Source organism: Cynocephalus volans, chromosome 1 (assembly GCF_027409185.1).
Source record: "Cynocephalus volans isolate mCynVol1 chromosome 1, mCynVol1.pri, whole genome shotgun sequence".
In the NCBI taxonomy this organism is placed as follows: domain Eukaryota; kingdom Metazoa; phylum Chordata; class Mammalia; order Dermoptera; family Cynocephalidae; genus Cynocephalus; species Cynocephalus volans.
The window spans coordinates 73,177,109-73,321,287 of NC_084460.1; the positions used below are offsets into that span (position 1 = coordinate 73,177,109).

Here is a 144,179-nt window from a genome sequence, read left to right on the forward strand (position 1 = left end):
AACATGTCAGAATAACCCCTTCTTCTAGTGAAGGATGAGTCACTGTACTTTATGTTCTAAACCACCAATGACAATATATCAACCCCTTACCAAATGATCCAAAATTAAGTAGGATGCAGAGAAAGTGATGAACCCAACTGATCCAGACCACAGTTTGAACAGCTCTGCCACTAATCCTTTTGACCCATGAGCCAGTGTTGCTAAAAGCATCCTGAGGTCCTGGATGGATTATGTAAAACAACCCAATGGAGTAGTCACAGCAAAGTCCACTAGGGTTTTGGAGGCAGGCTATGTTCCCTAAAGCAAGTTATTTGCAAAAAAGGCTATGGCTCTAGTGGGTCAGACCTTTGGAAATCACCTGACCAACTGACCTGAGCTGTCCATCTGGAATTGGGCACTTTGTGGTCTAATTAGCCATAAAATGTGGGACATTGCCTGAATAGGTCTGGAAGGTCCAGGTAAGTCCTTTAGGGGACTGTTAACACTCTCAGCATATCTTTTCTTGCCATGACATTGTCTGTCTCTCAGCTAATACCAAAGACCTCATAGGAAGTTCCCCTTCAGTTTTGAAAATAAGAAAACTGAAGACTACTTTATAACTGGTTCTAATATACAGTCACCTGCTGAAAGTGAAATTAGTTATATTACAATCCCACTCATAGGGCTGTCCTGAAGCAGAGTGAAGAATAGGGCTCCTGCCAGGGAGCAGCAAAACTTGAAGCAGTAGCTTAGAGAGGCTTGTGAGCTGCTGGGCTCGCATGCTCTGAGTCAGCAGCACTGGAAAAGGCGGGCACCATGGAATCTCCAGCCCAGGTCAGTCCACGCCACCTAGGGAGGTCCAAGAGCCATTGGGCCCACATGACTCAAGCCAGCCATGCCAGAACAGCCAGGCACCATGGGACCTCCAGCCTAGGCTAGTTTGTACTGTCCAGAATTGGCAGTCCCTTCAGGATACAGGCCAGACATCAGGGTGGAATGGGTAGACTGTGATACCCCCTGCCACAATGACTAAACACCATTTTTACTTTCTAAAAATCAAGAAAGTACATCACCACCAAAGGAAAATAATAACTCTTAAGCTCTAGGTCCTATAGGACAGGAAGTCCTTGAAATGACTGACAAGGAATTTACAGCAACAATTCTAAGGAAACTAAATGAGATACAAGAAAACTCAGTTAGACAACACAATGAAATGAGAAAAAATATACAGGATCTGAAAGAAGAAATGTACAAAGCAATCAATGCCCTTGAAAAGAATGTAGCAGAGCTTGTAGAGCTGAAGGATTCATTCAACAAAATAAAAAACACAACAGAGAGTCTAACCAGCAGGCTAGAACAAGGAGAAGAGAGAATTTCTGACCACGAAGAAAGGCTGCTTGAATTAATACAGGCAGACCAGAAAGAAGAAAAAAGAAATTAAAAAATTGAAGAAAATCTAAGAGACTTAACAGACAACCTTAAGTACTCAAATATATGAATCATGGGTATTCCAGAAGGGGAGAAAAAAGGAAATGGCATTGAAAAAATATTCAATAAAATAATAGCAGAAATCTCCCGAGGTATAGGGAAAGTCACAGATCTTCAGATTCAGGAGGCCCAAAGATCCCCAAACATATTCAATCCAAAAATGTTCTCTCTAAGACATTTTATAGCCAAACTCACAAAACTCAAAGACAAAGAAAGAATCTTAAAAGCTGCAAGATAGAAGTGGCAAGTCACCTAAAAGGGAGCCCCAATCAGACTAACATAAGACTTTTCATCAGAAAAGAATGAGATGATATATTGAAAGTACTAAAGAACAAAAACTGCCAGCCAAGAATACTTTACCCAGCAAGGCTATCCTTCTGAAATGAAGGACAAATAGTATATTTCTCAGACAAACAAAAACTGTGGGAGTTCACTACCAGAAGACCAGCCTTACAAGAAACTCTTAAGTACTGGGTGTGATACCTGAAAAACAACCATCTGCCATGAATACCCAAGAAAGGACAAAATTCACTGCCATGAATTCTCAAGAAAGAACAAAATCTACCAGTAAAACAAAATGCTAACAATAAAGAGAAAAAAATAGTTTATCTACCACCCTAAGAAACCAACAAACACAGAAGACAAATAGAAAACCAGAAAGAAAGGAACAAAAGATACTTAAGACATCTAAACAAAAATCAGTAAAATGCTAGGAGTAAATCAACACCTTTCAATAATAACTCTAAATGTAAAGGGATTAAATTCCCCACACAAAAGACACAGACTGACTGACTGGATTAAAAAGATGGACCAAACAATATGTTTCCTTCAAGACACTCACCTCATCTGTAAAGACACACATAGACTAAGAGTGAAAGGATGGAAAAAGATACCCCATGCAAACAAAAATGATCTATCCATCAAGGAGACATAACAATCATAAATATATACACACCCTATGTTGGAGCAGAAAGATTTATAAAGCAAACACTATTAGATCTAAAGCATGAGATAGACACTAACACCATAATAGTGAGGGACCTGAACACCCCACTCTCAATATTGGACAAATTATCTAGGCAAAAAATAAATAGAGAAACCCAAGATCTAAAAAAAAACTTTAGACCAATTGGACTTGGCAGATATCTACAGAACATTCTATCCAACAACATCAGAATATTAATTCTTCTCATCAGCTCATGGAACTCTCTCCAGGATAGAATGCATGTTAGGTCACAAAGCAAGTCTCAACAAATTCAAAGAAATTGGAATCATTCCATGTATTTTTTCAGATCACAATGGAATAAAATTAGAAATTAAAAACAAACAAAACTCTGGAAACTATACAAACACATGGAAATTAAACAACATTCTACTTAATGGCATATAGGTACAAGAAGAAATTAAACAGGAAATCAAAAAATGTCTTGAAACTATTAAAATAATGACACATTGTACCAAATCCTGTGGGGTACTGCAAAAGCAGTAGTAAGGGGGAAATTTATTGCACTAAATGCCTATTTCAGAAGAATGAAAAGATGGCAAATAAACAAGCTAACACTTCACCTTCAAGATCTAGAAAAACAAGAACAATCCAAACCCAAAGTTAGTAGATAGAAAGAAATAATTAAGATCAGAGAAGAACTAGATGAAATAGAAACCCAAAAAATGATACAAAAGATCAATGAATCAAAAAGTTGGTTTTTGGAAAAGATAAATAAAATTGACAAACCTTTAGCAAGGCTAACTAAGAAGAGAGAAGATCCAAATAACAAAAATTAGAAATGAAAAAGTTGATATTACAACTGATACCTCAGAAATATAAAGAATTATTAGAGACTACTATAAACAAATATATTCCAACAAATATGAAAATCTGGAGGAAATGCATAAATTTCTAGACACATACAAACTATCAAAACTAAGCCAAGAAGATACAGAAAATCTGAACAGACCAATAACAATAAAAGAGATTGAAGCTGTTATCAGCAGCCTCCCAACAAAGAAAAGCACAGGACTGGATGAGTTCACTGCAGAGTTCTACCAAACCTTCAAAGAGGAACAGATACTAATTCTTTACAAACTATTCCAAAAGATTGAAACAGAGGCAATTCTCCCAAACTCATTCTATGAAGCAAACATCACCCTGATACCAAAATCAGACAAAGACACATCAAAAATAGAAAACTACAGGCTAATATCCTTGAAGAATATAGATGCAAAAATCCTAAATAAAACACTAGCTAATAGAATACAGCAACACATACACAAAATTATACCCCATCGTCAAGTGGGATTCATCCCAGGGATGCAAGGTTGGTTCAACATATGCAAATCAATAAATGTGATACACAACATCAATAAAATCAAAGACAAAGACCATATGATCATCTCTATAGATGCTGAAAAAGCATTTGATGAAATTCAACATTTGTTTATGATAAAGACTCTCTACAAGTTAGGTATAGTTGGAAAGTATTTCAACACAGTTAAATCTGTATGTGATAAGCCCACTGCCAATATCATCCTGAATGAGGAAAAGCTGAAAGCTTTCTCCTTAAGAAAAGGAACTAGACAAGGATGCCTAACCTCACCACTCCTATTCAACATCGTGTTAGAAGTACTAGACAGAGCAGTCAGAGAAGAGAAGGAAATAAAGGACATCCAGATTGGAAAAGACAAAGCCAAACTGTCCTTGTTTGTGGATGATATGATCCTATATATTAAACGACCTAAAGCCTCTACAAAAAAACTCTTAGAGTTGTTAAATGATTTCAGCAAAGTTGTAGGATACAAAATCAACATGCAAAAATCAGTAGCATTTCTATGCTCCAACAGTGAACATACAGAAAAAGAAAGCAAGAAAGCTAGCCCATTTACAATACCCACCAAAAAAATAAAATACTTAGCAATAAAGTTAACCAAGGATGTGAAAAATCTCTATGATGAGAACCACAAACCACTGTTGAGAGAAATTAAAGAGGACACAAGAAGATGGAAAGATACCCCATGCTCTTGGATAGGAAGAATTAACATTGTGAAAATATCCATATTACCCAAAGTGATCTACAGATTCAAATCAATCCCCATCAAAACTCCAATGACATTTTTCTCAGAAATGGAAAAAGCTATCCAGACATTTATATGGAATAACAAAATATCCCTCATAGCCAAACCAATCCTAAGTAAAATAAATAAATAAATAAATAAAGCTGGAGGGATAACACTATCTGACTTTAAACTATATTACAAAGCTATAATAACCAAAACAGCATGGTACTGGCATAAAAACAGATACACGTATCAATGAAATAGAATAGAGAACCCAGAAATCAGCCCATACACCTACAGCCATCTGATGTTTGACAAAGGCACCAAGAGGCTGCCTCTTCAGCAAATGGTGCTGGGAAACCATATGTAGGAGAATGAAACTAGACCCATACCTTTCACCATATACCAAAATCAACTCAAAATGGATTAAAGATTTAAATATACATCTTAAACCTAAGCTCCTTAAAAAAACATAGGGGAAATGCTTCAGGAAGTAGGAGTGGGTCCAAATTTCATGAATATGACCCCAAAAGCACAGGCAACTAAAGGAAAAATAAACAGATGAGATTATGTCAAACTAAAAAGCTTCTGCACAGCAAAAGAAACAATCGAGTGAAAAGATAACCAGAGTAGGAGAAAATATTTGCAAAATATATATCTGACAAAGGATTAATATCCAGAATATACAAGGAACTCAAACAACTCTTCAGCAAAAAACAAATAACTGAATTAAAGAATGTGCAAAGGAGCTGAATAGGCATTTCTCAAAGGAAGAAATACGAATGGCCAACAGACACATGAAAAAATGCTCAACATCACAGCATCCGAGAAATACAAATCAAAACTACATTGAGATGTCATCCAGTTAGGATGGCTAATATCCAAAAGACTGAGTATGGTAAATGCTGGAGAGGGTGTGGAGAAGACGGGACTCTCATACACTGTTGGTGGGACTGCAAAATAGTGCAGCCTTTATGGAAAATTGCATGGAGTTTCCTCAAACAATTACAGATAGATCTACCATATGACTGAGCTACTCCACTGCTGGGAATATACCCAGAGGAATGCAAATCATCATGCTGAAGGGATACCTGTACTCCAATGTTTATTGCAGCACTATTTACAATAGCTAAGAGTTGGAACAAGCCCACATGTCCATCATCAGATAAGTAGATAAGGAAACTGTGGTATATCTACACAATGGAATACTACTCTGCAATAAAAAAGAATGAAATACTACCATTTTCAACAACATGGACAGACTTAGAGAAAATTATATTAAGTGAAACAAGTCAGGTGCAGAAAGAGAAATACATCATGTTCTCACTTATTTGTGGGAGCTATAAATAAATAAACACACAAACAAATAAATGCTGGGGGTGGAAGAAGACACACCAATCACAGTAATCTCTTGAAATTGTTAAGACAAGTGAACAGATATGATATGGTGGTGGGGGGTAGAGGAACGGGTAAAGGGTCACAAAAGTCAACCACAATGTATATTGAGATGTTAAAATTAAAAAAAAATGCTGAAAGGCTAGATCAGAAGAAAAGGTTAGAAAGATATCTGGTAGGAAGAACCAACACAATTTGTGTGACTGGTCTGACATGTTGAGTGAGGGATGATGCAGCACCAGGAATGAAAGGGTACAGAGTTTCAGTTATTCAGGAGGAATAAGTTCCGAGGTCTATTGTACAACATGGCGACTGTAGTTAATAATAATGTACCATATAGTGGAAAATTGCTAAGAGAGTAGATCTTAAATGCAACTACACACACACAGGAAAATGATCAGTATGTGAGGTGACAAATATGCTAATTAGCTAGTTTAATCATTTTACAGTGTGTACATATATCAAAACTTCACTTTGTATATCATAAATATATACAATTTTTATTTGTCAATTGTACCTTAATAAAGCAGAGGGAAAGGAAAATTTTAAAAAGAACTTGAAGCAGTACCTTACGCTCTTATGGTTGAGATGATTGACCCCGACTCTGAGGGGTAAATGGTGTTGCTGCTAGAAAGTAGGAGTGGTGGTATTTCAGTTTAGCAGCAGAATATATAGATGTAACAAAGGAAATTCCTTTTGAGTACATACTAGTTCTACCTTGTAAGAAGTAAAAACTACAGAAATTTGATATGGGCAGAACCCACTAAAGGCTCTTTGACTGTCAAGAATTGACTTGAATCACTCTAATAGGCAAAAGCCTTGAGAAGCAGAAACAATGAACAAGAAATAAAATTGGTGGTAGAGGAAATGAGTCAGAAAGACCAGCTCTGGTTTCTGGCAATTTGCAAAAATTAGGAATATAGTCTATTCCTTGCTTGCTGAACATATGATATTTAAAATTCTCTCTTTTTTCTTTTCTCTTTTCATACATAGGATGCACTGGTGGGAGTTATACACACATGGGTTGCCTATAGTTTGCACAATCTCATGAGAGAACCATGACACAACTAGAAGAAAATAGAAGCCACTCAGAGATATTGAACCGAAAGAACAGTGACATCATCATTTTTGCATGTAGCAACTGCACGTGACTTTGGGTTATCTTCTATTGAGAGGGAACAGCCCATTTGAGGTCATATGTGGAGGAGAATTATGTTCAGAGAGCCATTTATAAAATCATATGTTTAAAAAAGAAAAGTATGTTGGAATTTAGGTAGCTATTAACTCTATCTTTCCTGAATATATTTCTTTCCCTGCTTTTTAAAAACAGGTGGCATCCCTCAGACCACTAAGGAGAGTTATATTCCATGACAGATGCTTTGTCCTTGGAATTTCAGTATTTGTCAGTAATGCACTGGGGTGAAAGACAGTAAGATCTGAGTAAGAATAAGCTGAAGGTGAAAACCAGATAGAAAAGCTACATGTTGCTTTTGATGAGATCAGAGGGGAGCCCTGTATCTTTATCGCTACCAAAACTTTTGCTTGGATTTTGGTTACTGTATGAACCAAAAAGCACTGAGACTCCTAACCATGTTCAGAGGTATGAAAATAGCAGTAAATGGAAAAGAATCTTAAAACAAACACAAGCAGTGGCTTGCTGGGACCTGGGCTGTTCCATAGACCCATTTAAAGAGGATGAGAACTGGTAGACGCACTAAGTAGAATGGCGATGTCTGACCGACCTAGTAACAGAACTGGAGAAGGAAAAGCTCAGGCCCTATGGGCTTCAAAGTATAAGATGAAACTCAGGATCCTTGTGTGAGTGTGCAGAACAGTCACTTACCACTTGTGGCTGTGCCACTGACCACCCTGAAAACTAGTTCCAGAGATGCATTTTGCATATTTCTGAATTATAGTATTAGTTGAATTCACAAACTCTCCAGGTCATTTCATTTATGTGAAAGCTAGAGCATTGATTAAGAAAGGGTGGACTCAGTGTAAACTCATTGTAAGACTCTGACATTCTAGTTTCGTGGATTTAAAATTCTACTTCTACCACAAATAACTGTGGGATCCTGAATAAGTTAGCCAAAGTTTATTTCTTACTTTTCTCATGGAATATTAACAATTAGATAATCCACGTAAAACACTTAACACAGTGCCTAGGACATAGTGTTCATCAGATGTTAGCTATTAATTCAAGTGAAATATTCAATAATTTTTGAATAGCTGATAAATAGTTTGTAATGGGACATTATGGATTTATCAAATGCTTACTCTTCTAGACATTCTTCATGTTTAAAGAAGTTTAAAGCAAATTTCTTACAATCAGAAGCTTTCAATGATTCTGGGAAGGCCTGAATGTGAAACTTTAAATGACAACATAGGAGAGAAATAGAAGGTCAATGTAGTGAGACAAGAAGTCACACGATTTTATAAGATTAAGTGTTAGATGAACATTCTTGGTAAAAAATGTTATATTTTTCTTAAATGTCATCTTTTATCAAATGACTATATTTGATTTACTACATTCAAATCGTTAAACTCATTTCTACATACCTTATTTTTGCTTATGTTCTCATAGCAGGAATCAGTCAAACCTAATATTTGTTGCAGAACTTCACACTTTGGGTTTAGACATTTATTTTCAATTTCCTAAGCCAAGAACTGAATCTTTAAAAATCTGTAAGACAATACAGTAACTGAAGTGGAAAATGCTTTGAAAGCTCTTTGTAGTTGGCAATAAGGCTTTATTAATGACAACTGTTCCCACATGATGGATGTACTTGCCATAATACCTATGGGCTTATGCTGTTACTATTAGTATTTCCTGGAGCAATTCCCTAAGTGACCATGTATAATTTAATACACCTAGCCTCTCCAAAGATGCTGTCTTGTGGGTTTGTCAGTAGCATTTCTTGATGAGAAAAGTGACCTCCTTGAATCAATTGTAAATTACTTTTTTGAAAATAATTTGACTACAGATATAGCTCACTTTAAAAATATAATCTTGCAATACATTTGTTTAAAAAAATTGTTCATTGAATCATGTTTCCCATTGATTTGCATTATTACATTAGAGATGTGTACTTATGGTAAGAAATTTGATCCAAAATGAATAAATATCACAACTTAGAAGTGCAGAATAATTTAGATCACACATTCATAAGGAAAACGTTTTGCTAAAGTAATATATAAAGACATATGTGTAAAATTTCCCCCACTCCTATATATAAATTGTGATAATAATACCTTAATCACATGGCTTTTGTCAGGAGCAATTAAATAAGACTTTAAATGCTATGAATTCCATATGATGTGAAATATCTTTATCATCATCCTCTTCACAAACCATGTAGCATTCTATAGTCTGCCCTGCTTGCTCTACAGATACTCACATGACCATTTGGTACATAATGGTGATCAACAATTATTTCCATTTCTCTCTTTCTTCAAAGTTATTTTATTGCTTGTTTATCAGTACTGAAGAACACATCTGTTTTGCCTAATTTTTCCACTGATATCTACTTTCTAACAATATCTTAGCTTTCTATTTGTTCCTTAAATTTAATTTGCATCATAGCAAGCGAGTCCCTCCTTCAGTAAACTTTAGGGATAGGAATTTTTTCGTCATCTGGTCTGGTGTGTTTAATAGCTAAGAAAACATCAATCTGGTTCCAAAATGGAAAAAGTGACAGTGAGAAGTTGAATGGATCTCTCCTCACTTTATTTCTATGAATCATCTTATGATTCTAATTCAAGTATAACACCAGAAGTTGGATTCTCATAGTGCCTCTGTTATATGAGAGAAAGTGCAGAAATGCACTTAGTTCTCATATTTCTTTACATCCACTCACAAAGCATTTTTCTTTTCCATTCTGCTTTCTCCATTCCACCACCATCACTTGAGTTCAGGTGGACTTTTCTCTCCATGAGCTTTTATCCCAGTCTACTATAACACATAACACCAACTGTTTCAGACTAGATGCTGATCTCCCAGCAAGTAATCTTCCCACCCTACTGACTTTTCAAACTACTGACCTTATATTCTTGAATACAACTTTATTTACCTTTCTGCAAAAACATCAATAGCTCTTCATTGCTTATGGAGTAAAATCCAAACCCCTAAGCTTACAGTCAAACGCCTACAGTCCCTGCTTTTCATGTGTGCCCTATTTTCCCTGATACTTCAATCAAACTGGAGTACTCACTCATTCCTCAGCCCCTTCCCCATGTTCCCACCTTCATCCCTTTGCTCGTGCCAGACCTAGACATGCTGCCTCCATTTCCCCACACTGATGTTCACTAACCCACCAAATAGAAGCTCTTTCTTCCATCTTTGAATATAAAACATTTAATTTTTAATGGTCCTTTTCAGTATTTATGTCTTAAATCATTCAGGGCTCAGAATTTTTACTAGTAAAATGAAGAAATTGGATTTAGATAATCTCTAAGGTTCCAAAATTCCAAAATTCTATCCCAGGCATATGTCAGAAAGTCATGACCAAATGTGAATATTTCTGTTGATGAAAGTGATATATTAAAGATTGTGTTTGAAAGATATTTGCCAATGCGTGCTTTGTTAAGATATAGATGCTCTTAGTCTTCTAAGTTACCATGATTCTCATTTTCTTACTCTACCTAACACAGAGCCCTGCTCTTATTTAAATGTGATAGGCAAGTAGTAGAAGTTTAATAACTCTTTAAGAAAAATTTAGTTCTCATTTGGGTGAGTATTTCATCCTTATGCCAATATTCTATTTAGGCCACAACAGTAAATATTTGGCAAACCACAAAATTTTTAGAAAACACAGAATAGAAAATGTTGCACCAGAAAATAGTTTGCACATATTTGAGAGATGACTCCTTTTAGGTTTAATAGAATGGCTTCAGACTATCCCAAAAGTTATAAATTTATAATTCAGAACTTATAAATTTATAAGCACAGTTGTTTTGAACTGAAGGTTCTGTTTATGCATAACTTCTCAACAACAGTTCAAAAACTAAGGGAAAGTGGCCATTTGCAATCAATTTTCTGAACAGTTTAGATCTGGATTAAACTCGGGTACTTTGAAGACTTTTTTTTAAACTTTGACAATATTTGCTGGCTTTCAGAAGAGAGGAGACTTGAATCATTTGGACAGACTCCATGGGTAAGAAAGATGAACTGAAAACAACATAATGTCTCCAAATGAATTTCCATCATTTGCACAGCTGTTCAGAAGTCAATAGATAAATCTTTGCTCTTCATTCATTTATTCATTCAAGCAACAAATATTAATGGACACATATTATATGCCAAGCACTGTCCAGAACAATGTGCTACAGCAGTGAACAAGCAGGCCAAAATCCCTGCCTCATGGAGCTTACACTTTAGTAGGAGGAGACAGACACTGTTAATAAATTATGCACTAGGTTGCAAGGTAATATGTGCTATAGGAAAGAGAAAGAGGGAGATCTCGGTGATAATGGTGGCATACTTTTAAATAAGATAACCTGAGAAGCCCTGACTGCTGCTGTGACTCTTGAGTACAGCAAGCTCACCTACAACATTTTCCAGGCATCCCCAAGAATGGTAAGGTGGTCTAGAAAGGGATGCCAGTTTCAGGCAGATATTTTCCTTTTGCTTGGTGAACTTTTGGCTCTATGAGGGGTGGGTATCAGCAAAAGGAAAAACAAATCTGGTAAGTCCAAAATTTAAAAGAGCAGACACAGGGCAAGGACATTCACTTCCCATATTTGGGAGCAGTCCTGGGGCACAGACTTAAAGAAGGTGGGGGAGAGAGAAAGAGGCATGACTGGGGAAAAACATTGCAGGATGAGGGAACTACAAAGTCTTTGAGACCAAGAGTGCCTGAAAATTTGAAGAATCAATAGCTGAGGCAGAGTAAATTGGGGGTGAGTGGTGGGAGATGTCAGAGGGTAATAATGGAGTAACGGAGCAGCAGAATTCTTCAAGGGCATTTTAAGAACTGGCTTTTAATCTAAGTGAACTGGGTGGGGGCAGGGGAAGTTGTCGCTACATGAGTTTGAGCAAAGGAATAGTATGATCAATTTTACGTTTTAAAAGAATCATGACAAATAACAGAAGATACAAAAGAAGAGCTAGTAGAAATACTTTAGTAAATATTTTAATTTACTTGGACTGTCATTCAAGTTGTCATATCTGCATACCAAAATTGTTATTTTATAAGAATAATTGATTGAACATATTTGTGGGGTACAGAGTGAATATCAATACCTGTGTACAATGTGTGATGATCAAATCAGGATAATCAACATGTTCATCGTTATAGAACATAATCATTCCTTGACCCCAAATTGTTATTTGTGTAAATAACTCTGTGGGCCAGGGAGGAAAATGTTCTAGTTCTAGTGCCAAGCAGATGCGTGGTTTTGGAAAAGCCTTGTGATCTCACTGCATTTTTTTGCCCTTACCTGTAAAATTAACCTGTTAAACTAAATGGCCAAATATTAGATCTTACTTATTGAAAATGTGCTCTAAGAAACTCCTTGAATTATTCTAATTTGTTAACTCTTTTTGAAATTTGCCATCTAATTGCAGGTTTTAGGTAACTCTGGCAATTGATAATTTCATTCTAGCAGAATTTAACAGTTCATTCTGATATAAAGGAAATTATTATACTACTTAAAATAGAGCATATTCTGGCTGCCTATTGCAGGTGGAGATATTTCTTTTTACTTTCTCTGCACTGTAAGGAAGGTTCATTAATAAGCTCATAATGTAAGCAGTTATTGAAAGAAAAACTGAGTAATTCACTTAAAATAAGAATAGTATACAGCATATATCACTTTTCTATTAAAAATAGATATACCTGAATGCTTATGACTTTGATATTCTCGACATATTATGGTGTATAAGCATCTTTCAGCAGAATGTGAATTTGTGATCATAGAGCAACTCATAAAAGAAAGTCTACACAGACTGTAGCATTTGATCAATCCCACAAATTATTCTTGGAAACATGAAAGTAGCTTCTTTAAGTAGGGTAAATTGAAAAAAAAAGGACTAATGCAATAGTTTATTTAGCACACTTATAATGAGGCTCGTCATTGCAGTCTGTACATAAGTGCAATCTAGCTGTTAGGAGAATTCCCTACATCTCGAGATAAACTTTTTGGAAGAATGTATCTTTCATATTCTCATCTGAGTGCCCACTCCAGATCCTCTCAGTCAGCCACAACTTTTAAACCCATGACTGCTCAGTAACTTAGGCATGAATAGCAACTTCAGACGAGAGCCCTATTCATTGAACAAGTTCATGAATAAAATTTGGGGAAAATTAAGGCTCTCAAGTACTGATCAACATTTCCCTCGATATCCTATTAGGCTCATGCTGTAACTGCTTGACAATGAGACTGTGCAATTATCTTACAATTACAGCTTCAAGATTTTAACCTGAATGGGTTCGTTGGGTCCCACTTCCATTATTTTTGCCATATGTCATACTAATGAATCTTTTGTTGTAGTCTTTCTTAGCCAAGTCTTTCCCATGAGACTGTGAAGTCAAAACAGTAATATCTAATCTACTGTATAATGAGAAAGATATACTAATTGGTTGATAGTTTTTTTTTTCTTTCTTTCTTTTTTTCTTTTTCATGTCTGACTGGCTATAAGACCTTTTTAATTAGAGATAATTAGGCTAGATTAAAAAAATAAAATAGAAGCAGAGGGGAAAGGAATCTTAAAAGAAGGAAGAAAGAGCAAGTATAGAGAGAGAGGGAGAGAAAAAAAGAATGGGGAGACAAACAGTACCATATGAGAAAATAAAACTATGGTGAGAAAAAAAAAGAACAAACTCTCAGATATGCTTCCCACTCTATTTGTCAGACTAATCGGGGTGTTAAAACCTTTATATTTTGCCACAGAAAATTTATTCCCACTCACTTTTAGCAAACACAAAAATAAAAAATATTGAAAAATTAACTCGTATTTTCAGTCATCCCATCCTGTCTCCAGTCATATTCTCTTCTAGAATTCCAGAATTTGGAATTAGAGCCCACATCTTGAACTGTAAGATAGGTTTATGTACTAGGGGTTTTTAGTTTTATATCTACCACCACAACTTCACCATGAAGACCTTACCTTGCGTATGTCTCTATACCACACTTCATTCATCATACATTATTCACTTATTCATTCACCTACTCAGACACGCAGCCTATCAGAAGTGGTGTTTACTTTATACTGCATCCATATAGAACACTGAGGATTTGTTTAACAAAAAATTCTGAAAGTTTTGTTTCTGATCAAATATTTTCAGCATTGGGAGTCTTTATTCTGAGTTTATTCAAAAGAGAAGATAGAATGGATGATAAATGACAAATTAGATGGTAAATCCCATTTTTATTTTTAGACAATTAGAAATAGGAAAGAGAAAACAAACTTCACTGGCCTACACAGACGCCTCTTTGACTAGTCTGATTTCCTCAAGCCAAGTAAGTTATATGTTTAAGACATATGTCCCAGAGACATTTCCTACCACATACCAAAACATGTTGCAGCATAAAAAATGTAAACAGATTAGTGGAAGTAGAGCCCAGTATATGTAAAAACTGTATATGCAATAAAGAAAACATCACAATTTGTATGGAAAGGGATTGACTATTCTAAACACGCTGTGGGGAAAACTGGCTACATAATGAGAAAAAAAAATTACCTTAGATCCTCATCTCTGACTCTATTCAAAAAGTCTAGCTGCAGAATGAGTTTTGGGGAGGGGAAGGGATCACAAAAATAAATAACACAAAAGCTTGTAGAAAAACTAGATGTGAATACAAATATCAGGATGGGAAACAATATTTCCAAAATCAAGGGAAGAAAGAACAGAGAGATTGACTATCTAATTATTGGTGGGAGCTAAAAATTAATATATAAATTCACACACACACATACACACATACACACAAAAACCGGGGGGGGGGGGAAGAAGATATAACAACCACAATTATTTGAAGTTGATACAACAAACAAACAGAAAGGACATGGTTGGGGGGGAGGGGGGGAGGGAGAAGGGAGGGAGGTTTTGGTGATGGGGAGCATTAATCAGCTACAATGTATATCGACAAAATAAAATTAAAAAAAAAAAAATAAATAAAAATAAAACTTTAAAATATCAGCATGCAAATTAAAAGTCCAAATGTCAAGTGTATTTGCAGTATACATGACAGAATACTAAATAACCTTATTATGTAATAAGATCTTAAAAATGTGTAAGAAGTATATATGAACCTCAATAAGGGAAAAAAGGAGATAAAGAGAAACAAGACATCCAAAAACATATGTAAAACCATTAATAAATAAATGCGTATGTGTATTTTAGTTATATTGCTCAAGGCAGGTTGGGGGGATTATGGTAAAGCTATGAAAGACCCACGCGTAGTTTTTCTGGAAAATAATTTGATACTACTTACAAGGGGCAAGAAATATAATCGTATTTTTTAACGAAATATTGCTGCCATTACTATCAGTGTATCTTAAGATCATTAGAGATTCTTATAGTGATTTATATTCAAAAATGATCAAAACAGCATTAGTTTTTTTGATGCTCAATCAGTAATAATAATTTAATAATTTCTTTAATAATCAAATTTCTAATAGTTTATTTAATAAAAGAAAGGGAAAATTGGTGACTAGGAGGCTGAGGGCAGTTGTCTCCCAAAATGTCATAATTTCATGCCCAGTTCCTGAACCTGAGCAAGTTTTCAGACCTGGAGCCAGTTGACAGAAAAGGTGGCTATTTCTCCACGATGCAGAATCCCAAAGCAACACATCAATTACATACTATAGTGCCCCAGTCCTTCCCTAAAAGGGAGATTCTACATCCGAGAAATGTCCAGACAATTCAAGGACTATTAGATGCAGGTCTGGTTTATGTCTGAGAGATCTGAAGTAGTGTTATCAGGTCTCTCTTGATGGAATAAAGGCATTGTGGAAGCTAGGTAATAAATGGAATCCTGGCCAAATCTGGCTCCCTGAATTTCAGAAGAACTACCCTAATTTAGGTCATTAATCTAAATTTATAATTATCTCATTTTTTATTGAAAAATAATTGATTATATACACATCTGTAGAGTAAAGTTGAGTATCAATACCTGTGTATAATGAAAACAACATTTGTTTCCAATGTAAAAGTAAAAATATTATGTTAAACAAAATTTATGGGAGGCCATTGTTTAGGACTAGCCCCCTGCAGGAGGCCCCAGCAAAACAGACCAAACCAGAATGGAGTTGCTTGTACTAATTACCATGTAAGCAAATTTAACTTTAGAACAGGCCAGTTTTCCTAAAAAACAGGAAATTCCAGTCAACCTGAGTAAGCATAATAAGGAACTACTCTCTGTTTTAACCCTATAACGGAAGTAACTTTGAAATGACTAGTCCACTTTTTGCTCTGTTTCTGCTTTCTTAAGCCCTTTTCTGCCGATAAAGCCAACTTCCTCTGCTCAGCTCATCATTCTAGAATTCATATAAAAGCCAATTAGATCTTTAAACTAAATTCGTTGTAATTTTGTCTTTTGATAGTTTTATCATTCTAACTGCATGGAATGTGGTGAAATAATGCTATAGCTCTCCCACGGAAATGCTGCCATACACATCATAGCCTCAGTAACTATTCCATGATATGTGTAAATGCTAACGGTACAATATGAATGAAGAAACAGAATTCGCTTGCATAGAGTATTTTTTCTAATTCTTCATAGAGAGGTAGGCAGGTAGTTATTCAGACAGGTTGGAATAAAATAAATGCAAATGTTAATAGGGTCTATTTCTTGATGACATTATGGCTGATTTCTACTTTATAAATTTTAATTTTAATGTTTACTTTTTAATTAATACTTTTCTACACTTACAATGAATGTGTATTCCAGTTACAATAAAAAGATAAGTATTTTAAATGAAAGTGTGTCACCTTCTATCTATCCTTCTCTACCTTCACATCCCAGAAGGACTCTACAAAATCAACCAGCACTGAATGTGCATAAGTGGAAATAATGCATGTGACCCTGAGACTGCTGCTTTTCTCTGACCATACTGTCCTCCTATTTCCTGTCAATACTCAACTTCACAATCTGTGAACATGTCCAGCTTCTGAACTAGATCCAAGACTCTACAAGAGCATGAAACTCTCTGCTTCCACGCTTACCCAGCTGTCCCCACCTACCCCTGGCACATTCTATAGTCATTATAGCAGACAGAGTGGTGACGTAAAATTTAAGTCAGATTATATCATTCCTTTGCTCGAAACCCTTTGGTGGTGTCTTTTCACTTAGAGCACGAGCAAAACTTCTTAGAGTAGCTTACAATGCTCTCATCATCTGGCCCTTCATTACTGCCTCAGCCTCTACTGCTCTCCCTCCTTCGCTCTACTGAAGCTTCTCTAGAGTCTTTCCTGATCTTGAACCTGCCCCAGTATACTCCCAGCATAGGGCCTGAGTGCTAGCTGTTCCCTTTGCCTGAAACACTTGTTGAAATCACCCCATTTAAAATTCAGCCCTTCTACAATTACAATCCCTTGAAGTTGATACAGCAAGCAAACAGATATGAGGTTGTTGTGAGGGAGGGGAGAGAGGGGGAGGGAGGAAGGTTTTCGGAATGGGCCACAATAATCAACCACATTGTATATTGACAAAATAAAATCAAATAAAAAAGTAAAAATAAAAATAAATAAAATTACAGCCCTGCAACTCTCCTTTCTACTCTTCGCTATTTTTATCACTAGCATTTATCACCTAATAAACTTTAGAGTTTACTTGTACCTTGTGCTTGACTTTTTCCACTAGAACTTGAGTCCAAAGAGGCCTGGGATTTTTATTTCTCCTATCTGTTATTAATTCCAGTGCCTGCAACAGTTCTTGGCTTATAGTAAGTGACCAATATAAATTTGCTGACAAAATGAAAGTTTATAGTGCCAGCTCCTAGCACAGGGCCTGGCACACAGACACAGTATGTATTCAATAAATGTTTTGGTAAAATTTAAAAATCACTTCATATAAATTGTTTTCCCTTATCAATTTATACCTTGTTTTCTGTTTTTCCCTCCTTCAAAGTCTTTATTAAAAGGGAATTGGGGAAATAGGACAGATAAATGTCTGCATTTAACTATGTAATACTAAATCTTATTTAAATATACTAAGTCCTGCTTTCTCAGTAAAGATGCAAAATTTAGAGTGAAAGAAGTATTTCCTTTATTTCTTTTTTTTTTTTTTACCATCAAAACTTAAGAAAAAAAATTTGGTATAACACTAGCAAATATCTCTTATCTTAACAAGAATTTTTAAGTGTTTTTGTCTTTTGTTTTTGTTTATAGAATGAACATATACAATAAGTATATTTTCTCCATAATTTATTTACAGGGAAAGTTCTCTGTCTCATGCAAGATATTGTTAGTAAATTAGAAAAGTTGGGTGACAAATAAAAGTAGCAAAACTGAAAGCTGGTTGTTTAACTAGGAATAGATGATCTTACACACAGTAAAACACTAATCCAGTTAGGTTCCTTATATCTTTCTGTAAATCAGAGTAAATAACTCACATATCACATGAACTCATATACTTACAGTACTCAAATTTACCCCAGGTCCAATAAGAAAGTAAAAACACAATAGGGACAGAATAGAGAAGTGCAACCAGGTATCTAACACGCCAGACCCTTGATCACTGTCTCACTGTTATGGCCCCCAGTCTTATGCTATAAAAGACCATGAGCTGCATTTGGGGACTGTTGGGCTCCTGGGACCTGGTGGAATCCTCCTTACACAGGAGCAGCACTGGCTATCAAATTTCAGAGAGTCTGCATATGGTAGGCATGCTGGCTGAGTGGGTGGTACATTAAAAGAAAGCAGCTTTGAAAGGAGTTTCAGTTATTCTCTTTCCAAATCTTAAAACTGGGTCAGCCCCTGTTGGTTAGCTTAGCTCATCAACCCTGTTTCATACTATTCCAAAGAAGCTTGAACTTAATTTAATGCTCAGTGAGGCAGGACAGAGGTTCCCTTATACTCCATATTGTTGAGATATGCTATCCATTTGAAACCCTAAAGGCCAACTAACCAAGATAAGGGTATTATGTAGTGTCTACAAGTTCAACAGGGCATATTTCCCAGGATTTGGCAAAATATGAGTTCAATGATATGCTCTAATTTACATCACAGATTCACATTCTTAGTGACTCTCTTCCTCTAGAATGAGGCTTTATCATAATTGCCATACAGAATTACAGAACAGCGGGCAGACAGAATTACAAGAAAATGGACCTTCACTTACCTGAGAGAGTTCTCCTGACAGCTTTAGCTTACTCCTGTTCAGAGAAGGGAATGGTCCAGTTTCAGAGTTAGCTACAAGTCACATCTTATCTTGGCTAAAATTCACTGAAAAATAGGTTGCCTGGTCATGAAATAGATTATTTTGTGAAAACAGTCTGCATGCTGAACTGTGCTTTCACTGCCAAATGACAGACAAAATAAACAGATTGTTTATCTAATACTTTGGTATGATTGTGTAATTAACTTAAAATTGCACAAAACTCTCCTAGCATACTAGCAGTGGACAATTCCAGAAAATGAATTGTAAGAGTAAGGTATTTAAAATAAACTCATTGGGGAACCCCTAAGTTTAGTTTGACAGTTTGTTTACATTGGTAAATTTCTACCTGTTTATTGGCTATCTTCAGCAATGCTCTATTAGCTCACTAATAAATATAAAGGGGGAATTCCAAAATCAGCAGTCCATTTGTCTTTCTTAATATAAAACATTTTAAACTACCTACTTCTGTGTATTTGCCACAGGCAAATGATGTGACCTATTAGTCAGTGGACTGTAAAACAAGCCACGATCCCCAAGACAATAGAAAGCTAAACATCTGGAGAAAATCTAGTACCCAAAGATGGATTACACAATGTGTAACAGGTGGTGCTAAGAACTATTAAGCTGATTTTAATAAAAAGGGCAAATATCTCCAATTCCATTTCTTTCAATAAATTTCTTTAAGCAGGTGCAAGGGCAAAGCAGAATTAGTTCTCCTGTGCTAAGTACGGAAGAGCTTTCTATTTTCTCCTTTTAGAATCTTTGAGATAGTATTACTCTAATTAAAATACCACTGTATACTATGTTTTGTTTTTTGTCATTCAAGAGAAATGTAAATAATGCATTATCAAAGTATCTAAAAATCTGAAACAACTGTCCATATGCTGACAGATTAAATGGGTAGAAATAAACCAGTCTAAATGTAGAGCCACTTTTCTTTCTTTTAAAGGGGGTTAAATTTTTGTTTTAAACTAAATCCAAACAATGAAAATATCTTAGGAAAACAGCCTTTTAAAATCAAAGGAAAATCCTGGTTCTCAGAGTAAGTATTTGTTTTATTTCAGGCAGGCATTTAAGTTGCTCAGGCCTCAGTTTTCTCATCTCTGAAATAAAAACAGGAGACAATTTGGTCTCTATATATTTTAACAATAGCATAATTCTAAGGTTTTTGGGTGATTTTCTTAAAAAACAAAGATCAGTGTCCAGTTTTCTCATCTTTGGACAAAAGATAACTAAGCAATACGATTAAGGCAGGAGATGGACATCTGAATTCAGCTGGATGGACAACTTAATAAATGAAGATTAATTGATAATTACCTGAAACTGATGAAAACACTGAGCTTAATAGAAGTAGAAATATTGTGTGGGTATTTAAATTCTAAATAGCTCAGTTGGTTAGAATGTGATGTTATAACACCAAGGTCCAGGTTTGGGTCCCCAAACCAGTCAGCTGCCAAAGAAAAAATAAAATTTAAAAAAATAAAAAAATAAATATAGTGCTATTTAAATTCTATTACTACTTATATTTCTTTAAAATTTTAGTACTTATAAAGTAACATTTAAAAACTGATGTTTTTCTTTAAATTCTTAATCCAATCCATGTTAGGCATAGCCTCTATATGGACAGAGCCAACAGAGATCTGCCATAACCAATCTATTTTACAGGCTTTACAATGTGGAAACCTTTGGTGACTCATGAAGTCTGAAATTTTATTTTTTAAAAAATTCATATTTTAATACACTTTTTTCAAAAATTTTTCTCCCAACTATTTCTGTGAGAAATTGAGGCAAAAAGACACATTGTATAAAATAATTTAATTTCACATCTGAAACAAAACAGTTCTCAAATTATTTTAAAATGATTATGTGTTTGTTTCCTTTCTTCCAGAATCCATTAAACCAAGTAGCCTAAATTAAATATCACATAGTTTTAGATTATCTCACTTGCATCTATTACATGACAGTAAAATAATCAATGTGAAGTTTTATTTATTTTCCTGACTGCATGTGTGCTTCCTTACATATGTTACAATCTGGGCTTCAGAAATACTGTTTGTCCTACTGCCAAATCCTGCACATATTTATTTCCAAAAGACCACACACCTGCTTCACCATATAGCAATTTCTGTCAATACATTTCCCCACGAAACCAAAAAAGAATTTTACACATGTATTTGTAAATACAAAATTCAGAAATATCGTAGCTCTCTGGTTGTAACTTATTTTAAGAAGACAGGATCACAGAATTTAAGGATTGATTCAGCTGCTTGTGTTTTCAAATCCCCAGATAATTCTCTCAGAAGAAAAACCATAATGAATCTGATCTTCATTCCATTCTTCTTATATAACCTCTTACCTCACAGCCTGAGAAACTCACAGCGAGAAGGAAAAAGTTACTATTCAATGAAAGTGATTAGAGGAGCCCCTGTGAATTCTTTAACAATGAATAAGACAGCAAGTATTTGGTGGTGTTTGAAAGAACACTGCTGAGATGCAAGACAAGAATGGGGCATGGAAAACATTTTGAGATGCAGCCCCCTGCCTTCAGAATTAGTGTTTCTTTTTCATCCCAGAAAAGTTAACTTATATTCTGTACTAATATAACAAAATATTGTAATCTACCTTATCCATTTTTTATAGCCACAAAGAATAATGGACTTTATTTTTTTCTGACAATATCAAGCCAAAATAACTATTCTATTCAGTGAAGGAAAAAGCAGGAGAGATTTAACACTGTAGCCTAGCTCCTGTCTTTTTTCCAACCCTCACAATTTCTCTGTATCTTTTCCCTTTTCTTCTCCCTCTCTCATCCTTGCTTTCTTTTTTTTCATCACTATGAATCAAACGGGGAAAAAAATAGATATGGTCTCTTCCATCAAGGAGCTTAGAACCTAGCAGGGCAAACATAATGAATTAAAATAAACTGCAGTGAATATACTGATAGGGTCAAAGATAGGAGGGAAATAAAGTGCCATGGGAGCACACAGCAGAAATCACCACCCTCTGAGACCTGAGGAATTAATCTGGGCCCAGAGAAGAGGGAGGGGCCCCTGGGTGAAGGGAGTGTGGGCATTCCAGGTACTGAAAGGAATTAAGTAAAGCTTAAAGGTAGAGGTGAAGCTGTGACAGAACCTGCTAGCTGTGCACAGTAATCCATTTTGTCATCTTCCTGGACTTGCAGCAACACTGAATTTCCCAGCTTCTCACCTGGCATTTAGGCATGGCTGTGATTGTTTCCCACCCTGTATACTGTGAGCAGAAAGATGAGTGTCACTTCTGAGCCAAGGCCCATCCTCCCTTTTCCCTTTTTCAGCTAAATACCAAAAAGTACAAGTTTCTGAAAGATACAAGCAGAGCCACAGACGGGAAGAAGTTGGGTTCCTGAAGCACTGTCAGGAGAAGTTCTGCCACCAGGAGCCCCTCTACAGACTATATCTAAACAAGAAAGACCCATCCACTGTGTTTAAGCCATTACACATTTTGACCCACCCCAACTAACACAGAGGCTAAATGGTTGTGGGGGGCAGGGGGGGGCTTCCAGGCCAGATTAAAGGGTTCAGTCTTTATCTTAAGGGCAATAAGGAGCCACTTAAGGGCTTTAAACTGGGGAGTGTCATGATCACAAAACCAGTCATCTTCAATTAGCTCTCTTGATAACGAAGGAGTAGCCATTGTTTTCAATAATTTAGGTAATTTCCTTCAGATTCCTGTGCCTCTCACAAGATGAATCATATGTGGCATGATTCACCCAAATAGTTTTGGTAAATTCCAGTCTTGATACAGATAATAATCATAAATGTCTAGAGCTTGAAAGGACATAATAGGTCATTTTCTCAAAATCCTTTATTTCACAGAAAAGGAAGGGCCATAAAGGTGAGGAGCTTAGTCAAGGTCACCTGGGGATGCTATGAGCAAAGTGGGAGATCGAGGACTACAGCCAAGTTCTCTCACTCTCATTCCAAGGCTTTCTTCACTATGCTTGACTGTTTTAAATCTTTTAGCCCCAATAATTTAAACAGATCAGATTACTCTGGGGAAATGAATTAAAGGGATTAACCACTGAAAAGTTATAATTTTGCATTAAAGAGAGTTCAGCTATAAAGCCACGAAAAGATGTGAAGAAAGCTTAAGTGCATATTACTAAGTGAAAGAAGCCACTCTGAAAAGGCTACATATTGTACAATTCCAACTATATGACAATGTGGAAAAGGCCGAGCTATGGAGACAGTAAAAAATTCAGTAGTTGCCGGGGGCTAGAAAGGAGGGAAGGACAAACAGGCAGAGCACAGAGGGTTTTTAGGGCAGTGAAACTACTCTCAGTATGATACTATTACAGTGGATACACATCATTATACATTTATAAAAACCCATGGAATGTACAACACCAAGAGGGAACTCTAATGTAAACTATGGACTCCAGGTGATGATAATGTGTCAATGCAAATTCGTCAGTTATAACAAATGTAACAGTCTGGTGGGGGATGTTGACAGTGGGGGAAGATATGCACGTGTAGGGCAACGAGTATGCGAGAAATTTCTGTACCTTCTGCTCAATTTTGCTGTGAACCTAAAACTGATCTAAAAAAATAAGTCTTTTTAAAAAAAAGTTATAATTTTGGCAATAACATTTTATTTATACACTTGGAAATATTTATGTAATTTTAAGAAGACAAATACAATAAATTAGTTCTTCTACCTTAGTGTAATTAATATTTTGTTCAACTGAAACACTTAAAATATTCTAACATTTTACATCCTTTTATAAACTACATCTCCATCAGTTAAAGGGAGTGTTTTGACTACAAATTTCTATCTCTGTCTTTACAGTGTTATGCCTTTATAATCTGAAGTTTTCTATACATTCTGTTCTGAACTCATTCCCTGGCCCTGAAGGGAATGGCCACGTGGGTGTGTTAGTCTGTTGCTGTAGTAGAAAGCCTGAGGAGACTGAATTCACTCAGATTGGCATTTTGCTTGTATTGCTAAATATTAAGAGACAAAAGGCACTATGTTGAGGAACTAGCTTTTTGTTTTTCTGGAATAACTAAAATCCCATGCTGCTGCTGGTGAAAAATGATAGAAATATATCCATCTTCAAATATCAGTCTAAGGGGTTGGATATATCAAATAAAAGTGAAGAACATTAAAGTAACTGACAGATCAGGAAAAGAGAAACTATTATAAAGCATACAATGGCACATGTTTAAAAAGTATTAGCCAATCTGGACGTTTTCCCACATTGATATTAATTTGGTGTCAATATAGATTGAAAGACTGAAAAACCATCTCAGTCCCTAATGGCACACTGGAAATTAATGGAAATAATATAAAAGTTAAAACTAGCCAACAGCATAGTTGCATTTAGTTCTATATCTTCTAATCTCATAAACACAAAAGCATACTCCATTAAGTGATTATAAATAAATAACTCAGTCAGTAATAAGATAAAGAACAAGTAAGGGTGGATATTCCACTAACATGCAGAAATCATTTCAAAATTAGCTTGAAATACCAAGCAAACCTAGTCTTTAAACATTGTATGGCTCACAATGATAGGTCCAAGAATAGTTTATGCCCATTTATACTCAATATATTAAGAATGACAAATGAATCTCGATAATATATATTATGGCCAAATTTGAGAGAACAGAAAGTTGACTGAGCGTGGAGGGTATAGGAATTGGGAAAGAGAGGAACCATTCAGGGTAGGTCTAACTTTGGGCAAGAAACTTGTCCCATGCTTCATTTGCCTCATCTGTAAAATGGGCATAATCATAACCATCTTACAAGTTTCATATGAGTATTAGAAATTTTACACAAACACACACGCACAAAACATAATGTCTTACATTGTACAGATATATACATAGCAAGCATCTAAAACATGATAGTCTTATTACCATCATCATCATTATTATTACTTGTATTACTATTCTTATTATCACATTAAGCTCCACAGGTCAAAATCCTCAATCAGTTCATCAACATTTTTTTTTTTTTTTCTGAATGAATCAAGTGGTGAGTGTTGATATGCATATTTAACTGAAGGGTCACTACTTGAGGAGATATATATTTTCTAATATACATTATGCACAGACACATACACACATATAGTCATTACTATTAGTTAGAAGAACATAAAAATTTTCATTTTACTAGACTTAAAATAAATGATGTTATGTTTCAAACTATGGTTACCAATTACTTGCTTATTTCATAAGGAAAAAGATAATTTGCCACAGCTGTGATCTGAAGTTTCAGCACATTTTGTTAAAGCTGTAGGAAAGTGCTCTGCATTTAACAACAACGAACAAAAGGTAGTTAACTAAAAAAAGAAATGCTTCAAGCATATTATTTCATGGTGGCCCTGGAGAGCATTGGACAGAAAGCTCAGGATAATCTATAAAAAGCAGGATGAAGGGAGGGGGCTGGGGAAAGGGGCCAAGGGGCTGTGGGGCCATGTGAATCCATGTGGAAAAATGATCAGTGCTGGAGAAGGTTAAATTCTCGGTCCCTGAAGTCTTGCTGTTGTGGCTACAGCCCAAGAAAGTTAATGAAAGAAAGGAGCACTGACAACTCCTGCTGCTTCGACAGGAGCTTACCACCTCATTACTGGCCAGATTCTTACAACCAAAAGAAAAGAATACTTCTGCCAAGGAAAAGAGTAAGAGCTAGAGTGAGAGAGTCATCCAAGCAAGGCATTGCTGATATTGGGCTAGGATCAAAGTATATCAAACAAAGGGAACTGGACAAGAAATAGCCAAGCCAAGAACTATGACCACAGACTAGACAACTATCCAAACCCTAGGCAGGAGAGATGGAAAGGACAGTTAAATCCCTTAGTCCTCCCACCCATACAGGAAAAAGTAAATGAAGTGACACCATCTGCTCACTTTCCCAGAAGAGAGTTTCAACTCCTCATGGTTAGCAAGGCAAACATTTTCTAAAGCATTGATCTAATTACATATGATTAGAAATGATTCCTAGAAGTGAAGACGTAATATACGGCATGCCTGATTAATGAACATTTTCTGCACATTCCGCTGCCTTTTGAGCTGACTTTGAAAGCACTGGCTGGAGACGTTTTTTGAGGTTTTGAAATGATCCCTTAAAGATAACAGCCGGCTATACTTTTTTTCTCTTTCTCTAAACACACAAATGCAAAATATTTTTCCTAAAGCACAGTAGGAAATCACAGGGTTCTTTTAAGACCAGCAAATGCAGATATTGATGTCTGCATGTGTGCATGTGTGCGTGTGTGTGTATGTGTGTGTGTATGCTAAACTCGGGGAGGGAGAGTAGAGATCAATTAAAATTAAATGTTTAAACTTAAATTTAAATTTGTAATAATACATTCCATGGACATATATCCCTTTCAGTAGATTTAAATTTGAATTTGAGTATCATCTCTAAGGGACAAAACATCACTCACTACACCCCATTAAAAACTGACAATACCAAGTGTTGGAGGAGAAATGGAGCAACCGGAACTCTCATTCATAGCTGGCAGGTATAAATTTGGAAAACTGTTTGTTAGTATCTATCAAAGCTGAACCTAAGTGCTCTCTTTGACCCTGCAATTACATAATTCATTATATACACAACCAAAACACATATATGTGCACAACAAAAGATGCTCTAGAATGTATTTTAGCATCATAAACGAAACTGGAGAGAATACTAACAGCAGACTAGATAAACTGTGGTATATTCTCACAGTAGAATACTCTACAGCATGCGTTGGCAAACTATGGCCCATGGACCCACCATATGCTTTTACAAATAAAGTTTTTTTAGAACAGAGAATGTCCATTCATTTACATATTATCTACAGCTGCTCTTGTGCTATAACATGCTATGATGACAGAGTTGCTGGTAGCAACAGAGACCGTATGGCCCCCAAACATTAAATATTTATAATATTTACCTCTTGGAGAAAAAATTTGCCAACCCCTGCTCACTAGCAAAAAATAAAAAATAAAAAAAATCTATCACTATAATAATTAACAACATGGATAAGGCTCAAAAAGAAAACAATGAGTGAAAGCAGCCTGATATAATAGAAAACCTACTGTCTGATTCCATTTATAAAAGGTTCAAAAGCAGGATGGTCATGGATGGCAAAACATGGTTACGTTTGTGGGGGTGATTAAGATTCTGAAAGAGCGTGATGAAGACTTCAGGTACTGTCTCTATGTGAATGACGGTTTCATGATATGTTCATTTGCAAACATTGGCTTACAGTTTGTGAATTTTCCTGTATGTTATATTTCAATAAAACATTGCTTAGAAAAATAAAAAAGAAGTTAATCAAAAGTGAAAAATGGAGAATATATAATTTCTGCTGACAATTACTTAAGGTACAGTAATTTCAAGATTTTACCTATCTCCCTATGGTGTCCCATGCACTGATGATAGAAAGTGAATGTTAAATAATGTCAAGAAAAAGCAAAACCATGGACATTAAGGATAAAGATTATTTTAATGTTGGTAGTTGTAAACATGAAAATAAACACCTTATGACTGCCTACCTACCTAAACATATACATATGCTATTTTTTTCTACAAATAATTCCTGAGGTTTCCTACCTATTTTTTAAACTACAGAGAAAATCATCCTCTAAAATGTTTAATCACTACAACTCCTGCAAGAAAACCCTTAAACAACAAAAACAACAGTCAGTTGTCTAGAGGTTGTTCTTTGATATTTGCTTCTCCATTAAGTCATTTAGAATATTTAGAGTTATTTAGAATTTATTTCTCAGATTTAATTAAAAGAAATCTTTTCATTTATTAATACCAGTTTTGCACTTTCATTCTTCACATTAGCTAAGTAGAGCTAAAATTGAGTACAAGACATTTCCAATTTGCGCTATTGCACATAAAATTGAAACTCTACCTAGAATTACTTATTTTATTAAATTATGGGATAACCCAAGTATAATCAATAATGATCACTTAGAAAATTAATAATTAATTTTGGAAATCCATCTAAATGGCTTCAGTTTAAGCCCTCATGCCCTCACCTCTCTTTCCTCTTTATCCGTGAATCCTTAATATTACTGAACAAATGTCACTGAAAATGTAGCATAAACAACTAGAAAACCTTTTAGGGGTGAGGGTGGAGGGAACTCGCACAGAAGCCTCACTCCAGACTCCAAACCTCCAATGAAGTGACTTCCCTCCTAGGCCTGAGGCCCAGCCAGCACCCAATGGATGACAAGAAAAAGAAACGGAGTCCCAAGCCCTGCCTGACCCAGCCAGCCCAGGCCCCGGGCACAATATGAAGGGTCCCTGTGCCCACCAGCCACAGTGGCTCCTGGGCCCTGGGACTCCCTCATCTGCCATCCCCCATGCAGCAGGCCAAGTTGAAGAGAGCAGGCAAGGAGAAATGCCGCCCAGTGCTGGCCGGGGCCATTGAACCTGCTCAGTGATTTCCATTCCGGCCAGCTGCAGGCCTTCGGGAAGGAACGCTCCTTCGAGCAGTTGGAGCATGTGCAAGAGATGCCAGAGGAGCTGGCCCGGCTTCACTTCAGCCTGGACGTGTGTGGAGAGGAGGAGGACGAGGAGGAAGAGGATGGGGTCACTGAGGTGCTGCCTGAAGAGCAGAAGAGGATGATGGCTGACCGCAATCTGGACCAGATGCTTAGCAATCTAGAAGATCTTAGTAGTTCTATACAGAAGTTGCACCTGGCCGAGAAGGCCAAGCCTGAGGAGCAGTCAGCTGTGTAGGTGTCGCGGAGCCAGGCCCAGATTGCCCCTCTCATCCCCTTCAAACTGTGCCTTTTTACAGACTCAGGGTGTTACGAGGACCCCCAGGTGCTATGCGGGAGGCAGACACTGCATGGAATTAAACCAGAAAGAAAGAAAAAATAAAAGAGAAAGAAAGAAAACTTTTTCGGGGGATATAGAAATCCAATGATAAATGCTTCTTACATCAATTCTATTGTGAAGAGTTTTTATATCAGAAAAGCAGCCCTCAGGTGCAGATCAGTATCTGATTTTCTAAGACTGAGTTGGTTTCAGTTTGTTCTTAATTTTTTAAAGTATATGGAATATAAATGTAATTCCCACATATAAAATATTGGAATCAAAAGGCGAATATTCAATGTTCTAAACGCTTGAAAAAGGTATTTTGATACCGGATTATTCCAGATTGTTTAATAAATCAAGAACAAAAATCAAATGATTATTCGACCTTTTAGAGGAAGAGTGCCTATAATACAGTAAGAAAGATTCAGGGTAACTAGAAAGTTGCAAGTTCTTTCGTAACATGATCAGAATAAGAAAAGCACACATACACACAATTACAGACATTCAAACACAGACAACTCCTGAATGTTGCATAGATTATGAATATTGCAGATCATCCATGCTTGCTTTTCCTGAACCACCTAGAAAAGGATGCACACTTTTTAAATTGAGTTCTAAGTATTGCCTTTTGTAAATACTTTCTGTTCTAATCTGTTCTCCTACCTACAAGTTCCATAAAGGTAAAGATCACATGGGTTTGCTCAGTGTTTTGTTCCCAAGGCCTGGCATACTACCTGAAACACAGCAAGAGTCAAGGAATATTTATTGCATGAAAATAAATAAATGAATGAATAAACACAGACAATACTGACCCTAAATAACTGCAGAAGAGCCGTCAGATGAGAGAAAAAAAAAAAAAAAAATATATATATATATATACTACCCAGGCAAGGGCAGGAAAAGGAGCATGTTTTGGGTTGTGGAAGCCTTGTTTCTTCACCATGAACCATAATCAAATTCAATTAAGTTGACACCACTGTTTGCAGTGGCTGTTTCAGAATGATAAAGTTAAAAGTAATGAATGTGCCCTGTATTTTTAGGCATTTTTCAAATATTTTAAAATAAGGCTTATAATTTTGTATTCAGAAAAAAAAGTAAAATTAAAGAAATTAAAACTCTTGTTTCACCAAATATTTACTTACTGTCTGGTACATGCTAGGCTTTGCCCAGATGTCTAGATATAGATCTGAAGAAAACAAGGTTCCTACCATTCTGAAATCAGACTTGTAAGTAATGTCGGAGGTAGGGTCCAGAGGTCCGGTAGTCGGCCTCAAACCACTCCATCCTCTTACCAGGTTCTTGACTCTGCCCCAGGAAAAAATTCAAGAACAGAGTCATAGTAGAAAGTGAGAACAAGCTTAATATAACGAACAAGAGACCACATTTCACAAAGAGAGTGCGGCCTAGTTCCAGTGATTGAGCAGGGCCCACACCAAGTTTAATACGAAAGTAGGAAATACATATTCAAAGTTCAGAACAGAGTGCAGGCTGGCTCAAGAGGGTGAGCAACTGCTTGCTGAAAGGAAGTTTGATACAGAAAGAAATACACACTCCACAGGCAGAGTGCAAACTGGCTCCAGGAGAGTGAGCAACAGCCCAGCCTTCTGCTGGGATTGGACTTTTATAGTTTCTCTCTCTAATGAATATTCATTTAAGGGGGTGGTTCCCAGGTATGTAACATTAGTCTTGCACATGCTCAATGGGTCTCTTCTTGGAGCACGTTCATTGGTCAGATTCCATCACATGCACCAGGCATATTCAAGAACATTCTGTGCTCTCTACCACCTGTAGTGGAAAGTCATTCTGCTGCCAGTTACATAACCCCTCTCTACTGAGCATGCCTAGCCTCTGGATTTGCATAAGCCAGCCCTTGTGGTCTCACTTCCCTTCTGTTGGTGTTGAAAATAGGTCTAACTGGCAACAGTAACTTTCCTCTGGGGGAGGACATAGAGGGGGGGACTGAAACCTGGGGGAGTGGCTTGTAACTCAGAGGCTGTCCCATAACCTGAGCCCAGGGAAACTGAGCACCTGCTATCTCATAAGTAAGACAGATAGGAAAATAAACCATTGAAAGCAGTATAGTGGGTACTACAGTAGGTGCATTTATTAAGCACCAGAGAGAAAGCAATCAACTGTGCGTATATACACCAGGATGAAGAGGCCTGAAAACATTTATGGATTGGGTGACCTAAAGACTGTTTTCTTCAAGATAAGATTTAAAGGAATTACTAAATGAAGCATAATATTGATCTGAAAACCACTCCATTATTTCTTTTTAGTAAAACTGTAAGAGCTTGAGAAAATAACCCGATGAAGAAACTAAAGAGTTCCAATTTATGTAATAATCACAATCACAAATCTAGGAAAGGAATAGATCATGTAAAGTATTTGTAGATGGAGAGGAAAAGGGAGTTTCCCTTTCTTCAGGAAACATCAACACTAATTGAAAATGAATGAGCTTTAATATGTCAGTAGTTCTAAAATTTATTCTTTTGGAAAATAGTAAAAGTTTTTTTTTCTTTAGTGACCTCTCCTATGATAGAACAGTCTGATAATCCCACAAATTTGCCATAATTAGATAAAACTAAGAGGTGAATGTTGCATTTATTCATTAAAACAAAACAAACAAAAAACGGAACAAGAGGAAAAAAGAGACCTAGGAAATGAAGTTGCCCTGCTTGTATACATGCAGTTTTTAAATCATACAAAAGTGGATTAGTGAAAAGAACATTTATTTCCTGTTTCTCTTCTGGATACTCTGAAATTAGTGGGAGCTTCACACACGCGTGCGCATGTACACACACACACGCGCGCGCGCGCGCGCGCACACATACACAGACACACGCACACACACACGCACACGCACACGCACGCGCACACACACACACACACACACACACAGATTAAGTGTGAGAGGAATAAAAAGCATCAGTCTTTTGAAGCCATAACTATAACCACAGTAATGCCCTGTATGAAATGTACATTTTAATATACGCAGCATTATGAAGTAAGGTTTTTCATTTGTTTGTTTGTTTGTTGCGGCTTGAAACAAATTTATTATCTTACCGTTTTGGAGGTCAGAGTCTGAAATGGGTTTCACCGGGCTAAGATCAATGTGCTCGCAGGACTGTGTTCTTTTCTGGAGGCTCCAGGGGAGAAATCATTTCCTTAATTTTTCTGGCCTCTAGAGGAAGCCACTGCAATCCTTTGTTGATATGTGTGTTCCACTGTCCCAAAGCCAGCAGTGTTGTATTTTCAAATCCCTCTCTGATGTTGGCCCTCCTTCCTTCCTCTTTTCTGGACTCTTGTGATTACGTTAGTCCCTCGGGATAATCTCCCCATCTCATGACCCTTAACTCCGTCTCATCTGCAAAGTCCCTCTTGCCATATGTGTTAAGAGATTCACAGGTTCTGGGGATGAGGATGTGGACATCTTTGAGGGCCAGTTGTTCTGCCAATCAATGGTTTACACCCACCACATAGAATGGTCATGAAGATTGAGAGGGATGGTGCCTGTTAAACATTTGGCTGAGTTACTGGCACAGAATAAACAGTCACTAACTGTTCACGTTCTGTCTGCTCAGGACCAGCCTCCTTTCTCTGTTTCCTAGGACATTCTTTTTTTTCTTTTTTTTTATTAATTGAAGCATGACTGATTACACATAAATTTTGGGATACAGTGTTGACTACCATCATCTGTGTACATGTGTTGATCAAATCAATATTATTAGCATGTTTGTTATTACAAATCATGATTATTCCTTATGGCCCTTATCCAGTCTCTCCCCACACCCCTCTCTCTTCCCCTCCCACCTCTAGTAATAATAGATTTGTTCTATCTTTCTGAAAGATCAATGTATTATTGTGGCTCTTTTGTTCTTTCTCTCTTGCTCTCTTTCCCTCCCCCCCCTCCTTCCTTTCCTTCTTTCTTAGCACCCACTTATGAGTGAGGACGTGGTATTTCTTTCTGTGTCTGGCTTATTTCACTTAACATAATTTTCTCTGAGGTCATCCATGTTGCTGTGAATGGCAGAATTTCATTCTTTTTATGGCTGAGTAGTATTCCATTGTGCATATATACCACAATTTCCTTATCCACTCATCCACTGATAGATGTTTAGGTTGCTTACATATTTTGGTTATTATAAATATAGGGGCAGTGAAGACGGGAGTGAGGTATGAGGTATATCCCTTTGACATGATGATTTCCATTCCTTTGGGTATATACTCAGAAGTGGGATTGATGGATCATGTGGTAGTTCTCTCTGTAGTTGTTTCAGAATCCTCTATAATGGATGTACTATTTTACAATCCCACCAACAGTGTAGGAGGGTTTCCCTTTCTCCACATCCTCTCCATCATTTGTTATTCTGAGTCTTTTTTTTTTTGTATGGAATTTGGGCACCCAAATAATTTGTTGTTTCAATTTTACAAATATGTTTTGAATGCCTGCTGCTTAGAAATCATAGGGCTATTTTATCTAATGCAAAAAGAAAGAGTTAGCAAGTCGAATGCAAGACAAGACTTATAACAAAGGCACAAGCAAGGTGCTATGAGTACAGAAATTGGGGGAAGCACTGATGTATTCTTTTTTACTCTTTTTTATAGAATAATAATTGATTATACGTATTTTGGGTGTTCAACATTGATGTATGTTGATCAGATCAATATTACTAGCGTATACATTATTACATATCGTACTTATTCTTTATGCCCCTTTTCCAATCTCTTCCCACCCACCTCTTCCCATCCCCTTCTCTTTCCCCCCTCCCACCTCTGATAACCCTAGATTTCTTCTCTCCTTCTGGAAGAGTAATGGATGCTCTGTTGATTTGTTGCTTAGATGATCTGTCCAGTGTTGAGAGAGGGGTGTTCAGGTCCCCCACTAATATCATAGAGCAGATGGTTTATTATCACACTGGAATGGGCTTTGTGGAGAGAGACATCCTCTTCTTTTCTTTGGTCTCTGCTGGTGACTCTCCTTGTGTCAATGCACTCGAGTGGCTGGAAAGCCATCTGCATGGTGGTTGTGGCATCTAGCTGCTTTTGCATCAGCCATGGCTATTGTGGCTGTGGTGGGCCACCTACCTGAAAGTGCTGTTTTTGGCACGCTCCTTGCCTGGTTGCGAGAGGAGGGGTCGGTCCCGAGATCCATGCTTTAGTACCTCAGGCAGGCCCATGGCAGCCCCAGTAGGTTTTTGCTGCAGTAAATTTACAGCACAGCTCAGTGCATCTGGAGAACTCTTGAGTGAGGGCCCAAAGGGTGCTTTTGTTAGACAAACAGTTTAAAGAATGTGAAGTGTAACTTCAGCAGATGTAACTTCTCTTCCCAGTGATCTCTTCTCAGGCAGCCATAAGTTAATGACCTCCCTTCTAAACCAGTGTTGTCGGGCTCCTCAGTGAACACCATGTGACCTGTCACATCCACCACGGCCAGGGATGTGGCCCTGAGGACTCAGTAGTGGCACGCAGTGTAGGAGTGCGTCTGGCGGTCCATCCCGGCCAGATAGGGAGCCAGGATGAGGAGGTTTCATGCAGTGCTGGAGGCCTGCCGGGTGCCCAGGCCCTGCACCTCACTTCAGTGCAGTGGAAACTTCTCAGTCTCTTTAATACTGGCCAGTTTAATTGGGGTGAGAAGATATCTCAATGTGGTTTTGATTTGCATTTCTCTGATGATTAGTAATGTTGAGCATTTTTTCATGTACCTGTTGGCCATTTGTATGTAGACTCAAAACCATAATGTTACTAAAAGAAAACATAAGGGAAACACTTCAGAAAGTAGGACTTGGCAAAGACTTTATGAATAAGACTCCTTTAGAGCACAAGCAACAAAATAAAAAATAAATAGATGGGATTATATCGGACCAAAAATCTTCTGCACAGCAAAGGAAACAATCAATAGAGCAGAAAGACAACCTACAGAATGGTAGAAAATATTATCAAACTATATATCTGATAAGGATTAATATCCAGAATACATAAGAAACTCAACTTCACAGTAAAAAGTCAAATAATCCAATCAAAAATAGCCGAGAGTTGGAATCAATGTAAATGTTTATCAGCAGATGACTGGATAAGAAAAACATGGTATATGCACACAACATGTGCATATATATTGCCATTTGCAGCAACATGGATGAACTTAGAGAAAATTATGTTAAGTAAAATAAGCCGGCAGAGAAAGAGAAATACCGCATGTCCTCACTCATAAGTGGAAACTAAAATAAAGAAGAAAAATGGAAAGAAACAATCACAATAATACATTAAACTTAAAAAAAAAAGAAATAGAGAGAATAAACTGTGGTTATTAGAGATGGGAAAGGGGGAGTTGGAGGGTGTTTTGGGAGAAATTAGTTAAGGGTCACAAAGATTGCTTACATTTTGTAAACATGAGTATACTAATTATCCTGATTTGATCACCACATATTGTACACATGTATTGATATTTAATTCTGTACCCCATAAATATATAATCAATTATCTTTCAATTAAAAACTGTCAAAAATAAAATAAAATAAAATGAAAATGGGCAAGGGAGCTGAATAGACATTTTTCAAAGGAGCTGAGTTTTTTGAACATTTAACTGGTTAATAAGTTACTTGACTCGATTTCAGGCAGTGACTTCAACTTTCTTGGGTGCTTATCTAGGAAAATCTTTGTTTTGTGGATGATTTTATTGTAAATAGGTTTCCTTTTTTTTTTTTTTTTTTGGACCGGTAAGGGATTGCATCGGCACGGTGTGGTCCGCATTGCGCTCAGCCAGTGAGTGCACCGGCCATCCCTATACAGGATCCGAACCTGCAGCCTCGGCGCTCCCAGCGCAGCACTCTCCCATGTGAGCCATGGGGCCGGCCCGTAAATAGGTTTCTGAGTTTTGCACAAATTCCAAAGAGTGAAGCAAAGGTGATGAGATGGCATTCCCATTCGTCAACTGACTAAACACAATGCTTAAAATTTACTTACTACATAAAAGCTGTGGCTATCCAATATAAAAAAAGTAATCTAGTCATGTTGTCCAAGTGTTCGGGAAGGATTATCTTCTCTAGGTTTTTTTGGAAGGCCCTGTGCACCATCTAGGCCACCCATACGAGACATCTGCAAGATGTTTCTTGGATGATCTATACTAGAAAAGAGGTATATATTGTTAAATATGTTAGAAGAATTTTTAAAATTTTTACAAAATAGAAAAGGTGGTTAGAGTCATGAATAGTGAGAGAGGAGATTTTTTTAAGGGGGATGAATTGTATAATTACATACTCATTTTATAGAACTTAAAATAAACTAAAACAAAATAAATTAATAAAGGAATATAAGATACATAACATTTTCTACCTAACATAAGGGTAAGGCAGCATAATACAGAGACTTGAGGCCATTCTTCCTGATTCCAGTATAAATTAATCTGGTCTATCAGACATACTACCAAAATCATTTCTATTGAGACTTTACATGAGTTACAGATGAACCATATTCCCCAGATCTCCTGCTGGTAACTGATTTTTCAAGCTGCATTTAATGATCTGAATCCCACAGAAGAATGCTTACAGCAACCTGCCACAAAAGGGAAAAGTCTACTGTTAACTCTTATTTTAGTTGCCTATCAGGAGAGGATCACAGTGATCCTCTTGGCTTCTACTTTCCAGAATTTCATGAAGAACAGATGCTTCCATTATCTAACAAGTTATTACCCTAGTACCCTCCTCCCAGCCTTGGAAGAATAAACCAGAAGCCTGGATATAATTATATGGCTTAAAATTCATTTTAGAAAATCAAGGTTTTGAAAACAGCTGCTATATCTTTTCAAAGTGGATTGAAAAATCAACATTCAACAAGAGTGAAAATGAAAGATTTAGGAGCAAAGCCTTAAGACCTGTGCCAGAATTGTAGTTTCTTTTAAAGAGAAAATGAATTAGCTGTCACACCCCAGACAGATGAACATAAGGCAAACTAATCTTCAGGCAGTGAGCAAGTCCTGAGGGAAAGCCCTATCCCACCATGTCCCATGCATCAAGAGAATCTTCTCTACGGCTCTGCATTCGGCAGGGACCTCACCTGCCCTCCTCTTCCTCGACTAGGCTCCATCATTTCTAAGGGACTACAAAAAGGCATTATAAGATATGGTCATTTATTAGCTATTCCAGGCTTCCAGTTTATTTTATCACATATGCACATAATTTTAAACATTATGTTTTGTGGATTTTTTAATGTCGGCTACAGAGTAATCTTTATCAATGCTCACTTAAAATCGTAATCATAGTCATAACTGTAACCATAATCATGATATACAGCTTCTTACTGTAATTTTGCTACCCCAATCTCTTGGCTTCATACTGACCTCAGGTTTCATTTATTGTGCACCTACTATGTGTTAAGTGTGGGGATAGAGCAATGAGAATGTAAGCTGTGCTCCCATGGAGCTTATATTCTTTAGGGAGATTCAGAGAATAAATAAAGATCTGGTGATAGGAACTATGAAGGTAGCAAAACTGGGTGATGGCATAGAGATTAATTCTGCTGGGAGGGGAAGGCTGTGCTACTTTAGACTAAATCATTAGAAAGGCCGCTCTGTGATACAAAAATGAGCTGATTTCTGAATAATGAGGAGGTGGTAGTCATAGGCTAATCTAACTAAGACAGGTCAAGCAGACAGAAGTGCATGAGGAAACCCTGGGGCAGCTCCATGCTTAGTGTGGCTGCGGAATAGACAGACGGCCAGTCAGCATAGACAGCACAGGGGAGCAAAGTATGAGATTAGGTTGGAGAAAGAGGAAAGTCACAGAGAGATTTTGCAGAGCTTTATTGGCCTGAAATTCAAAATGTGTTGAAGCTAGTGATGGATTCTACACTCAGGTATGACATGATCTGACATGTCTCTCTGACTGTGCATGCAGAATGGATTATAAAGGGAGCTAAGCGTGGAAGGTGAGGATAACCAAGAGGCTACAGAGAAGTCTAAAGGACTAAAGTCGGAGGCTTGCACTGCAGGCAGCAGTGGAAATGGATAGGATGTATCCAAGTTATTGGTTGGGCAAAATTCTTTTTAAGGCTTCCATAAATCCCAGAAAACCTTGCCTCTTTTTTGTCAAGTGTTGACTGGAATAATGGTAATAAAAAAGTAATGAGTGTAAGTTGTTAAACAGCAAGGAAATACACAGTATTTACCTTTTATTTTTCTCATAAAATGATGTTTTTAATTAAGAGGTTTGTAAACTTTTTTATTTTCCTTGTAATCATGTGAAATATTAAGGAGTATTAATTTTAGAGATGGATTTTCACACAAACAAATGTTTGTATCTATAGACTTTAGATTTATTTTTACTTGGTGCAACACAATTTCTCTGAACAACAATATAAAAGAAAAATTAAGCAAACCCACACATATACACACACACAGTATACACAGAGTTCTGGGCTGCATTTTTATACCTAAGCCCAGAAAGAGCCATTACATAACTTTTAATTCATGTTTATGTGAGCTTAAAAAATTTAATATTAATTCCTTAGATGGTAAAATTTAAAAATTATTATTTTGGAGGTACTAATATTTTTAAATATTTGGCTTTTCTATTGCTATTCATAATTTCAAAGGAAATATTTTTGCAAAGAATTAAATTAAGACATAATTGTTTATAAAAATCATACAAAGGATTTAAGGCTCAGCATGTTCCAAGTATAAACTATAAACAGTCTTGTCATTACAAAGCCTACTTTACTAAATTCCAACTCTTATTCTCTATCTTCCACCAGCTGAATAAATGAAAGATATATTTATTAGTGTCTGTAGGGACCATATTCTCATGCTCTTAAGAAATCAGGTATGACCATACATGAAGACATGCTAAAGCAATAGAGTAATAAAAACTTGGTGGAATAAGGGGTAAACTATTCTGGAAAAGCTAAAATAAGACGATAGGAGGCTCTTGGGTTCAGTTTTATGGAAAGGTACAAGGTGAATAAAATGTCCTTGGGTGGCTTAAATTAAACTTAAGAGAACAAATCATTTACATGAAAGAGACAAAAATAAGTGTGTGTTCTAACATAAACTTAAGGACAAATATAAAGGGCTTGATTTTATCTGTCATCATTTTGTATTACAAATTTTATGCTATTTATACATTCTATCTTTGAAGTAGGAGATAATTTAAGGGGACATTTATCTATAGGCAAAATACTAGAGAATCCTGAAAGTTTTCATTCAAAGGTAGAAATAGCAAAAAAAAAAAAAAAAAAAAAATGTTTTGAGAATAAGTGATCATCTTCCAAACTCACTGAGAAGTAGCAGGTGCTCATCTGTAAAGTTTTTGCCACCATTGGAGCTATATTATCAGTGACGGTAAAGCTTATTGAGATTTTTCTAAAGAAACACAGTTGGGACTTGTTCCTAGCAAAATGCATTATGCTTTCGGAAAGGTAGGGGTCCCTCCAAAGGGGATTATGTCCTGCCAAAGGGTTCATTTGTATGAGTTTCCCCCCCTCCCGGGCTCCCCAGCAACTCTCCCTTTTGCTTGGCATCATGCAGCAGCATCATGTGACTTTTTGGACTGACTGATTGAGTTCATTGAACATACAGCCTTGGCAGTGGCAATTATCCTGGCAGTGGCAGAAGCCAGAAAACATATACCAGTAAATGAATCTCATTTTCATCACTGTACATAGAATTTGCTTGATTTATCCCATGTCATCCCAAGTTCCAACGTGGCAGCCAGACTCCGCACTCGGTTGCCATGCTCGACAACAGGGCTAAGGCTGAACTTGGGTTACACCGCCAATGTAGAAGGCTTTCTATGGGTATCTTTCCTTCCTAAATTTTTTTTTCTGTTATTTTTCTCCCCCTTTTAGGGTTCATTGATAAGGTTGAACAGGTCAACTTTTTTCATTTATTAGAAACTATAGAACAAAAAGCTGTTCCTGATTGAACCACAGACTACCTTTAACAGAATTTTCAAAGAGACTAAAAATCATAATTCCGAAAGAGATTAGAAGTTTCTTGCTCCACTAACTTTTCACATAATCTCATTCTTTTGTGCCTTAATTCATGTTTCTGTGAAAATAGCACAATTTACTCTTTCTTTAATTATGATAATATAGTTAAGTGCTTAAAATTGTACTGGGACCATGATACACACTCAAAAGCTATTAGCTTTTGCTACTATTTTCACTCCTCAAATATTAATTTATTTGTTAGTATTTGTCTCACCCTTAGACTCTAATCCATTTGTGGTCACATACTCTGTTCATTTGTATCCCCAGTGTCTGGCAAATGTTGTGTTCAATCACATTTGTCAACATATGCCAAATAGTCATCATCATCAAGGTCATCATGAAAAATACTGTAATATTATTGCTATAAATTTGATACCTTAATAGTAACTCTACAAAGAAAGTAAAAAAGACATGGTCCCTATGCCAAGGTGCATACCACTAAGGACAGACTAGAAATAGGGAGGCAAACATGAGAAATGGCTTAGGAACCTTATGATTTTGCAAACTGATCAGAGAGGTGCAAATCAGTAATTGCAATATGATGATCTAGTTCCTAGTTAAATGTCTGTAAATAATATTAAATTTGTTCTGGAAGTGGTCACAGAAAACTTCACGGACTCTATTTTCTAATTTTTAGAAGCAAAGAGTTCAGTAGGTAATCTTCATTAAACATCTACAATATGCCTTGAACCATAATCAACTGTTTATAATGTTAATCCCTGTACTAATGTCAGATAGATGTTGCTATTCTTTTCTAAAGATTTGAAAATTGTGGCTAGGCATTTTTTGTTAAGTTCTGTCTTAGTTCATCTTGGTGTTGCTATAACTGAATACCTGAAATTGGATAATTTGTAAAGAAAAGAGGTTTGTTTAGCTCACAATACTGTAGGCTTTAAAATTCGCAACTGGGCAACTGTATCTGGCAAGGACCTTAGCAGCTTCTGTTCATGGAGGAAAGCGAAAGGGGAGCCAGTGTGTGCAAACAGACCACACAGTGACAGAAAAAGCAAGAGAGTGAAGCCAAGGAAGACAGACTCTTTTAACAACCCGATCTCCAGAAAAGTAAGTCGCTCCTATGAAAGATCATTCATTCCCCAGGGAAGGCATAATCCAACCACCTCCCCCTGGTCCCTGCCTCCCAACACTGCCACACTGGGAATCAGGTTTCAGCATGAGCTTTAGTGGGGACAAACATCCAAACCATAGCAAGTTCCTTGGCATCTCAGTTAGTAAGTGCCTGAACAAAGATTAAAACAAGGAAGGTCAAATTGACATGACTTAATATACTGTCATGGTCTTTTTAATGTGTCACCTTGGGTAAGCCACAGTCCACAGTTATTTAATAAAACATTACATTACACATTGTTGTGTAGGTATTTTGTAAATGTGATAAAAGACCATAGAAAGTTAACTTTGAGATTATCCTAGATGATATGGCTTGGCCTGATTCAGTGAGTTGCAAGGTCTTAAAACCAGCCACAGGACTTCTCTAAATGAGAAGACATTTCCCCTGTAGACGATAGCTTCAGTCCAATTCCAAGAGTTCCAGTCTGCCCTTTCTGATGACCTGCCTTTATGAGTTTCAGACTTTCCTACCCAGCCCCCCAAAATCACAAGTCAATTCCTTGTAATAAATCTCTTAAAATATATCTCCTATTGGTTCTACATCTTTAATTGAACCCTGATTGACACAGATTTTGATTGTTGGAAGTGACGTACGGCTGTAACAAATACTTAAAAATGTAAAAGTAGCTTTGAAATTGGGCAAGAAGATTAGGCTAAAATATTTTGAGGAACTTAATTAAAAAAAAAAAACTTGATTGCCTTGAACATACTATTAATGCAAATTCTATTAATGACTTGGAGGAAAACAAGAAACATGTAAGATGAAACCTAAATGACCTTAGAGAATACCTAAATTGTTGTAAACATACGTTTAGTGAATATATGGATGTTGAAGGTGCTCCTGGTAAGATCATAGGAGGAAGGGAGAAACATGTAATTAGAAATTAGAGAAAAGGGAATCCTCATTATATAGTGGCAGAAACCTTAGAAGAATTGTGTCCTGAAGTTATGTGGAAAGCAGAATTTAGAAACAATGAAATCAGATATTTAGCTGAGGATATTTCCAAGCAAAGTGTTGAAGTTGTGGCCTGGTTTCTTTTTGCTGCTTATAGTAAAATGCAAGAGGAAAGAGATAAATTGAGTGAAGAACTGTTAATCACAGAGGAACCAGGACTTGATAACTTATGCAATTCTCAGCCTATTTAAATTATAAAACAAACAAACAAACAAACACCCCTAAAATTAAGAGATTCAACATCAGAAAAACAAGTTCTGGGGGTGGGGGTGACAAGAGTGTGGCTAGACAACATTTAGATAATATCTCAGGGAGATAAAAAGTTCAGAGTATTCAGTCACAAAATGGCTCTTTGAAGAGATTATGTGTGTAGTTCATAGATACCCTCAGTCAACTAAGCAGTTGCCAAAATATAAATGAAATTATCTAGAAATGATTTCTGGAGAAAATTATCTTCTACTGGAGTAAATTCTCAAACACAGAAAATCAACAAGATTCTTGAGAATTTTATACTAGGAGAAACACTGCAAGCTTAGACTGAAAGAACAAAGAGAGAATGAATTAAAAGAAGGCTTATTAAGCACCTCCTCCACCAAATTCTACAGTCTATATCTGCTAACCTATGCCAGTCCCACTATTTTGAGAAGAGAACTTGTTTTCTAGTCATACAGGTCTACAATTGCACAGGAATTTTGGATCACGATGCATTATAACCATACCTAATATAGAAGATTTCAATAGTGATGATATTTGAGACTTCTGTGGTAAGGAGATTTAGATGAGATTTGGACTTTGAGTTGATGCTATAATAGGTCGAGATTTTATATACCTTAGAATGATGTATTGTTGAATGTGGATGGACTTGAATATTTTGTGTACAAAGGATAAACTGTGATAAGCAAAATAATGGCTCACCAAGGTATCTTAATTTCTGGAAGTTGTGAATATGTTATCTTATATGGCAAAAGGAACTTGGCAGGTGTGACTACACTAAGAACCTCAAGATATAGAGTATTTTGGATTATCTTGGTGAGCACGGTGTAATCACAAGGATTCTAAAAGGTGGAAAATAGATTGAGAAGAGACTCACAGAGACATTTGACTACTGAAGAGGTCTAAGTTTTGCTTTGTGACAGTGTGAAAAGGACTCCATTCCCTTTTGTTAGCTTTAAAGATGGAGTAAGAGGTCTTTAGTGGATTGAATTATGTCCTCCCCAAAGTCCCTGAAGCTTGAATTGTGTCCCTAAGTTTCATATATTAGAAGCTTAATTCCCACCGTGGCTATTAAGAGAGTGGGAAATCCTATTATGGTAATTAAAAGGTACAGCCTTGAAGAGGTGATTGGATTGTAGGACCATGCAGTAGTGAATGGATTAATAATGGTGGTCAGGGGCATGGTTCTGAGGGCTTAAAAGTGAATGAGGAGGTTACATTCTCTACTCTGCTCTCTCTGCTTCTCCATTTCACCATGTGATACCCTGCCATCACTAAAGGCACCAGCAAAGAAAGCCTTCCCCAGATGTGTTCCCTGGACTTTGGACTTCCTAGCCTCTGAAACTAAGCAATACATTTTGTTTTCTTATAAATCACCCAGTTCCCTGTCTTTTGTTGTAAGTAACAGAAACAGACTAATACAGGGTCCATGAGTTAAGGAATGGGGCAACCCACAGAGCAGCTACAAAAGGCAAGGAAACAGGTCCTACTTAGAGACTACAAGAAATAATGCAGTCTTGCTTTAAAACCTTTATTTTAGCTTAGTGAGACCAGTACCAGAACTGTAAGATAATAAGTTGTGTTATTTAAGTGTGGTAAGAGTCTATACTGAATCACAATCTGTGGCCAATGGTTTGGTTGGATAGGTAGTCAAGAACTTGGGAAGAAACACATTTTGAAATTTGGTGACAAGGAGATCTCAGAGAGATGTATGTGAATAGACTTCTCTGAATGGGCAAAAAATGAGAAGATTGAGAAGATATTTGCATCCCATGTGAATACTCACCAAAGGGTGACCCCAGCAGAGGAGGACTTTAATCAATTGGATAGAATGACCTGTTCTGTGGATACCAGTGAAACTCTTTCCCAGCCATTCCTCTCATTGCACAATGTGCTTACAAGCCAAATGGCCATGGTTGCAGGGATAGAAACTATGCAAGGGCTCAGCAACATAGACTTCCACTTATCAAGACTGACCTTTAAGTGCCCAATCAGCCAGCATCAGAGGCCAACACTGAGTCCCTGACATGACACTTTTCACTGGGGTGATCAACCAGCTACCTGATGATAGGTTGATTACTTTGGACAACTTCCATCATGGAAAAGGCAGCACTCTGTCCTCACTACAATAGACACTTATTCTGGATGGGGATTTGCCTTCTATGTCCCAATACATCTGCCAAAGCTAGCATCCATGGACTTACAGAATGCCTTATCCACCATCATGGCATTCCACATGTCTTTGCTGCCTATCAAGAAACGCACTTCACAGCAAATGAAGTACAATAATGGGTCAAGTCTCATGGAATTCACTGGTCTTATCATGTTCCCCATCATCCTGAAGCAGGTGGCCTGACAGACTAATGGAGTGGCTTTTGGAAAGCTCAGTTACAGTGCCCCCTATGTGGCAATAACCTGGGGCTGAGATAAACTCCAGGCTGCTGTATATGCTCTTAATTAGCATTCAGTATATGATGCTCTTTTTCCCATAGCCAGTGTCTTACTTTGTTTTGTGCTGCTAGACTGTATACAATAGACTGGGTAATTTATAATAAACAGAAATTTATTTGCTCATAGTTCTGGAAGCTTGGAAGTCCAAGATCAAAGGGTCGTCATCTGTTAAGGGCCATCTTGCTGTCATCCTATGGCAGAAGGGCAAAGAAAGGACAAGACAGAGAGAGTAAAGGGGGCCTGACCTCCCTCTGTTATAACAAACCCACTTCCCTAGTAAAGAACCCGCCCCTGAGATAATGAACCCCCTCTTGAGATAATGGCATTGATTTATTTGCTCTGTCCTCATCCCCTAATCACCTCTCATTAGACCCCACCTTCCCACACTGTGGCATTGGGGATTAAGATTTCAACACATGCTTTTTGAGGGGGACATACTCAAATCATAGCAGCAAGATTCACATGTCCAGGAATCAAGAGGAAGAAATGGGAGTGGCATCACCTACAATCAACAGAGTGAGCCACAGGCAGAAGTTTTTTGCTCCCTGTTCCTATGACTTTATTGTGCTCTGCTGGCCTAGAGGTCTTATCTTCAAAGGGAGAAATGGTTCTGCCAGAAAACGCAATAACAATTCTATTTAACTGTAAATTGAGATTGTCAGAGGGTCACTTTGGGCTCCTCATGCCTCTGAGTTAATAGCAAAAATGTGGGTCATTATACTGGCTGGTTAGTGGGGATTGGGTCGCTACTACACAATGGTGTTAATGGAAGAGTATGTCTAAAATATAGGGGATCTCTTAGGGCTTCTCTTAGTTCGGCCATGTCCTGTGATTAAGTTCAATAGAAAATTACAACAACCCAATGTAGGCAAGTGCTAGTGGTCCAGACCCTTCAGGAATGAAGATTTGGATCATCCCACCAAGCAAAGAACCATGACCAACTGAGGGTCTTGCTGATGATGGCAAAGAAAATATGGAATAGGTAATGAAAGAAGGTAATTATAAATACCAGCTGTGATTATATGACTAGAGACAAAAACAAAGATTATAATATTACATATATGATTTTCTTATTTTGTTATAAATGTGTATCTATTACTCAAATATTTTTGTTTTCTTCCCTCTCTTGTCCCTTTGTCGTATAATATAAACTGTATTCTCTTTCTCTCACAGTATTTAATTTGCAGTATATCAAAGAAAGTAAGTGACTATCACTCAAGAACTTTGTATTCTCTTCTAGGGCAAGGGCTCGTTTGTTTTAGGTTGTGCCCAATATAGTTTTATCATGTTAGGCAGAAATACACTTTATTTTTGTCTTTATTTGAAGATTAAATAAGGAAATGTGTTCCAAGGAGATGGATGCCAAGTTGACAAGGAGTGGATTTTTTGATGTATCTGCTTGGTTAGCCTACAGTTCCTAGTTATTCAGTTAGATGCTAATACAAACGTTACTGTGAAGGTGTTTTGTAGATGTGATTAAAGTCCACAATCAGTTGAAAGTGGATATTCTGGAATACTTAAGTAAAGCTGCCAACCTGGGTATTTTTTGTAAATGGAAAAATCATATGGGATGTCTAGAATGCAAAGGAAGGTAAGCTGAGGTGCCTTGAGTGACTACATTCAACCCTGATGTAGTGTTTCTTGGGTAAAATGTAATGTGCCTTTGAAACAGGGATGTAGAAAATGGCTAATGTATGGTGTAGGGTGCAATGATGATCACAAACAAGAATGTGGTTGACGTCAGAGAACAAAGATTGATTTGGACAGATAAAGACGAGTAGTTGACATATGAGGACAGCAGATGCACAGAATGAAAATCAAGATTTTGCTATCAAAATTCAATTTAATATACAGCATGAATAATAAGTATTGAAGAACAAAGTACTAAAAAATAAGTAATAGAAAGCAGTGTGCCCAACAGATTAGAAAACTGTATTGAGTAATAGTAACAGCAATGTGGAAATGAGAGATCATATTAAGGTAAACAGTGTCTGTAAAATAACTAGTATCTACGTGGATAGCTGTGAACTGTAGTCACTGAGAACCTGTATCTAAGCATTTTATTGCTGTGAAGGAAAGAACTGGCCTCATCCTGTTATCTTAAAAACCAGGTAACAGAGGCCCTGAGTGGTATTTTGTCAGTGCCATGAGCCAGTTCAAAGTGGAAGAACTAATAAAATTCATGTTTGTATTTTCTTGCTTGTTTCAGTGTCAAGCCAATGCTTCACATTCCTGCTTTGAGAAGAGGTGTGGCAGAGGGGTTATGAGCACTGGCTCTCAAACCAGACAAACTGGCTTCAGATCCTGAATCTGTTACATGTAAGCTGTGTGAACTTAGCCAATGGTACGTGGGTTTCCTCATCTCTAAAATGAGAATAATGAAAACTGTTTATCTCAAAGGGATGCTGTAGAGTATAAATGAGTTTGTTCTTTTAAAGTACACGTGCAATAGTGCCAGGCACAATAGTGAGTGCTGAGCAGATATTAGCTACTGTTATTACTATATACACAGTTCTAAGAAATTGCTTGAATAGATTGGGGATTTTTAGGATACAAAAGTATGAAACAACTGGCAATGAATTTGATGTGCACACCAAATCTCTGCATAGCTTATGTGAAGATGGATAAAAAGAAGGATGAAGAAAAGACAACCACAAAGTCTTTCTTCATTATATTGAATTAAAGTTTGTGGTAGGTCATCCATTTAGAAAGTTAAATACAAGTGCTTTTTTCAAAAAGAATGGATGATGGGTGAGACATTAAAAAGCTACCAAACAAAAGGATTCGGCCAGTGGAAATAGAAGCTTAAGTCACTTTTTGAAGTTGTGTCTTCATGACAGTTGGGTTGAGAAAAATAAAATTGCATACTAGCAGCTCTTTCTATAATGGAAATGGTTATGAAGGGGTTCTCAAGCAGACACCCTGGATAAGTAGTTGGAAAAAGAGAAGAGAGAAAGCTCCATGTCTTTGGGAAGTTGGGGGGATACTTAATAAGCCTGTGAACTGCTGATAAATTGAAGTAATCACAGCAGGAGAACAGTTTTGGACTCACTATGCAGAAAGAAGCAGAGACTGGGAGCCATAGCATAATATTCAACTACTCAAATGAAGAGTCGTTAGACTTAAATAGACCAGTAAGGGCCAATGGAACTCAGATGAAACCTCTCAGTGGCATCGCTGACTTTTTGAGAGCAACTAAAAGTTAAATGTATTTAAAATGCTAAGCCCTGTGACGGAATCTTTCTCTGGATATATTGCCGTGAAAATGGCTTTTTGAATGGGTGGAGCAATTGGCTAACCCTAACTTAACAAGATCCCATATGTTTTTGGTGTAGGAGTTGCATCAGTGAATCACAAAATGCAGTGAAGTAATTAACCGTTTATAGTTCTGAGTACTAAGAATGTTTGTATCTGGCTACACGGCATATTTCCTTTCCACAGGAGGTAGTTATGACAAATTAGAAGTCTGAAAATTTTCTGATGGTGTAAAGGCCCAGCTGTCACTGGGGAGATAGTGATCAGATTTCATAGCTGCGTGGTCCCGTGGCGCCGTAGAGAGCTCCATATGGTCACCCAAATGTTCCAGCTAAATCCCCTGAAAAATTTCAGACTGAGTTTTACTTGTATAGAATAAAACTCTTCTTGTATGAATTTGTCATTATGTGCCTACTAAGAAAGAAAGTCCTGTTAACTGGTTACATTTTAAAAAATGAAAAAAATAATCTGCCTAAGAACAACTTTGTACAGCTGTGATGCCATCCTTATGATAAACAGATAACGATGTACTCCTGGGAACTCCACAGAATTTACTCTATATCAATTGTAATATAACCTAGGGAAGGTGTGTTTTTTAATGGACTTATAGTAAATAATTAAATTGGTGGTAATACCTACTTCTTATGGTAAAAACGATTTTATTAACCACTGTTCTCTCATTCCCCCAGAAAATCACCTCTGCTAAATTGTGAATGTAATTACTATGTGCTGGGACACTTGTATTCATGTCAAAAATGTCAGCTTAAGCCTTACCCAATAACAAATGACAAATGCATAATTTATTGATTCTTAAATGGTTATGTCCTTGGATATATTCCCTATAAACAATTTGCTTAGAAACACGCCTGACTTATGAAGGTAACAACTGTTTTAAAGAAGGTCAGCTCTATATCTTAAAGTAAAAGGAAGGATACAATGACCTTTAAGTGATTATATTTCTATACCTAATCAAGAAAGGATTTATGTTTTGTAATTCCATTTTAGGTTTCATGATGTTAAAAATATAACAAAAATATTTCACTGAAATGTCTAATTGTTAAAATATAGGCAATAAGTCAAATATTGTTTTGTGAAAAGTTGTTTCATTTTTAACAAAAGCATCTGGTTTATTTAATTTTTATGATACCCATCAGACTGTACTAGGTTGAATATTTGTTTTATTGAAATATAAATGCAGGTATTTGGCATTTATTACTGAAAATCTAAAACTGAAATGAGTGTGCTTCAAATGTTTAATATTTTTCAATTAAAAAGATTTTGACATTAATTTTTAATCTTACACAGCCTTCACATCTATTTCTATTCCTGTGACGGTTTTAAGTTAGTACAAAGATATAAAAATATTACATTTCATTAATTATCTTATCCATAGAAGCAAAACATAATTTTTAAAATACACTTTAAAAATTTTGAAAATTTTACTTTGTTGGTATGAAAAGAAATGCACTAGAGAAAAGACAGTTTTAAAACCCTGTAGTAAGCACCAGGCACCTTTAACTTCACATTTCACCTTGCAGATACACAAAATGTTTAATTATTTGAGGATTAATGGAGGTAGTTTATAATTAAGCTGAAGTATGAACTGATGTCATCATCTCAGTATGATGATATACATTTTTATGCCAAAGCACCTGTTGTTTTGGAAGGAAGCAGCTGATATCATTATCTGCTCAGCCAGATAGCCCTGTTTCCTGCTGCTTAAAAAATTATCCTAAGGGTTACCTACATTGGAGTAATTCAGCATTTATGTTTCCATACGCAGAAGAGGACAGAACGGAGAAAATGACTTCTCCAGCAGTTGAAGAATGGGAAAGCAATAGACACACTGGGAAAGGAAAAGAAGAGAGAGGAAAGCAAAAGCCTCAACGTATGTGACCAAAGGGTACTGGCATGGCCTTTGTGATTTTTCTAATAGCATGTGTAGGTTGCAAAAGAACAAAACAATGGAAGCACCTAATTAATTTTATTAATATAAAGGAACTGTTGCATTGTTGGAGGAAGTGAGAGTAGAAAGACACACAATTTTATACTTTAACACCGGGTATAATATTACCATATTTCTAAATACTAATAAAATATTTCCATTTAAAAATACAATGTGTACAGAATCAATAAACTACTGACAAGATACAAGTGACCCAAATTTTAATTTGTTCATGTCTATTAGTTACCCTGCCCTTGAATGTTTCTTTGGTTTGCTGGTTGGCTGTGTGATGTTTTGACAGACATTGGTTAGAGATGAAAGTGAAGGCCCCTGCCACATAAACATAAATTGTCATGTAAACATATAAATGAACATTTTCACTTGCCCTGTCACTGGCCTCATCTCAAAATTGGGAAGAAATTGCCAAGTCTCCTGGTATGACAACAATTCTGCAGTGTCCTACGCTGCCAAAACAATATTCCAATATATGTTGACCATATGTATCACTCCCACATTCTTCTTCTATAAAAAGTTGTTTCCTATGCAGCGCTCCCTGTTATCAAACATATGTTCTTCTCTAGTTCTTACTTTTTTCTCATTAGAAATCACCACCCTAATTCACACTGCCCATTTGCCATTTTCTTCTGTATACTTATTTTTTCCTCTCTACAGGCTATTTCCCGTCTGATGGTGCCACTGTTGTCTAGGGTCTCCTAGAGTTCTCTGCTGAAATATCTGCATAGCATTAACCATTAGAGACAAAGAGAATAAAAGATCACATAAAATATTTGAGGATGCAGGTCTTAAGGTAGCATATCTCACTTCTGATGACTCTCCATTAGCCAAAACCAATCTCATGACTCCACTTAATTGCCGCATTAATGGCAAAAACAGAGGAGCCCATTGTGATTGAAAAACACTAATAGTCTCTGCTCTACTCTCTTAACACCATACTTCACAGGAACTTTAAAATGTCATCAGACCCTTGAAACAGTTTTAGCCTGCCATGCTTTTAAAATGGACCTCCTTTCCTCTATGTCCATTTATTAACTTCAAGGTACATTTGAGGTCCTCATTCTCTTGATTTTTAATCAACACATAAACTTCTCCATTACTTTTATCCTCAAACTTCCAAGACAGTGACAATAAAATATCATGGTAGGTGTCTATATTGCACATATATGTATTTTTTTTTATCCCTCGCTGCTTGTTTCTCTTAATCTATTAGTATCTCACAGTTAACAGGCACCAAGCTAATATAAAAAAAGTCATTGAGCATTTTCTACCTATTGCTGATGGAGAGATTTTACACAGAAAGAGTCATGATTTTGTGTACATGGGAGTTATATCTTCCATATCTCTCTAAGTGGGGAAAAATTCTTCCCAACATTAGGGGTTCAAAAACTCACTCATAAGTACAGAATTAAAGAGACTCATAAAAGAACAAAGTCAATTAAAGTATAAAATTTCAAGTCATCAAATCATTTTTATAACATACTGTTGATAAGAGTATAGGAAGATAAGCATTTTATTTGTAATATTGTACAACGTCTATGAAGAGTGATAACTTTCGAAATGAAAAATGTATGCAACTTTTGCCCCAGCAAGTTTAATTTTAGGTAAATATTTTTCAGATGTACGTATCCCTTCTACATAATGACACATGTACAATGATATTATCTCTTCAGCATTGTTAACAATGGCAAAGCAACCTAAATGTCCACCAATTAGTGGAACAGTTAACTAGAACAAAGTACTGTGCCACAATTAGAAAAAATGATGCATCTTTTTAAGTAACGATACATAAAAATCTTGCCATACATTTTAGGAAAGAAAAACAAAGGTACAGAAGAGTGTAAATCATAAATTACTTTGTATGTGTGTGTTTGTGTGTGTGTACATTATCTGGAAAAATACACAAGAAATTCATGACCAATACATCCCACTTGGGGGAAATTGATAAATAAGGAACTAAGAAGAAAAGTGGGGCTTTTTCACCATATATTCATTTGTTCTATTTTAATTGTGTACTATCTATTTTAAAAAATAAGTACAGCTAATGCAAATGATATTTTTTAAAACAACACAAACAAAAAAACCCAAAGCAGAACTTGCATTTTACCCCAAGAATATGGTGTGCATTATATGAATAGATAGTGTTACCAAGTTTACAAGAAAAAAAATTAGTATTTCAATATTATACAGTGGACTCCTGTATCAGGTTACAGTGAGTTACCCCAGAGATAAGCAAAAGCTGGAAGTCAGTGCCAACCCTAGGCTGGAGCAAGATGTGTCACCACAGAGCAGCCTCAGTGCTGCTAGAGCTGTTGCCTGACTTAGACAAGGAGAACATCTTTCTCCCTTTCTCCTGCCCCCAGTCTATTATTTGTGCCTTCCACAGACTGAATTCAGAAGGAAATCAGCTCACATGGAAGCTTGGAAAATAAGACATTCAGAAATCACTCCACCTGATATATAAAACAGAAGTAGATCTGAAGGAAAACAGGTTCAGAACCAGCTAGATCTTTCTTTTTTTTAATGCAGTAGGCATTCTCATTATCACGCCAGTATATAAATCACATGGAACAATGTCATATTTTTGTCCTACACGAGGCAACCATTCCTCACACAAACTGAGATGCTCTTGCCCTGTCACCAACATTATATCCCTCTGAAACTCAGGATCTACAAGATATTTCTATGTGGCACCTCATGGAGTTTGGTAACACATGAACCGAAAATGTAATGTTAAGAATCATTAACACTCCTACAAAATAATGTGTGTGTGTGAAGGAATGAATTAATTACATATATATGTAAAATATTCTGAAATATATATATGCTTGCATGTGAATGTGTATATGTATGTGTGTATAGGTACATACACACAAGCACACACATACCTACATCAAAAAAAAAAAAATGCACAGCTGCTATAGCCTTCCGTTCTAACAGTGGTTATGAAGGTGTCATGGATACTCATCACTTTCTCTTTCCACTACTCATTCCATATTCCTCTTGCTCTCAGGTCAGCTAATCAGAATTCCCTACATCCAACGAGAGTTCCAAACCTTAATTCCAGAAGGATCTTAATCCTAATGGTTTTGACTTTATTGGATTGTCTTTTATTATCAACCAGGGAAGTAATCTGATGAGCTCTAGGGAATCTCATGAGTTCCAAGTGTGGTATTTCTTGCTTCTGTTTTATAGTAGTAACACAATTTTCTTTTGTTAACTTGGAACAGTCATCCCTACTAATACTAGAACTTCTCCGTTGCCTGACAGTTTAGAGGTATAAGGAGTCATACGTCTGAAAATAGTCAGATGACAGCTTCAACTGCCCATTGTTGCATTTTATAGTAGATACTTGGACAAAGTTATGGGAATGGAAAGAAAAATGTCAAATGTCTATGAACAGGTTATTAGGTGTAATACTGAGAAGGACCCTTCTTGCTTCTTCTTGCATCCAGGACCTATTTTTTTTGGCAATGAGAGAACTAGCATCACACAACTGTGGTTGATTCAAAGCATATATAAAGCACATAGGCTAATGTACTGTTCTTATCTAACATGAGGCAACCATTACTCAAGCAAACTCTCTCTTGCTCTTTTTCCAATATTGTATCCCTCTCAAATCCAGGATCTACAGGAAATTTCTAACAAACCACACGTAGTAGAAGAAAACCCCATCTTCACCTGGTCTCCCATAAAGTATCATACCTGTCTTCAGTAGACTATTCACCCTTCTTTCAGGCCTTTTGCTTCTGGGTGATGGGGTTGGTGGTTGGATTAGAAAACTCCCTGGGTGCAAGGCTACTGTTGCACGTTGCTTGCAGTAAATCATGTTCCTCAGTCAGAAGCAATGTTATGTTGGATAACATAAGGATGCATGAGGAATTCTCCAAGTCCGTAAGTGGTGATGCTAACAGAAGCACTGTGGGCACGAAAGACAAATTTATATTAAGAAATGAATATTTATAACAGTGAGCAAAAACTACTTTACAATAAAGAAATTCCAATGTCATCTACCTACAGCAAGTTAACTGACCAGTACCTCTAGAGAATGGTTTCATATAACATTCAGTATTGATGTCTGCAGTTCAGAAATTGAACACTTATCAGAGACAAAAGTTAAGTCAACCTTAATGAGGGGAAGTCCGTCTGACTTTTTTAATCCTCCAGACCTGCTTGGCATCAACCTTCCAATCTTGTTCAAGTTCCTGACCAATGAGAACAAACATTAATCATTGCCCGTGAGTCAGTATAAAACTTTACCTCAAGCCATCTCTCTTTCCACACAAAATGGATGACTAGAAATACTTTCCAAAGTCTTAACCATGGGAAGGTTGACCTTTACCACACCCAAGGTCACCTCTGAGTGGGACTGTAACACGGCAGCAATCAACTCACAGCCTGTGCCACCATATTGGGTAAGTTTTCTGTAAAGCAAGACCAACCATTTCTTTCTTCATCAATTAGTCAGAGAAAGTCCACATGAGGCCACAGCTGTTGGTTAATGGAAGAGCAGCAGTGCAGAAATGGGTGTTACACAAGTATGAGCCATCTTTCATGCCGTTTATTTGTGCCTTCAGGATCTGCTTAACCAGTTGCTTAAGCAACTTTACATACCAACTCAATTTCATAATGTGCTAGTGCAAATGCCCAACCTTAACATAAGACACTTTTCAAGTTTGTTTACTCAAGTTAAATTATAATTCTACAATTTGTAGGACTGGAATTTGAGCCAGATCCTCAGCCATGTCTTCTCTGCCACTACATAAAATATTATTTTCAGGTGTCTATAACATCTCTGGCTCCTTAATCATGACATGAACAAAAATTCCAATCCCTGAGTCTCTACTTTTCTTTCTGCAGTTTTCCAAAGCTCACATTCAGAAATATCCATTCCAAAAACAGTGAATGCAATCATCATTACTGTTACCTTGGTAGGGAGCAGTTGCTACTTCTTTTCCCAAAGCCTTACATTTGGCACTTCATCCAAGAAATCATGAGCTCATTTAAGTAATTTAACTCACTGCATGCCAGGTATTAGGAATATCTTATTTTCCACCTGCAAAAAGATCATTATTGTGTTTACACACAAATAGGGGAGGAACCTAATCTAGCAAACCCATTTTGAAAGCCTGACACTTGGAATCACTCCTACGAACAAGAAGTTTGTCAATCAATAGTCAATGAGGAAAATAAACAGACTTAAACAGAGAGAATTTAAAGCAGTAATATGGTTACATAAGAGACAGAAGAAGCTGAAAGTCAAATCAGGGAGTGGTGGTAAAATCCAGAGATTACCAACAGCAGGAACTGCCAACTGCTCTAGGCCAAAGTGAAAGAGAGATTAGGGATATTAATAGCATCCAAGGTCTCAGGTAAATCAGAAAAATCTGAAGCAGAAGGATCTGGAGCCAAATAAGATACATGACAACTGCCTCTGTACCATCTACACCATACTTGTCCCTTAATCTTCAACAGAACTTTCCAGTAGCCAAACCCCAACAGAAAAGAGCTAACCCAGGAGCCTGGGAAACGCAACCAGCAGGTATCAGCAGAGCAGGAAAAGGGCAAACAATGTCTCTGAGGGCAAATATCTCGGCGAACTTGAGGAACAATTCCTGAGAATAGGACCAGGACAAGTCATTTCTTTTGACATAGTTATGTTCTGATGTCAACATGTTAGTAAAAATCTGGTATAGAAAACATTCATTTTGGAAATTCCTTAAGTTCTTCATAAAGTAGGGCGAAGTGTTTTGAAATGCAAGAGCCACCTGAGCATGGAGAGAAGCACATGTATATTAGTCCACTTCTGTTGCTTGTAATACCTTAAACTGGGTAATTTATAAAGGAATAAAATTTATTTCTTACAGGTTAGAGGCTGGGAAGTCCAAAGTCCAGGGGGTGTATCTGGTGAGGACCTTCTTCTTGGTGGGAAATCTCTGTGGCAACACAGGGTGTCACATGGAGAGAATGGGCTGGGCAAGAGAGAGCTAATCTTCTTACTCTCTCTTATCACCTCTCTTTTGCACTACAGTTCTGCAGTTCAAGCTGTCTGATGGATACTTTCATCTGTAGAGCTGCCTGGCCCCTTAAATTTACATGCCTCCAGACATAGTTATCACTTTTCTCTACCATCCCCATGTCTTCTAAACAGTTTCTATTCTCTGCTTCTCTATGTTTTACTAATGGCACCAAAATTCTCCCAAGTATCTTAACTCAAATGCATTGAGTCATTCTTTCCCTGCCTCTCCCACCCAACCAGTATCATATGCTGCCATCTCCTCTTTTCCGTTGCCATTCTCATCACTACCATGCAAGACCTCACTGCACCACTAAAACGGTCTCCTTGTTGGTTTTTTACTTCTACTATACCCTGTTCTCCAATCAAGACTATGCACTGTAACCAGAATAAGCTTCCAAAACCAAACCTCAAAAACAAACAAAAAAGCCACAAACTTTCAATTATACCTAATACCTACTAAATTAAATGAAAATTTTATTTCCTGGATTTTTTTTAACTCTTTTTTGTTTTATCACAACTTAAAATTCCAGGCTTATTCCCCATAATGCCAGATACCTATATTATATTTGAGTGAAAATCCATACCTACATGTTTATGATCCTTACCCATATTGAAACTGTTACTTGCACATTAACACCCTCCTCTATAACTTCTTTAAAAACTATTCTTCAAGGACAAGAGCACTTCTTCCTACAAAACGTTGTTATTGTCCCCTATTGATGGATCACCAGAAGGCTTCTTTTATATCAAACCCATCTTCTCACTTCTACTACTGGGAAACTGAAGCGTTGCGTGAGAGAAACACCTGGATAGATTCTTCTATCTCTATCTCTACTTTCACTCACTCATTTCTGTTCAGAGGGGTGATGGGTTAGATTGTCTACTTGCATTTCCCCAAAATAATATCTATTCTCCAGACTTCCCAATCTGTGCTTTCCAATGTCAGCAAAGTACTAACATAAAAAAACTTCTACATTAAACCTTTGGGTTGAGTAAGTTCCTGGGCATTTATTTCACATGTACCTCACAGGGGTGATAGATTTGTAAAATTTTTACCTCTCTTACAGACATTGTCTTCCTTTTGGCATAATTATTCAATATCTCTCTCCACTACTGAGAACTGAAAATGTTTTATTCACTTATATACCCTTTACAATACTTAGAAGTTTGCATACACTTGTTGTTCAATAAATTTATGCTGACCTAGATTAAACAAATGTTTTTAGTAATCTATACAAATCATTTTGCTGTGCTTTAAGGAAATTACAAAAAGTTCTATGATTATTTTTTTACTATTCTTTTTCAAAATAAAGTAAAATATTTTCATTTGAAATCACATTTGGGTGAATAACAGCTGAATTCTGTACCAATAAATTAAACTCCAGATCATGGGAAAAATAAGAATGGTAGAAATTATTGGGAAGATAGAATGGGAGGTTTGTAGAAACTGATATGTAAATGAAAAATAATGCTCTTTTTTATTAAATTAAGCTGGCTTGGAACTATTTTAAAATAACTTGAAGCTGGTATTTATTAAAATTTAAATCGGTAAATGCTCCAAAATATTACCCACAGAACTGTAATTCTATCTTGTGATTCTAATGACAGTGAAGAGCCAAACTAAATGTTCTCTGTCATATTTTATGCCACTATAACCTTTGGATGAAATTACAATCTTATACAAAAGAGCATTTGAAAAAAGAATATGCCTTCCCACATTAAATACACTATATGTAAAAACATTATTTGTGATGAATAGCTGTATAATATGATTATATAAATACCTGCCAAGTGCAAATATGCTATTGTGTTTCAATCCCTAATGTGATTATTTAAAATATAAAAGGAAAGGAGAAAGAGAAAGGTTCCACTGTTTTATCTGAAAAGAAAAAAAGATATGCAATTTTCTGTAGGATTTTTGAAGCTATAAAATATGTTATCTTGTTTCTTCTTGCAGCACAATTATTCTTAACATTTGATACTTCCACTCAAAGTAAGAACTATTTTTCTTCTTTATCTTCTGGCCATACTTATGATTTGATCGAAGAAGATGTCAAAATAAGTAAAAAAATCATACAGAATTCAAAACGTAAGGGATAAAGTTTCAAAAGAGAGAGAAAAAAAATCTGTCATCTGAAAATGAAAGAAGAAATAGACCAAAGACAAGTTAATGATTAAAAATATCCACATCCCAATCATTTCTCATGATATAAAAAACAAGTTTTAAAAAATTAATGAAAATCTCTTTTGTAGAAGTGAATAGAAGTAAAATTATTTTGTCTAAGCAAATTTGTTATAGAAACTAATGTATCTAGAATAAAAGGAATTTTAACATTAATCAAGCAGAGTATAATAAATATCTTCCAAAAAATGAATTACTATTACTATTATGTAAATGAAAATCATGATATTTTTTATTAAGTATATACTTGGCAATATATAAAATTATTTCTTTTTTTTTTTTTTTTTGTCGTTTTTTCGTGACCGGCACTCAGCCAGTGAGTGCACTGGTCAGTCCTATATAGGATCCGAACCCGCGGCGGGAGCGTTGCCGCGCTCCCAGCGCAGCACTCTACCAAGTGCGCCACGGGTTCGGCCCATATAAAATTATTTCTATTTACTACTTAGGTTTCTTTGGAAAATCCTCTCTGGTGAGGTCTGTACATATTTATTTTAGAGGAATAAATTCTTGAATCATGTATTTCTTTTTGTAAGTAAAAAGTATTTTTTCAGTAGTTGCAGATAATATTTTTTATACTTCATGCAAATAACAACATACAATTTTACTGGCTACCTAGACAAGTTTTATTTGGGTTTATTCATTTTTTTAGGTAGTAATTTTTTATTGCATTCTTCAAATCACTATTCCTTTATATTGAGAAAGATTTGGCACTGTAGTAAATTCTTTAAGTTTTTTTTTTTTCTAAATAATTTTTTATTATCTTTTCCTCCATGTTTCCCCTCAACTGTAATTAGGTCCTTTTTATACATGTAATAACATACCAAATAAAAATTCCCTTTTAATCTCTTCAAAGGGCTCTAATTTTTCTCTTAATCAACATTTTACCTTCAGTCCTAAAATATATTTTTGGCTCCAGAATCATCAAGTTTCTCATAGCATCCATTTTAAATGCTCGGCCATCTACAAAGTGAGTCAATTAGATACCAAAAGACCTATCTTATACATAAAGAACCCCCCCCCCCAGTCATTCATTTCATTCACTCCCGTCCCTACATTCTACTGGTCAATGATCCTGTTGGCTCTACTGGCATTATATATACAGACTCCAGGCACTTTTTACAGTCTGTCCCAGTACCCTTCCTAATACATCATTTCTCACCTGAATTAATACCGGGATCTCCTAACTGGTCTCTTGCTTCTGTCCTTTCCCCACCTTTCCTCTTCTCACTCCCTCTGCTGATCCATCATAGCCTATTACCAACTTACTGTCAAATACGTAAGTCAAAATCCTCTCCTTTCTTTTCATCACTCTCGGAGTTAAAGCCAAAGTCTTTTCAGTGTTTTAAACTGCTGTGCATGATATGACCCAAATTGCCTCTCAGACCTCATCCCTTTCCAATCTTCCCTCACTCTCTTCTTCAGCCACACTGAACTCTGCTCTTCGTGTTGCACACTAGACTTGCTCCTTCCTCAAAACTTTTGCATCTGAAGGAGTAACCAAAAAGTTTTCTTCTCATCACGTTCAACAGAACATCTTAAGTGTCACTACAATCAGCTTTTTTCTCACACTTGTTCAGAAAATAGGTATTAAGCTCCTCCTATTTGACAACTACTCTGATCAGCTTATGAAATACAAATACACACGCACACGCACGCACGCGCGCACGCGCACACAATCACTCTCCGTAACGAGCAAACAGTCTAGCAGAGGTATTAAGTGCTATAACAGAGATAAGCACAGGGAGCTATGAGCCCAGGAGGTGTCTCTGTACATATTATAGATATTCAAGTTTTCCAGAAGAGCTTAACCCCAAAGGATTAGCAAGTGTTACAGAGGCTAAGAAATTCAGACAGGGAATTTCAGGCAGAAAGAGTAAACAAAGGCATGGAATTAGTAAAGGATGCAATCAGTTTGGAGAATGGCAAGTTAGTTTCCCCTTGCTGTTGACAGTGGATCACTGACAAATAATAAGGCTGGAAAAAGAGGCAAGGAAATAAAACAAGGAGAGTTGTATGCATAAACACATTTACTTACGCATTAATTTGATGATCTTTATGTGCTGCACATTGTACTAGATTCTAGGGACACTTAAGTGATCAAAAATATATAAACTTTGCATTCATATTGCTTAAAATATAGTAACGGAGGCAGACAATATAGCATGTTTTCTGAAGGGGGAACTCTAAGGTATTATGAGTGCTCAAAAGCAGGCATAGAAATCAGATTGGGAAGAATAATAGATACTTTCCCAAAAAAATTAACTTCAAAGGAGAAATTTGAAGAATACACAGGCATTAGCCAGTGTTATGGGCTACAGTATGTCCCCTTAAATTTCATATGTTGAAGCTTTAATACCCAGTACCTCAGAATGTGACTCTATATGGAGATAAGGCCTTTAAAGAGGTAACTAAATCAAAATGAGATCATTAGGGTGGGACCTAAGAAGAGGGAATTTGGACACACTGAGAGACATCGGGTGTGTGTGTATGAAGAGGGATGACCAGGTTAAGAGGCAGCAAGAGAGAGACCATCTGGAAGCCAAGGACAGAGGCCTCAGGAGAAACCAACTCCGCCGGCTCCTTGACCTTGGACTTCCAACCTCCAAAACTGGTGAGAAAGTGAACTTCTGCTGTTGAAGCCACCCAGTCTGTGGTATTTTGTTATGGCAGCCTTAGCAAACTTATACAGACAGATAAGGAGGGTAAGTAGTAGGAAGAGTGTTCTGGAAGGAAGAAATGATGTAGTAGGATTGAAGACAAGTTATGTCTGGGGAACGCTGAAGTGTTCTGTGTTCTTATAGGACAAGTGGAAGGTGCGAATGGTGAGCAGTGGACCTGGAGTCGCCAGCAGGGCTGGTCATATGAGACCGTGAGTGTGGCAAGGAGCCCGGATTCTCTTTATGTCAAGGAGGAGCCACTGAAATGTATTCACTGGGAGAGGAGGATATGGTAGGAGCAAGTTTTCCATTAAAAAGAAGCATCCTGATGCAGAATGGAGAATGGGTAGAGGAACCAAAGCTGGAGGCAGGAATATCACCCAAAATTTGCTGCTCTTAACGAGTTAAGAAATGATGATGTCTTTGTTTAAAATAATAGCAGTCAAGATAAAGAAAGATGAACAAATTGAAAGACGGTTTCTTGGGAAGAACTGGCAGTTTTCAATATTGATTAGATGTCGAGAGTAGGGAAACAAAATGGTGAGTCACAGAGTACATCCAAGTTTCTGGTTCCACATGGGAGGAAGGATGTGACATTTACTGAGACGTGGGAACACAAGAAAAGTCACTGACCGGAGGAAATGGTAAGTTTGGTTCCCAACTTTTGAGCTCGAGGGCCATGCAAGTAGGGATGCCCAGTAGGCATGTGGACACATGAGTCATAAACTCTGGAAATAGATTATGGAATAAAGTTGAGATGCATATTTGGGAGTCATCTCTAGATAGTTTTTAAAGCTGCAGGAGTAAATTGAACTAAACATTATTATAAGAAAGGAAGGCCTAGAAAAGAACCCCAGAGAATATCAATATTTAAGACAAAGGCAGAGAAAAATTAGTCCTTAAAGGAGGGTGAGTGGTACAGTCAATGGCATAGTGAGAAAACCAGTGCAGCACAACAGAAGAAAACATTTCAACAGTGTCGAACAATGGATAGTGGTCAGAGGCATAAGAATTCTATTCGCCTAGGAGTTTCTTGCTGATCGTAGATAATGATTGTTCAGCAATTTGATGGACTCTGAAGCCAGATTGCCATGTTTTGAAGTATGTGTGTGTGAGTGATACTAATGGAAGGAGGAAGTGATTAAAGACTGTAAATAAAGGCACAAGGTGCTGGGTAATGAAAGTGATTAAAGAAACAGAATGCCTTCTGGAGGCATATGTGGGATAAAGGAAGATTTTTTTAAGGTGGGATATGCATCTTTAAATTTGAATGGGAAGGAGCCAGAGAAGAGCAAATATTGAAGATTAAAAATAATGAGAGGTAGCATTTATATCATCTTTCTACGCAGCTCTGTTTTAAGTACTTTACTTGAAATAAATCATTCAATACTCAAATTATTATCCTTATTTAATAAATGAAAAAACATAGGCATAAAGTTTATTAAGTACTTTTCACAAAGTTTCACAGCTAGTAAGTAATAAGAGTCGGGATTTGAAACCAGAAAGTAAAGCTTGAGAAATTACTGTCTCTCTGAAAATACAACAGATAAAATTAACTTCAGTGGATCATCTAGCAGAATTAAAGGCATGATTGAGATTGGAAATGATGAGTTTAATGTAGCATAATCTGCAAACACTCACAACTACTCTTGGGGAAGAAACATGTGGCTCCCAGAGGGAAACTGTGTGAGTATGGTTCTTCTCATTTGGAAGATTCAAGCAGAGAAGCCAGTTAATTAAGTAATTTGGGGGAGAAGCTAGACCAGAAAAGAGATTAGCATACTTGTGTGTAGCAATGCCTGTGTTATTATTAAGGCAGCAGGTACAAAATAATGGTGATAGGTAGAATTCTGTTTTTCCATTCAACTAGGCAGGCTTTAAAAGAAAACCTCACTGTTTTGGTGGAAAGTTACATATATACATTTAGGTACTTTAGAAGAAATCTTGACAACAGTACCGCTTCAGGAAAGAAAGCAACTACTGTCCCGTCTGTAAAAGAAGAATGCTAGCCCCTCCCTCCTTCAGGGTCCCAGAAGCCAGGGCAGGTGGAAGCTCCACTTGGAGCCATCTTAAGGCTAAAAGGGCAAAGATTGCAAAGAACAAGCATGGATGTGGATTGGCATCCCATTGTTCCATAGGCACATGTACTTTATCCTCAGGGAGCGTATTAAATAAAGAATTGGAGAAAGAACAGAAGAACTAGAAAAGGGAAAAAAGAGAACCATTAAAAATCCACATTCTAAAAGCTTAACCACAGACACAAACACATGGTTTTGAGAAGCAAAGACAAAAATTATGTATTGGCTGAGAACTTTTCTCTGAAACTTCAAGTCCAAAAATTGCTTAAAACTTTGTTAAAGTCCAGTGCATATTTGGTCTAGAAGAAATGATTGAAGTGGCGTTTGATAAACTTAGTCTAGCAGCACACCTCTTTGGCTATCAGCTGTTCTGTCTGAAAGGCATCTGTATAGCCCACTGTGAAGTTCTGAAAGAAGAGAAATACTCATAAGAAAATAACAGATTGGGCTTGGATACCATGACATTTAAAAAACAAGGGAAGAGAAGTCAGGAGCTTTGCTCCTCATTCTCTACCAAAAGTCAGTTCCCATCTGCGCTGCACTGCTCATCACAAACATCCAACTTAATCATCCTGGAATTATCTTTCTGTTCAACATTTCACAATCACTCAACCTATAGTCTTTTTAAACAAGTATTTTTATGATATTAAGTATATACTTACTGTAAAAAAGATTTGGAAAATATGTGAAATTATTAAGATAACAATTCATGTATAATCTCACCAAGGAAAGATAATTATGCAAATCTTGGGATATATGTATGAGGGGTCTTCAAAATGTTCATGGAAAGAATTAGAGATCTTTTAATTCTATTTCCACAAACTTTTTGAAGTGCCCTCATATTTCTAATATTTTACAGATACACACATGCCCATGTTTATGATCATATTTCAGAGAGGATCTTTAAATCCTCTCCTATTACTTATTATTTATTTCATTAGCAGGGTGTAATGTAATCTATGTTTGAAAAGATTGTTTAACATCTATATAACAACTCATTCAAGTAATATTCTATGGTTTATTCAGCTTTTTAAGTTATTAGCCATTGAAACCACTAAAAAATTTTTGCTAATATAAATTATCTAATAATGGATATCATTATAATTAAGATTTCATTTTCGATTGTTGTTTTAGGATATTTTCCTAGAATCAAACTATTGGGTCAATGAATTCAAACTTTCAAAAGTCCTTAATGAATTTTATTAAATCTCTGTACAGAAAAACTGACATCAGAGTCAGTTGACCCTCGCATCAGGTGCATGAGAGAAACCCTCACCTACTGAAGAAATAAACCACTTTTTATCTAAAGGGAAAAAAATCTGACTTTATTGCTAGCTTATGCATGGGAAAGATGTACTTATAAGTCATAGTCTCTCTGATCAAAGCAAAAGTTGATATTATGTACAGCTTTGAGAAATATAGAGTTAAGGAACTGGCAGACTTTCAGAAGTGGGAGGGTGTAGGGATTTGATGAATTTCATCCTTGGTGGTGTCCTTACTGGAGTGTGGTTATAATTGACGTTTAGCTAACTTTCAAACGTGTGTTACTGTCACTCATTGTTTTTCAGAGCATAAATACCGATGCAAAGTATCACTGAGCAATTGGGATGGGTTTAACCTCAGTTTTGCTTTGTTACTTCAGCATGATTAATTATGAGCAAAGGGTTATCAATTTTTTTCATTACTTAAATTTTGAAAGTATGAATTTTCATTTTGACACCATATTTCAAACATAATTGAGAATTATATTTTTAAATATTAAGGATAAAAATAAATGCTATCTCATCAGAGTTGTAATTTGGATTACTAACAAGGTTGAATTTTTTCCTGTTTCTTCTTTTTCTTCTGTGAACTTTTTTCCATCCTTTTTTGTCTATTTTTATAAGGTGCTTTTCTAATTAATTTGTATAACTGCCTTTAACTTTTATGAGACTTTCAGTTAGCATATACAAAGAAAACATTTTCTAGTTGATTCTTTGCCTTTCAGATTTCAATAAATACTACTAAACAATGTCTCTTTGTTAATTTTATAAGTGTACCCAACCCTTCTATTCCCCCCACCAACATGTCTCAGGTCATTATCGTCTCACATATAAGTTACTGACCTGGCCTTCTGGCTGGTATCCCAACACTAGTCCCCTTTCCTCCACACATTCCCATTATCATGGTTGATCTTCTTAAAGCACTTCTATTATCAAGCCAGTTTTCCTCCATAAAGACATTTAATGATGCCTTATAATCTGCAACATAAAATACTAAAACTCTACACAGTCCTTTCACATGTATGTCCCACTCACAACTTGTCTAACACAAATCCTGGACTTCAAACAACCTGAGCTACTTATTCTTTTCTAAATAGCTATTAGTTCTTTCACTTACTTATTTTTTGAGCATTTATTTAATCACTATCATGTGCGACTGTGCAGGAGATGCGATGACAAACAAGACCTGCAAATGTTCACAGGGCAGTTGGAAAACCCTAGAAGCAATTAGAAAACTTGCCATAGAATGTGCTGCGAAGTGTGATGGATCTAAGATGAGGTGGGCAGCTGAAGAGGAAGGGAATGCTTCTCAAAGGAAACAATCCATGAGCTGAGTCCTGCAAGCCAAAGAGAGCCAGCTGTGTGGGTCCAAAATGGAAAGAATCTCTGAAGCACCTGGGAGCTCTAAATAGTTCTGCACAGACAGAGAGAAAGGACAATGATGCAAAATGAGACTGCAGAAGAAAATATGGACATATTTGTAGAGCCAAACTAGGGAAAAAAGTGTGAAAATCTCTTCAAACTATATATTTGTCCTGGGTGCCTGGCTGATAGATTAGGGAGATGGGGAAGTAAAAAAAAAAAAAAATGATATTATTTTGACTAGGATAAGACGACTTCTTGTTTACTGACATAGACCACAGGGTGGATGCTGGATTCACAAACACAGGGAATTAGAGGAGAAACAGCCTCGAGGAGAGGGAGACTATATTCTGTTTGGGACACACAGAGTTTGAGATGCCTGAGGGAAACACAAATGCAGAAGTCCAGGTGGATTTTCTCCTCTCTGCCCTATCCACAGTAGTCCCTTCACCTACAAGACCCTCCTTGGCTTTTTCACCCTTTAAATCCTACTCAAACGACAGCCTAAGTCCCACTGATCACTCATAATAATCCTTGTCTACCTGAATTTAGCTGAAACATTTGCCTAAAAACTATGTAAATCATACTCATCCAAATGTGAGTCTTGTCCTCTCAATAAAGCTGCTGTTGCATGTTCGTGGGGCTCCCATATGAGATAGGGTCTAGTACTTTCGATAGGCAATTGTGTTGGCTGTTTTGATTTCAACTCAACAGTAACTAGAAATGAACAACTTATTGAGTAAGGTAAAAGCAGATTGGAGGCTGTTATGAGGGAGAAATTTATGCTTTGGGAGAAATATGTACTTAATACTGTAAATTGGTTTAGCTCTGTCATAGTGAGTGACAGCTCAGATGTGACAGAGTAGAGAAGTGGTTTCCCAGTAAAGGGTCATGGGTTGTGTTGAGTTTTGTGTAGAAAGTATGCCAGGGCCATATTATATCTTAATAGATGGAATCCTAGACCGTGCCCACTGCCATGTTTTGTACATTAGTAAATTATTAGCTTTTATTTGTATATAAGGGAAGAACATCTGCCTAGATATTAATAGATACTGAAATCCATAGTTATTAGGTTTGAATAATACTAAGGCCCCCTGCCCCCTCTGCTTCCAACATAGGAAAGCTTTAACGTAATTAGGTTTTCAAAAAATTATATGCAACAATAGAGAAAGACACATAAGCTGTGCTGCCATTCAGAATATATAATAATTGCCCAGAGGTATGCACTAAGCTTGTAGCTGATTAATCGTAAGCTTTGAATACTATTTAGTTATTTCCTATACATGATAAAAAAAAGTGTCACTAATGTATTTAACGATACTCATGTAGCAATTGTCATTGCCTAAGAAATGAAACATGCAGACTTGAACACTGGTAACCTTTCTGTAAATCAAATGACACCTATTCAAAGACAATATCTTAGCAAGAAAAAGAAATGTGAATGAACAGATTTTCTACACATTTAGTACAGTGGGAAAAGTACTGGGTTGCATGTCTGATTTTTGTGATTCAACCCAGATTAAAGATCACTATCGGGTTAGGATTTAAAAGGAGCCCAGCTCATAGTAATATGCGTTAGCAATTCTAAAAGTACTGTCTGTGGCTTTTAGGGTTGAGCATATGAGTAAATGTATTGAGAATAATGAAATATATTGAGAATAATGACATCACTGCAAGTTAAAGAAAGGAGTTAGAAATATGAAAAGGAAGAAAATAAGAATAAACTATGTTAAAATAAATTTAAATGGAAGTAGCAGTATGAATACATAATTTTAATATACATGTGTAAAAATAAAATTATAGATATTGACAAGAAGTTGTAAATGTAGACATGTGAGTATTTATATTTTGTAGCTTGTTCTACTAAAAGGGACAAAAAATAAAGATACCCCTACAGCAACAAGCAAACCTAGCTCTCAGATATTAGTTTCCAAATACTGGAGCTCCTTAGAGAAATGGCTGAGTCCAGAGCTACAGCAGAGGAAGTACAAGATGGGTCTGGGCCATCTTGTTGTGATGTAAAGTAAGAAATTGCTAAATAAAATAATGGGACTATGTCAAAAGGACACTGGAGCCAGCTTAAAAGGGCTGTCATGGGCTGGTCTGTGGCTTACTTGGGACAGTGTGGTGCTGATAACACCAAAGTCATGGGTTCAGATCCCTATATAGGGATGGCCAGTTAGCTCACTTGGGAGAGCATAGCGCTAACAACATCAAGTCAAGGGTTAAGATCCCCTTACCAGTCATCTTTTTTTTTTTTTTTTCTGGAAGGAGTTTTGCCTTTAGTCTCAAATGAGACTTTGGACTTTTAAGCTGGTATTAAAACTAGCTAAGACTTTGGAACTATTGGGATGGAGAGAAACATGAGTTTTGGGGAGCCAGGGGCAAAATTATAGAGTTTGGGTATGTTGTTCCCCCAAAGCTCATGTTGAAAATTGACCCACAATGTGACAGTGTTAAGAGCTGTTTGGGTCATAGAGGGTGGATCCTTCATAAACAGATTAATACCCTCCCTGGAGGGGCCGAGTAGTGAGTGAGATATCACTCTCTTAGTTCTTGCTAGAGCTGGTTGTTTATTTTTATTATTATTATTATTTTTTTTTAATTTTATTTTGTCGATATACATTGTGGCTGATTATTGCTCCCCATCACCAAAACCTCCCTCCCTCCCCCCTCCCCCCCAACAATGTCCTTTCTGTTTGCTTCTCGTATCAACTTCAAATACTTGTGGTTGTTATATCTTCTTCCCCCCCCCCCGGTGTGTGTGTGTGTGTGTGTGTGTGTGTGTGTGTGTGTGTGAATTTATATATTAATTTTTAGCTCCCACCAATAAGTGAGAACATGTGGTATTTCTCTTTCTGTGCCTGACTTGTTTCACTTAATATAATTCTCTCAAGGTCCATCCATGTTGTTGCAAATGGCAGTATTTCATTCGTTTTTATAGCTGAGTAGTATTCCATTGTGTAGATGTACCACATTTTCCGTATCCACTCATCCGATGATGGGCATTTGGGCTGGTTCCAACTCTTGGCTATTGTAAAGAGTGCTGCGATAAACATTGGGAAACAGGTATACCTTCAACTTGATGATTTCCATTCCTCTGGGTATATACCCAACAGTGGGATAGCTGGGTCGTATGGTAGATCTATCTGCAATTGTTTGAGGAACCTCCATACCATTTTCCATAGAGGCTGCACCATTTTGCAGTCCCACCAACAATGTATGAGAGTTCCTTTTTCTCCGCAGCCTCGCCAGCATTTATCGTTCATAGTCTTTTGGATTTTAGCCATCCTAACTGGGGTTAGATGGTATCTCAATGTGGTTTTGATTTGCATTTCCCGGATGCTGAGTGATGTTGAGCATTTTTTCATATGTCTGTTGGCCATTTGTATATCTTCCTTAGAGAAATGCCTACTTAGCTCTTTTGCCCATTTTTTAATTGGGTTGCTTGTTTTCTTCTTGTACAGTTGTTTGAGTTCCTTATATATTCTGGATATTAATCCTTTGTCAGATGTATATTTTGCAAATATTTTCTCCCACTCTGTTGGTTGTCTTTTAACTCTTTTAATTGTTTCTTTTGCTGTGCAGAAGCTTTTTAGTTTGATATAATCCCATTTGTTTATTTTTCCTTTGGTTGCCCGTGCTTTTGGGGTCGTATTCATGAAGTCTGTGCCCAGTCCTATTTCCTGAAGTGTTTCTCCTATGTTTTCTTTAAGAAGTTTTATTGTTTCAGGGTGTATATTTAAATCCTTAATCCATTTTGAGTTGATTTTAGTATACGGCGAGAGGTATGGATCTAGTTTCATTCTCCTGCATATGGATATCCAGTTATCCCAGCACCATTTGCTGAAGAGGCAGTCCCTTCCCCACTGAATAGGCTTGGTGCCTTTGTCAAAGATCAGCTGACAGTAAGTGTGTGGGTTGATTTCTGGATTCTCTATTCTATTCCATTGGTCAGTATATCTGTTTTTATGCCAGTACCATACTGTTTTGGTTATTATAGCTTTGTAGTATAGCTTAAAGTCAGGTAGTGTTATGCCTCCAGCTTTATTTTTTTTGCTCAGCATTGCTTTGGCTATGCGTGGTCTTTTATTGTTCCATATAAATGTCTGGATAGTTTTTTCCATTTCTGAGAAAAATGTCTTTGGAATTTTGATGGGGATTGCATTGAATTTGTAGATCACTTTGGGTAGTATGGATATTTTCACTATGTTGATTCTTCCAATCCAAGAGCATGGGATATCTTTCCATCTTCTTGTATCCTCTCTAATTTCTCTCAGCAGTGGTTTGTAGTTCTCATTATAGAGATTTTTCACCTACTTGGTTAACTCAATTCCTAAGTATTTTATTTTTTTGGTGGCTATTGTAAATGGGCAGGCTTTCTTGACTTCTCTTTCTGCATGTTCACTATTGGAGAAAAGAAATGCTACTGATTTTTGTGTGTTGATTTTGTATCCTGCTACTGTGTTGAAATCATTTATCAATTCCAACAGTTTTTTTGTAGAGGTTTTAGGCTGTTTGATATATAGGATCATGTCATCTGCAAACAGGGACTGTTTGACTTCATCTTTTCCAATCTGGATGCCCTTTATTTCCTTCTCTTCTCTGATTGCTCTCGCTAGTACTTCCAACACTCTGTTGAATAAGAGTGGTGAGAGTGGGCATCCTTGTCTAGTTCCTGTTCTTAAAGGAAAAGCTTTCAGCTTTTCCCCATTCAGGATGATATTGGCTGTGGGTTTGGCATATATGGCTTTAATTATGTTGAGATACTTTCCCTCTATACCTAACTTATAGAGGGTCTTTGTCATGAATGAGTGCTGAACTTTATCAAATGCTTTTTCAGCATCTATAGAGATGATCATATGGTCCTTGTGTTTGATTTTATTAATAGGGTGTATAACATTTATTGATTTGCGTATGTTGAACCATCCTTGCATCCCTGGGATGAATCCCACTTGATCGTGATGAATAATTTTACGTATGTGTTGCTGTATTCTGTTTGCTAGTAATTTAGTGAGGATTTTTGCATCTATATTCATCAAGGATATTGGCCTGTAGTTTTCTTTTTTGGTTATATATTTACCTGGTTTTGGTATCAGGATGATGTTTGCTTCATAGAATGAGTTTGGGAGAGTTGCGTCTGTTTCAATCTTTTGGAATAGTTTGTAAAGAATCAGTGTCAATTCCTCTTTGAATGTTTGGTCAAATTCTGCTGTGACTCCATCTGGTCCTGGGCTTTTCTTTGTTGGGAGCCTTCTGATAACAGCTTCAATCTCCTTTATTGTAATTGGTCTGTTCAAATTTTCTACGTCTTCACGGTTCAGTTTTGGGAGCTTGTGTGTGTCCAGAAATTTATCCATTTCCTCCAGATTTTCATATTTGTTGGCGTATAGTTGTTTATAGTAGTCTCGAATGATTCCTTGTATTTCAGATGAATCAGTTGTAATATCGCCTTTTTCATTTCTAATTTTGGTTATTTGAGTCTTCTCTCTTCTTTTTTTTGTTAGCCATGCTAATGGTTTGTCAATTTTATTTATCTTTTCAAAAAACCAACTTTTTGATTCGTTGATCTTTTGAATTGTTTTTTGGTTTTCAAGTTCATTCAGTTCTGCTCTGATCTTAATGATTTCTTTCCGTCTGCTAACTTTAGGATTGGATTGTTCTTGTTTTTCTAGTTCTTTAAGGTGAAGTGTTAGGTTGTTCACTTGCCATCTTTCCATTCTTCTGAAGTGAGCGTTTAATGCAATAAATTTCCCCCTCAATACTGCTTTTGCAGTATCCCACAGGTTTTGGTATGATGTATCATTGTTTTCATTAGTTTCAAGAAATTTTTTGATTTCCTGCTTGATTTCTTCTTGGACCCATATGTCATTAAGTAGAATGCTGTTTAATTTCCATGTGTTTGTATAGTTTCCAGAGTTTCGTTTGTTATTAATTTCTAGTTTTAATCCATTGTGGTCTGAGAAGATACATGGGATAATTCCAATTTTTTTGAATTTATTGAGACTTGATTTGTGACCTAATATGTGATCTATCCTGGAGAATGATCCATGTGCTGATGAGAAAAATGAATATTCTGAGGTTGTTGGGTGGAATGTTCTGTAGATATCTGCCAATTCCAATTGGTCTAGAGTCTTGTTTAGATCTTGTGTTTCTCTACTGATTCTTTGCCTAGATGATCTGTCTAATATTGACAGTGGGGTGTTCAGGTCCCCTGCTATTATGGTATTAGTGTCTATTTCCTTCTTTAGGTCTAATAGAGTTTGTTTTATAAATCTGGCTGCTCCAACATTGGGTGCATACATATTTATGATTGTTATGTCTTCTTGATGGATCAGTCCTTTTATCATTAAGTAGTGTCCCTCATTGTCTCTTTTTATGGTTTTTAGTTTAAAGTCTATTTTGTCAGATATAAGAATACCTACTCCAGCTCGTTTTTCTTTTCTCTTTGCATGGTAAATCTTTTTCCATCCTTTCACTCTTAGTCTGTGTGAATCTTTATGGGTGAGGTGGGTCTCTTGTAGGCAGCATATAGTTGGGTCCTGCTTTTTGATCCAGTCAGCCAGTCTGTGTCTTTTAATTGGGGAATTTAAGCCTTTTACATTAAGAGTTGTTATTGAAAGGTGTTGATTTATTCCTAGCATTTTATTGGTTGTTTGGTTGTCTTAGGTGTCTTTTGTTCCTTGCTTTCTGATTTACTGTTTGTTTTCTGTGTTTGTTGGTTCCTTAGGTTGTAGATAGTGTTTTTATTAGCTTGTTTTCTCTTCATGAATGCCATTTTTATTATACTAGCGGGTTTAGATTTTTCTTGGGTTTTTATGGCAGTGGTAGTTATTTTTCAGGAACCAAACCCAGTACTCCCTTGAGGATTTCTTGTAAGGGTGGTCTTGTCGTAGTGAACTCCCGCAGTTTTTGTTTGTCTGAGAAATATACTATTTGCCCCTCATTTCGGAAGGATAGCCTTGCAGGGTAGAGTATTCTTGGCTGGCAATCTTTGTCTTTTAGTATTTTGAAAATATCATCCCATTCCTTTCTAGCTTTTAGGGTTTGTGATGAAAAGTCTGATGTTAACCTGATTGGGGCTCCCTTATAGGTGATTTGACGCTTCTCTCTTGCAGCTTTTAAGATTCTCTCTTTATCTCTGAGTTTTGCCAATTTGAATATGACATGTCTTGGAGAAGGTCTTTTTGGGTTGAATACATTTGGAGATCGTTGAGCTTCCTGGATCTGAAGATCTGTGATTTTTTCTATACCTGGGAAGTTTTCTGCCACTATTTTGTTGAATATGTTTTCAATGGAATCTCCATTTTCCTCCCCTTCTGGAATACCCATGACTCGGATATTTGATTGCTTATGGTTGTCTGATATCTCTCTCAGATTTTCTTCAATGTCCTTGATTCTTTTTTCTTTCTTTTTGTCTGCTTGTGTTATTTCAAACAGCCCATCTTCAAGTTCAGAGGTTCTCTCTTCAACTTCGACAAGCCTGCTGGTTAAACTCTCTGTTGTGTTTTTTATTTCGCTGAATAACTTCTTCAGTTCAGCAAGTTCTGCTACATTTTTTTTCAGGACATTGATTTCCTTGTACATTTCCTCTTTCAGATCCTGTATACTTTTCCTCATTTCATCATGATGTCTAGCTGAGTTTTCTTGTATCTCATTCAGTTTCCTTAGAATTATCACTCAAAATTCCTTGTCAGTCATTTCAAGGGCTTCTTGTTCTATAGGATCTAGAGTTTGAGATTTATTAACTTTTGGTGGTGTACTTTCTTGATTTTTTGTATTTCTGGTATCTTTTTTTTGGTGTTTATTCATTGTGGCCGGGGGTTTCACAGTTCACCGGTTTGAGACTAATGACTAACTAGGATGTTGCTGTGGTTGCCAATTTCGTATGGCTCCCTCCGTGACTGCTCAGTTGGCCTCTAGTGCCTTGTGTGTGTGGTTGCTGCGGTTCTTGGGCTTCTCCGGGGAGCCACCTTTCTGGTCAGCTTGGACTCTGCTGGGCTGGTGGATCACGTACCACAGGGTGTGTGATCTCTGTTGAGCTTTCACTTCCCGTGCAGGACTTCTCCCTGTTCCGAGTGCTCTGGCCCAGGCTGTTAGATCGTGCAGTGGCGACCCCACCGGGTGTGTGGTTTCTGTCGAGTCTCCGCCTCCCTGGCTGCACGTCTCCCCACTCTGTGCGTACTGTGCTGGGCTGGGGCGTGTCTTCTGCACCCCTCGTCTATCAGCTGGGCCTTCAAGACCCTGCTCGGCACCGCCTCGCCCAGGAAGTCTACCAGGTTTCTGCTGGGCACAGACGACCGGTCTCTCTGGGTGCCTTTGTAGCACTATGTAGATCTTTCTCGGGTCTTGTTCACCTTTGTATCCCCCCAGTATAAACCGAGTCTAGCGCCCACCTGCAGCCTGGTCTCCGGCCGGTTCAAGCGGACCTGGGAACTCTCCTACCACACTATTCCCAACCAGAAATTCGTTAGGCTTTTTTCCAAACTGGTGGCTGCAGAGATGGTATCTGCCTCCCAGTAACAGGGAGTTTACCTGGGGCCGGAGTCCAGGGTATGGTGGAGTGACAGTCGGCCCACCCGTACTTCCTTGCCCTTCCGCCACTGGCCCGGGACACCCCCCGCTACCAGCCCTGCCAGAGAACAGCGGAGGGAGTTGGAGCGGAGGTCGGTCCGCAGGCTCTGGAAAGCCCGGCACCAGGCCAAACAAGTGGGAGGGCTCAGTGATGGCCGAGCAGGGCGGAGCTGCCCGCACCTGGGAAAATGGAGGCAGCACCCGGCGGTGAGTGGCCTGGTGGTGCAGGCGGGAGCTGCGTGGGCATCCACCCCCTGAACAGAGCTGTGCCAGGAATCACTCACAGTGCTGTGCCAGGTCGGGTGCTCGCTCTCTGTCTCTGGTTTGCCGCCTTTCCCAGTTCTCGGCTGCTGCCGCCTCGGGCTGTTCAGTCGCCGCGCGGCTCGGGCGCTCCCAGGAATCTTCTTTAATGCCGGCCTGAAACCTCGAATCCTGAATAGGGCAGCTGGCCGCCTTCAGCGCGGCCCCGGCCTCTGGGATCCTGGCTGCATCCACAGCAGCCCTGGCGCCGTGTTCCCTGTTTCGAGACTCGCTTTTGCAGCTAAGAAACAGTTCTTTTTCTGCTCCACACTTCAAAGCTGTTGCCTGTAAATCCCCAGTCATCTTTTTTTTTAAAAAAAAAAAAAAAAAAAAGAAGAAGAAGAAAGGGCTGTCACTGGGCAAATTTGGCATAATTTTATGAAAATGAATAATGAAATAACGGTATTCATGAAATGAGAGTTTATGAGTCCATACTAATATAAATAAGAAAACAAATATATAAATGAGCCGTGAAAAAATAATAATGAAATTGTAAAGTCATAAGTTTGCAGCCATCATAGAAATTACTGATATAGCCATGAATTGATGATGGCTAGAACTAGTGAAAAAAATTTAGTGTTAATATTTACACCTCATGTTCTTCCATTAATTAATTATAATTTAAGAAGGAAATAAAGTAATTTTAAAGTGGATGAATTTCACAAAAACAACCAAGTAATCAAATTTTACATCATCAATAATGAGACAAACCAACACTGTGAGCCTCTTGATATGATGCACTAGAAAGGATGCAGCATCACTTTTATGGTATTTCTGCCAAAAATACATAACATGAATCTAACCACAGTGAAACATCAGACGAATCCAAACTGAGGAACTTTCTAAATGAAGAGCACTATTATTGTTTCTTAATGGCACATATAAACTACTTACACACAACCAAATGACTGAAATATGTTCAGTTGTCAGAAGTGATATCAACAGTGAATTGAATATTACAAGATGAAATCATGGAACAAAAATTAAAATCATGATCGTGCCCTTATGACGCAGACACTCGCACTCTTACCAAAATCTCCTGCAGTACTAGCAATATTAACGTGAGCAAGGTTATATATTGTGGTGTTGAGAGAGCGGTGGCCATGTTCTCCAAAATGGCCAGAGGGAAATATATGCTAATTTCTGGTAACTTCTACAACCAAAGAATGAAGGGGAAAGAAAATTAATGGTAAAATCAAATTATACGTAACTTTCTGAAACCTACTCTTCATCAAACCTATACAAAGCGTCTTGAAAAAGTTCATGGGAAAGTTCACGTTATCTTTCAAATACATTTTCCACGATTTTTTTGACATACCTCATGTAAGAAAAATAGGGCCGGCCTGTGGCTCACTCGGGAGAGTGCGGTGCTGAAAAATAGAAAAAGTATAGTCAGGATCTTTCACCTTGCATCTGTTACAAATGGGCAAGATTCAGCACATTCACTAGAAAACAGTTAGAAAAGTAGTGTAACTGCGCATGTGTGCCCATTTACTGATTGAGCATGATTGTGTAATTATGTGATGCTTGGCTTGTGACCACTATTGTGTGCTAAGAGTATAAAGGTATCTGCTCTGAACAGCTGGTCAGCAGAGCCTGGAAGTTTGGCAGACCATGGAAGGAGGGCAGAGTATGGAGGGCCAGCAGAGTGGAGCAGAGCCTGAGCTTGTCTTGGAGGAATAAAGAATGTCTGTGAAGCTCACATCTGAAGAATAAATATGTGTATCTCGCAAAAAGCTGCCAGTATCTTCTTTCAATTACCTGCACAGGAAGGGGCAGAAGGATCTGAGATTCCTGCCCGATACCTCATTCTTCAAGCTATGTGATTTTAGAATTAAATAGGTCCTTAGAGATTCTCTAATAATCCGAAGGAATCATTTACAAATGAGTAAAGTGAAATTAGAGGCAATCACTTTTCTGAGATCATCCGGCTAATTACAGAATGACCCAGGATTACATCGTGTAGTTCATGTAGTTTAACTAGTTTATTTGGAATTTTTTTTTAAAGAAATAATAATTTATGCCTAAGAGTGGGGAGATATAGGTTGGGTATAATAATATGCTTATAATAAATAATAAAAACGAAAAAAAGAAAAAATTTATTTTTTATTTTCTTTCTTTTCTTTGAAAAAAATATTAAGTACAAAAAGCAGTATAATTAGGGTATACAACTTGGCGAGTTGTATATCACCTCCAAAAGTTTCCTCCTACCCTCTTATTTATTATTGTTTTTGTGATAAGACACAACATAAGATCTACCGTCTGAGAAAAATTTTAAATGTGTAATACAGTATTGTTAACTATACTCACTAAGCTGTACAGTAGATCTCTGGGACTTATTTATGTTGTATAACGGAAACTTTGTACCCTTTGACTACCTGTTTATTTCCCCCTCCCTCTAGCTTCTGGCAACCATCATTTCACTCTCTGTTTCTATGAGTTTGTGTTTGTGGGATCATGTAGTATTTGTTCATTTGTGTCTGCCTTATTTCAATTAGCATAATGTCCTCAAGGTTCGTCCATGTTGTTACAAATGGCAAGATTTCATTCTTTTATAAGGCAGAATAATATTCCATTGTATATATATATACCACTTTTTCTTTATACATTCATTTGACAATGGACATTTCAGTTGTTTCTACGTCTTGGCTAATGTGAGAAATGCTGCAATCAACATGAGTGCAGATATCCCTTTGAGATTTTTATTTTAATTCCTTTGTATACCTTGAAGTGGGATTGCTGGATCTTATGGGAGCCCTATTTTTCATTTTTTAAGGATGCTGTTTTCCATAATGGATGATGGGTGTACTAATTTACATTCCCACCAACAGCATGCAAGTGTTCTTTTACTCCACGTGTCAGGCTGGATCACAGACCCTTCTACCCAGTCCTATGAAAGCCATGAGTCAGGTAGTCAAAAGAAAAACCAAGCAGCCGCTGGCAAAGTGGACATGCTTTATTCCTTTTTTTTTTTTTTTTTTTTTTTAGACATGCTTTATTCTTCAGATGCGAGCTCTGCCGACCTGCGCGGTTCAGAGCCGCTGCCTTCTAAACCGAAAGTCCACAATAGTGGCAATGAACAAAAGGGTACATGGGCAGGAATGCACACTAACTCTACTCTTACGTAACTTGTTTACAAAGGATGTGCTGAATCAAACCCAGCTGGATATGAGGCAAGAGGGCCTGGCCAAACTAATTCCACTTTCCTCATAACAAGCTTGCCAATACTTGTTATTGTTATCTTTTCTTTTTCTTTTTATCATAGCCACTCTAACAGGTGTGAGGTGATACCTCACTGTGCTTTCAATTTGAATTTCCCTGGTGATCAGTGATGTTAAACAACTTTTCATATATCTCTGCCATTTTTATATCTTCTTGGGAGAAATGTCTATGCAAGTTCTTTGCCCATTTTTTAAATTGGGTTATTTCTTTTTTTGCTATTGAGTTGTCGGAGTTCCTTATATCTTTTGTAAATCAACTCTTCATATACATGGCTTGCAAATATTTTCTCCCCTTCTATAGATTGCCTTTTCATTTTGTTGATTGTTTCCTTTGCTGCTCAGAAACTTTTTAGTTTGATGTAATCCCACGTGTCTATTTTTGTTTTTATTTCCTGTGATTTTGGTTTCATATCCAAAAAATTATTGCAAAGTCAATGTCCAGAAGCTTTTACTTCATATTTTCTTCTATGCGTTCTTAAGTGTCAGGCCTTACGTTTAAGTCTTTAATCCATTTAGAATTGATTTTTGTGTATGGTGTAAAATAAGGGTTCACTTTTATTCTTAAGTTTTTCTTCTTTCTTTTTTTCTTTTCCAGTCTATGCTTTCTATCTACAGTGACAATTTTCTGTTTTAGGAAAATGTAAAGGACCCCTTTGCACTGGGTTTGAAATTGGATCCCAACTCTTCCAAGCTTTCTTGTATTTCCAGCAGTTATCCTAGTTTCAAATCCTAAGCCCCCACACTTTTTCAACTTACATTCTTTTGTATGTTGTTATCCAGTTTCCCCACCATAATTTACTGAAGAGATACCCTTTCCCCATTGTGTATTTGTGGTATCATTGTGCAAGATTAATTGACAGTATGTGTGTTAGTTTATCTCTGGGATCTCTATTCTTCTTTATTGCTCTATATGTCCATTTTTACTATACATTTCCTTTGTAGTAAATTTTGAAATTAGGAAGTGTGATGCCTCAAGCTTTGTTCTGCTTGTTCAAGAGTGCTTTAGCTATTTAGGCTCCTTTGTGATTCCATATGAATTTTAGGATTTTTTTTTTCTATTTCTGCAAAAAATGCCACTGGGATCTTGATAAGGATTTCATTGAACCTAGAATGCTTTGTTTAATACAAAAGTTTAAACAATATTAAGTCTTCTACTTCATGAACAGGGGTATCTTTCCATTTATTTGTGTGTTTTAAATTTCTTTCAGCAATGTTTTGTAGTTTACAGTGTACAAGTTTTTTGCCTCCTCAGTTAAGCTCATGCCTAAGTATTTTATTCTTTCTGATGCTATTGTAAATAGAATTGTTTTTTTTAAATTTTCTTTTTAGATAATTTGTTAGTATGCAGAAATACAACATTTTTTTGTACATTGATTTTTGTATTCTGCAACTTTGCTAAATTTGTTGACTACTTTTGTTTGTTTTGGGGGTGAATGTTTAATTTTTTTAATTGACAGATAAAATTTTATGTATTTATCATGCACAATATGATGGGGATTTTTTGGGAATGCACATAATTTAGTTTCTTTAATTGAAACATAACTGATTATACATATTTATGGGGTACAGAGTTGACTGTGTAAAATATGTGATCAGATAAATATTATCAGAATGTTTATTATCACATATTGTAATTATTCTTTGTGTCCCTTAGCCAATCGCTCCCTAAACCCTTCCCACTCCACTTTCCCACCTCTAGTAACCATAGGTATGCTCTCTCCTTTTGAAAGTTCAACAAATTATTGTAGTCTCTCTTCCTTCCTTCCCTCCTTCCCTTCATCCTTCTTCTTTAGCTCCCACTTATAAGTAAGGACATAGAGTATTTCTTTTCTGTGCCTGGCTTATTTCACTTAACATAATTTTCTCCCAGCTCATCCATGTTACTGCAAATATCAGAATTTCATTTTTTTATGGCTGAGTAGTATTCCATTATGTACATATACCACATTTTCCTTATCCAGTCATCTGTTGATGGACTTTTAGGTTGGCTCCATGTTTGGCCTATTGTAAATGGAGTTGTGATGAACATGGGAGTGTGGGTATCACTTCAATGGTAATTTCCATTCTTTTGGGTATACATCCCGAAGTGGAATTGATGGATCATATGGTAGACCTATCTGTAGTTGTTTGAGGAAATGTTTTCCATAATGGCTGTACTAATTTACAGTCCTACCAACAGTGTAGGAAGATTCTCCTTTCTCTGAATCCTCACAAACATTTGTTATTCTGTCTTTTTGATTATAGCCAGTCTAACTGGGATGAGATGATATCTCAATGTGGTTCTGATTTGCATTTCTCTGATGATTAGTGATGTTCAGCATTTCTTCATGTATCTGTTTGACATTTGCATGTTTTCCTTTGAAAAACATCTACTCAGTTCCTTAGCCTACTTTTTAGTTAGATTATTATTATTATTTTTTTTACTGTTGTTTGGATTCCTTGTATATTCTGGATATTAATCCCTTGTCAGATATATAATTTGCAAATATGTTCTCCCACTCTATAGTTTGTCTTTTCACTGTCTTAATTGCTTCTTTGATGTGCAGAAGCTTTTTAGTTTGATATAATCCCATTTATTTTTTATTTTTTCTGTTGCTTGTGCTTTTGAGGTCATATTCATAAAGACTTTGTCCAGTCTTACGTCCTGAAGTGTTTGCCATATGTTTTCTTTTAGGAGTTTTATAGTTTCCGGTCTTATACTTACATCTTTAAACCATTTTGAGTTGATTTTGGTATATGGCAAGAGATAAAGATCTAGTTTCATACTTCTGCATAGGGATGTATGATTTTCCCAGCACCATTTATTGAAGAGGCAGTATTTTCCCCAATGTATGTTCTTGTTGACTTTGTCAAAAATCAGTTGGCTGTAAGTCTGTGGGCTGATTTCTGGGTTCTCTATTCTGGTCCATTGGTCCAATTGTCTATTTTTATGCCAGTGCCATGCTGTTTTGGTTACTGTAGCTTTGTATTATAATTTGAAGTCAGGTAGTGTTATGCCTCCAGCTTAATTTTTTTGCTCAGGATTGCTTTGGCTATTCAGGGTCTTTTATTATTCCATATGAAGGTTAGGATTTTTTTTTTTCTATTTCTGTGAGGAAAATCATTGGCATTTTGTTGGGGTTTGCATCGAATCTGTAGATCACTTTGGGTAGTATGGACATTTTCACAATGTTGGTTCTTCCAATCCAAGAGCATGGAATGTCTTTTCATCTTTTGATGTCTGCTTTAACTTCTTTTAGTAGTGATTTGTAGTTTTCATTGTAGAGATTTTTCACGTCTTTGGTTAAATTGATTCCTAGGTATTTTATTTTTTTGGTGATTGTTGTAAGTGGGCTTGCTTTCTTGATTTCTTTACTGCTACTTCATTATTGAAGAATAAAAGCACCACTCATTTTTAAGTGTTGCTTTTGTATCCTGCAACACTACTAAAATTGTTAATCAGCTCTGAGTTTTTTTGGTAGAGTCTTTAGGTCTTTCTATACATAGGATCAAGTCATCTGTAAGCAAGAACAGTTTGGCTTTATCTTTTCCAATCTGGATGCCTTTTCCAATGTGTGTGTGTGTGTGTGTGTGTGTGTGTGTGTGTGTGTGTGTGTGTGTGTGTGTGTGTGTGTGTGTGTGTGGTATTTGAGCTTTCTAGACATGACATTATGTCATTTGCAAACAGAGGTAATTTTTCTTCTTCTTTTCTAATTTAAATGCTTTGTATTTTTCTTGTCTCATTTCCCTGGCAATGTTCTGGTGAATTGAAGTGGCAATAATGAGCATCCTTGCTTTGTTCCAAATTTTATTGAAAAGGCTTTCTGCTTTTCACCATTAAGTATGATGCTAGCTGTGGGTTTTTAATAAATAGCCTTTATTGTGTTGAATTAAGTTCCTTCTGTACCTAATTTATTGACAGTTTATGCTATGAAAGTGTATTGAATTTTGTCAGTTGCTTTTTCTGCATCAATTGGCATGATAATGTGATTTTTACCTTCTATTCTGTTAAAGTGGTGTGTCTCATTAATTGCTTTTCTTTTCTGTTTTATTTTATTTCCTTATTTGTTTTTAATTTTTATTGAATCAAAATTGATTATACATATTTTGGGGGTTCAACGTTGAGATATGTTGGTCAAATCAATACTACTAGCATAGGGCCGAGCCCGTGGCGCACTCGGTAGCGTGCTGCGCTGGCAGCACAGCGACGCTCCCGCCGCGGGTTCAGATCCTATATAGGAATGGCCGGTGCACTCACTGGCTGAGTGCCGGTCACGAAAAAGACAAAAAAAAAAAAAAAAAAAAAAAAAAAAATACTACTAGCATATATATTGTTACAAATCATACTTATTCTTTATGCCCCTTGCCCAATCACTCCCCATCCCCCCTCCCTCCCCCCTTCCCCCTTCTGACAACCCCAGATTTCTTCTCTCCTTCTGAGAGAGTAATGGTTACTCTGTTGACTTGTCACCTAAATGATCTGTCCAATGCTGAGAGGTGTGATCAGGTCCCCAAATATTATCGTAGAGCAGAAGCTTCTTCTATCACTCTGAAATGGGCTTTGTGGAGAGAGACATCCTCTTCTTCGGTCTCTGCTGGTGATTCTCCTTGTGTCAATGCATTCCAGTGGCTGGCGGACCATCTGCGTGTTGGCTGTGGCATCCAACCGCTTTTGCGGCAGCCATGATTTTTGTGGTGGCTCTGGTGGGCCACCCACATGGAGGTGATGTCTTTGACATGCTCCTTGGTGCTGGTGGTGTACCTGATTGTGGGAGGGGGGTCTGTTCCCCAGCTCCACACGTCAGGTCCCTGGGTGGGCCTTGAGGCACTGGTATGGTATGGCTGGTTGTGGGATGGGGGATCTGGTCCCCGGATCCATGCCTCAAGTCCCTGGGCAGACCCCAACGTGCTGGCAGTGTGTCTGAGCTGGAACAAATCTTTTGTCCTTTGCATACTTCTAAAGTGGGGGAACTTCCCGTTGGGACGAGTACTTGAGCTCTGTTGTTGAGCTAAATTGCTGCCTTGCTGCTGCTTCCCTAGGGAAGGCTTTTTGTGTACTTCAGATTATAATGGTTGACTTTATAGGTACTTACAGCTTTCCAGAGACCTAGTGCACCTGGCTTGTGTAGAAACTTTAATCTGAGCCTGAGTCTTTTTATCAAACTGCACCCCATGATATTCTGTATTCCTGACCAGTCTCCTCTGAGTGGTCCTACACTGACTAGAGTGCTGGTCAGCTGTCCTTGCTGTGCCCCAGTATTCCCCTGGTAGGCCCATCTCTCCCACCACCCATGCTGCAAACACTTCCCATGGGATGGGTCATGTGCTGGTCCCTTGCAATGACTCACCAGCCTCTGAATGGCTCTATTTTTTCATTAGTTGTGGTTCCTTGCTCCTATGTGGATCCACAAGAACCCTATTAGTGGTCTTGCTGGCCTGAGGGCCACCAAGGCCCTCTTCTCCCCTGCAGCATCCAAGCAACTCCATCCGAAGGGCACAGCTGTGGCTTTTGCTGCCTCCTGCTCCATGTGCTAAGTAGCTCTAGCCTTAAAGTGGCCACAGCATGAAATGGTCAGAGCGTTTTTTTCTTTCTTTTGTTTGTGGCTTCTTTCACCTTCATGCACTCTGTCGGTCTCTCCTCCTCTTCCCCTGAGCTCTAGCAGCCCCAGCTTGGCTGTTGTTGCTTTTTTATATAGTTGTAAATTGGTTGATTTGGGGGAGAGAGTGACTCTGGGGACTGTCTATTCTGCCATCTTGACCAGAACTCTCATTAATTGATTTTCATATGTTGAACCATCATTGCATCCCAGCAATAAATCCCAGTTGATCATGGTGAATAATCCTTTTAATGTGCTATTTAATACAGTTTCCTATTATTTTGTTGAGAATTTTTATATCCATATTTATCAGAGAGATTGGCCTGTAGACTTCTTTTCTTGTGGCTTTTCTGGCTTTGCTAGGAGTGTGATTCTAGCCTCATAGAAAGACTTTGGAACTATACCTTCTTGTTCTATTTTTTAGAAGAGTGTACGAAGAATTGGTATTACTTCTTCTTTAAGTATTTTGTAGAATTCACCTGTAAAGCCATCTGGTCCTGACCTTCTCTTTATTTGAAAGTTTTTTTGTTTGTTTTTTTAATTATTGATTCAGTCTCATAATTTGTTATTTGTTCTGTTCAGGTTTTCTATTTCTTCTTGATTTAATCTTGATAAGTTGTATCTTTCTAGAAATTTATTCATTTCTTCTAGGTTATACAATTTTTTGGAACATAATCATTCATGGCTGTCCATTGTAGTACTTTGTATTTCAGTGCTATTGGTTGTAATGTCTACCTTTTCATTTCTAATTTTATTTATTTGAGTCTTTTCTTTTTTCTTGCCTAGCTAGAGGTTGGTCAATTTTGTATACTTTTCAAAGAACCAACTCTTAGTTTTTTATGTTTTTCTGTTGGTTTTCTGTTCTGTGTTTTATTTTTTATGCTCTAATATTTATTACTTATTTTCTTTTGCTAACTTTGGACTTTGTTCTTTCTCTGGCTCTTTGAGGTATTATGTTAGGTTGTTTATTTGAGATCTTTCTCCTTTTTAATGCAAGTATTTACAGATATGAACTTCCCCTTACTACTGCTCTTGCTGCATCCCATAAGTTTTCAATTTTGTTTGTCTCAAGATATTTATAATTTCTCTTTGGATTTATTCTTTGACCCAATGCTTGTTAAAGAGTGCGTTGCTTCAACAATCATAACAATTCCTTGAACTCATTAAAACAAGTGAACAGATATGACGTAGGGGATGGAGGGGGGGAAGAGGAATGGGTAAAGGGTCACAAAAATCAAGTACAATGTATATTGAGAAGTTAAAATAAAAAAAATAAAAAAAATAAAAAAATTCAAACAAAAATAAATAAATAAAAATAAAGATTGTATTGCTTAATTTCCATGTATTTGTGAATTTTTCTGCAAACCAAGAGAAATGGTTTTCTTTTGTTATTGATTTCTAGTTTTATTTCATTGTGCTCAGTAAAGTTATTTGGTGTTGTTTTAATCATTTTAAATTTATGAAGACTTGCTTTGTGACCTAGAATGTGATCTATTTCAGAGAATTTTCTGTGTGCACTTGAGAAGAAAGTGTATTTTGCTTCATTGGACAAAATGTCCTGTATAGGTTAATTTGACTTATAGTGTAGTACAAGTGTTCTGTTACTTTATTGATTTTTCTGTCTGGATGATCTGTCCATTATTGTGACTGAAATATTTCAGTCTCCTACTACCATTTTATTTCTGTGTACTTCTCCATCATATCTGTCAATGTTTGCTTTAAATATTAAGATGATCTGGTGTTGGGTGTATATATAAATTGATATATCCTCCTGTTGAACTGAAGCTTTTCTAGTCATATGATAACATTTTTTGTCTTTGTGAGTTTTTGAAATTAAGTCTTTTGTCTGATAGAAGTATAGCCACCCATGCTCCATTTTGGTTACGATTACATGAAATATCTTTTTCCATTCTTCCCATTCAGCCCATATGTATCCTTAAATCTAAAGTGAGTCTCTTCTAGACAGCATACAATTGAGTACTTTTAATCCATTCCATCACTCTATACCTTTTGATTGTTGAGTTTAATCTACTCACATTTAAAGTAATTACTAACAGGTAAGAAATTACTGTTGCCATTTTGTTAATTGTTTTCTGTCTTCTTTATAATTCTTCTGTTCCTCTTTCCTTCTCTTGTTGTCTTTCATTGTAATTTGATGACTTTTTGTATTGAAATATTTTGATTCTTTTCTCCTTATCATTTTACATTTGCTATGGTTTTCTGTGTGTGTGTGTGTGTGTGTGTGTGTGTGTGTGTGTGTGTGTGTGTGTGATTACTCTAAGGTAAAGATTTTTGTTATTATAATAGTCTATTTTGGACTGATGGCAATTTAACTTTAGTTGCATACAACAACCCTACACTTTTATCCCCCATATGTACATATATTTTATGTCACTAATGTTAGATTTGCCTCTTTTTATATTGTGTACCTATTAACAAAATTTTTGTGGCAATAGATATTGTTAATACTTTTGTATTTTAATTTTTATACTAGGGTTAGAAGGGATTCATGTGCCACCTTTACCACATTACATGTATTTTTCTATATATTTACCTTTATTTGTGAACTTTACACTTTCATGTTTTATTCAGTGCTATTTCATTTCAATTTGAAGAACTTCCTTTAGTTCTTCTTGTAAGACAGGTTTAGTAGTGACAAACTCTCTAAGTTTTTGTTTGTCTAAAAATATCTGTTTCTTTCCTTTGTTTTTAAAGGACAGTTTTGCTGGTTATATTATCCTTGGTTCACATCACAGTTATTTCCTTTCAGCACTTTGAATATACCATTTCCCTGTAACTTGGAATTCAAGTTTTCTGCTGTGAAATAGACATAGTCTAATGAAGGTTCTCTTATATGAGATGAGTAACTTTACCCTTGGTGCTTTCAAAATTCTCTCCTTTTTGGATCTTGAATTCTGAATCTTGTAATTTTGACAATTTAATGTTTCTTGGTATAGATACCTCTCAGTTCAATCTATTTTGAATCATTAGGCTTTACAAATTTGAATGTTCATTTTCCTCCCAAGGTTATGGAAATTTTCAGCCATTATTTCTTTACATAATCTTTCTACTTCTTTCTCTTTCTCTTCTCCTTATGGAAATTTCATAATGCACATATGGTTTTACTTGGACATGACCCCTATGTCCTATAGTCTTTGTTCACTCTTTTTCAGTATTTTCTGTTCGTATGACTGAGTAATGTAAAATGCCTCTCTTTAAGTTCACTGATTCTTTTTTCTGTCTGATCAAGTCTGCTGTTGAAACTCTCCACTGATTTTTTTTTGTTTCAGTCATTGTGTTCTTTAGCTCCTGAATTTCTGTTTGTTTTTGTTTGTTTCTATCTCTTTTGAACTTTTTATTTTGCTCTTGTATGATTTTCTTGATATTTGTTTAGTTGTCTTTCATTGTTCTTTTGTAGCTCAGAAAGCTTCTCTAATATGAATTTAAAAAAATTTTGTCAGGCAGTTTATAGATCTCCACTATTTTAGGATTTGTTATTGGTGCTTTATTTTGGCTCTTTAGTGGTGTCATGTTTCCTTGATTCTTTGTGATTCTTTTATCATTGCACTGGTGTCTACATATTTAAAGAAATAGTCAATTATTCCATTCTTTACCAACTGGTTTTGGCAGTGAATCACCTTCACAAGCCAAAGATTCTAGACAGGCTGGCTGACAGAGTATGTGTGGGACAGCTGCTGGCATACACAGGTGGGAAGACCTGGTACCTGGGTCAATAGTGGTTACCAAGTATCAGGGTCCACTGTTAGAGGCCTGGAGCCTGTGTCTGCAGGGGCTCTCCTGGAACTAGAGTGTATTGGGCAAGCATCCAGCCTGGGTACATAGGGGCAAATTTGGAATCTTTGATCTGCCATTTTTCAGATTGCTTAAAAAGCAAAATAAATGTTTCACATTAGTGGCTGCTATGGTTTGAATGCTTGTCTCCTTTGAAGCTCATGTTGAAACTTAATCTTAATGTAACAACAGTATTAAGAGGTAAAGCCTTTAAGAGATGATTGGGTCATGAGGGCTCTGCCCTCATGAAAGGATTAATTTACGGATTTATGAATTAATGAATTAGTGGGTTATTATAGAAGTGGAACTGTTGGGTTTAAAAGAAGAAGAAGAAGTAGAGAGAATTGAACTAGTACACTCAGCTCACTCATTATGTAATGCTCTACACTGCATTAGAACTCTCCAGAGAGTCCCTACCAGAAAAAAGGTCCTCATCAGATATGCCCCCTCATCCTTGGATTTCCCAATCTCCATAACTATAAGAAATAAATTTTGTTGCTTTACATTATCCAGTTTCAGGTCTTCTTTTATAAGCAACAGAAAATTGACAAAGACAGTGATTTTTCAATAAAAAAGCAAAGAATTATGTGTAAATAAGCCCATGGGTTGGCCAGAATCAAGATATAACTATGTCTTTTATATTATTATATGTTTGCAGAATGGCTACTGTCTTAAAATTATGCCCTATAAATGTTCTTTTACTAATTCCTAAGATAAAAGAGGATCTAACATGGTTTTTGACTGGCTGATTAAATTACATGTCAGATTTATTGTAAGCATTTTTTCATGGTTAGACATGTGACATTAGTACTCCACATTGGCATAAGTAAAAATATATATTTTTTGTAGTTCTATTTAGTTAATCTAAGAATTACTCTCAAAATTTGTAGAAACATTTGAAATAAAATAGAGGGATTATAGTGCTAAACTATAATCACATTTATTATTCTTACTAATAACTTCTGAATATTAGATATGTCATGCAGGAAAGTACTGAACTGACTGACAGATAAAGGCATTTGAAGACTGATGGTAATGTTGTCAACCAGAGAGTCTTTTCTAATGTAAAATTATGGAAGGTTAAACAAAATTCATAGCATCGTACTGAAGGTACCATTATTAATGCTTGGTAATCATTAGTGTTATAATTTGTTCGCACAAATCAAATATGTTCTATTTAGTAATTACAAAACAAACATCAACTTTTATAGCATATGACAAGAAAGTTAAAATTTAACCAGAATTTATTTGGACATTTATGTGGTATCTGGCTCTTCATACTGAATCTCAATAAGATTTTAAGGTCCTATAAACACTTAATGTTATTTAAATATTTTTATTATTTAAGATTAAACTTCTAAAAATTAAGAAGTGTGCACAATATGTTTATAGCCACTTCATAAAAGATGTTACACAAATGGCAAATAAGTGCATAAAAAGATGCTGAACATTACTAGTGATTAGAGAAATGTAAATTATAACCACTAGGAGATATAATTACACATGTACTAAAATTACTAAAATTTAAAAAGTGGGCAAAAATGACTGTTGACGAAGATGTGGAGCAACTGAAACTCTCACACATTAGTGACAACATCGAAAATCCATACTCTAAAACATTTTAGCAGGACCGGCCAGTTAGCTCAATTGGTTAGCATGTGGTGCTCATAACACCACAGTTCAGGGTTTAATCCGTCTACTGTCCAGCTTCCAAAGACAAAGATAAAAACAGTTTGGCAATTTCTAAAAAAGTAAAATACACCTAGCATATATAACCCAGCAACCACGTCTCTAGATATTTACCCAAGAGCAATAAAAACATACAACACAAAAAGATTTGCATTTGGATTTTCCTAACAGATTTATTTATACTATCAAAAACTGGAAACAACTCAAAAGCCCCCTGAATAATAAATGGAAAAACAAACTGTGGTATATTCATACTATAGAATCTTAACCAGCAATATAAAAGAACAAATTAGTGATACACTGTAGCAACATGGATGAATCAGAAAGCTTCTTTCTGAGTGAGAAGCCAGAAATAAGACTATGTGTATACAATTTTATTTTTATAAAATTATTTTTAAATGCTGAACTACAGTGACAGAAGTTATATTGTTGTTTGCCAGAGTTTGAGGGTCAAGGGAAGAGACTGACTGCACAGGGGCATGTGGAAAATTTGTTGAATGTTGGAAATGTTCACTATCACAAGTCTGCTAAAAATTGTATGACTGTCAAAACTTATCAAGATATACCTAATAACACTTACCTTAAAAAAATTTATGATATTATAGAAATAATGTAAATATTTCTAAAATGATAGGTGAATTTAAAAAATTTATTTATTTAGTAAGCATAAATATAGTATGTACTTTGGTAGCTATTCACTAAAATCTAGTATTTCCTTCTAACAATGATAAAGTTATAACTGGGACACAGTTGCCCAGCTGGGGATTGCTTTTCTCAGCCTCTTTGCTAGTTGAGGTCAGTGATATATTAGTCCATTTCTGTTTCTTATAAGAAAATACGTGGAACTAGGTATTTTATACAGAAAACAAAATTTATTGCTTACAGTTTCTGAGGCTGGGAAGTCAAAAGTCCACGGAGCACAGCTGGTGAAGGTCTTGGTAGTGGTGACAGTGATGGCAGTTTATCACATTGCAAAAATGGTGAAACAGAAAGACAGAGAGAATCCACTGCTCTCCTTTTAAAGCCCTCAGAATCACACCCACGACCACCATTTTTAATCCATTCACTAGGCCTGGTCCTCAGAATTAATCACCTCTTCAAGGTTCCACCTTTCAATTACTGTAATAGGATTTCCCATCCTCTTAACAGTCACAGCGGGGATTAAGTTTTGGGGGGACATTCAACCCAAGGCAAGTGATTAAGCTCTGTAAATAGTATGTTAATGGAAAGGATATTTGCAATCTCGGTTTCACTTAATGAAAAGTGCTGACCTTTCGTGTTTACTCTTTGTTTCCTACTTTCTGGAATATAAATAGCCAGAGAGACCTTTGAAACCATGTGTAAGAGATGGATAGTTACTGACAGCCTCTGTTGTATAGAGCTACTAATTCATCACGATTACTCATATTGGCTTTCTCAAAAATGAGAAATGACTTCTTTGTTTTATAAGCCAATTATTTTTGTGTTTTTTGGTTATTAATTAGCCTATTCTACCTTAAAAACACTTTCCTTAATAAAAATTTCTTTTCCTCTGAAAGTATGTCCACAGCACTCTCAAATAAAGGCTGAATTTTTTTTTTACATTCCACTTATTAAAGATTTGAGAGATGGAGTCCTTGTTCAACACATACCACAATATTTTTTCAGAGAAATACTCATCCATCCTATTGAAAGTGTTTGTTTTTCTGATATTTCGAACACATGACATGCTAGCATCTGCTCTCCTCATCACAGTGAACTAATAACCATTGTTGTTTTCCTTTAGTCACTGACAATTTTTTCTATATCTAGGTTATCACTAATTCCAGATTCCACTATTTCATCTATTGTTTTCTTTTCCTATAATGTTTGCTCAATTACTTGTGCTACCTCATTGAGATAATACTCTACTAGATACCTCATGTTTTCACGTCCTTCCCTATCGCAGTTTAGAATCCAGGGTCAATCATTTCAGTCACTCTCCTGCCTCAATCATTTTTGCCACTTTGTGAATTCTTCATTCCCATATAAAAATACTTCAGCCTTGGATAACTGTCTTATCTAGTTTTCTTATCTGCTCTAACAGAATACCACAGACTGAGTAATTTATAACGAAATGACGTTTATTCATCTCATGGATTTGGAGGCTGGGAAGTCCAAAAGCATGGCACTGTCATCTAATGAGGGTCTTATTACTGTATTATCTCATGATGAAAAAGCAAACTAGAAGACAAGACAGAGAGAGAGAAATGGAGCCAAACTTATCCTTTTATCAGTAACCCACTTCTGACATAATTAATCCACTCTCATGATAATGACATTAGTCCATACATGACAGCAGAGCCCTCATGACCTAAGGATCTTTTAAAGGTCCCACCCCTTAATACTACCAAAATGGCAATTAAATTTTAACATGAGTTTTGAAGGAAATGTTCAAACCACAGCAATAACTCAATTTATTCATATAGTAGGTGAACACTGTGAAAACAAACAGCTCAGCAAATTATTACCACTACAAGTTCTGCTAGCTCCTTACACATTGCCCGCTAATTTCATTGCATTTCTGCACTCATATGTTGTTGTTATAGAAATGGCAATAATGGTTAAAGAGCTTTGAGTAGTAATATTTCTGATACTTGTAGCAATATTTCTGATACTTGCAGCAAAATATCCTAACATCCTCTTACATATTATAATATTTTTCTCTCCCAAAACATCTAATACAAAAATATATTGTACACAGGAATACATTATACTTGTCCTATACATTTTCAATTTTTATGTAATATATTGTTGACTCAAATGTCAAATATTTTAAAATGTGATGGCATGAAAAGATCCCATTTACAGTATCAACAAAAAAATTTAAAAATCTAGGAAATAAGATATAGAAAATATGTACAAAAGATAAATGTTAAAACATTTAACAATATATATGCAACATCTTCAGAAAGATACATTAATACTGAAGGACACAAAAAATACATATGGGTACATCAAGGCCAGTGATGGAGCCAGCCAATGCCCAGGATCCTGAGATGGGGGCCAGGCCAGCCCTGCCCCTGCCTGCAACCAGATCCTAGAATGTACTTATTAACCATGTGTAGTTTTTTGGGTTGTGTGACTTATTGCTCATGTCCTTCACCAAATTCTTGCTTAGATTTTTCTAATTCATTTTTAAGAATCCTTTTGGCACGAAGGATGTTAATCTTTGTGTGTTTAAAAAAAAAAAAAGTAGACAGTAGAATAATGTTTACCAGAAGTTGGGAGGGGTATGAGGTGGGAAGAGTAGAGGTAAACTAATAGGGACAAAACTATGCTATCTACCCTGAGTGAATCATTGTGCAGGATATGCATGCATTGAAACAACACATGGTACCCCATAAAAATATATATAAATAAAACTGAATTAAAAAATGCGTTTGATGAATGGAAAGTATATGTTACTTTTGTTAAAAAACTCAACATGGGACGACCCTGTGGCTCACTCCGGAGAGTGAGCGCTGGGAGCGCTGAGGCCACGGGTTCGGATCCTATATAGGGATGGCCGGTGCGCTCACTGGCTGAGTGCGGTGCAGGCGATACCAAGCCAAGGGTTACAATCCCCTTACCAGTCACAAACACACACACACACACACAAAAACAAACCACCTCAACATAAGGAAGATTTCTATTCACAGTAAGTAAATTTAACATCTACCAATTTAATGTGATATTATATTTTAAGGGAAAAAGAGGACATTTAAACTAACACAAAAATTTAATATAGAAAAATAGTCAGAATATTATAGAAAAAGAATATTCATTGGGAATTAGATACTCCAATATTAGATCAAATTATGAAGCCAATATAATTTTAAAATGTTAATACTGTTGAATTTACTGGTCATATGTATGAAAGAGTAAAAAATTTGTATTAGGCAAATATGTACAAGAATTTAGTATTTGAAATAGATGAAATTTTACATCACTGGGGAAAAGATAGTGAATGGCAGAGGCAAGTGACAGAGACAAGTGACATTAGGAAAAAAACCAGTAACTTTACATCATAACTTTTAACTGTTGAATCATACTTCTGGATAATTATTGTACAGATATCCTCAAGAAAATGGGGAAAATTGTAAAGGCTGTAAATTTTGCCATTGTAAATAACCTATGGCCAGAAATGATAGGCTGTTATTCAGTCTATTAACTCATAAAGTAATGGTACACTTATTTAATGGAATATTACAGAAGCACTAAAAATGAGCAAGTTTTTAATAAGTATTGACAAGGAATGATTCTCAAGATATATTGTTAAGTGAATCAAGTGCTTTACAAAACAATGCACATTGTATGCTCCCATCTGTTTAAAACATTTGCTAATACTTGGAAGAATATTGAATGACTGGGATACAGAGACAGTAGAAATAATTTTTTTTATATGGCAGTGCAGAATGGGACTCATGGAAAACACTTAGATTTTGAATTTTGTGCTCCAGGAATACATAGCCTATTCAACAATAAATAAAACTTAACTTAGAAAATAATAAATTTTAAAATTATAAATGATTTTGATTTATTGTTTCTGTTATATTTAATTGCAGAGACTCTTTAGATATGCTACACACACCAAGAGATGTCATGGTGTCAGAGAAGAATTATGGAACAAATGTACATAAATTACTTTGCACAATGCTTGGCACATAGTAGGACTTTAATAAATGTTTTCTCCTCTTCTTTATCTTTGCATACCACTTCACAGTTCTTGACAGTAGCTGCTATATAGACCTTACCTGAAAGGTGAGCATGTGTACTTTGATGGAATGGAAGATAATTTGAGGTTGTGCATAAGGTGCTTATGTGTGGTACAAAAAATGAAACAACATAGCATTCACTCAAAGCATAATTCTTTCTCAATCTTTCTGATTAATGTTAAATTTTGCCTTAGCTTTAAAAAAACAAAACAGAGTCTAAGGCCCCACAGGTAACTTCCCCCAAGCCCCAGCAAGTGCTGAGTTGAGCTGAGCCCAGCATGACACCAAGGGTTCAATCGATGGCCACAGAAAGCCTTGCTCGCTGCTGGAACAGGAACCAAGGAACAGATGTACTATAGCCACTGTCACACCTACTGTCACTGTAAGGACAGTTCACCACCACAGTAATATCATGCATCATTCTACAGGAAACCTACCACACACTTGACTACATTGATATAAAAAGAATTACTGGTAGATCCAGCAAATAGAGGAGGAAATATTTATCCCTATGGTCAACTCCAGAATGATAGAAGAAGCAAGTCCTCTACCAGATGACTAAACACCAACAAAAAAATACTAGAGCTACAAACAAACAAGAAGACATGACACCGCCAAAGGAATATGGTAATGTTCAAATTCCAGACCCCATAGTTTAGGGAAACCTTGAAATGTCTTAAAAGGAATTCTGAGCAATGATCTTGAGAAAACTTGAAGAGATAAAAAAACAACTCAATTAGAGAACACAAGGAAACAAGAAAAAATATCCAGATTATGAAGGAGGAATTTTACAAAAAGATTAATTACTTAAGAATAGTGTAGAACCCCTAGAAATGAAGATTCACTCAAGATGCGAGAATGGTTCAATAAGTGAATGCCAATAAATGTGATATACCACATCAACAAAATAAAGGGAAAAAAACCCCCATGCAATTATCTCAATAGATACTGAAAAAGCATTTGACAAAATTCAACATCTCTTCATGACAAAGACTCGATAAATTAGGTATAGAAGGAAAGTATCTCAACACAATTAAAGTCATCTACAGCAAGCCCACTGCCAATATCATCCTGATTGGGGAAAAACTGAAGGCTTGTCTCTTAGGGACAGGAACAAGACAAGGATGCCCACTTTCACCCCTTCTATTTAACATAGTACTGGAGGTACTAGCCAGAGCAATCAGGGAAGAGAAGGAAATAAAGGGCATCCAAATAGGAAAAGATGAAGTCAAACTGTCCCTACTTGCAGATAACATGATAGTATACATAGAAAAACCTAAAGATTCTATCAAAAAACTCATAGAACTGGTTAATAATTTCAGTAATGCTGCAGGATACAAAATAAAATCTCCCAAATCAGTTGCATTTATATTCTCTAATAATTAGCTAACATAAAGAGAAATCAAGAAAGTAAGCCCATTTACAATAGTCACACACAAAAAATAAAATACCTAGGAATCAATTTAACCAAGGAGGTGAAAGATCCCTATAATGAGAACTACAAACCACTACTGAAAGAAGTTAAAGAAGACACAAAAAGATGGAAGGACATTCCATGCTCTTGGATTGGAAGAATCAACATTGTGAAAATGTCCATACTACCCAAAGTGATCTATAGATTCAATGCAATCTACATCAAAATGCCAATGACATTCTTCACAGAAATGGAAAACCCAATCTCAACATTCATATGCAACAACAAAAGACCCCACATAGCCATAGAAATGCTGAGCAAAAAAATAAATAAATAAATAAAGCTGGAGGCATAACACTACGTGACTTCAAATTATACTGCAAAGCTATAGTAAACAAAACAGCATGGTACTAGCATAAAAATAGACACTTAGACCAATGGATCACATTAGAGAACCCAGAAATCACCCCTCAGGCTTAAAGCCATCTGATGTTTGGCAAAGGCAACAAAAACATACATTGGGGAAAGACTACCTCTTCAATAAGTGGTGCTGGGAAAGTTGGATATCCATATGCAGAAAAATGAAACTAGACATGCACCTATCACTATATACTAAAATTAACTCAAAGTGGATTAAAGACTTAAGTATAAGACCTGAAATGTATAACTACTAAGGGGAAATGTAGGGGAAACACTTCAGGAACCAGGTCTGTGTACAGACTTTATGAACAAGAGCCTGAAAGCATAAGCAACAAAAGAAAAAATAAACAAATGGAACTGTATCAAACTTAAAACCTTCTGCATAGCAAAGGAAATAACTAACAGAGAGAAATGATAACCTACAAAGTAGGAGAGAATTTTTGCAAATTATGAATCCAACAAGGGATTAATATCCAGAATATACATGGAACTCAAGCAATTACACATTATTAAAAAAACGCAATTAAAAAATGGACAAAGAAGGTGAATAGACATTTTTTGAAGGAAGAGATACAAATGGCCAACAGGTACTTGAAAAAATGCTCAACATCACTAATCATCAGGGAAATGCAAATTAAAACCTCACTGAGATATCACCTCACCCCAATCAGACTGGCTATAATCATAAAGATGGAGACTAAGAAATGCTGGTGAGGATGTGGAGAGAAGAATGCTCCTGCGCTGTTGGTGGGACTGTAAATTAGTACAACCACTATGCAAAACAGTATGGAGTTTTCTCAAACAACTCCTGATAGATCTACCATAAAATCCAGCAATCCCACTTCTGGGTATATACCTGGAGGAATGGAAATCATCATGTCGAAGGGGTACCTGCACTCCCATGTTCATTGCAGCTCTGTTTACAATAGTCAAGATATGGAACCAACATAAATGTCCATTGACAGACAACTGGATAAGGAAACTGTGGTGTATACACACCATGGAATACTACTCTGCCATTAAAAAGAATTAAATTCTCCCATTCGCAACAACATGGATGAGCTTGGAGAAACTTATGTTGAGTGAAATAAGCAAAGCACAGAGGGCAAAATACAACATGTCCTCACTCGTAAGTGGGAGCTAAGAGAGAAAGAAGGAAGGAAAGAAATACCACAGTGATACACTGGACTTGCAGAAGGAGAGAACATACCTATGGATACAAATGGAATGGGGGAAAGAGGGTTGGGAGGGAGGTCAGGATTAATTGGATGCGGGACATGGGATATAATCTCAATCTGTGGTAATGGGTATGCTGCCAGTATTGACCTGGTCATCACATCTTGGGCACAAGTGGTGATGTTCTGCTTTGTGCCCCATGAATATTCATAAACAATAAAAAAAGAAAACAAACAAACAAACATTTAACACTTGCTAACCTGACTAAAGCTTAGGACTTTTGAAGGAAATGGTTCTTAGCTAGCACTTAATAGATATATTCTGTTTACCATATATGTGTATTTTACTCTTATCTCATATTAAAATGAAGTGATACCAGTCTTCCAGTCATAAAACTGATTTTATATAGGATTACTTTAAAAATCTGGGTCAATTAAAGAACTATTGCAAGTAAATAACACTACAGGTAATTCAGGGATATGACAAAAAATATCACAGAAGTGTACATAAAGTTTACAGAAATCTTTCTTCTTTAAAAATTCTACTACTTCTATGAAGATTTTCTAAAAGATTTTTATATAAAATTACTTTTCTTTTCAATGAATTATTAAACACACTGCCTAATATTTATTTGTTTAAAAAATTCTATGTTTTCTATATGACTTTTGACAATCTTACATGGATATTTTGTGTATATATTCATTCAATATTAAGGAACTAAACACTACGTGTTAGGCACTGTGTTTGGGCTGGGTGCACGCTAGTAAACACAGAGTTCACATCATTGAAAAATAAAATTTTGAGAATGACTTTGTATTAGTCCGTTTCTGTTGCTTATAATAAAATATCTAGAACTTGGTGATTTACAAGAAAGTAAAATTTATTGCTTAAAGTTTCAGAGGCTGGAAAGTCCAAAGTTCAGGGAATACATCTGGTGAAGGTCTTTCTTTGTGGTGGCTTCAGTGACAAAAGTTATCACACTGCAATATGGCAGAACCAGAGTGAGAGACTCTCATGTGCTCTACTTTTAAAGCCCTCAGAACCAAGCCCATCAACTAGGGTATGGTCCTTACAATCTAATAACCTCTTCAAGGCCCCACCTTTCAATTATCATAATAGAATTTCCCGCCCTCAACTGGTACATTGGGATTAAGCTTCAATGACTTTGAGAGGCCATTCAATCTACTGCACTTCACTCCTGGCCCTCCAAAACGCATGTCCTTTTCACATACAAATACACTCATTTGGTCTCCAAAGTCTTAACTTGTTTCAACTCAAAAGTCCAAAGTTGAAAGATCTATCTATGAAACCAAAACAAGTTATCCATTTCCAAGATACAAGAGTGGAACAAACACAGGGAACACATTCCTGCTTAAAAATGGAGAAACAGGGCAAAGGAATAGTGGCAGGTCCTAAGCAAGTCCAAAACCAGCAGGGCAGGCATTAGTCTCAAAGCTGGTGAATCATGTACCTTGACTCCGTGTTCAACATCCTTTGCATGCTGGTGTGGGGGTTGGGTCCCCAAGTCCTCAGGCAGCTCCGTTTTTGTGGCTTTTTTAATTTGAGGTTATGCATCAGCTCTCATAGGCTGGCATTCCTTGCTGGGAGCTCCACAGGTCTGGGGTCTCCGTGGCTGTCCCACTCCCATGGCTCCAATAGATATGGAACTGATAGGGTTTCTGTTCTACATCTCCAACTCCACAATTCTGCTCTGCATTGCTCTAGTGAAGGCTGTCTATGGTGACTCTTCCCCTGAGACAGATCACCTCTTGGGACCCCAAGCTTTTCCATACATCCTTTGAAATCTGGGTGGAGGCTCCCAAGCCTTCACAGCTCTGGAATTCTGTGAGTCTGCAGACTTAATATTAACAGGATACTACCAAGACTTCGGTTGTATTTTCCAAAGCTGTGTGTCCAGCCCACCTAGGGCCAATTTAGCCACAGCTGGAGCAACCAGTGCAGCTGAGGTGCTGGTATGGGGAGCAGCATCCCAAGGTGACCCTGGGTAGTGAGCCCATGGAGGGCATCTCAGGTCTCTTCCCCAAGACGATTCTGTCTCCCTAGGACTCTGTACCTATAGTGGAAGACACAGCCTCGAAGATCTTAGAAATGCCCTCAAGGTCTTTTTTCCCTTCTCTTGATAATTTTCTTCTTCTGTAATAATCTCCTTAGCAAACAGTTGCTGGGCTACATCATTGTATTTTTCTCCCAAAAATGCTCTCTGCTTCTCTATCACATGGAGAGGCTGCAAATTTTCCAAATCTTTATGCTCTGCTTCCCTTTTAATTATACATTCTGGATTTACATCATGCCTTTTCTCCCACAATTCGGTGTAGGCTGTTTCAAGTAGCCATAGAGCTTCCTTAATGCTTTGCTGCTTAGAAATTTCTTCCACCAAATACCCTGGGTCAGCACATTAAAATTCCACATTCCATAAAACTTTTGGGCATAAACAGAATGCAGACAAGTTCCCTGCCATTTCAAGTTCCTTGCCAGCAAGGGTGATATTTGTCCCTGTTTTGAACAAGTCCTTTCTCACTTACATCTGAGATTTCCCCAGAATTGCCTTTACTTTCCATATTTCTATCAGCATTCTCCTTACCACCATTTAACCAGTCCCTAAGAAGTTCTATACTTTTTCCAATTTTCTTGTCTTCTAAACTTCCACCAGTAGCTAGGCTTTTTCTAGCCTCTGCCTTCAAATTCTTCCAGCCTTTGCCCACTGCCCAGTTCCAAAGCCACTTCCACATTTTCAAGTATCTATTATAAGTAACACCTCACTTCTCTAATACTATTGCTCTGTATTAGTCCATTTCTGTTGCTTATAAAAAAACACTGGAACAGGATAATTTACAAAAAATGAAATATATTGCTTACAGTTTCAGAGACTGGAAAGTCCAAAGTCCAGGGGTCACATGGCGAGAGCCTTCTTTGGTGATGGCTTTTCAACAACATAGAGGTCTCAAATGGTAGAAAATAACAGAGCAGAAAGAGAGAGATTGAGGCGGGGCAGGGAGAGAAAGAGAGTGCCCATCAACTAGGAGATAGTTCTTATAATCTAATCACCTCTTCAAGGTCTCACCTTTCAATAATCATAATAGGATTTGCCAGTCTCAACAGTTACAGTGGGAATTAAGCTTCAATCAATGGGGGGGGGGGTGGACATTCAATGCACTGCAGACTTTGTGGATACAGCATACTTGAGAGGTACTAATTCTCATTAAGAAACAATACTAAAACGCAATGTTATGCCCAATTGTTACCATTCTGTTCATCATAATCTGATTCTTGTAGCCATGCAGCATTGAGTCAATCTGTCTACAAGAAATTCATCATTGTACAAACAAAAACCTCAGGGTTCTTCTTATAGCAGAAAAGACAGACAATATGCCTTAGTCCATTTTCTGTTGCTATAACAGAATACCATAGATTGAGTAATGTACAAAAAAAGAGAAAAGATACTGATTTCTTACAGTTTGAAAGCTGGGAAGTCCAAGGTTGAGGAGCTGCACCTTATTAGGACCACCTTGCTCTGTCATAATATGGCAGAGTGCATCACATGTCTAGAAGGCAAAACATGACACACAGTTCAAGCCTTTCTTTCTCTTCTTACAAAGTCACCAGTCCCATCATGGGGGCCCTACTCTGATAACCTTATCTAATCCTAATTATTTCTCATAGGTCCCACCTCAAATGCTATCAGCACATAAATTTGGGATAAAGTTTCCAACACATGAAATTTGGGAATACCTTCAAACCATAATATTCTAGTTCCTGGCCCCCCAAATTTATATTTGTCTCATATGAAAAACAGATTTATTCAATCCCAATAGCCCCAAAGTCTTAACTCATTTCAGCATCAACTCAAAAGTCCAAAGCTCAAAGTCTGATCTAAATCAGATATGGGTGAGACTCAAAGCACAATTCGCCATGAAGAAAATTCTTTCCAGATGTGACCCTGTGAAATTGAACAAGTTAACTACTCTTAAAATACAATTGTGGGACTGGTATAAGATAGATATTCCCACTACAAAAAGTAGAGATTGGCAAGAATAAAGGAGTAACCCAAGTAAGGCCAAAACCCAATACGGAAAACAACATTAAGTATTGAGCCCCCAGAATAATCTTGATTCTAAGTCCCGCTTTCTGATACACTGGGATTGGGATTAGGCCCCACTTCCTCAGACAGCCTTGCCTGTATGGGCTCAACCTATACTTCACCTCTCCTAGGTTGGTATTGCATGCTGGTAGATCTATTGTTCTGAGGTCTCAGTGGCAATCTTGCTCCCACAACTCCACTAGGCTTTGCCCTGATGAGGTCTCTGCAGCAGTTCTGACCCTACATTGTCACTTGAAATTATTCTTGTGGGAGCTCTCTAAAGTGGCACTGCCCCTGCAACCATTCTTTGCCTTGGTTCCCAGGTTGTTTGTGGCATCCTTTGAAATCTAGGTGGAGGAAGTCATGCCACCATAGCTCTTGCATTCCGCACACTTACAGAATTAGCACTACATGGATGCCATCAACATTTATAAATTGTGCCTTCTAGAGTGATGGGTTGATCTACACCTGTGCCCACTTAAGCTATGTCTGGGTAAGCTGAGGAGCACTGTGCCAGAGAGCAGGGACCCAAAGGCAACCTGGACAGCATCGCATTGAGGGCACCCTATGCCTGTCCCCTAAAACCATTCTGCCCTCCTAGGCCTCTGGGCCTATAATGGGAGGGGCAGCCTGGAAGATCTCTCAAATGCCTTTTTGGTCTTTCCTCCATTATCTTAATATTGCTTCTATTTGTACCAATCTCCTTAGCAAACAGTTCCTGAGTCAAACCTTGGTTTTCTCTTCCAAACACACTTTTTTAATGTTTACATGACCAGGCTGAGAATTTTAGAAATCTTTCTGCTTTGTTCCTATTTTAGTTATAAATTATGTCTTTAAGTTATTTTTTTCCTGTCACATCTCACTGTAGACAGTTAAAATTAGCCATGAAGCAGCCTGAATATTTTGCTGCTTGGATATTTCTTCTACCAGATATACTAATTTATAACTCTCAAGTTCTACTTTCCAAAAAGCCCTGAGGCATGGACACAATGAAGCCACAGTCTTTGCAACTATATAACAATGATGGCCTTTACTCCAATTGACAATAAAATATTCTTTATGTCTGTCTGAGACCCCATCAAGATAAGCTTTACTGTCCATATTTCTATCAACATTCTAGTTAAGACCACTTAAATAATCTCTAAGAAGTTTCAGACTTTTACTAATCTTCTTGTCTTCTGAATCTTCACCAGAATTGCCCTTAATGCTCTGTTTACAGCACTCTAGGCTGCTTCAAGCTTGATCCTCCAATTTTATCCAACCTCTCCCCATTACCCAGTTCCAAAGCTGCTTTTACCTTTTCTGGTATATTTATAGCAACAACCCCACTCCTTGGCACCAACTTTCTGTCTTAGTTCATTTTCTGTTGCTATAGCAAAATACCACAGACTGAATCATTTACAAAGAAAGTTTATTTGGCACATAGTCTTAGATGCTGAGAAGTCCAAGAGCAGGCGGCAGCTTCTTATGAGAGCCTTTTTGCTACATCATAACATGGCAGAGGGCATTACATGGTGAGAGAGCAAGAGTATTCCATCTCAGGTCTCAATTTTTCTTCTTATAAAGCCATCAGTCCAGTCATGAGGGCCCCACTCTGATGACCTTATCTAATTCTAGTTACCACCCAAATGAGGCACCTTCAAATATCACCAATATAATTTTGGAGGATAAGTTTCCAACATATGAAATTCAGGGGACACATTCAAACCATAGCACTATAGATAAAGAAAATTACATATTTTGTTATCTATATTTTTAAAAAGTGTAACAGGATAATAGGAATCAAAAATGTAAGTGGAGGAATTGGGGAGGGTTGAATATCATATAGAGTGACCTAATTTCCTTAATGCTTTCTAAGTTGTTGTCAAATTATTTTAAGCTGTGTCAAAATCTTGGTTATCATATTTATCATCTAAATTATGTGCATCCTTTTTTTCCCCCTTCTATTATATGTTTAACAAGACAAAAACTAAAGCAGTTTCTGAGTCTGGGTGAGATTTCAACATTTGTAAAGGAAACTTACACTTAAAATGAAAGTGCTAGACATTTTAAGTATATGGATTAAATCATTGCAAAGTCACTGGTCCTTAAAGCACTTAGTTAAAGTTTGACTTGTTACCATGAAACACTATCTTCTCTTTACCACCAAACCACTAGTATTCAAAAGTGAAAGACATCCTTCTCAAGTTTCAAATACAGGCATGCGGTCCTAGAAGAACTTTCCTAAGGCAAGTGCCTGACACATAATGGAAGACAGTGATTGTAAAGAATGTGGCAGGTTTCCCATACCTTAACCTAGTTTTTCTGCAGACATTGATAAGTTTTAGATTAATGGTGCCATGAGATATCTGCAACATACATCTTTCCTATCAGCTAACTTATGTGACCTTGAAGTAATAAAATGATTCTAATTTTATCTCTTTTTCTTTTATTTTCCTTTTGTTCTTCCTTTCTTTCTCTCTCTCCTTTCATTCTTCCTTTCTTTCATTCATTTCTTCCTCCTTTTCTCCCTTCCATTTTTTCCATCTTTTTTTCTTTTCTTTGTTCTCCAAGTCAGAAAGACGATTCTTCCCTATTTAATCAATCCAAAAGACCCAGTGATATAAAGTAATTTTCTTCTTATGCTATATTAAATCCAAAAGGAGAGGAAAAAAAGTTAAAAAACTCAGCTCACAATACAGGTAGCCCAAATCCACTATTTGTTCAGCAATATCCCTTTAAAACATCTTTTAAGTAATAAAAAAGTCCCCTTTTCCTGGGGCTATCTATCCAAATCCAGATACCTTTCTGCAGCCCTACTCTTCTCTCTCAAATTAAGACTTTAATAACTTAATGATTACATGTCTTCAAACAGCACATTGCATGTAAATGGACACTGTAGTCCTCCTTGCCAGCAGATAGTACTATGAGATTGACCCTTTTCCACTGTCTGTGGATTGACAAGCTTTGTGCTCTTCCATGGCTATTTGTTATAATCATGTGGGAAATCATTACAAATTATGGATGTTTGATCAAGGGACTACCAGAATTCCTGTAATTTTTAAGCTAATTTGGAGGAAACCCATTCTGAAAACCCATTTCAGAAACCCATTCTGAAAGTCAACCAGCAGTCAGTACTAAAAGAGGGAGCATGTAAGTCTTTAGATTATGAATACAAAGGAGTCCTAAAAGATTTGAATTTCAATACAATTATTGTTTATAATTGTTTATTTTAATTTATTCATTAATCAAGAACAGTTATTCTAATATCAGAAAAAGATTAGACTGTTAAATTTTTACTTTCTAATGGAATAAAAAATAGGAGAAGTATAGTGCAGCTTTACAAATTTAGCCTTTAGGACATTAAATAGAACAGATTTCTATGGATACAATAAAATAAAGTTTATGGCAAAATTTTCAAATTTAAAATAATCTGTTGGACTTTTCTACAATAAAGAGGTACTTCATCACCTAAAAAGTCATTGATCATTGCTGTTCTTTTTATTTTCAATAGTTCTAAATGTTAAGTGAAAGCTTTTTGTCTGATACAACAGATTTTTCCCACAGCAGGGCAAAACTTTGAGGAACCTGGGTACATGATTAGACACCATAATTTTTCCTACCCATCAGGTACAAATGATTAAATTATCTTCATGAATATGAAATTATGCATGCAAAATAAACAAATTTAAATGTGTGTACAATTACCTGTAATCTGGAAATGAAGTACCTGTTGTTTTTGAACTGTAATTATTTGCTCTCATACATGGAGATTTTTGTGGGTTAACTTTTATGACTCCTACTGGAAACAGTTCATGAATTTCCACTACTCAAACTTGCCAGGTATTATGGTAACATGGCAAAAGAGCTGCTTCTGCTCTTAAAATAATTCAAGGGTTTAAAATCTATTTTCTCTCACTATGACCTGCAGAGAATTGATTTTATGCAAAATGAAGAGAAATTTTACTCAATTATAGAAATTATATTAACCTAGAAAGCATGATGTGTTTTTCATAATTCTCTGTCATTCATTACCTCTCCAATAATAAAGACTTCTAGACAACTAGCAATGGGTTTCTTTTAACACTAATATTTCAACTTTTTGGTGTTCTGAGAGAAGTTTGGTGATAATATCATTTAAAATGTAATTGTTGTAGTTAAATATTTATTTTATTTCCTTGAACAATTAAGTTTTCATGAGAAGCTTATAGAATCTTTTGTTTCATGGTCCATAAATAAATCCCAATCCACAACTTCAGCACATTTCTAATTGTAATGCACCATGTAATGTTACAGGCCATTATACAGTATTTTCTGTCATTGTAAGGTGGCAGACAGTGACACTGAACTATGTGCTTGCCTTAGAGAGATAGTGTGAACTCAATCATGAGTCTCAATGTAAAAGTTTTTCTAACTCCAGAAACCCAAATTTATTCAGCCATTTTTGCCCTTCAAGTAAGCTGTTATATTCAGATTCTTGAGCACAATAGCCCAGCAAAAGACATGGCCTCATTTTTCTAATTAAATACAAATAAAAAGATAAGCTGTTTCTCTGTCTTGTCCTTCACTGTGTAATTTTTCTTAAAAGATTTGACAATTGATATTAAGCACACTGTTCTTACAAATCACCCAGTGGTGTGTTGCTTATAACAAATACTTGAAAATGTGGAAATGACCTTGGAAGTGGGTGCTGAGGAGAGGCTAGAAGAATTTGGAGGAATAGGCTAGAAAAAGCCTAGATGCTGGTGGGAGTTCAGAAGACAAGAAAACTAGGGAAAGTTTGTAATGTATTAGAAACTGGTTCAATGGTGGTGACCAGAATGCTTATAGAAACATGGATTGTACAGACCATTCTAAGGAGGTTTCAGATAGAAATAAGAAGGAGCTTTTTGGAAACTGGGGCAAAGATCAACCTTGCTATGAACTGGCAAGAAACTTGGCTGCATTGTGTCTATGCTCTAGGACTCCATGAAAACTGGAACTTAAGAGTTGTGAACCAGAGTATTTGGTGGAAGCAATTTCTAAGCAGCAAAGCATTAAGGAAGGTGCATGGCTACTTGTAACAGCCTATGCTGAATTATGGCAGCAAATACATGACATAAAGCTAGAATTTAAAAGGGAAGCAGAGCATAAAGACTGGGAAAATTTGTAGCCTGTCCATGCGGTAGAAAAGCAGAGAGGATTTTCAGGAGAAAAATGCAATGGCTCTAAAAAGATTAGTACAAAAGAAAGGGACTATCAAGAGAAGGAGAAAAAGGCCCTGAAGGCATTGCAGAAGGCTCTGGGACCAACCCTTCCATTTCAGGCCCCAAAGCCTAGGGAGATAGAATGGTCTTGGGGAAAAGGCCTGAGCCACCCTCCATGGCCCCCTGCCCAGGGCCACCTTGGGAAGCTGCTTCCTGCACACCTGCTGCTCTAGCTGTGGTTAAATTGGCCCCAGGTGTGGCTGGACCTGCAGCTTTGAAAAATATAAGCTGGAAGACTTGGCAGCATCCACATGGTGTTAGTTCTACAGGCTTGCAGAATTCCAGAGCTGTGAAAGCTTGGAAGCCTCTACTCCAGTTTCGAAGAGTGTATGTAAAAGTCTAGGGACCCAGAAAGAGATCTGTTGCAGGGGTGGATTTACCACATACAGCCTTAACTAGAGTGATGCAGAGAGGAAACTCGGAGTCAGAGTTGCAGCAGAGAAACTCCCCCAGCACCATGCCTAGTGGAGCCGTGAGAGTGGAACCACCATGAAGACCCGAGACTTGGGGAGCTACCTGTGTGCAGTGCCAGCCTATGAAAGCTGAAGCATTGCCTGAGACCCGGAAAGCCATAGAAATGGAGCTGCCTGAGGACTTGGGCATCCAATCCCCACACCAGCATGCAGAGGACACTGAACATGGAGTCAAGGTATATGATTCACCAGCTGTAATATTTAATGCCTGCCTTGCTGGGTATCAGACTTGTTTAGGACCTGTTACTCCTTTCTTTTGGCTTATTTCTCCGTTTCTGAATGAGAATATATACCCTAAGTTTGTCTCATCATTGTATCTTGGCAGTAGATAACATGTTTTGATTTCAGAGATGGGACTTTGAACTTTGGACTTCTAAGTTGAAACAAGTTAAGACTTTGGAGACAAAATGAATGTATTTGTATGTGAAAAGGACATGAGTTTTGGGTGACCAGGGGTGCAATTCCTTGGATTGAGTGTCACCCCAAAACTTGTCCCCCACTGTGACAGTGTTAAGAGGGTGGGAAATACTATTATGGTAACTGAAAGATGGGGCCTTGAAGAGGTAACTGGATTGTAGGACCATGCTGTAATGAATGCGTCGTGGTTTGGAGTGATTTAAAAGGAGAGTGAATGAGGTTAGTCTCTCCACTCCATCATTTTTCAAAATGTGATACTCTGCCATCTCTGTTGCCACCACCAAGGCTCACATCAGATGTGTCCTCTGGACTGTGGACTTCCCAGCCTCAGAAACTGTAAGCAATAGATTTCATTTTTCTTATAAATCATCCAGTTCCGGGTATTTTGTTATAAGCAACAGAAATGGACTAATACAAACACACATTTCACAGTTCTGTAGATCACAATTTTAAACAGAACGTGACTGGGTTCTCTGCTTAGGGTCTCACAAGGCTAAAATCAAAGTATCATTCAAACAGAGCACTCGTCTGGAAGTCCTGGGGCAGAGTCTGCTTCCAAGCTTATCCAGCTTGTTGGCAGAGCTCAGTTCCTTGTGGCAATAGGACTGATATTCCCATTTACTTGCTGGCTGTCAGCTGGGGGCTGCTCTCAGCTCCTAGGGGCTATTCACATGCCTACGTAGTTAGCCCCTTCTATCTTTAAAACCAACAATGCAGAATCCCTCTCCCGTCAAATGCCTCTCATACTTCAAACCTCCTTCCCCAGGAAGAGACTTGTCCCTTCCTGAGTATGTCAGACCCACTGAGGATATCCTTCTTTTCTTAGGGTCAAGTGTTCCATATGACATAACCTAATCACAGGAGATTATACAGACTGTGTACAAGAGAGGGCAGTAATCTCAAGGGATATTTTAGAATTCTGCCTACCATAATCTCATAGACAATGTGGAGAAGGCATTTCAAACACATCTCAATTGTCAAAGCTCTAACTTAGCCATTTCTCAGTTCTAGATGGGGCTTGAATAGGTTCTCCAAGAGTTTTCTCAAAGTGTGAAAGAGATTTTTTTTTTCACTTTGAGCAACTCTGCTTTCAATGCCACGATTACATGCTGAGTTTACTGATAAAATTTCATTTGAAAAAAAGCTCAGTGTTAATTTTGAAAAAAATATTGAATGGTACAGTATCTTCCAATATTAATGTTGTGTAAATTTTAGTAATGAAACTGTATATATATGCACAAAGTATAGATTAATTTTGCGGAAATAATTTAAATAAAGTGTAATGCAGAGCTCTTATATATACAGTTTGATGAGTTTTGACAAAAGCGAAACACCCATATAAGCCAAAACCCTACTGAGGTAAAGAACATTCTCACTGCTCCAAAAATTTCCTCTAATCTTTCTCCAGTCAATATTTTCACCCCTGCACAAAGGCAGCCAGTGTTCTGATTTCTGTCACTGTATTTTAGGTTTTTTTCTGTTCTACAACTTTATATAAGTGAAACCATATAGTGTGTACTCCTTTGTGTTTTGCTTCTTAGGCTCTGTATGTTTTTGAGATTCATCCGTGTTGTCGCATGTCAGTAGTTCATTACTTTCTTATTGCTAAGTAGAATTCCATTGTATTATATGCCACAGTTGCATATCCATTCTCCAGTGGATGAATATTTAGGTTGTATTACCATTTTGGGGGCTACTATGAATAAAGTGGCTATGCATATTTGTCCGCAAAACTTTTTATGGCCACATACTTCATTCCTCCTGGGCAAAGACCTGAGTAGAATTTCATCTTAGTGTAAGTGAATGTTCACATTTATAAGAAACTACAAAATAGTTTTCCAAAAGAATTAATGTAACTTTATACTCCCACTACAAGTGTACGAGACTGCCAGTTCCTCCACATCCTTGCCAAACTTGCTATGGTCAATCTTTTTAATTTCAGTTATATTAGTGGGTGTGTAGTGTTATTTCATTGTGGCTTTAATTTGTATTTTCCTGATGACTAATGAAAAGATAAACATTTCCATGTGTTTATTGGTAATTTCTACATCTTCCTTTGTGAAATATCAGTTTATGTCTTTTGCCTTTTTTTAAACTGGATTTTTAAAAATTAAATTATTGATTTGTAGGTCTTTTCATATTTTATTTACTTTTTATAAGTTATTTTTAATTTCTCTCAACAATTTCTTTTTTTCTTTCTTTTTAGTTTTCAGTATATATATTTTGAACACCTTTTGATACATATGTCACTAATATATTGACATTTTGTGATGCTATTATAAATGGCATTGATATATAAATTTTATTTTTTCAATTATTGATTGCTGTTCCATAAAATACACCACTAATCTTTTAATCTCAACTTTGTATTCCATGATCTTGGTAAATTCACTTATTAGTTCTAGTAGTTTTGGAGGTAGATTTCTTAGGGAATAATATGCACAATCATGTTGTCTATTAATAAGGAGGGCAGGATTTCTTCTCTCTTTTCAATCTTCCTTTATTTTATAATTTTTCTACTTCCAGTAGAATACTGAAGTTTTGAGAAGAGACATGCTTGCCTTGTTTTTGATCTTAGGGAGAAAGAACTCAGTCTCTTATTTAATTTGTAATTCTTTCATAGATGTCCTTTATCAGGTTGAAAAAGTTTCCTTTTATTCCTAGTTTGATGGGAGCATTTTTAAAAAATAATTTTCTATGTTAAATTTTATTAAATAACTCTATGTATCTATTTATAGAATCATATAATTTTCATCCTTTACTCTGTTAGTGAGATTAATTACATTGAATGATATGCGCATGTTAATAGACTTTGCATCCTGGAGTAAGCCTCACTTATTCAACATGCATTATTATGTTGTATTTACTGTTGGTTTCAATTTGCTAGTATTTTGTTGAGACATGCTTATTTAAGTTTATGAGGCAATGTCTACACTTTTATTGTCTCATATTATGTTATTCTAGTTTTGATATCTGAATTAGAATTATAATGGCCTTGAATAAAGAAGTGATTCATTCAACTCTGCTTTCCGAAAGAGATTGTATAGGTTTGTTATTATTTCTAACATGTTTCATAGAACCATTGGGCTTGGATTTTGTAAGAATGTTTTAATTATGAATTTTATTTCAGTAAAAGATTAGAACTAGTCTATCCATATTTTCTATACTTTCTTGAGTAAGTTTTGGTAATTTATGTCTTTTAAGAAATTTATTTATTTAATTTCTCAAATTTATTAATATAAATTTGTTTGTATCTTTTTAAGGCTCATTTTAACATCTATAGGATCTGTAGTGATGTTCCTTCTTTGATTCCTGATATTGATGATTTGTCATTCTCTCTCTTTTCTTCTTTTTTGTTTGTTTTCTTTTTTCTTCTTTTTAGTAGCCTAGTTAAAGGTTTATCAATTTGAATAATCATTTCAAAATTTAAATTTAGGTATTATGATTTCTCTATTCTTTCTTGTTTATTTTTTCCTATATCATTGCTTTTTGCATTTTTTTATTTTTATTTTTTCTTTCTTTCTTCCACTAGCTTTGGGTTACATTTAGCTTTTTTTTTCATTTTAAAGTTCTTAGGGTAAAAGCATTGATCATTGATTTTAGATATTTCATCTTTTCTAATATAAATATTTAAATCTAGAAATTCTCTTCCTGGCACTTGTATTAGTTTCCTAGAGCTGCTGTAACAAATTGCCACACACGTGATGGCTTAAGACAACAGAAAGTTATTTTCTCATAGTTCTAGAGGCTAGAAGTCCAAGATCAAGGTGACAGAAGGGTTGGAGTCTCTGGGGAAGAATTTGTTCTTAGCTTCTGCCAGTCATCTACCTTCTGATGGCTCCAGTGGTTCTTGGTGTTCCTTGGCATGTAACTACATAAATCTAATCTCTGCCTTTTTCTTCAGAAGAATACTCATGTGGCCTTTTTCTTCAGTGTTCCTGTGTATCTTGAATCTCCCTACCCTTTTTCAAAGTAAAGATATTAGTCATTGGATTTAAGTTCCATCCTAAGTTTGGAATGATATCATCTTCAGGTTCTTAATTTATTTACATCTGTAAAGAACTTATTTCAAAATAAGGTAACATTCAAAGTTTCAAGGAGTGAGGACTTGGGTATATTTTTGGGGGGGATAAAAATTCAAACCACTACAGCACTGTTTTAGGTTTATTACCTAATTTTGATATGTTGTGTTTTTATTATAATTTACTTCATAATAACATTTTCTTTTATCTCTTATTATTTCTTTCCTAATCAATGGTGTATTCCTTATGTCAGTTTTTCTAGATATCTTTTGTTATTATTGTTGATTTCTAAATCAATCCCATTCTGGTCAGAGAATGACTGTGAATGATTTCGATCCTTGGAAATTTGGGGTATTTTTTGTTTTTTTTGTTTTTTGAATTTCAAATTTTATTTATTTTATTTTCATTTATCAATATATAATATAGTTGATTTTCATGTCCCTCTATCAATTCTTCTTATTCCTCCCACCCTCTCCCCCGACCCCATCATATTATGTTCACTTGTCTGAACAAAATCAAGGGAATGTTGTGATTATTGTGTCTTCTTCCTGCTCCTCATTCATTTGTATAGTTACTTATTTATGTTTGTTAGCTCCCACAAAAAAGTGAGAACATGTGGTATTTCTCTTTCTGTGCCTGGCTTATTTCGCTTAATATAATTTTCTCTAAGTCCATCCATGTTGCTACGATGGCAGTTTTTAATTTTTTTTTTATAGCAATGCAGTATTCCATTGTGTAGATATACCACATTTTCCATATACATGTATCCAATGATGGGCATTTAGGCTGGTTCCAGCTCTTGGCTATTGTAAATAGCACTGCAGTAAACATGGGAGTACAGGAATCCCTTTGGCATGATGATTTCCATTCCTCTTGGTATATACCCAGCAGTGGAATAGCTGGGTCATATGGTAGATCTATCCATTATTGTTTGAGAAACTTCTGTACCATTTTCCATAAAGGCTGTACCATTTTGTGGTCCCACCAACAGTGTAGGAGGGTTCCTTTTTCTCTGTATCCTTGTCAGCATTTATCATTCTCAGTCTTTTAGACATTAGCCATCCTAACTGGAGTGAGATGGTATCTCAAAGAGGTTTTGATTTTCCTTTCCCAATTGCTAAGCAATGTTAAGGAGTTTTTCATGTGTCTGTTGGCCGTTTGTATATCATCCTTTGAGAAATGCCTATTCAGCTCCTTAGCCCATTTTCTAATTGGGTTACTTGTTTTCTTGCTCTTAAGTTGTTTGATTTCCTTCTACATACTGGTTATTAATCCTTTGTCAGATGTATATTTTGAAAGTATTTTCTCCTACTCTGTTGGATGTCTTTTTGCTCTGTTGATTGTTTCTTCTGTTGTGCAGAAGCTTTTTAGTTTGACATAATCCCACTTGTCTATTTTTTCTTTGGTTGCCTGTGCTTTTGGGGTCATATTCATAAAGTCTTTAACCAGTCCTTCTTCTTGAAGTGTTTCCCCTATGTTTTCTTTAGGGAATTTTATTGTTTCAGGATATATATTTAATTCTTTAATCCATTTTTCCAATGTCCAATTTTCCCAGCACCATTTACTGAAGAGGCAGTCACTTCCCCAGTGTGTGGACTTGGAGCCTTTGTCAATGATCAGATGGTGTAGGTTCATATGTTGATTTCTGGATTCTCTGTTCTGTTCCATTTGTCCATGTGTCTGTTTTTATGATAGGACCATGCTGTTTTGGTTATTATAGCTTTTGTAATATAGCTTAAAGTCAGGTATGGTATGCTTCCTGATTTATTTATTTGCTCCGGAGTGCTTTGGCTATTCATGGTCTTTTGTTCTCCCATATGAATGTAAGGATTGCTTTTTCCTTTTCTGAGAAAAATGTCATTTGAATTTTGATGCGGATTATGTTGAATCTGTAGATCACTTTGGGTAGTATAGACATTTTCACAATGTTAATTCTTCCAATCCAAAACCATGGGATATCTTTCCATCTTCTTGTGTCCTCTTTAATTTCTCTAAACAGTGGTTTGTAGTTCTGATCATAGAGAATTTTCACATTCTTGGTTAAATTTATTCCTAAGTATTTTATTTTTTGGTGGCAATTGTAAATGGGCTAGCTTTCTGGATTTCTTTTTCTGCCAGTTCATTGTTGATTTTGTATCCTGCAACTTTCCTGAAATCATTTATTAACTCTAAGAGTATTCTTGGTAGAGTCTTTAGGCTGTTCTATGTATAGGATCATGTCATCTGCAAATAGGGACAGCTTGACCTCTTTAACAATCTGGATGCTCTTTATCCCTTCTCTTCCTTGATGGCTCTGGATAGTATTTCCAACTCTATGTTGAATAGGAGTGGCAAGAGGAGGCATCCTTGTCTTGTTCCTGTTGTTAAGGGAAAGACTTTCAATTTTTCTCCATTCTGAATGATATACTGGCAGTGGGTTTGTCATATGGCTTTAGTTATGTTGAGATACTTTCCTTCTATACGCAATTTATAGAGAGTTTTTAATCATGAACAAATGTTGAATTTTGTCAAGTGCTTTTTCAGCATCTGGAGAGATGATCAGATGGTTTTTTTTGTTTGATTTTATTGATGTGATGTATCACATTTATTGATTTGTGTATGCTGAACCAACCTTGCATCCCTGGGATGAATCCCACTTGATCATGGTGTATAATTTTATGTGTATATTGCTGTATTCTTTTAACTAGTATTTTATTGAGTATTTTTTCATCTATATTCATTAACAATGTTGTCCTGTAGTTTTCTTTTTTTGTTGTATCTTTGTCTGGTTTTGGTATCAGGGTGATGTTTGCCTCACAGAATGAGTTTGGAAGAATGGCCTCTGTTTCAATTTTTTGGAATTGTTTGTAGAGAATTGGTATTAATTCTTCTCTAAATGTTTGGTAGAATTCTGCAGTGAAGCTATCTGGTCTGGGTTTTCTTTGTTGGGAGACTGCTGACAACAGCTTCGATATCATTGAATGTTATTGCTATGTTCAGATTTTCTATGTCTTCTTGGGTCAGTCTTGATAGCTTTTTGGGTGTCCAAAAATTTATCCATTTCCTCTAGATTTTCTAATTTGTTGGCATATAGTTGTTTATAGTAGTCACTAATGATTCCTTGTATTTCTGAGGCATCAGTTGTAATACACCTTTTTGATTTTTTATTTGTGTCTTCTTTTTTTAGTTAGTCTTGCTAATGGTTTTTCAATTTTATTTATCTTTTCAAAAACAAAACTTTTTATATCATTCATCTGTTATATATTTTTTTGGGGGGGTTCTATTTCATTTAGTTCTTCTCTGATCTTATTTCTTTCTGTCCACTAACTTTGGGTTTGGATTGTTCTTGTTTTTCTAATTCTTTAAGGTGAAGTGTTAGATTGTTTACTTACCATCTTTCCATTCTTCTGAAGAAAGCATTAAGTGCAATAAATTTCTCCCTTACTACTGCTTTTGCAGTATCCCACAGGTTTTGGTATGATGTGTCATTGTCTTCATTAGTTTCTATAAATTTTTTGATTTCCTGTTTAATTTCTTCTTGGACCAAGTGTCATTAAGTAGAATGTTGTTTAATTTCCGTGTATTTGTTTAGTTTCTAAAGTTTCATTTATTATTGATTTCTAGTTTTAAACCATTGTGATCTGAAAAAATACATGGAATAATTTCAATTTTTTTTTTAATTTGTTGAGTCTTGATTTATGACCTAACATGTGTCCTATCCTGAAGAATGTACCATGAGCTGATGAGAAGAAAGTGTATTCTTTAGCTATTGGGTGAAATGTTCTGTATATATCTGCCAAATCCAGTTGGTCTAAAGTTTTATTTAGGTATTGTCTTTCTCTGTTGGTCTTTTTGCTTAGATGATCTGTTCAATGTTGAGAGTGGGGTGTTCTGATCCCCAACTATTATGGTATTAGCATATTATCTCTTTCTTTAGGTCTAATAGTGTGTGCTTTATAAATTTGGCTGCTCTGAAGCTGGGTGCATAAATATTTATGATTGTTATGTCTTCTTGTTGGGTAGTTCCCTTTACCATTATATAGTGGCATTCTTTATCTTTTTTTTATAGCTTTTGGTTTAAAGTTTATTTTATCTGATATAAGAATAGCTGCTCCAGCTCTTTTTCCATTTGTATTTGCATGGTATATTGTTTTCCATCCTTTTACTCTTAGGCTATGTGTGTCTTTACAGGTGAGGTGAGTCTCTTGAAGGAAGCATATTGTTGGGTCCATCTTTTTAAACTAATCAGTCAGTCTGTGTCTTTTGAGTGGGGAATTCAAACCTTTTACATGAAGAGTTATTATTAAAAGTTATTACTTTACTCTTGGCATTATACTGATTTTGTTTGGATGTTTTAAATATCTTTTGTTCCTTTCTTTCTGATTTACTGATTGTCTTCTGTGTTTGTTGATTTCTTGGAATAGTGGATAAACTTTTTTTCTCTTTATTGTTAACATTTTATTTTCCTGGAGATTTTGTTCAATCTTGATTATTTGTGGTAGAGATGGTTGTTTTTCACGTACCAGACCCAATACTCCCTTGAGAAATTCTTGTAAGGCTGGTCATGTGGTAGTAAACTCCCACAGTTTTTGCTTGTCTGGGAAATATATTATTTATCCTTCATTTCACAAGGATAGTCTTCCTGGGTAAAGTATTCTTTGATGGCAATTTTTGTCTTTTAGTGTTTTGAATATATCATCCCATTCTCTTCTGGCTTTTAGTGTTTCTGATGAAAAGTCTGATGTTAGTCTGACATGGGTTCCCTTATAGGTGACTTGATGCTTCTGTCATATAGCTTTTAAGATTCTCTCTTTGTCTTTGAGTTTTTCCAATTTGAATATAACATGTCTTGGAGAGGACCTTTTTTAGTTGAATATGTTGGGAGATGTTTGAGTTTCCTTTGTCTTAAGATCTTTATCTCTCGCTAGACCTGGGAAATTTTCTTCTATTATTTCATTGAATATGTTTTCAATGCCATTTCCTTTTTCACCCCCCCCCCCCAAATACTCATGATTCAGATATTGGAGTGCTTAAGGTTGTTATATCTCTTAGATTTTCTTCAAGTTTTTAAATTTTTTCTTTTTTGTCCACCTGTGCTATTTTGAACAAGCCATCTTCAAGGTCCGATATTCTCTCTTCTTGATCTACCTTCTGGTTAAGCTCTATGTTGTCTTTTTTATTTCATTCAATGAATCCTTCTGGTCCACAAGCTCTGCTACATTCCTTTTAAGGGCATTGATTTCTTTGTACATTTCCTCTTTCAGGTCCTGTATACATTTTTTCATTTCATTGTGTTGTCTAATGGAGTCTTCTTGTATCTCATTTAGTTTCCTTAGGATTGTTGCTTGAAATTCCTTGTCAGTCATTTCAAGAAATTCCTGTTCCATATAGTCTAGAACTTGAGAGTTATTATATTCCTTTGCTTGCATCCATACTTTCTTGGTTTTTCATGTTTCTAGTATCTCTCCATCAGTTGTTTATTCATTGTGGCAAAGGCTATCTCAGTCTACTGTTCCATCCTGGTGTCTGGAGTAGTATCAGGGAATTTTGTTGAGGCTTAGCTAACCTTTGCTGCCTCAGGTCCCAGGAATCAGCAGTGGCTACAGCTTCTCCCAGGGCAGGGACTCCCCTGGTGGTGACCTGGGGGTCTTATGCATGGAGGATGCTAGGAAGTCCGCAGCTCCGCTGCCCCGCTGCCTTGGGTCCTGGGGGTCGGCAGCAACTGCAGCTGCTCTTGAGGGCAAGGACTTGCATGGAGGTGGTTTGGGGTTCCCGCATGCAGAGTGAAATTTGTTGAAACTTGTTTTATGTTCCAGCATATGGTCTAGCATTGTGTATGTTCTATTTGCACTTGGAGAAAAATATGTATTTTGCTGTTGTGGACTGTAATTCCTATAAATGTCAGTGAGATTAAGTTGAATTATGATGTTCTCTGAATCTTTTATATCATTACTGATTTTTTTTCCTGTTTATTCAATGATTTACTGAAGGAGCATTATTAAAATCTCCAAATATGTTTGTGGATTTGTATATTTCTTCCTTTAGTTCTACTAGTTTTTCCTTTCCCTAGTTTGAAGGTGTGTTATTTGATTTATGCATATTAGAATTGTTATGCTTTCTTGGTGAATTGAGCCTTTTGTCATTATAATATGTCCTTTTTAAAGCCCAATAATAGCTATTTTCCTGAACCCAACTGTGTTTGACAGTAATAGGGCCACTCCAGCTTTCTTATGACTCATGTATCCATTGTATATATCTATATATTTCTATTTTTATGCTTTTTAATTATTTGTGTCTTTACCTTCAGAGTTTATCTTTTGTAAACAGCATGTAACTGGGTCTTTTTTTAAAATTAAGTCTTAGAAAATTAGCTTTTTAAATTGAGTGGTTAGTAACATATAATGTAATATCAATACAGTTGTATGTAAACTTACTGTCTTGTTATTTGTTTTCTATTAGTCCCATTTCTGTCTTCTTTTCCTTCTTCCTTGCCTTCTTTTGGGTTAGTCAAAAGATTATATATATGTGTGTGTGCGTGTGTGTGTGTGTGTGTGTGCGTGTGTGTGTGTGTGTGTGTGTGTGAAATTTTTTCAAATTTCATTTTTTTCCCTCTATTTGCTTTTAACCTATATTTCTTAGTTTATTGTAGTGGTTGTTCTAAGAATTGAAATATGCAAGCTCAATTAGATAAGAATTACAATAATCTACTAGGAATTATAATTAAAGCTCTTCATGTATAAGGTAAGAACCTTAAAATGACAGGCTTCCATTTATCCCTTCCTCTCTTTCATGCTATGCTTATCATATATTTTCCTTCTACATGTTATAAATCTGTCTCTACATTTTAATTTTCATCCGATATCACTTCCTTTCAGCATGAAGAACTGCATATAATTTTTATTGGAGTGCATTTTGCTGGTAAAATTTATCTCAGGTTTTGTTCAAATGAAAATGTCTTTATTTCATTTTGGTTTTTTGAAGAAAGTTTTTGCTGTATATATAAAATCAAAGGATGACAGGTTCTTTTTCTCTTTAAAACACATTAAGTATGGTATTCCATGGTTTTCTGGCTTGGATTGTTTTTAATAAGTCAGCTGTATTTTATCAGTTCCCCTACATATAACATTTCTTTTTCTGCTTTTTAAGATCTTTCACCTCTTATTTTTAACATTTTCCCAAGATGTGCCTGAGTGTGTATGAGTGTGTGTGTGTGTGTTTATTTTTTGCAGGGTCTGTTTGGCCTGATGGATCTGAGGACTAATAATTTTCATCAAATTTTAAAAACTTTAGTCATTATTTCTTCAAATATTTTCCACCCTAATCTGTTCTAATTCTGGAACTCTAATGACATGTATTTTAGGGTAATATGTTACTAAGCCTCTCTTGATTTTTAAAATTTCTTCTTATTGCTTTGCATCAATTTAGAAAGTGTTTATTGCCCTGTCTTTATGTTCAATAACCTTTTCTTCTGAGCATCCAATTTTCTACAAGTTGATTCAGTAATTTTTTTCTTTAGGCACTGTGTTAAAATCCGTAATATTAGTTTGGTTCTTTTTTTATGGTTTCCTTTTTGGCTGAGATCTCCTTATCTATTTATTCATTATGACCACCTTCTTTTAAAGAGTATGAGTTATTTTAAAGAATTGTTCCAGCAGGCAGCTGTTTTAATTTTTTTTCTAAAATACTATTTACTTTTGATTATATATATTTATGGGGTACAGAGTTGATTATCAGTATTTGTGTACAGTATGTGATGATCAAATCAATATTATTAGCATGTTCATCATTACAAATCATAATTATTCTTTGTGTCCCTTAGCCAATTACTCTCTTCTCCTCCTTCCCCTCCCCCTTTCCCACCTCTAATAATAATAGGTCTGTTTTCTGTTTTCTCTTTCTGAAAGTTCAATGTTTTTTGTGGTCTTCCTTCTCCTTCCTTCCTTCCTCCCTTGGCTCCTAATTATGACTGAGGTCACGTGGTATTTCTGTGCTTGCCATATTTCGCTTAATGTAATTTTCTCCAAGTGCACCCATGTAGCTCCAATTGGCAGAATTTTGTGGGGTTTTTTTTTGTTTTATTTTGTTTTGCTTTGTTTTCATGACTGAGTAGTGTTCCATTGTGCATGTATATATATATATATCCACACCACATTTTTTCCTTATTCAGTCATCCACTGATAGACGTTTAGGTTGGTTCCATATCTTGGCTATTGTATATAGAGCTACAATGAACATAAGGGTGCAGGTATCCCTTTAACATGATGATTTCTATTTCTTTGGGTATATATCCAGAAATGGAATTGCTGGATCATACGGTAGTTCTATCTGTAGTTATTTGAGAAAACTCCATACTCTTTTCCATAATGGCTGTATTAGTTTACATTTCCACCAACAGAGTAGAAGAATTCCATTTTCTCCACATCCTCTCCAGCATTTGTTATTCTGTCTATTTGATTACAGAGAATGTAACTGGGGTGAGATGACATCTCAATGTGGTTTTGAATTGCATTTCCCTGGAGATTAGTGATGCTGAGCATTTTTTTCAAGTTCCTTTTGGCCATTTGTATGTCTTCCTTTGAAAAATGTCTGTTCAGCTACTTTGCCCATTTTTTAATTGGGTTATTTTCTTTTTTATTGTGCAGTTGTTTGAGTTCTTTGTATATTCAGAAAATTAATTCCTTGTCAGATATATAGTGTGAAAACATTTACTCCCATTCTATTGCTTGTGTTTTCACTCTTTTGATTGTTTCCTTTGCTATGAAGAAGATTTTTACTTTGATGTAATCCAATCATTTATTTTTCTTTTCTTGCTTGTGCTTTAGGGGGTTTATTCATATACTTTGAAAATTTTCTTCTGTGTTTTCTTCTAGGAGGCTTGTAGTTTCAGGTCTTATATTTAAGTCTTTAACCCATTTTGAGTTGATTTGGGTATATGGTGAGAGGTATGGATCTAGTTTCATTCTTCTACAAATGGATATCCAGTTTTCCCACCATTTGCTGAAGAGACTGTCTTTTGCCCAATGTTTGTCCTTGGTGCCTTTGTCAAACATCAGTTGGCTATAAGTACCTGGATTGATTTCTGGGTTCTCGGTTCTGTCCCATTGGTCCATGTGTCTGTTTTTATGCCTGTACCATGCTGTTTTGGTTACTATAGCTTTGTAATATAGTTTAATGTCAGGTAGTGTAATGACCTTGGTTTTATTTTATTTTTTTTCTCAGGATTGCTTTGGCTATTCAGGGTCTTTTGTTGTTCCATATGAATTTTAGGATTGTTTCTTTCTATTTCTGTGAAGAATGCAATTGGTATTTTGATGGGGATTGCATTAAATCTGTAGATCACTTTGGGTACTGTGGACATTTTCACAATGTTAATTCTTCCAATTCATGAACAAGGAATGTCCTTCCATCTTTTGGTGTCCTCTTTAACTTCCTTCAGAAGAGTTTTGTTGTTCTCATTGTATATATCTTTAACCTCTTTGGTTAAATTTATCCTTATGGGGCCAACCCCGTGGCGCACTCGGGAGAGTGCGGCACTGGGAGCACAGCAGTGCTCCCACCGCGGGTTCAGATCCTATATAGGGATGGCCGGTGCGCTCACTGGGTGGCCGGTCACAAAGACAACAACAACAACAAAAAAAATAAAAATAAAAAAAATAAATTTATCCTTATGTATTGTGTTTTTATGGTAACTATTGTAAATGTGGTTGCTTTCTTGATTTTTTTTCCTGTTTGTTTGTTTTTGGAGCATAAGAATGCTTCTGATTTTTGTGTATTGATTATGTATACTGCAACCTTATTGAATTTGTTTATGAGCTCTAGAAGTTTTTTTGTAGAGGTTATGGTTTATTTCTATATACAGGATCATGTCATCTGTGAATGGTGACAAGTTAAACTCATCTCTTCCAGTTTGGATTTGCTATATTTCTTTCTCTTGCCTGATTGATCTGGCTAATATTTCCAATACTAAGTTGAATAAGTGTGGTGAGAGTGGACATTTTTGTCTTGTTCCTGTTTTTAAACAAAAAGCTTTCAGTTTTTCCCCACTCAGGATGATGTTGTCAGTGGATTTATCATATATAGCTTTTACTGTGTTGAGAAATTTCCCTTCTGTACCTAATTGGTTGAGGGTCTTTATCATGAAGAGATGCTGAATTTTGTCAGATGCTTTTTCTGCATCTATTAAGGTAATCATATGACTTTTGTCCTTGCTTTTGTTGATGTGGTGTATCACATTTATTGATTTGAGTATGTTGTATCCTGTGATGAATCCCACTTGATCATGGTGTATAATCTTTTTGATTTGCTGTTGTATTCTGTTTGCTAATATCTTGTTGAGGATTTTTGTGTCTATGTTCATCAAGGATATTGGCCTGTAGCTTTCTTTTTCTGTTTTATCTTTATCTGATTTTGGTATTGGGATGATGCTGGCTTACAGAATGGATTTGGGAGAATGGCCTCTGTTTTGATTTTTTGAAAGGCAACTGGTTTGTTGGCATATCAGATTTGCTTTGTCTGAGTTTGTTTTTAAGCTTTGTTTGGCTGATCTAGAATATTTGTTACCTTTAGGCTAAAGTAGCCCTCATTTTAATGTATGATCATTCTGGGATATCAATTTCACAAGTGGTTGTACAGCAAGGTCTCTTTACTCTGGTTGGTTAGAATTTCAACATTTCCCAGCACAGAATAATTAGTGGAGTAATTCAGCTCAGAACTTACAAGTGGTTTCTCTATACTATGCTTCATGGAATCTCACCATAAGCATGCCTAGTTTACTTTTTAGCCAATATGCAAAGGGACTTTCATAAAGATTGCAGAACTTTTTCCACACAGCTTCCTTCGATCTGGTACCCACAAATTTCATACAATCTCTACAGCCCAAATCCAATCTTTATATCTTATACCCAGCAAAACTGAAGTTTTGTGTATTGGCTCCACTTTCCTGTGCCATAATATGCAAAAAGTCCCCAGGAAGATAGGCAACATAAATACAGAATTCATTTCATGTACATCACTTTTCTCAAGGATCACTATTCTGTGGTGTCTATATAATGCCTAGAAACAATTGCTTCATATATATATTGTCTAGTTGTATGATTGTTTTATACAGGAGGATACATTCAGTACCTAGCACTTCATCATGGCCAGAGACAAAATTTTTTTCCATAATGTTCTTGTTTTTTTGTTGACACATAATCGATTGTATGTATCTGTGAGGTATAGCATTGAATATCAATACCTGTGTGCAATATGTGATGATCAAATCAGGATAATTAGTGTATTCAATGTTATACAAAATAATCTTTTTTTTTTTGCCCTTTACAAATTTATTGCTAACCACCCCCCCAGCATCCCCCTTCCTCCTTTCCCACCTCTGGTGGCCTCAGTCCTGTTCTGTCCTTTTGAAAGTTCAATGAATTATTGTGGTTGTTGTATCTTTCCTTCTTTTTAAATTTTTTATTCTTTTCAGCTTCCACTTATAAGTGAGGATATGCAATATTTCTCTTTCTGTGCCTGGCTTATTTCACTCAACATAGTTTTCTCTAAGTTCATTCATGTTGCTGCAAATGGCAGAATTTCATTCTTTTCATGGCAAAGTAATATTCCATTGTGTATATATACCTCATTTTCCTTATCCAGTCATCTGCCAATGGACATTTATGTTGGTTCCATCTCTTGGCTATAGTAAATAGAGCTGTGATAAACATGGGCATGCAGGTATAGCTTCGACATGAAGATTTCCATTCCTTTGGGTATATACCCAGCAGTGGGATTACTGGATCATATAGCAGTTCTTTCTGTAGTTGTTTCAGGAACCTCCATACTATTTTCCATAATACATAGTGTTTTCAGTGCTATCTCCAATCTAATTTTATTAGGAAACTTGAGTGACTTAAAGTAATTTGTCTATACTGGTTAAGCTTATGGACTTTGGAAACAGAATCCCTAAGCTCAAATCCTGTGCAGCCATTTCTGAATTATAATACTTGGGCAAGTTACCTAGCCTTTCTGTACCTCACTTTCCTCACTTGTAAAATGTGCATCATAACAGATCTTAACTCAAAAGTGTTCAGTGAGAGTTAAATGATTTAATGTATTGGAAGAACTAAAATATTACAATTACCCATCCCTCCCAAGCTCTTATGAGCCAAACAAAAATTACAAACCCATGTAAATTGTTACTACTATGAATTTGTCATATATGTGACTATGTTCCTATATACTGTTGCCAGTGAGAATTTTCCAATAGGGAGGAAAATCAAGTAAATTAGTTTCAAGTGTCTTAACTAAGTAGTAATTTATTAGTTAGTATTTTTCTTCTTGTGGTCTTCCACAATGGGATGAACAAGTATACTGCAGATAATCATGGTCAAGGTAGGCAGAAGAGCCGATAAACCATTTTCCTGAATGCCACTTCAACCGTCTTCTACAAGACAAATAAATGCTGAAATTTAAAAAAGATTTAATGAGTCCCTAACAATACAGAGTTTGTGTCTTTGTTTGAGAATTATGTATTTGTTTATCTAATTCACTTCTTTATATGACAAGTTTCCCTGGTGGTTAAGCCTTTATAAAGTAATCTTATGCAGATGTTTCCTCAACTTTTAACTTTCCCCCCAACCCAGTTTATTTTCTTACCATTTCTCTGTGGTCCTCTGTTTAAGCCCTCTTCCCCCACCAGAACAACATCCTCTTTATGGGAAATTAGAATACAAGTCTCCATCTCCACTGGATTATCACTATTGCATCTCAAGTTTCAAGTGGTTGTAAATAGAATCTTTACCTGTTCTGGCTTTTTTTCTCCCTTAAAAAGAGAGCTTTATTCCTTTCGGAGATGAGAAAATGGGTGTCTTTGTTAATTCACCAGGGCTGTGCCCATGTTGCTTCTTAAAATATCTGATGACTATTACAATTTCACACAATAAATATGAGATTTCCCCCCGCCAAAGATCATTCAGTAGAGTCTACCTGAGACTGATGAGCGGAATAATCTTCTATCTCTTAACATGACTGTTATACTGCCACTTACAAAATAATAATGCTATTCTGATAAAACGTGCACATATTCTAACTAAACTTTAACCCAAATAAATTGAGATTACCTCTGCTGAACCTTCCAGATGAGAGGAACCACACTCACATCGTTTCTCACTGTGAGCCTTTGATTTCTTCCCCTAATAGGAGGCACATGTGTTTTACTTTACCTAACTTCAAATCTGTCCTCTCCAACAGCAATCATGCCTTTGTACGTCAACCCTTTATCTTCAACCTTTCATTCTCTACTGGCTTCTTTCCATTGATTTTTAAATATTTTTAAGTCTCTTATTTAAAAAGAAAAGAAAATACCACTATCATTGATCCATATGGAACTCCAGCCATCTGTTGTCTCTTTCCTTCCTTTTATAGCACCGCTTTTTGAAAGAGGTTTTTTTGTAGTCTTCAGTCACTCTACACACACTCACCAATCCATTAGTCCCTGGTTGTTGAATCCATTATATAATGTAAATGGTTTTTACTAAGATTATTGTCAGTAAATCTGTGTTCCTTTCTCAGCCTTTTCTGCAACATTTGACGCTATTGAAATACTCTCTTCCTCTAGACTTATGACTTTGTGTCCTTTTGATTCTCATCCTGCTTCTGGCTGTGACTATTTCCTTCACAGGCACCATTACCACTTCTAATTAAATATTAGTGTTTCTTGAAGTTTGATATTAGGCCAGTTTCATGGACAATGTTATTCTCTCTTAGAGCTTCAACTGCCATCTCCATAGTACTCTGAAATCTTATTCCCTATTTCATAAATCTCTCCAGTTTCAGACTTGAAATGTCTACCGGGCATTTACACTGAGAAGTTTACAGCCACCTCACACTTAACAAATCCAAAATGAAACTCATCATTTACTCATGGCTATAACCTCTGTCCTCTGTCTCAATGAATGTCATAGTTATTCTGCCAGTTACCCAAATTAGAATCCTGGGCATAATACACAACTCACTCTTCTTTGCCATGTCTAATCAATGACTAAAAATTGTCAATTCTTCATCTAATGTATCTTACAAATTTATCTTTGTCTTTATTATTTTAATCACAGTTATTGTCACCTCCTAACTCGGTAATATTAGTATAAGTACCAATTCTTCCTGCTTTGTTTGGCCCTTCCAATACCTAACCCTGTCCTAAAGATCTTTCACAAGGGCAAACTTGCACCTGCCACTCACCAGCCTAAAGCCTTTACACAGGCCCTCCTTGTGCAGAGGAAAACTCCAAATTCTTCATCATTACCAGGCTTGCATCACCTTGTCCCTCTTATTGCTGCAAATTTATTTCTCACATTTGTTTCTTCCATTCATTATCTAAGCACCAGCTAGACAAAACTTTTTTCAGTTCCCCAAGCATGTCCTATACCTGGGAGTTGGCTTTCAGGTATTTTGGTTTGTAACTAAATTTTTCTACCACGTGAGGCCACTGGAATATCATATGCGTCACTGTGACTGCCCTCCTTCATTCAATAAACAGTAATTGGTTCTTAGTATTTGCTAGCTTCTCTATTAGATGTTTGATTTAAAAACTACAAAAATGTCTCCTCTAGCTTTGGGGAAAAAAGATCCTATTGGTGTAGCAGTAAAAAGTAATATAAGAGATAAAGTGCCTCACAGCTTTTGGGAGTCTTGAGGTTGACATGTCAGTGAGTTTTTTCAGAAATCAGTATTATATTTAAATCAAATAAATATTATCTATTTGCTCCCTTTACATTCCGTGCTCATTAAAGATGAATTTTGTTGAATCATTTCTTTATAATCAATGAAAAGGAACAGTTTGTATTTAGAAATGAGTAGTGAGCCATAACCCCTGATATATCTTACCCAATTTGAATAAAATGAGTTAGCCTTGCTAGCTCATTCCCCAGTTAGGAATTCTGCAGCCAACTGTATTCATAGTAGATGAAGTGAAAAAGTGAAGGCTTCATGTATCCAACTATTCACCTGTTTCTCAGCATAAATTTAATGTCAGCCAATTTTTTTTTTAAAAAACCACCTTATTTTGGTGTATTTTTTTTAAGATTTCAATATTTCTACTTTTTCAAATAAGATTTTAATATGTGAATGCCTTAAAAACAAAAATACAATGTATACAATAAGATATGCATAAAATGAGATAGTCTTCTTCTCTGAATGTCAAACTAATTAAGGGAGGTTTAACAATGCAAAAAACAATTATTATATAAGTTATTAGAAAACAGAAGTGAAACACGGTTTCAATAACTTTTATATTTTTTCATGTAAAAAGGCATTTGTTATTCACTGCCATCTTAAAGAAGTTGATTGATTTTTCTTAACAGTTATATATCATGTTTTGGATTTACTATACAACCTAGTCCTAGTTTGGAACATTAAGCTATAATGTTCCAAAATCGAAAGAAAGAAAAATAACATATGAAGAGCTTACGATATCTTTATGTATAAGTTTGAGAATCAGTAAGTAGCTGTCACTGTGTCTTCCCCAGCATCAATTACTCCACTCTGGATTTACTTACTCCACTTTGTATAATGAGCCCCCAGAGCACATTTCTTTGCAGGGGAAAGCACACATTCTTCACTTGTGGTCAGTGGGATGTGGTTAATTTGAAATCACTTAAACTATTATATCTGTCAAGTGCAGTTATTTTATTTTCAGTTCACATCAGTGTATTAGTATGCATATGGGTTACTGGGTCAAACCGGCAGATTAATTTAGGGTCATTCTGTTGCAATGCTTTTGATCACTGTCATTATAGCAGACCTCTACTGAAAGTTAATACCTGCCCATTAAAATCGATTGCCAAAGACATCACACTTAATGTAAACAATAATGTATAGAGAAAAAAATGGTGCTAAATTAGAGATTATGGTTCACATCTCCTATGGGATGGAAAATATTTCAGGAAAATTGAACTTGGAAATCAACAAGACACTTAAAGAAACTTTCAGAATGCTGTAATGATCCTGGAAATAGCCTGGTGAGGCTTTTTGTATTATTTTATTCTGTTATTCTTCATTACAGTGAGGATTTGAAACCCTGTGAGTGTGCGTGTGCATGTATGTGCATGCAGAGACAGACAGTGAAGCTACTGCACAGCATAATTTTTAAAAATGATCTAGATTAGACTTGTAAAACAAATAGTCATGCATTAATAAAAAGTAATAAATTTTAAATGAGCATTTGGGAAATATACTGCCACAATAGCATACATTTTGCATTAGTAAATAGTATTTTTACCATCTATAGCCATGCTTTTATTATTTTATAATACTGTCAACAATACTGAGGACTTGATATAGTCAACAGGTCTACAATTTTCTTGGAAATTTTGTGCATAAAGTAAAAGCTCTGATTAATAATATCTTTATATCAAAGATACAAAACTCAAAACAACAACAGTAAAAACTGACCAGACACCAAAAAATTTTTATTTCCTTAAAAAAGAAGTGTGTACTCTGGAAATAGTGTTTCAAAATTTCATTTCTTTTGTTAAAGCTGTAGTACGGCAGGAAATAGAGCATTGTCTCTATTCAGAGGCACCCAGAAAAACTGTAACTTTTCAATCATTTGTGCCAAACTAGAAGCTACATAAAATAAATAAATGCAGCTGAAGTAAATCCAGAAAAGTACATATACAAATACCCATGTGAAATTGTCTGACCATGGCAGACACTTCTAAAGCTGTTACTTTGAAAGACTGCATAATATTGCAACAAGGATGAAAGAGGAAGGAAGTATTTCTGGTAGAAGTAGTGAAATTTTTGTTTTCTGGGTAGGGTTGGTCAATACTTAATCCGTTCCTATATCACTTTCCTGATACTTCAAAAATATCCTGCTTTTGACCTATAAGATTTAATTCTCTACAATGTATATATCTTTTTAAAAGTCTAATGTAGAAAGCAAATCATAAACTGTAGTGCAACCAAAATTGCGAATTTAAACTAAACATATTAACAAAACCAAAAAACTTGACCATTCTTATTAAATTCTGAAGCACTTTGTGTTCTCCTTGAAAGTTCTTTGAGGAATATGTTTTTAATATCCTGAATTTTTTTTCTTAGCTAAAGGTTGAGAGAAGCAACTCTAATTTTGCTTTCCTTGAACATCTTTCTAACTCTTCTGATGCTGCAGATTAAATTCTAGTGTCTAGTTCAAATGTAGGTACTTATGGAAAAGAAAATAGTTGAAAAATAAACACCTTTCAAACTATCTTGGTCCTAAAGTTAAAGACTGAATTTCTAGGTTTAAAGTGGTTAAGTGAAAAATACCTTAAATAATTTTGAAGTCAACACAGTTATATTTGAGAGCCTTTCACATGAATTTCTATTCACATGTGTTTCTGTGGAGATTCAGTAGGATGATAACTGATACATTTCTAAAGGGTTTTACAGTCAAATTTGAGAATCCCAGGATTAAACTGGGATTAGACTGTTAAACTGCTTTTTGTGTTTGGTAGAGTTCTTACTGTGCTAATGTGCACATAATCATGGGACACATTTTTGCAGATCACACAAAAGTCTGCTGTAGGGCAATAGATATGATTCTTATCTCTAGTTGTGTTAATAAATATGAGGGTTAACCCTAGGCAGGTTGCTGAACCACGTCTAGCCCAGTGGTTCTCAAACAACGTTATTCATCAGAATCATCTGTGAAGCTTTACACAAAAATGCCTGGAACACATCTAGCTCTACTGAAGAGGAGGAATGGGGGATAAAGTCTTTAATAAGTTCCATGGTGATTCTGGAGTGAATCCCTGTTTAAGAAACACTGCTCTGAATGTTGTTGTTACTTTTCTCTCCAATTTCTACCTCCACTTACATCTCTACATTTATCTAATTATGTTGTTTATATTTTGTAGCTCAACAGTCTTCCCTTAGAAGCCAAATTAAGATACAAATGTTCAAGAAAGTCTTGAAAGTATACAATAACTAAAAATAATATTTGTGAAATCAGATGTTCTAACAGAGAATAGATTAAGCTATAATAAGAACATTAAATATAGAATAAAAATAACATGGAAATAAAATATAATTCTCAAACTACTCAAGGCCCTTTCTCTTTCAAAAGCCAACTAAAGATTGCCAGTTTCTGGTTCCACATGGAAGGATCTGGGAAATTGCCACTTATATTAGTATGTTTTGTGTTGCTATAATAGAAATACCTGAGACTGGGTAATATATAAAGAAAAAAAATTTTATTTGGCTTATGATTCTTGGACAGCTGCATCTGCCATGGGCCTCAGGCTTCAGGGTAAAAAGTGGCCAGGCAGCTGGCATGTACAAGCAGATCTTATGGTGAGAGAAAGCAAGAGAGAGAGAGGGGAGGTGCCAGGATCTTTTAAACAACCAGCTCTCATGGGAACTAACAGAGTGAGAACTCACTTGTTACTCCCCCACCTAGGGAGAGCATTAATCCATTCATGAAGGATCCGCCCCCTGTGACTCAAACTACAACACTGGGGATCAGATTTCCATGAGTTCTGGGAGAACAATACATCCAAATTTCATCATCACTCCATCCTAAGAAGTAAAATGCAGAACAGACTGAAAAATCAACAACTCTCCCTGGGTCCATACAAGAGGTGAGGACACAGGACAAATTTCTGAACTCAAGATTAGAGGGTAAGGCAGATGAATACAAGGATTCACAGCTTACCAGAAACCACTGCAGGAACTCGTAGAGGGGTAGGAAAACCTGAACTAAAATTAATGCATTTCTCTCAGTATAGAGAGTCTAAGAGTTAAAAAGCCCAAGGAAACCCAGTTCATAGAGGGGACCCCTCACTTTTGTGAGTTTTGCCTCCAGAATCCCAACCAAGTTTTCACAGTTAAAATCAGGGGGAAATCCCCTTGTGCTTCCAGCAGGGGAAGAATAAAAAAAACCCTTCAGAAATACTCTAGAGTATTTCATTATTCTTAAAAGGGTCTGCCCTCAGGAGAAACTATTTAACCACAGCCTAATCTGCTGTTGTTTTATCAGTGCCTAATTGACCTGGGGGAAGGGAAATACCCAACTCCAGCCAGCTTTACTCATTCTGTCTCTTGTAAGGGAGGTGGAATCAACATCTCTCATAAACACAGATTCAAAAATTTCCAGCAAAATATTAGGTAATCCAATCTAACAATGTATAAAAAGAATTAGCTATCGTAACTAATAGGGGTAGATTTCCGTTATGCAAAGCTGGCCCAGCATTTGAAATCAATTAGTGTAATCAATAACATGAACAGGCTAAAGAAAAATCACATGATTACATCAATAAATGCAGAAGAAAATCTGACGAAATGCAACACCTATTCATATAAAAAATCTCTCAATAAACTTGAAATAGAGGGAGCCTTCTTCAACTTGGTAAAGAATATATGCAGAAACCATACAGCCAACACCATACTTAATGATGAGAAACAGAAGCTTTCCTGCTAAGGTCAAAAACAAGGCAGGGATGTCCCCTCACATGACTACATTTCAACATTGTACTAGAAGTGTTAGTTAATGCAATAGCACAAGAAAAAAAGAAATAAAAGGAATACAGAGGGGGAAGAAAGAAATAAATGCCTTTGTTCATAGATGACATTATCATCTATGTAGAAAATTCAAGAGAATCAACAAAAAAATCTTTTGGAACTAACAAGTAATTATAGCAAGATTGCAGAATACAAAGAATACTAATGTACTACTCTGGTGGAGGATATTAATAATGGGGAGGCAACGCATGTATGGTGGAGGGAGATGTATAAGAAATCTCTGTACCTTCCTCTCAGTTTTTCCATGAGATCAAACAGCTCTAAAAAAAGGTCTTTCTTTTAAAAAAATAATAAAGTTCATTTCCACCTTCAAAAAAAATCCAACTAAATGATTACTATCATTTTATTTCCTTTCTAATTTTTAATTTATCAATAAACAATATTGATTTTCACGTCCCTTTACCAACTCCTCCTTTTCCTCCCTCCCTCTTCCTCCTCCCCCACATCAACATCATATCTGTCTTTTTACATTCTCCCTTATTTCCACAAAGTTCAGATCACTTACCTCATTTCAAAGTTATTTATATATTTTGTTTAACATAATAACTTCATTTGTCTACCATTTTAGAACCTTATTATAGGAGGAATCACAGTGATAATTTAATGCAACTTCCCAGTGGATGTTAAAATCTTCTCTTAAGTTGTTCTTACTGTTTGAATTTCGTATCCCATTTTATATGATTTTCTTGTTTCCATCTCTTTGAGCATTATAGGAACCACTCATTTTTTTTTTTTTTCTAGCTTTACCTAGTGCAGTTAATGAATGTTGTTGGCTGACAAGAAAATAAATTTGTCTTCTATATAACTTACTGTTTTGGTCTATTCAGTTTTTTAGATTATTAAAATAGATTAATAGACTAATATTTAAGCACTCAATTTAAAATGAATAATAAGATGACTTGTTAATAATTCAGGATTTTATCATCCACCTGTTTATAGCCTACATCAGTTCCTAGTGATGGTACCCAACTCAAACTATTTAATCAAAAAATGAAATATATTGTTTTAAATGAAAATCCAGGACTAAAGCAGCCATTGGCAAGGTTGCATCCAAGTGTTCAAATAAAGGCATCAGTAATTTTTCTCCTGCTCTTAGCTCTATTTTGGGGGGTTGGCATTTTTCTCAGACTGGCTCTTCCCACTTGTAATAATGGCCAACGAGCAGCTCTAAGCTTCATTCCAAATGCTTAGCTACTGCAGAGGCAAGAGAAGACCTCACACCCAAACTGTCCAGCAGAAAATCTAGATTTGATTCTTACGGGATCAGCTTCAGTCACAGACCCATTCCTGAAGCAAATACAGCTAGTGTGAGTAGAGTATTCTGACTGACCAGATGGTTATGCCCAGGTCTACCCCCAGTCCATTAACTGAGACTGATCAGTGATTGACAGATCATTTTCCAGAGGAAATAAGGGACACACTTACCAAAAAAGGGGAAAGAGATGCTGAGTAGATGAAAATAAAAACGGTTTTTGAGACCTCTTATCAGCTTACTATATTATGCCTGTTTTGACCTGTGTTCAATATGAAATACCTTGTTTATTTAGTTAATGACTTCAGACTTCATTGGTGGCAGTTATGTTTTGAAAAAGATAATCATTTTCACTGGTAGTGGGAAAATGTATTTCAATAAATTCTTTACATCAGAAGGTTAATTATATTTTAAAAGTTAATAACTTTAATCCCCCAAAACATTGAAGCTGATCATTTGATTAGTAACTAAACTTTCAATACAAAGTAAATCTACTAATTAACTGATCATAAGTATTTTCTTGTACCACAAGGAGGATGCTTAAATAAGTATTGTGACTTCATAGTCATGACACTTAAGTGAATAATATATAAAAATATAGGAAGCAGGAAGGAAACAGAGCATGCCCAGGGTCCTAGGCAGGAGCTGAGGGCAATCCCCCTCCTCCTGGAAGCAGGGAAGAAATAGAGCATGCCTGGGGTCATACGTGGGAGCTGAGGGCAACATCCCCCACCCAGAAGCAGACAAAAAGCATGCTGAAAACATCACTTCCACATGGATGGCCCATCAAAGCCACAGCCACAGCTGCTGCAAAAGTTGCTCAATGCCACAGCAGTAGCCACAGCCACAGCTGCTGCAAAAGTTGCTCAATGCCACAGCAGTAGCCACAGCCACTGACTGTACAGGCAGCCTGCCAGATACTTGACTGCACTGACACAAGGACAGTCACCAGAGGAAAACAGAAAAAGAAGAGGACATGTCTCTCCTCAAAGCCCACTACAGAGTAGAAAAAGAAGCAACTACTCTACGAGATGATGAGACATCAAGGTAGATATACTAGAAATGCAAAAATCCAAGAAAATATGACACCGTAAAAAGAATACAGTAATTCTCAAATACGAGACCCTATAGAGCGGGAAACTCTTGAAATAACTGAAAAGGAATTCTGAGCAACAATCTTAAGGGAACTCACTGAGATACAAGAAGACTCACACAACATAATAAAACAAGGAAAACAAAATCAGGATATGAAGGAGGAAATTTACAAAGAGATTAGTACCTTAAAAAAGAATGCAGCAGAATGCATGGAACTGAAAGATTCACTCAACGAAATAAAAAACACAACTAACAGCTAAAGCAGCAAGCTAGAACAAACAGAAGAAAGAATTTCTGATCTCAAAGAGTCTTCTTGAAATAACCAAGGTGGACAGAAAAAAAAAAAAAAGGAAAAAAAATTTTTTTTTAAATGAGGAAAATCTGAGAGCCAGTAAACAACCTTAAGAACACAAATATTTGAATCATGGATATTCCAAGAAGAGGAGAAGAAAGGAAAAGGATGGAAATCCTATTCAATGAAATAATTATGGAAAACTTCCCAGGTACAGGGAGAGACATGGACATTCATATCCAGGACATTTAAAGATCCCCAAACAGATTCAACCCCAAAATATCCTCTCTAAGATAAATTATAGTCAAACTGGCAAAGCTCAAAGACAAAGAGAAAATCTTAAAAGAAGCAAGAGAAAAGCATCAAGTCACCTATAAGGGTGCCCCTGTCAGGCTAATAGCAGACTTCGCAACAGAAACTCTACAGGCCAGAAGAAAATGGGATGATATATTCAAAATACTAAAAGAAAAAAACCCCCAAAAAACCTGCCAGCCAAGAATACTATATCCAGCAAGGCTATCCCTCAGAAATGCGGGAGAAATAGTGCATTTTCCAGACAAACAAAAACTGGTAGTTCACTACCACATGACCATTCCTGCGAGAAATCCTCAAGGGAGTCCTACATCATAAATCCAAAAAACGATAATCACTCATCTTACTAGTTACAATTCTGTTCAAACTCTGTTTCTCTAGTTTTTGTCTGTTTTGTATTTCTTTTATCTATGCACTAATTTTTATTATTTACTTCTTTTCCTAGGTTCGTGCTTAATATGTTCTTCATTTTCTTGTTTCTTAAGGTACAAAGATGATTATTGATTTGAGATCTTTCTTTTTTATTAATGGATGCATTTGCATTACATAAATTTCCCTTTAGGCTAATAAGCTAATTAAATTAAAAATAAATAAATAAAATGGTATTTTATTTATGTGGAATTCCACAGAGATTTTATATGTAAATGCATTTAACTTCTTTGACTGTTATGATAATCTTTGTTACTATATTCAAATTTCTAGATTTTGTTTTCATGCACCATACTTGCTGATCAAATATTTATATATGTATAATGTGTACCTACTGTAAAAGAATGAAATACAATTATTCAAGTACTTAAATTGTGAAATGCTGTATTTCTATAGGCCCCTTTCTTTCTCTCTGAGACTTGACACGTGAACCTCTTATTTCTTCCAAAATAATTATAGCAAAAATATCATTTATTTAATTAGAGCTTATAATTACAATACTGCCTTTAAAAAGTGCTGAACATTGTACCTATGAATACTGAATCCCCCCCCAAAAAATGACAAAATACAAATATTTCCAGAAAGTTAATATCAAAATAATGTATTTCATAGCATTCACCATGACAAATTTTACTTACTCTGTTAAATTTTTCAATACTTTTCCACATTTAAAAACTCCCTTTGAGGAAAAACCTTCAATACCAGTTTATAAGCCACTTGAGAAAAGCAGCTTTGTCATTTATTATCACATTACATATCTTATCCACAGCTAATTAAAACCACTTAAACCTATGCCTTATTCAACAGTTTTGACTTGAAATGATGCCTTGTTATTTCCTGTAATCACATATATCTATAAAGACCTGTAATTTTTGAAGATATTCAAAGAATAGACTACATAAAGCCAGACAGTTCCAAATAAAAAATATTTGACATAGACCAATGGAACAGAATATAGAATTCACAAATAAATCCACATACGTAGAGCCAACTGATTTTTTACAAAGAAGCTAGGAAGATACATTAGAGAAAGGACAGTATTTTCAATAAATGGTGCTGGGGAAATTGGAGATCCATATGCAGAAGGATAAGACTAGATCCCTATCTCTCATCATATACCAAAGTCAACTCAAAATGGATTAAGACTTAAATGTAAGAGCTAAAACAATAAAGTTTCTAGAAGAAAACATAGGTGAAACACTTCAGGACATAGGTCTCAGCAAAGACTTTATGAATAATACTTCAGAAGCACAGGTAATAAAAGCAAACATTAACAAATGAGATTATATCAAAATAAAAAGCTCTGCATAGCAAAGGAAACAATCAAGAGAGCAAAAGGACAACCCGAAGAATGGGAAATGCATATTTGCAAACTATGCATCTGATAAGGGATAAATCTTTGTACATGCAGAATAAATATACAAAGAACTAAAACAACTCAAACTTGAAAAAACAAATAATCCAATTAAAAAATCAGCAAAGGACCTGAGTAGACATTTTTCAAAAGAAGACATACAAATGGACAACAAGCATATGAAAAAATGCTCAACATCACTAATCAGAGAAACACAAATCAATACCACAATGAGATATCATCTCACCCCAGTTAAACTGCCTGTTATCAAAAAGACAGAATAACAAATGCTGGTGAGGATGTGGAGAGAGGGAAACTCTCTACATTCTTAGTGGGAATGTAAATTAGTGCAGCCACTACGGAAAACAGTATGGAGATTTCTCAAACAACTACAGATAGAGCTACCATATGATCCAGCAATCCCACTACTATATACCCAAAGGAATGGAAATCAAAATGTGGGAGGAACACCTGCACTCCCATGTTTTTCACAGCTCTATCCACAATATCCAAGAGTTGGAACCAAACCTAAATGTTCTTCCATAGTTGATCGGATAAAGAAAATGTGGGCATATACACACAATGGAATACTATTCAGCCATAAAAAAGAATAAAACTCTGCCATTTGCAGCAACATGGATGAGCTTGGAGAAAATAATGTTAACTGAAATATGCCAGGCACACATAGATAGATTCCACATGTTCTCACTCATATATGGAAGCTAAAAAAATTAAACTTATATAAGTAGAGAGTAGAATGGTGGTTCTAGAGACAGGCAGGGGAAAGGGAACGAGATGGGATGAGAGAGGGTGGTCAGTGGATACAAAATATTAGAGATAGGAAAAATGGGATCTACTGTTACATAGTAACACAGGGAGAATAGTTAACAAAATGCTGTATATCTTTGAATATCCAGTCAAGATGATATTGAATGTTCCTAACACAAAGAAGTGACAAGTGTTTAGGGTGATGGATATTAAGCACACTGTTATGATTATCATACACAGTATGAATGTATCCAATTATCATATTATACTCCATAAATATATACAATAATTATGGATTAAGAAAAATAAAAAGAGAGGAAAAAATGAGAAACAGAGAGTAGAATAGTGATTACCAGAGTCAGGGAAAGGGAGAAGGGAAGGGGGGTGCTGGGGAAAGGTGCGTAGACTGGTACAAAGTTACAGTCAGATAGGAAGAATAAGTTCTGGTGCCCTAGGGTGACAATAGCTAAGGATATTGTATTGTATATTTTAAGATAGCCAGAAAAGAGGATCTTGAACGTTATAACCACAAAGAAATGCTAAATATTTAGGTGATAGATATACTAACTCTTCTGATTAGATCATTATACAATATATGCAGGTATTGAAACAACAAACTACCCCACAAGCATGTACAATGAAAAAAATTAATTAAAATTTTAAAAATTACTCAAAATTATCTAAAAGATATTTTAAGTTTTGTATCTTCAGAATAAGGGGATGTATTGCTAGGCAATTGTATTGTTAAAACAATTTGTAACTAAAACCAAAACATTTCATTATTTTAGTTATACTAAGTTTCCATTTCTATTGTCAGGGCTAGGGCTCAGACTTTTCAAACTCATTGTACAGACTAGGTCACCAGACCCCTCACATGCCAGGCTGGGACATAGACCCCTCCCATGCAGGTCCACGCTAGGTAAATGGGAAAGATCCCGGGAGCCACTGGCAGATGACATGAGCTCAGGCCTCAGCAGTAGGAGCAGCAGCTTACAGCAGATCCGGCAAAAACAGCAGCAGTAGCGGCCTCCCTGTGGCCCCCCTGGGGGTGGGGGACCCTGGGGATCAGAGCCACTGGTCCTTTAAACTCAAGTCCGTAACCCAGGACACCTGGGTGCACGAGCGCAATTACATTAGACAATAACCAAGGAACACCTGGGTGCACGTGCATATTTACATCAAATGCTCAGCAAGATTCTGAACATTTGAGGCGCCCTGACCATTTATATTTACTTTCCCTACAGTGGACAATCTCCAAAAGGAAGAAAGTTACAGAAAAATATTCCATGCAATATGAAAATTGGCAATAAATGTAGCTGTATAGGCAAAACATAGTTTAAAATGAAAGACCAAATTAAAGGTAAGGCTTAAAAAGACAATAATATATACTTATCAAAGGCTAAACGTTCTTACTACCTTATGTGAGATTTTTAAAATACATATGTATCATTTTCAGCTATTTTTCATTAAATCTTAAATATTCTAACACATTTTTTAAGTCAAAGATGAATTTACTTCTACCCATCTCTAATACAATGTTTTTTTACTATAGCTAAGAAGCAGAACAATTTCAGAATCATAACTTACCATGAAATCAGCTGATAAAATGGCAGGTTCACACCTCTGCTAAGATTACTGTGCTGACAAAGCCAAGTTCACAGGTTTGACCCTAAGTGGGCCAATTTACTTTGCTACAGGCAATCCCTGAGAGTGGCCTGACATCCTGCAAATGGGAGCCATCAATCATAAAGAGAAGATAGGAAAAAAGTGTGGGTGGAGTAGCGCCAACTCATCTTCACTGCAGGAACACAACTCCAAGTCTAAACCAGCTGAGGGTTATGCCATAGCATTTCTCTTCTAAACAAAACAGGAAACTATCTTCCAAATAATAATAAATTGGCACAGGTCAGAGTGTAAATCTAATCTACAGAAATGTACTTTAAGATCAAGCATGTTGACAATTACAAAACTAGCAATCAGTCATTCATTTGATAAGGGCTGCACCAAGAGTGGCAGGAGGTGTGTGGAGACCCCTAAATAATGCATGAATTTATTTTTAGTGTATTCTTTACCAATACCCAAAAAAGAGTGGCTTGCTGCTGAAAGAGAAAATGTTGCTATCTGAGAAATTATGGTAATAGATTGGACAAAACAAAAACCAAAGAATTGGGTTAAAGTTTATTTCACTCATTAATGAGGGAACATGCAAGATGACAAAGGCAGTTCTGAAGAAAATTTGGGAAATGAATCTTTTTAGTTGGTAGGGGAAAAAATAAAATCTGAAATAAAATACCAAATTAGAAACAAAATCGGTTAACATACTACAGGGCAATAAAGCCATCACTTTACACCTTACCAGTTTTACAGAATGATGAAATGAAACGGTCCTTTTCCATTGTATAAGCAAAGCTGAATTCCCTTAGGGAATATTAGAAACATCTAGGGAGTTTAAAAAAATACTGGTAACTAGTTTTTAACTGTTGATATTCTGATGTAATTGAAAATGGGGTGAGGCCTAAGGGGAGGAGTTTTAAACCTCCCCAGGTGATTCTAAGGAGAAAACAATTTTGAGAACTACTGCTCTAGAGAGAGAAATTGACTTTTACATGGGCTTTAAAAAATTTCTCCTAGTACCTTGCTAATCAAAATGTGGCCCATGGCCCAGGAGCATTGCCATCATTCAGGGGCTGCTTGAAATTAAGAATCTGGGGCTGTACCCCAGATGTTCCAAGTTAGAATCTGCATTTTCAATAAGGTAACACCAACAAGAAACCGTTGCCACACTAAAACACTTAAAATAAATTGGCACATATCTCCAAAAAGATGACAGATAACACTTTAAAGATGAGAATGTTTGTGGTGAGGGAATCAGCTGTTAAGTTGGAAAGTCTTCACTAAACCAACAAATAATTTCACTTCCCAGGACCCTTAATCACCGGGAGAATCTGAAGTGATCAAATCTGGAATCTTTAAAATGAACAGGTGGGTGCTTAAGGGATCTTAAAGTTAAACATCATGTTTTATGTAGCCACCAGTTACCTTTACTAAGAGCTGCTGGGTGGTGAGGGGAAGGGGATATTCCATGTGTGTCAATCATTATTAGCCACTAGCCAATCATGTGACAAGCAGAGGATCCTAGGTATGTAGAAAAAACATCAATAGAAAATCATTGTGCTTGAATGCCTAATTAGGGCAGAGTACAAATTTTCAGTCAGAATGTCCTAAACAACTTACCCAAATTGTTAAAATTTTGAGGGTTAATATGTCAATCCAGACTTATGTCAATTAAGGCTGTGAAAAGTTGGCAAGGGATTTCACTGATTTTTCACTATTAAAATTTAGGGCTGAGTGACCAGGCAACAAGACTTTCTCCATGACTATTGACACCTCCAAAAGGGGAGCAATGTTCACAAATGGAATTTTCTAGAAAATTAAAGGAATTTCACTTTGACATGTAAATATGATAACCAGACATGTTGGATTTATAAAGTCACTGTCAATTTTCGAAATATCTTTTCAATTCATGTATTTATTTATTAATTATATATTTATTGAGTACGAAATACTTTTCCGAAGGTTTACAATGGTAAAGAAAAGACATGGTCCCTGTCTTCATGGAGCTTATAGTCTAGTAGGTAATAGGATAATAAACAAATGAATAAAATAACAAATTTTTTTGTGATAATAAAGGTTGGTAAGTGTGATAAAAGAAAAGGGTGATTTCTATAAAAATGATTTATTCAATGTGTAACTAAGTGTGAATTATTACCTATATACCCTTATAAAGTTTTATAAATAAATAAGTTCTCAAATCATAAATCAATTTCAGTAATAAAATATATAAAATAGTAGCTATACATTTAACTACAGCTGTCAAATGAACTTGATTCTGCGTAACTCCTCAAGCGATAGGAAACATCCTAAAGCTCTGATAATGCATTTATGACCTTCTCTTTCTTCGTTACAGCAAGTACTGATGGTATTCTCTAAACAGCTGAATTTGCAGTGTCTTCCAAAGACCTAAAGATCACAGAGACTGTAGTTAGGGCCACAGAGATGTCACACAGATACTGGTTCAGGTACTTTAAACCCTCTCTGGAATAGGAATGGAAAAATATGTGTGTATGTGTGTGTGTGTATATATATAGTGTGTGTGTGATATTGGAGATATATGCATATATAAATATACACATATAAATATACATATATATCCACTTCCATACATATACTTGATAGGTGATAGATGGGTGGATGGATATGGATATAAACAGATGTTTCCAATTTTACAGATGCTGTTTTGGTGTTATAGTTCTCAATGGACCTGGTAGGGAAATAACACAATTAAAAAGATATGAAGCTCCCATGAGATAAAAAGAAGTCTGAGGTTTTTCTTTTGGTTTTGGTTTCTGTTTCCCTATAGCTGTTAAACGTGTTTGTCCTCTCCAGATAATATTCTCAGTCTAACCATACTTAATTTCAGCCATGGTACTAACCACTATCTTTTGTTTTATTTATCCACTCCCCCTAACTCCTTTCTTGCTTTCGTTACTTCTGTTTCCCCAACCTCTTACCTCTAACTTCACTTCCTGATGCCTGTTCCCTACTCTACCCTCTTTAGTCTCTGGTGGCCAGTTTGAAACAAGTTTTTCATGTTGTGATCCTCAGAACACATAGATCTAAAACTCATACTCTCCTTCTCCCAAACAGCTCAGAAGGAAGAAAACGTGCCTGAGGTTATTCAACAGCAAAATGTACCCATACATCAACAGGGTATGAGAATTCCTTTTTCTCTGCAACCTCGCCAGCATTCATCATTCTCAGTCTTTCGGATATTAGCCATCCTGGCTGGAGTGAGGTGGTGTCTCAGAGTGGTTTTGATTTGCATTTCCCGAATGATGATTGATGCTGAGCATTCTTTCATGTGTCTGTTAGCCATTCGTATGTCTTCCTTTGAGAAATGCCTAGTCAGCTCCTTTGCCCATTTTTAAATTGGGTTATTTGGTTTTTTAGCTGTAAAGTTGTTTGAGTTCCTTGTATATTCTGGATATTAATCCTTTGTCAGATGTATATTTTGCAAATATTCTCTCCCACTCTGTTGGTTGTCTTTTCACTCTGTTGATTGTTTCTTTTGCTGTGCAGAAGCTTTATAGTTTGATATAATCTCATTTGTTTATTTTTCCTTTAGTTGCCTGTGCTTTTGGGTCCTATTCATGAATTCTGTACCCACTCCTATTTCCTGGAGTGTTTCCCCTATGTTTTCTGTAAGGAGTTTTATTGTCTCAGGATATACATTTAATTCTTTAATCCATTTTGAGTTGATTTTGGTATATGGTGAGAGGAATGGGTCTAGTTTCAATCTCCTACATATGAATATCCAGTTTTCCCTGCACCATTTGCTGAAGAGGCAGTCTCTTCCCCAGTGTGTAGACCTGGTGCCTTTGTCAAAGATCAAATGGCTGTAGGTGTATGGAAAATTGTATGGAGGTTCCTCAAACAATTACAGATATATCTACCATATGACCCAGCTATTCCACTGCTGGGAATATACCCAGAGGAATGGAAATCATCATGCCAAAGGGATACCTGTATTCCCATGTTTATTGCAGCACTGTTTACAATAGCAAAGAATTGGAACCAGCCCAAATGTCCATCATTGGATGAGTGGATAAGGAAACTGTGGTATATCTACACAATGGAAAACTACTCTGCTATAAAAAAGAATGAAATACTACTAACATGGATGGACTTAGAGTAAATTATATTAAGTGAAACAAGTTAGGCACAGAAAGAGAAATACCACATGTTCTCACTTATTTGTGGGAGCTAAAAATAAATAAATAAATAAGCACAGAGTGTGTGTGTGGGGGGAAGAAGACACAATAATAACAATTCCTTGAACATTTTAAGACAAGTTAACAGATATGTTGTGTGAGGGGGGAGGGGATAAAGGGAGGGGGGAAGAGGAACAGGTAAAGGTTCATGAAACAACTACAATGTATATTGAGAAGTTAAAATAAATAAATAATGCAGAAATAAATATCATGTTATCAATGTGCAATTTAATTGTAAGTAAATAAAAATATATAAATACAAAAAAAGTACCCAACAGCTGCAGTGACATCACTCCAGGTGCTGTGAATTGGGTGTAATTACCAATTGTTGAAACTCCAGAATGTTCTGTAAAATAGGTGATTCTGAGTTCAGAGTGTTTAGTGTTAAAACTGTACAGGACATTACTCTTTCCAGAGGTCTAGCCTTTTGTCAAATTTTTGGTCAATTACAAGTCCTTTGCTTAAGAATAGGATGTCTCATCCAAGTTACAAACACCCTCTTTAAGGCCAGAAAAATTTAGAGAACTGCTTTTCTATAGAATATGTTATTTCCCCCTTTATGATCAAGGCATTCCTCATAAAAGCATAGATGATCAATATCTAGATTGAAAAGGTTTTACTTTTCTTTGCATAAATCTCTCCGTGTTGGGAAGGCTCTTTCCCAGGTGGTGACTGAAAGAAGCATCTCGACTCATTTTCTTTCAGTGATCTGTCCCATGTTGCTGGGAAGACTGTTTCCCAGGTGAAGATCTGTCTGTCCCACGTCAGGGGGAAAGATGAACAGCAGGATGAAGTAGCAGTTTGGGACAAATTTTTTGGCAAACATAAAGACAGATCAGCAACTTGGAAATGAGACATGCTATCTTATATCCAAAGTTTTAGATTATATCCTGTTATAAAGAGAGAGAGAATTAATTTTCATTGAACTTATAAAAATAGCCACATTGACATAATAATTATAAGGATACTTAAAGTTATTAAATTTTGGGGGGATCAAATAGGGAGCAAACAAATGCTTTTATGTCTGTTTGAAATGACATTTTACTAAACTGTTGTTAGTTATAGATGTTAGGCAATTATGTTTTAGCCAATGTCTAAGATGGCGGCGAGCAGATGGGTGGAACACCCAAAATGGTTGCAGAGAGTTTAAAGTCCCTAGAACAGCACGTTTTCTGAGAATAATAATTTTAAAAAACCCTCCCCATTCTTCCTCACCACCATATCCCCTTCCTGCACACACGAATTTCTCCACCTATAGAAAAACCCCAACTCAGCCTAAACCCCCTTCCTGCACACATGAATTTCTCCACCTATAGAAAAACCCCAACTCAGCCTAAACCCTTCCTTCTTAGCCAATAGGAACAGTCCAACTCAGCCTAACTGGATCTAAAAGGCCCACCCCGACTCTCCCTGCTGCTGCTCCCACTTCTGAGAGGGTAGTCCGCTTTTTCATTTTGCCTGCGTAATACACTTCGGTTGAGTCCCTGTCTCCTGGTGTGTTTCTTTTGCACTTGGGCTGGGGTTTTTCCTTTCAATAGATAGCTTGAGAGAGAGGGAGAGTTTTCTTACATTTGAAAGAACATTAGGAGAACCAGCAATGTTTTAAAATAAGGAAATTGTAAAGACCCATAATTCTTTTTAATTAGTTTACCAATTAACTTTTTTTGTTTTGACCTTAGTGAACAATTTCATAAACCCATCAGTTTCTTCATTAGAATTTTGGAACTTTGGTTTAAAGCTATGAACTCAAAGTTTGTTGGAAACTGTATCTATCAGAGTTTTTTCATGAAATATTTGAATACACAACATTTTAAAATTATAATTAAACCAAGATTATGACTGATAGCGTTTATATTAAGACACAGATATTTAAGAACCTTACAAGATTTTGGAATACATATCCATAACACCTTCAGTACTGTAGTCTAATTTATTAAATAAGCCAATTAGTTTAGATACATCTTCTATATATCCTTTGAGAAACTCCATGGCCCTTGGAATTCCTCAAAGTTATTTTAAACTTTCAGAATTTTGTGTTGGAAAACTTTGTTAAATAACAAAAAGGCTTAAAACACTTAGTTGAATAAGATCACAAATTACTACAAAAAAAAAAAAAACCAAAGTGACAAAGGGTTTCAAAGGCAGAAAAGACAAGAACTTATCATGAAATGTTTCTTAAACCAATTATCTAAGGGACAAAGAAAACCTTTTACAATTTTGCATTAAGAGCAGGCAAGTGAAAGGACCTTTAGTAATCCTGTTTGATTAGCAAACCCAGGCAACAATGTGTGTTGATAAGAACATTTTCATACCTTCAGGTTAGTAAACAGGCATCCATTTATCAGAGCAAATTACACAAAGCCCAGTGTGAGTTTAGCCAAATTAACCAAATACATATTTATGGTTTCCCAGCCAAAAACTTGGTGTATTAGATTTATACCCTTACCAGTTAATGCTAACTAGGGCCTATGCAATATTTGGCAAAGGTTTCTTTTCACTAGCCATTTCAGGTCCCAGGTTTCCACATGGCATTTAGAGCCAAGTGGAACCCAGAAAGGGAGAGGGCAGTATTCACTATCTATGTCTAAAAGATATTGTTTCTCCCAGCATGGCCAGGAGGCAGAGCTGAGATAACAAGGAGACATGTTGACCTAGAGACAAATT

The 144,179-nt window shown here is 36.3% G+C and overlaps 1 pseudogene; it reads left to right on the forward strand.

The window, feature by feature from the left end:
• Window positions 1–28,448: 28,448 nt before the first annotated feature.
• Window positions 28,449–78,264, forward strand: LOC134380849 (coiled-coil domain-containing protein 28B-like; annotated as a pseudogene).
• Window positions 78,265–144,179: the final 65,915 nt, after the last annotated feature.